The sequence below is a fragment of the Ostrea edulis genome, chromosome 3 (assembly GCF_947568905.1).
Source record: "Ostrea edulis chromosome 3, xbOstEdul1.1, whole genome shotgun sequence".
NCBI classification, from domain to species: Eukaryota; Metazoa; Mollusca; class Bivalvia; order Ostreida; family Ostreidae; genus Ostrea; species Ostrea edulis.
In genome coordinates this window covers 17,781,997-17,926,175 of record NC_079166.1, presented here as the reverse complement: position 1 = coordinate 17,926,175, position 144,179 = coordinate 17,781,997, and the positions used below count along the sequence as shown (strand labels likewise).

Genomic DNA, 144,179 nt, shown 5'->3' with positions numbered 1-144,179 from the left:
TTGAACATCCGGATTTCTCACCAACAAAAAAAAGTACATGCAAAAGATAATAGAGAGAGAGAGAGAGAGAGAGCGAGAGAGAGATACCGACAAAGAGAGAGAGAGCGACAAAGAGAGAGAGAGACAAAGAGAGAGAGAGAGAGAGAGAGAGAGAGAGAGAGAGAGAGAGAGAGAGAGAGAGAGAGAGAGAGAATTTTGCAAATTAACGAGGAAATAGACAGAAATAGTTGAAATTTATTATTTCAAGACTATATGAATATGTCAGTTCAAACCTTTCCCCCCCAAAAATATTCTCCAATACTTTTAACGTATAAAATAACTGTTAACACAGTTTGAAAAAGAAGGAAGTTTTCTAGAATTAAACATTACATCTTGTTACGTGTCAGTGCTATGCAACAACAAGACATTTGTAAGACGTGACAATGTTATGTTGATACCGGGTTCCACGTCTTCCCTAAAAACACAATTCTTCCTTGATTTTCAAAACGACATGGAATTATATTCAAAATTCCCACGACATGATTAAATTGGATAAAGAATGCGTAATTTAATGTTTGCAATTTGAGTCTTTTCAAACATAAATAAAGAAAAAATAGACGTGATACCTTTTCAAGAGTATTCATACATGCAAGACTTGCGAAATGAATCGGTACCGATTGTTGTATCTCGAATTCATAGTCAACGATGAACAAAGGCGATCTTTGGCAAACCCATGCAATGGAGGGCACATGTGACCCCTGTATTATCATCTGACATCGCAGACGGAAGATATGAAATTACAAAATATATATAAAAAGATGTCTGATCTAAACTTCCTTTCAAATAAAATCAAATCAATATATTGGACCTATCTAGTTTCATGGTAATTCAAGTGTTGCATATCAATTCTCATATAGTGTTTATCTGAGTCAATATATATACACGTCTACAGATGATGCACTCCAATTTAAAATCTCATTTACGTAACTCATAAGCGGGCTTCGTATGTTATTCCCATTATAATACAGGTAACCAAAGACGCTGCCATATTGTCATCAGAATTTGTTCTACAATAACTCCGTCCTTGTGCTAAAAATTAGTGAGGAATTTGATCCTCCTCGCAATATAATTTTGTTCTAAACTAATATCACCGAAAAAACAAATATAGACATAAAATTATCTGATGGAATTGTCATGTGAAAATAAACGCCGCGCGGCCCCCGTTCCTGATGTTACATTACGACGTGTTACGAGTGTAAAGTGTCAGCTTAATTGTCTGTTAAGGTCTTTTGACTGGTTCCCACCACTATCGTTTCGGTGGTTCCCAGACCTCGGAGTCTGCAGAGTACTACTGATTAAGCCTCTGATAACGCGCCAGACACCCTCTGTCGGCTACAGGGTAACACAATGCGACATTCAATAGCCATACTATGCTTCACTTACGTATACGGGGGTCTACTTGTTTACGACATAAGCATTTTTTCATAGACTGACCGCTTGTGAAAATGCACCCAATGGACTCAAATATCCCTCATGTTATTTTTTCACAGTATATATATGCATTTTCGCTACTTATTTATTTTTCGTTCTGAAATGGTATTTTCCATGTACAGTATCTAAATTCTGGTCCAACAGCAACATGATAACACAGTGCCTTAGACAGACCAATGCGGAATCCCCGTCCTTGGTTTTTATATTTACCATGTTTATGACCACCATCTTACCACGTGCTGCTAAATCTATTTTAAATGACTTTGATGTAGAAGTAAAATTGTGCTTCATTAGTCCACCCTTTGACTCGCTAACGGTAACTATAGTTACGAGCTCGTGTTCTGATAAACTTGACTGGGTCCCGTCAACAGTTTACAAACCTGAGTAGCATACATGCACCCCTCCCCCCATTCGGCCAACTTCGGCAGATTTCGGTACTCTTCATCTAGATGGAATCGACCGAGGTGATCTGAGTGACACCCCCTCCTCATAAAAATACATGGCGACGTCATAGTACAGGTATATCGGAGTTGTCCTATGACATATTCATTTAGCCTTCTTCTAATTTCCCTTTATAGATAAAAATTGGGAGGATTTGTAATACAAACAATTAGATGGACAGCTTTCACTTGTCGACTTAAGAAACATTTCTAAAATCCAACTGGAGTTGGCTACTTATTGTAGGTTTATTAGCCATTGAGTCTGACGTTTTTACTGTTTACAAGATAAAACGCAGCCTATCTACTGGTGATAGTTTGGATGGGTTAAACTCGCGTGCAAATACGCGCAAGTTTGTTCCAACATTTCCAGCTTTCATTTTTGCTAGGAACGGAGTTCTAAAGCACGTCACAGTTTGTGAAATTCCTGTTAACTGACCACTACTCCAATTTACTGCATGGGAATTCTGATTTTCGTAATTTTATTACCCATATTTAATGTGTTCACTTTTGTCTCCACTATACAGCGAGCTAAGCCTAAACAGACAAAGACATATGCCTTCAACATCTTCATCAGCATCTGACCTCGGCAAAGCACAAAAACACATGATGAATGCCAAGACCGATGTCATAAAGGGTATAGAAATCGTCTTAGATTCTGCGAAGAATAATCAATATTTTATCTATTTCATTCCAAAAAAGTAAATATAGTCTCTTGACTTAAAGTAGATGATTTGTGGAAAAATCGATGCAATGTCTAATGGAATCCGAGGCATCTTTGTCATAAAGACGTTTGGATTGTTGAATGGCGTGTCGTCTGCTAAGATAGGCCATCCGGTGCCCGCCGATAGTTCGTCCGAGCTTCCTGTGGTTATCAAGCCCCGCTGTAGAAACTCTAATGGGTAGATAATGAGGGAAATTATCTTTGACAAATACTTCTTGAAACAATAGATTTACTCAGCCCAACATTGATTTAATATGGAAATTCGGAAAGTTTTGTAAAATATTATTAGAAAAAGTTCAGACAAAAATGAAGATACAATCAATATATAATTCGTTATTGTTATTCTCAAACTATTTTGAGCTGAATTCTGAATTACAAGGAACTGGTTTGTCACGTGTGTTTCACCGATAAAACATTAGATACGATCAAGGTCGCCACATCCTTATTTGAAATAATATTTCAAGTCATTATGTTTCCCCAACAGAGAAAATTTACCTCCAACTGCTCAAAAAGTTTGAGTGATTAAGTCGTCTTTCAAAGGCTCCAGCACTCTTAGCGAAGTCAAGATGATCATTGATCGAGGTGAATTTTAAGTGGTGAAAATTAATTTTAGATGAAGACGCTCGACTCTTTACAATGTGTAGCTCTTCTTTAGTATACGCTCTGGCACGCGCATCGACGTGCATAATACATAAAATGTGTTCCTGTTTACATCTTTTACAAAGCGGGAAACGGGGAAGATTGGGTTACAACAGTTCTTATAAAAATGGACAAGAATCTATGGAACGCTTCTGTGTGTGCCATCGTCTGCTTTCTTTTACATCATCATGCGATCTCTTCAGAACAGTAACTAACAAACCCAAGAGCAGGTTTCAAAAGTTGATGAAAAATAATGAAAGATAACATGGTGCAAAAGGTAACCAACCCGATTCCATTGATAAACATCTTGAATGGACGATGAAATTAAGGGGGAAAATGGAAGTGGAAATCTTCTCGTGATATCTTGGAGAATAATTTGATTTATGAGAAAAATCAATTTGCACGGTACAAAAAAGTAAAGAAAAAGAAAATCCTAGAGGAAAATAATAATCAATTCACTGAAAATGAAGAATGAAACCCTGGAAGAAAATCAAAATAATGCACAGAGCTCAAAAGAAGTATTGATACAATTGATGATAAGCGAGTGTTGTCACGATTCGATAAGTTTACAGCAGATGATGGAAGCTGCCATTTTTTGCATCAATTGTTCAAACAGTTTTGCACATAATTCCACAATTTTACCTATTTCAGTATTATTTACATGATCTCTCCTTTCACAATTACAAACCTGACTGCAGTATATTGAACAATGAGGGTAATTGTTTTACTGATTGACAGTCAGTTATTTCTTGCTTGGGCAACAGCGCGATTTAAAGTTTTAAAATGTTTCATTTTAAACTCATTAAACATGTTAAAATACTAAGCAGATTATAGTGTGCGTTTGTAATCAGATGAGATAAGATCTTAAACTTTTCGTTTTCATTCAAGACTTGTCAAGGTACTTCATCCGCTATTGAACATTGCACCTTCAATTGAAAACGCATTGTTCTCGTTTAAAAACAAATCCACTTGAACATACCACGGAAGAAGTAAGCATTAAATCTAATGAAAAACTATCATTAAAAGTTTCTAATTACTTCAGAGTAAAGAGATAAAACTCCCGCCAAATGTATCGATAATCAGACGACACACACCATCCTTACCTTCATCTCTGAGTTGGGTTCGTCTGCTGTGAGGACAGCGTCGTCCCTATCGTCCGAAGTCTCCTCGTTTGAAGAAAGTCGTTCATCTTTTGAATCTTCCATGATTGGACCCGATTAAGTATGATCCTGAAGCAGTATGGCGTCCGTTTGCTTTGCTTAACGTGATGGTAGTTAAACCAAATCGAGCCGGCGCTATTGACTCGATGTAAGCGGAGAGGAGGGATACCTGATACTCCATATTGATACACTAAGTCTATAGCGTTCGGAAGGCACACATAACTTACTTCAGGCGCGCATTACAAGAGCCGTGTTTTGCCTTCTGAGGCAAACACTTGGCGGATCAAATGTCCCGGCTGTCTAAATAACAAGTTTTTGATGGCACCGTAAGGTCAAAATAATGTCCTGTACCGTTAGACATTGCTTCCTTGTTTTGTTCCTCTATGGTATGTACTGATTCTTTACACCCCTTTAAAAGTCTTTGATCCACGCCTATGTTTTGTTTTTTTTAATTCGGGAGCGGAAAGAACTGTCTTCTTTACAATGTATATACCTGTGGAACAGCACTAGAATTTATTCTGAATACTGTTAGAAGTTTTAACTTATTGGGTAAAATTAACAATATTTTTCTCTCTGTTTTCTGTTTGTTGATTTAGTTCCCAGTGGGAGGATGACAAGTGCATCTTTCTATCGACAATACACAACATGCAGTGTGATACATGAATCATTTCCCTACCTATCAACAACATTAGCCCTCAGAAAGGGTGGAATTCCCGCAAATAAAATACATGCATATCTGAATTTATAGTGAGAACGGAGAAAACAATGAAGATATTAAGGTATTAATTTGTCGAAAGTTTCGAAAGACGAAATATTTCAATTCATGTCATTCCTTATGGTGGTATATTTCTGCCACCTACATGCAAGTTATTTTTCTTCAGATCAAGTCACTTGTGCGTAATAATTATGTCAACATGCATGATAATTATGTCATGACAATTATGCTAACATGTGTTGATACCCAAATCTTGAGAAAAATTATTTAAAGTAAAGAAATTAACATTTCACAAACTATTCCTATACTTAACATATTCCGCCACGCGCCATTTTACACGCGGTGTGCAAATTTTACATATACTCAAATTTTGCACCCTAGAGCATTTTGGCGCATGTGAATAAGGTAGATACAGGTCTGTAGCTCTCTGGGAGATAGTGGGACATCCCAGAGAGCTCCAGATCTGTTACTAATGAACGTGGGTAAGAAAGATTGGTACATGGGTATTTTTATCCCTAGTGCAAAATTTACATCTAGTACTTGTCACACCTGGTCTAAGTTAACATTTCCGCGGGGTAAATCTCCTCCTGGTGTATTTTCAGCCATTTGAGCGCGTGACAAAATTTACTCACATGCGCTAATATTGAAATTGCCTACAAAATGTTGCCTACAATTCCTTAAAAGTTAACGTTATACCATGTCAAATATTAGAAACAGCGGTGACCTTCTGCTTTGTCAGTAACTTCAAATATCATTTTAAATAGCAGTTGTACAAGAAAATGGCTACATGATAAGGAAATATATGTCTCATTCGTCTACAAAATGCATTCACATTGCTTGAAAGTAGCTGATGTACACAATGTGCTAGAGTGGTTGTGAACGCAGCACCAAAATTACCTTTACACACTCAGGAGGTAAAATTTGCATATGTTATGTATATATTTGAAATTTACTCCTGTTCGAAATGAATGCATGCTGTATCTTCTTCCGGACAAACGAAAAAGTTTTACTAATGAGAATACAAATGAAGGGCCGGGCGAACACGGACCCCTGAGGTGGGATCAGGTGCCCAGGAGGAGTAAGCATCCCATGTTGACCGGTCACACCAGCCGTAAAACCGATAAGATAGGTTGTACGTATTTACCACTAAACAAATTTAATGAATAAGGGACTTGAATAGATTACTGTTTTGAAAGACAAATTTCATATTACTTGAAAGAATCCGGAATAATACAATACTGGTATGATTAGAAAACTCAAGGCCGAAACGAAGTCAGATAAGTTGTAGGTTACATTACTGTTTTACAATAATGGTACGACCCCAAGGTCGATAGTCAAGGTCGAAACGATGCAAAATCAGTTGTATAATTACATGACTTCTTATTTTTCTTTTATTCTCTTTAGAGAAGGCGAGCGGCATAGCCTTCATTGACTTCTCTTCGCAAGCATTCATGTTTTGATTCTGGAAAACGTGTAAATGCCGGAGTCGGTGACGGTTTGTGCTTCGACCGACGTATCGACTCAGATGTGCCTGGATTTACGCAATAGACAACTTGTTTTCAAACATTTAACAGTAATGCACAAAACCGTAACAAGGAAATCAAAACTTACTTGCTTTTAATCCATTTTCAACATTCCCCTGTCCCGGGTTTAAATCACAACTCTGATTACGTCAGCCTGCATTCTCTTAACTGGTCCCCTATTGCCAGTGACAGCTCCCAAGACCAGTTAACGTAAACCCGGGACAGGGGACATGTTGAAAATGGATTGAAAGCAAGTAAGTGTTGATTTCCTTGTGACAATTTTGTGCGTTACTGCTAAATGTTTGAAAACAACTTGTCTATAGCGTAAATCCAGGCACATCTGAGTCGAAACGTCGGTCGAAGCATAAACCGTCACCGACTCCGGCATTTACACGTTTTCCAGAATCAAAATATGAATGCTTGCGAAGAGAAGTCGATGAAGGCTATGCCTCTCGACTTCTCTAAAGAGAAAATGTTTCTTTCACCGTTAGTTACACTTGTATTGCTATGCGTCGTGTATTCACACAATTCAGATGCTGGCATATGGAATTATCAATTTTCCAATTTTTATATAAGCCGCCGAGAGAGGGATTGTTTGAGTGTCTTTGTGTACATGCTCTCAGTATAAGCTACCTCTGGACTACCAAGTAGTATGAACAATTTAAAGACATATGCTGATATTTTGCACCTGATATCAAAGAGATGAAAATCCCAATTCTTATTAAAACATACATGATTTCGTTTCTAAGCTATAAGAGACACGGTATCAAATTTCTTTAGCCGCTTTCACTGTATATTTGAAATACGACTCCTTACAGAAGACATCATGTTCCATTTCCAGTTCAAATTTCTAGAAAATCGTGTCTTGACGTCAAATCGTGATCGGGTTTTAATTCGATTTCAACGTTTTTGAAAGACTGCTCGCAACTTAGAAACAATGGTGTTAAGGTGGCTCAATACACCCTGAAATAGTTTCTCAAATCAGTACCAATTATAAAAGATATTATCATAATATAATAAGTATACATGCCAAAAAGGCAGAAAATATGCAAATTTGGATAAAAACATGATGTTCAAAAAGATATTTCAACACATATGAACAAAAGACTGGCGAATTTGAACTCGAAATCTGCGGTTCACCATCCCAATGCTCCCCCCCCCCCTCTTTTATTTGTATAAGCTTTAGTGTAGCGAGCTACCTTAAGCTCAGTATGTAACCGGAATTTGATTCCAGGTCACGATTTATTAGAGAACCAGTCATAGTTTATATCCCATACCTTGTTATCGTACCCTCGTGAATCTAGAACCATAACATTGTTTTTTCAATATTCTCCTTTTTTTACCTAAACCTCTTTCCGATGTGGTTCTGTCCTTTTTTAACTTGTAGATTGTATGGAGGTCTCATGTAAGTTTCTCACGTGTCTGTAAATTTCTAGTCCCTATTAAGAACTAATACCCGTATCATCACTAAGATCAAGACAATAATTGACAATGTAACGAGTGTCGGTGATCTGAGACACGGCCTCCTCTCCAAATAATCAAAGTACTATTTCTCTTTAGAAACAAATTAATTATAGAAAAAATCCATGAAAAGCGAAGATAACGAACAGCGTTCAATATCACCAATCTCACAAAGAATACAAGATTAAGAGTAAGGCAAACATGGACCCCTAGACATACCAGAGTGGGATCAGGTCCCTAGGAAGAGTAAGCATCCCGTGTCGACCGGTCACATCCACCGGTAGCCCTATATCTTGATCAGGTAAAATGGAGTAATCCGTAGTCAAGAACGGTTTAACAATACACAACTTCCGAGACATCAGCTCTTCTGTGATGGAGGTACGTTCAATATTCTGTTGAATGCTTGGGTGGGTACAAGATGTATACATAGACTATATTTTAGAATGGCCATGTAAATAAGGATAAAAGTTATGAAAGTGTGAATTTTGTTTAAAACAGCCGTTGGTATACATTAAATTGACCATATGATGAATAATATTTGTTTGAATTAGGCCACTGAATTAGATAAAAAAAAACTATTATTTACGCCCTATTTCCTCTTCTGCGTGAGTTATACTTTAATCAAAGAAAGATGGTGATTATCGATTTTTGTTTGAGCTACATGTATCTTATTATGAAATACTCATATACTTACTAAATCTGTGTGTCCCTGCAGTTCGGGTGGCTGAGTTCAACAAAGGCAAAGAACTATTGGGCAATTTGAAAAAATGCGTATTGGTATGAACCACGTCAGACAGCAATTGACCCAGCGACAGGTTGTATTTGTAAATACGATCATTATAACGACCAAAAAAAATGCGAAATAATGACTTTATCGAGACTCTTCAAACCCCTGTAACATCAATCTATTTTTCAGTAACGAAGATATGTTTTCAAAGACAAAGAGATACTTGCACCTTTTTAGCCGAATTGCGTAGCAAATCTCGGCTTTTAAATTGGCGAAGGATGGACGTTCAGTCGTGCGGGCGGCGTCCACAATTAACTTGTCCGGTCTCTAACTTTCATACTACTGGGGTCATCTTTGTGAAATTTACATAACATGATCACATCCAAAAGAGGAAGGTTCCTATTTATTTTGAGGTCAAAAGTTCAAGGTCATTTTGTCACTAAATGCCATAGATTTGAGCTTGTCAGGTCTCTAACTTTCATTCTACTTGGTGCGTCTTTGATAGACTTGCATATTTTGATTACATCCAACAGAGAAAGGTTGCTATCTATTTTGAGGTCAAAAGGTCGAAGTCTCTTTTTCACTATATACTGTAGATTTGAGCTTGACTCTAACTTTTATACATGTACTTGCTGGTGCATGTTTATCAGACTTCAAATCCTGATGACATTCAAGATTCATGTTGCTTTTGAAATCCAAACGTCAAGGTCATTATCACACTAAATACCTATTGCGGCCATTCAAAGCTTCATACTTATAAACTATATTAAATACGTGCATGTTTTTACTTCGTAAATGCAAGCGTGCATGATTTTCTAAACTGCAACTCGGCCATACGCATCTTTGATGCGTTTTAGCGATTTTTTGGTAAAAGATCTCTTTGAATTTTAAACAAGATCTATATTTTTGACCAGAAAAACCTCTCTTTGTTAAAAAGATGTCTCCTTTACCATTTCCTTCCATGAAGCAAATCAGATATCTCTCTTCCTCACCTCTCTCTGTTGTAATTGATATCCTGATATCTCTACACTAAACATGTCTCTCATGTTCATAGGAAAATACTTCCATTTCCAATGTTTTTGTCTGTGATATCTTTACAAATTGTAATGATAGCCATTTTCTATGACTGCGATACACTTAGAAATCTGAATAAAACATCCTTACATCTATTCTAGCAGCTGGGAATTTCGAGAAAAATGAAAATAGAATGTAAATATTTGAAATACATAAGGGTATGAATTGCAACGTTCCATAGCGACATGCTTTTCATGAAACGTTAACGCCCTTCACGAAGTCCGTCGGCGTGAAGCGTCTACACACATCTCTAAAGACAATTCGGCAGAGTCCGCCGGCGTGAAGCGTCTACACACATCTCTAAAGACAATTCGGCAGAGTCCGCCGGCGTGAAGCGTCTACACACATCTCTAAAGACAATTCGGCAGAGTCCGCCGGCGTGAAGCGTCTACACACATCTCTAAAGACAATTCGGCAGAGTCCGCCGGCGTGAAGCGTCTACACACATCTCTAAAGACAATTCGGCAGAGTCAGCCGGCGTGAAGCGTCTACACACATCTCTAAAGACAATTCGGCAGAGTCAGCCGGCGTGAAGCGTCTACACACATCTCTAAAGACAATTCGGCAGAGTCAGCCGGCGTGAAGCGTCTACACACATCTCTAAAGACAATTCGGCAGAGTCAGCAGAAAAATAACACATGTAGTAAATTAAAAACTTTACAACGAAACATCATTTCCAATAGATTTAACAACCATAGAAAAGGCAGAACAACGGTAAGCTACACGTATGCAGGTTGATTGAATATAGTTTTACGCTGTTTCGGCAACATTTCGGGCATTTTATGGCAGGAAAGAAAAGAACAATCACAGTTATAGGCTAACAGCATAACTTCACTACAGAAATCAACCACAGCAATGACGGCACCACAACATTAACAACAACACCGACGACAGCAGCAACGACAAAGGCAAAGATGACACTAACAGCACTGGCAACAACACCAATATCAAATCATTGTCAATACCTAAAGGAAATGCCGCAGAAACAGAACTGAAAACACACACAATCAACAACACACGTAAACACAGTACTGAAAATAGACACAATCAACAACACACGTAGACACAGCACTGAAAATAGACACAATCAACAACACACGTAGATACAACACTGAAAATAGACACAATCAACAACACACGTAAACACAGTACTGAAAATAGACACAATCAACAACACACGTAAACACAGCACTGAAAACAGACACAATCAACAACACACGTAGATACAACATTGAAAATAGACACAATCAACAACACACGTAGATACAACATTGAAAATAGACACAATCAACAACACACGTAAACACAGCACTGAAAACAGACACAATCAACAACAACACGTAGACACAGCACTGAAAATAGACACAATCAACAACAACACGTAAACACAACACTGAAAACAGACACAATCAACAACACACGTAAACACAGTACTGAATACAGACACAATCAACAACACACGTAAACACAACACTGAAAATAGACAGAATCAACAACACACGTAGATATAACACTGAAAATAGACACAATCAACAACACACGTAAACACAACACTGAAAATAGACACAATCAACAACACACGTAGATACAACATTGAAAATAGACACAATCAACAACACACGTAGATACAACATTGAAAATAGACACAATCAACAACACACGTAAACACAGCACTGAAAATAGACACAATCAACAACACACGTAGATATAACACTGAATACAGACACAATCAACAACACACGTAAACACAACACTGAAAATAGACACAATCAACAACACACGTAGATACAACATTGAAAATAGACACAATCAACAACACACGTAGATACAACATTGAAAATAGACACAATCAACAACACACGTAGACACAGTACTGAAAACAGACACAATCAACAACACACGTAGATACAAGACTGAAAATAGACACAATCAACAACACACGTAGACACAACACTGAAAACAGACACAATCAACAACACACGTAAACACAACACTGAAAACAGACACAATCAACAACACACGTAAACACAACACTGAAAACAGACACAATCAACAGCACACGTAGACACAACACTGAAAATAGACAGAATCAACAACACACGTAGACACAACACTGAAAATAGACAGAATCAACAACACACGTAAACACAACACTGAAAACAGACACAATCAACAACACACGTAAACACAACACTGAAAACAGACACAATCAACAACACACGTAGACACAACACTGAAAACAGACACAATCAACAACACACGTAAACACAACACTGAAAACAGACACAATCAACAACACACGTAGATACAAGACTGAAAATAGACACAATCAACAACACACGTAAACACAGTACTGAAAACAGACACAATCAACAACACACGTAGATACAAGACTGAAAATAGACACAATCAACAACACACGTAGACACAACACTGAAAACAGACACAATCAACAACACACGTAAACACAACACTGAAAACAGACACAATCAACAGCACACGTAGACACAACACTGAAAACAGACACAATCAACAACACACGTAAACACAGTACTGAAAACAGACACAATCAACAACACACGTAGACACAACACTGAAAATAGACAGAATCAACAACACACGTAAACACAACACTGAAAACAGACAGAATCAACAACACACGTAAACACAACACTGAATACAGACACAATCAACAACACACGTAAACACAGTACTGAAAACAGACACAATTAACAACACACGTAGACACAACACTGAAAATAGACACAATCAACAACACACATAGACACAGCACTGAAAACAGACACAATCAACAACACACATAAACACAACACTGAAAACAGACACAATCAACAACACACATAAACACAACACTGAAAATAGACACAATCAACAACACACATAAACACAGCACTGAAAATAGACACAATCAACGACATACGTAGACACAGCACTGAAAAAAGACACAATCAACAACACACGTAAACACAACACTGAAAACAGACACAATCAACAACACACGTAAACACAACACTGAAAACAGACACAATCAACAACAACACGTAAACACAGTACTGAAAACAGACACAATCAACAGCACACGTAGACACAACACTGAAAACAGACACAATCAACAACACACGTAGACACAACACTGAAAACAGACACAATCAACAACACACGTAAACACAACACTGAAAACAGACACAATCAACAACACACGTAAACACAACACTGAAAACAGACACAATCAACAGCACACGTAGACACAACACTGAAAACAGACACAATCAACAACACACGTAAACACAGTACTGAAAACAGACACAATCAACAACACACGTAGACACAACACTGAAAATAGACAGAATCAACAACACACGTAGATATAACACTGAAAATAGACACAATCAACAACACACGTAAACACAACACTGAAAACAGACAGAATCAACAACACACGTAAACACAACACTGAATACAGACACAATCAACAACACACATAAACACAACACTGAAAACAGACACAATCAACAACACACATAAACACAACACTGAAAATAGACACAATCAACAACACACATAAACACAGCACTGAAAATAGACACAATCAACGACATACGTAGACACAGCACTGAAAAAAGACACAATCAACAACACACGTAAACACAACACTGAAAACAGACACAATCAACAACACACGTAAACACAACACTGAAAACAGACACAATCAACAACAACACGTAAACACAGTACTGAAAACAGACACAATCAACAGCACACGTAGACACAACACTGAAAACAGACACAATCAACAACACACGTAGACACAACACTGAAAACAGACACAATCAACAACAACACGTAAACACAGTACTGAAAACACACAGAATCAACAACACACATAGACACAGCATTGAATACAGACACAATCAACAACACACATAGACACAACACTGAAAACAGACACAATCAACAACACACATAAACACAACACTGAAAACAGACACAATCAACAACACACGTAAACACAACACTGAAAATAGACACAATCAACAACACACGTAAACACAGTACTGAAAACAGACACAATCAACAACACACGTAAACACAACACTGAAAATAGACACAATCAACAGCACACGTAGACACAACACTGAAAACAGACACAATCAACAACACACGTAGATACAAGACTGAAAACAGACACAATCAACAACACACGTAGATACAACACAGAAAACAGACACAATCAACAACACACATAGACACAGCACTGAAAACAGACACAATCAACAACACACGTAAACACAACATTGAAAATAGACACAATCAACAACACACGTAGACATAGCACTGAAAACAGACACAATCAACAACACACGTAGATACAGCACTGAAAACAGACACAATCAACAACACACGTAGATACAGCACTGAAAACAGACAGAATCAACAACATACGTAGACACAGCACTGAAAATAGACACAATCAACAACACATGTAGACACAGCACTGAATACAGACACAATCAACAACACACGTAAACACAGTACTGAAAACAGACACAATCAACAACACATGTAGACACAACACTGAAAATACACAGAATGAACAACACACATAGGATCAACATGCATTAGAAGTTGATGCATGAAAATTACAAAGAAGAACACATAAAATTATGATGACAACAACAATAACAATGACGACAAACAAATAAGTGTTGTGACAAATGTATTTGGAATGCTTGTTAAATAGACGATTTGTCACGTGACACCACATGTTCATGATAATTTGAAATCAACACATATCGATTACGGTCGGAGAGGTGGGGAACTGAAATATAACTCTTCACTGCAAATAAAACATAATGATTTGACAAAATTCTATATTTTAATCATATACATATCGATTTCAAAACTTGAATGCCAAATAAGGTTTATTTTCGTAACTATACTACAACGTCTCAAATTTCGGTAAAAGAGGGTGTGAATTTCAGCGGCTTTTTGTCTAGATTACGTTGTAACACAGAGGATATGGTCATCATATTTAATATCAAGGGGGCAAAAATTATAGTCATAACTCTCGAAATACTAGTCTCATTTCACAAAATTCATTTTCGATGGACTGAAACTTTTATCGCATGTTCAGGTTACAAATGGAGACAAAAGCGAAATGCGAATCAAGCGTTTAAAATTGCAAACGCATTAGAACTATCATCAGATCATATGAATTTAATATTTACATTTCATTACGGTGGGAGATGAAATAAGATATCTATCTCATACACACTGCGCCCAAGATAATTGATATTCCAGCACATGCTATTTACCTGCTAGTTAAATTTCATATTGGTTATTTCTTTCTGGTAAGCTATTAAATATCAGCAATGTTTGAACTCCGATTATTTAGGAAAAACAGATCAGATTTCTCCATCAAATTATTCCCACACAAAGCACTACTTCGGTGAACAGAAAACTCATCGAAACACATTAATCTATAATGATATATATCAAAAATTTAGAGAGGTCCATGTATTTTCATCATAAAAAACATATGCTGTAATTCTAGATGAAATGACTGACTAACAAGGAACCCTTCAACTGGACATAAAAACTTATATTCATGATATAATTTTTTTTTTTTAAAAGTCATTATAAGGAATAAAATCAATGCGTGTCAGAGTGTGTTACGGGAGACATAAAAACAATTAAAGCACCATGCCTTAATTACCCATAATACAATTCGTTGTTTTATACCTCCATAATACAAACAAACCAATCTAATTAAAATTAAACGTTAGATCCGCTCACATATTCGCTACGTAGCGAGTATGTGAGCGGATCTAACATCTAATTTTGATTAGATTGACAAACTAGACATTTTTAAAAAAAAATCATATCTGACTCTCTTTCATGGTTATCCCTGGGGGTTTTTAAAGGACACAAAATTTACATTCTTAATTTTTGAAAATGACTCTACGCATTAATGAAGAATACAAATACTTTGCAACCTGGCGAGGAAAATTTGAAATGGAAGGTGTTGCACGTCTCATTTTAATTTCCTTAAAGGTGTTGCATGAAAGATCGATAAAATGAAGTTATTCAAATATATGATATAGTTTATTCACCAATCAAGGGCCCTCGGGGGACATGTACATGTTAACAGGCAATTAATTATAACAATGAAAATAAATAACAATCATTTAGAAGTACTACCGGTAATACTGACAGAGTTCACACTTCTGCACTGCACATATCTATATAATTATATATGAAATACTGATTACAGACAAGATTTAAATTAATAACATGATAAATAAAATAACCCAACTGCCTCATACATCAGTTTCTGGGATAGCAGATAATGATAGTGTCGTGTGAATACTTATATAAAAGAGAATAATAGCATTATATGAAAGAATAAAAAAAAAAAACCCAAAAAAACAACACAATATGTTGACCTGATTACAGGGAGCACCAAGGGACAGTGCCAGTTAACAGTCTGGTAATAAATTTATTGTACCAGACCGTTGATCTTGTACCCCCAGTAACCAAGACAGCTTACAATTGTAAGGTAAAGGAAATGTGTAGAATGCAAAGACATGTATTTGCAGTATCACATTACACTGTTCAAAATCATCTTACTGAATACAGCATGCTAGTATATTACATATTTACACGAGGATCCAGTTGTTCTGAATGTTTTATGATAAAACCAAGCAATAATCTGAATAGGCAATTTATATGATTTTTAGTGTTAAAATGGAGGGATGTCCCCGAATTTCAGAAAAAAAATTTCCTTGAAACTATATAAATAAATTTAGCATGAAAATGTTCTTAATAATTTTCCACTCAATACTGTCGCTTTGAAATTTTGTTTCAATAGGGCATTTTTTCTAAATAGAATAAAATATGATTTATTTCCAAATTAGGGCCCTCTCGGGCATACAGGATACATGATTGTTAACATTTCAATGTGCAATGACGATAAAAAGAAAAGAACAAAACAAGAGTAAAATATGCACTATTAGTATGAGCAATGTTCATACATGAGACATTTTGAACATGATAATACTTATTTGTATTATATGTAAGTACCACCGTGTATCCTAATGCAAAACAGTCAGAAATACACATAGGAATATATATATATATATATATATATATATATATATATATATATATATATATATGCAAAACAGTCAGAAATACACATAGGAATATGTCTATATATATACATGTACATAACAACTCTACATGTAATAATAGTAAAAGTAGTATAAGTACATATGATTAACTCCACTGTAATGCAAAAGATACCACGGGACGGTGCATTGATACTAAGTCAACATGTCATGTTTACAAGGAGTGCAAAAAATCGAAACGACTTCACAGATATTATTTTCAACTTCACCTGTACGTTGATTTTCCTTCATATATATAAATATGTGTTCTTTTCAAAAAGACCGGGTTTGAATCCCTCACGAACACAATTTTTTAGGTCACCTGAATAAACGCAGGTGACCTATTGCAATCGGTTGTCGTCCGTCGTCGTGCGTCGTCCGTCGTGCGTTAACAATTGAACATTTTTAACTTCTTGATAACTACCAGTCCAACTCTTTTCAAATTTGGTATGAAGTATATTGAGGACAAGGCAAACATAAATTGTAAATTTCAGGTCTCCAGCACCCCTGGGCCTTAGGGGTGGGGCAAAAACTGCCCAAAATTGACCAATTTTTAAAAATCTTCTCAAGAACCACACAATGTAAGAAAAACTTAATGCATAGTGATGTAGAGCAGGAAGGCCTCTACCACAGTTGTAAATTTCATGATCCCGGGGGTAGGGATTCTGACCCCAGGGCGGGGCCAAACTTGTTATATAGTGTTAAATGCTAAATAACAATGAAACTAAATGGATAGACCAGGTAATCTTTTACCAAAATTGTAAATTTGATTTTCCCTTGGCGAGTAAGGGTTTTGACCCCAGGGTGGGGCCAAACTTAGTATATAGTATTTATGTATAAGTTTGCTGATACTGTATAAAATCTAAATGCGTACTTTGGAATAGCAGAACAGGATGTACAAAAATGATGAATTTCACAACCCAGGGTTATGACTTTAGGATGAGTCCAAATTAGTCATATATTTTGATGTTTTAATGTTAATACACCTATTCATTTAAAGCCTTTCATCAGTGTATGCACTTTTGAAGGCAGTGAAGTTTTAAGAATACATCTTGTTTCATACTGTTGGTGAACATTAGAATTTAGCTTACCGTAGATATTCAGAACAGGAATTTTTTTCTAGATTTCATACCCCATGGAAATAGTGATACTTTTTCACTAGTATTCAGGTGACCGATAAGGTCTGTGGACCTCTTTGTTTTATATTACGTTTTCCATCTAGATTTTTTTTTCTTAATTGAAACACACTTCTTGTATTTAAAAATGTTTCAGGTCAAATCTCTTTTTATTACATTGTGCCAAGTTTGAAATAAGCTTCCAACCTGGACACTGTTTAGTTTGTGAATATGTGAGACTCGCTGTAAACACGCCGAATACAGCATGCAATACCCGTGTTTTAATAGTCAAGGTTGCTAACGAGAACTTGTATGTTTTTCTGAGTGAAAGATGTTGACAAAGGGATAATATGGTGTCTGTCACGAAAAACTATTGTGAACTTTGCAAAGCTTTGAAAGGAAACTTTAGGGCTAAACAAGGTAAATAACCGTTAAACATGTAGCGGTCAGCTGGATTCGATCGCCGGTGGCCAGATAGCTCAGTTGGTAGAGTACCTGACTAGAGGTTCGAATCCCGGTCTGGTCCGTTGAATTTTCTCCCTTCCTTTTACATTTGGTGCCGTGACCATCCCTGCAGGTTGTCCTACCAGAAAAGAACCTGGGTTGTGTGTATCTTCGAGGGCGAAGAAAAATTAAGGAGGGAGGAATGTAGGAGTTAGGGCTATACGGACCGTAGATATCGGCCTGGGTAGCTTAGCGGTTAGAGCACCTGACTAGTAATGGGTTCGAATCCCGGTCTGGTCCGTTGCATTTTCTCCCATCCTGTTACATTTGCACCAAATGTAGTATATAGGAGAGACCGGGAATCGAACCCATTACTAGTCAGGTGCTCTAACCGCTAAGCTACCCAGGCCGATATCTACGGTCCGTATAGCCCTAACTCCTACATTCCTCCCTCCTTAATTTTTCTTCGCCCTCGAAGATACACACAACCCAGGTTCTTTTCTGGTAGGACAACCCGGGGACCCACCTGAATCTCTAGTCAGGTGCTCCACCAACTGAGCTATCTAGCCACCGGCGATCGACCCTGGCTTACCTGTACAATAAGATGGTAATATGTATTCCAGAAGCATATTGTTATGGTGAATTAATGCTTTCAGGTGCATATACATATAATTTTGTCGAATTTTGTTAATGCTTATTAAACTTCTCATATTTTGTTTTGTGGTCAGAGTCATGTATAGTTGCTAATTGTTGGTTGTAGAAAATAATACATATGAGTATAAGAGCTTTTAGACTGTAGTAGTATAGAATATTGAATATTTGATACACTCGTAACATGTAACCGTATACATTGTTTCTGGTGCTCAGAGGAAAAAACCCCACACAATTTAATTTTAACGATTTCAAAAATTATGTTAATACTACATGTATAATGTATTGACACATAAAATGTATTAGGCTTGCTCTTAGTACTCGGGAATCCTACTGGCAAATACGCAATAAGAGTATACATATGGATAAAGGTCAGTTCTACGTCACGAGTGCTGGCACGGAGATCCGATTAGGGAAAGTTCCTGCTTCGGTGCAACACCCTCTTAGCATGCACAATACATCCATATTTGACAATACTAACATTTGATTAAATCCAGTGTTTTCGATATTCGGAGTACAAAGAACAGTGTAATAAAAATTGAATTTCGTCCTCTACACTATTCTCGGAACAGAAGGTACAAAGTCGTTCTTCAACGGGTTCTACATATCTACCAGTCTCCATTCGTGATGGTAAAATTGCACATCTAAATTGGGCCAAAACTGAACGTAAATATTTAGGCATATCCAGTACTATATAATTTTCCTTACCAAAAGTTGTTTTAAAAGATACATGAGTACGCAATTTGGGAAAATTAGAAAATTTCATTGCCCCAAAGGTTTGTTTAATAAAAATGTATTTTTGATTGAACCACATTCATATCTGCCATTAGCTTTGACTCAAAATAATAGTCCAACTCTAAATTATGAATATTTCTTTCAAATCACTGCACCAATTGTTTCTACATCTATTATAATCAAATTCAAATATATTTCTTGTAATTCGCTCGTTGTCAAATGACAATTAAAACTCTATTCCAATTGATATCGGATAACATTTATCCAACGTTTATATTGACTGGGTATACATCCAGTGTCTCCGTAAACAGCAAATGTAGGTGCAAAACGATGTACCCCAATAAAATACCGAATAGCCCTGTTTTGAATACTATCTATATTCATTGGAATTTTGTTGCAACATCAGATACTACATGTGTATGCGTAGTCCAAGACAGGTATGACACAGGAGTTTTCGTAAGTGCTAAATCTGAAGTCTTTATAACATTGAATTATGGATATAATTTTCCCAAGAGTACGCCCCCCCCCCCCCCCCCCCGCTTTAGCAAGATTCTCTGCATTTTTCATGAAATTACCAGTATAAGTAAACATTACTCCCAGATATTTGTAATTGTCAACTGTTTTTAACTTATTCAACCATATAGTGAATTCAAAATCAGTTGCTCTGGACCAATTTTTGCTAAAATGTATTATTTGTTCGTATTTATAAGTACTCTCCAACGTCTACACTAGTTACGTAGTTTGTTTAACATGCTTTGTAAATCTTCTGGAGACTTATCTAATAAAGCAATGTCATCTGCATATAATAAGATAAACAGCTTACGGTTAACAAATTCTAGTTCTAAGGTAACATCGTTATAATATCCTGTACCAGAGCGTTAATAAAAATTGAAAATAAGGTAGGGGATAAATCACCTCCCTGTTTAACACCAGTTTTACAACTAAACCAATTTGTAAGTTTTCCATTAACTCTTATATGTAAAACTTATACGGTACCAATTTTGATGCACCAGATGCGCATTTCGACAAATAATGTCTCTTCAGTGATGCTCAACCGAAATGTTTGAAATCCGAAATAACTATGAAGCTTTAGAGCTTAATATAGCCAAAAAACAGCGTGCCAAAAAAAGTGGAGCCAAATTCGTCCAAGGATAAGAGCTATGCATGAGGGAGATAATCCTTAATTTTGAAATGAATTTCTAAATTTTATAACAGCAATTAAATATTCATCCGTATTTTCAAGCTAGTAACGAAGTACTTAGCTACTGGGCTGTAGAGACCCTCGGGGACTAACAGTCCACCAGCAGAGGCCTCGACCCAGGGGTCATAATGTAAAACTTATACGGTACCAATTTTGATGCACCAGATGCGCATTTCGACAAATAATGTCTCTTCAGTGATGCTCAACCGAAATGTTTGAAATCCGAAATAACTATGAAGCTTTAGAGCTTAATATAGTCAAAAAACAGCGTGCCAAAAAAGTGGAGCCAAATTCGTCCAAGGATAAGAGCTATGCATTCTGAGCTTTGATAAATATTTTTTTTACCGAGTTATGCGGTTTACCATATATATTATGGAACAAAAGTTTATATAGCATCATATTTTTGTCGACAAAATCGAAACACTATTGATTGATTGATTGTATCTTGCTTAACGTCTCACTCGAGAATTTTTCACTCATATGGAGACCGGTGAAGGGCTTCAAATTTAGGCTATGCTCGGCGCTTACGGCCATTGAGCAGTGAGGGTTCTTTAGTGTGCCACACCTACTGTGACACGGGTTATCCGTTTTTTAAGGTCATCTCCGAGGACCCGTGACGCCGAGCGTTTTGGCGATGGAACTGTCACTACCTGTTTTAACGACTTGGGTGTGTCCCGGCCTTGATTCGAACCCCGGGTCTTCCGCATGCGGGACGAACTCTCTAACCTCTCGGCCACCTCGAACACTATTGAAGATCAACAAATGCAACATAATTTTTTTTTATTATTGTTTTGCACTAAACTACTCAAAGTGAATGAATGGTCTTCACATAATCTTTTCTTTCTAAAACCGCTTTGTTCATCTGCTAAACTATCGTTATTCTCTAAATAACTCACAGTTCGTTTGTTCATAAGGGAACTGTAAAGTTTGCTGATACATGACAACAGACTCATACCACGATATTCATTGGAAGACTTTTGTCTGATGAAGGATCATTAAGCATAGAACAAACTATTGCTTTACGCCAAACCGAGGGAATAGTGTTTGTGTAAAAAAATGTGTTGGAAAAGATGACGTAACGTGTTTATGACTATTGGATATTTCAAAACGCTATGTCGGTTATTTCCTGTATAGATACATGTATATCCTGATTTATTTTTTCCTTTCACCGATAAAATTGTTCATCCACATAACTTTCTTTAATGTATATATTTTAAAAATTATAGCGGTCGTTATCAAATTCGCTACTTTCACTTCCATTGTATAAATTTTCAAAATCAACTCCCCACCTTTCCAGGACATTCCGTTCGTTAGATATAACATTTCCTTTCTCATCCAAAACATCCATTGCTATACTGTGTTTGGAGGTGGAATTTTGTTCTAGAAATAGTTTGGATTTGTAGAGCTCATATCTTCAATATCATTAGCAATTGTAGGCGCGTTCAGTTCGTCTAAGGGCTTTATCCAATGTATCTCGTGCTTTGATTGGATTTAATCTCTTATGAAAATGAAATGAGAGTTTGAATATATATATATATATATATATATATATATATATATATAAATATGTAGGTATTCTTCGATTTGGATCATGTATACTTATACACCGAAGTTACAATCTGTAGTCCAAACTGAATCAGATGCAAAATAACGGTTCATGTTTTCCTTCCTCGAATTACATATGTACCGAGCAAGCTTTCATCTGAGAGGTATTAAATGTCGTAATTCTACATCTTCCCTTCCCTTCTAAAAACAAAACCCTCCTTGTGTTTTTTAAGCCTACTGTATTTTTTTCTCGCATGAAATGGAAGCGTTATCTGATTGACAAGGGTGTCGTCGGATTTCTACAAGGTTTTGAAACTCGATCCCGACGTATGTGTGTAATTCATTTTTTGAACAATAATTAACGAACAGCCACATAGTTTTTCATTTGTTTTTATTAGAATTATTTCCTGTTGTCAGAGTATTAAATATCCCGACAGATGTCTCTGCCCTAAATATCGTTCCCTTTGTGTATGCGTACTGGGTGTATAGACTACAGGGTTGTGTTACCGGACTTGGGTCATCGATATGTAATTTGCTACTTATGTAAAATTGGCATGTATCATCTGGCTGGGTTTAATCCATGTCTGATGTCATCTATATAGATATATATGTATATACATAGTATTGATCAATGTATTGATGAAAAATTACAAAATGTTAATGTGATGTCGCTATGATAATTTTCCGTACTGTAAAATGTAAGACGCAAGAACCATGTGGCGCCGATCTTAAATGCACAGGGGTGGATGTAGAAAATTTATAGAAAGCTGGCCAACCTGATATGATATGGTTTTCTATACCAAAGTGGGGGTGTGGGGGTGTGGTTACTTGATTACAGATATCAAAATGACAGAACTTTTATTACTTTATTTCAAATGCTCCAACAAAGAGGGGGGGGGGGGGGGTATAGTAGTTAACCCTGTGAGGTTTACATCCGTCGACGACCTCCATCACAACACGACAGTATCTACAAAACAAAAATTCTTAAGTATCAGAGTTTTACTGTTACAAATCAGAATATAAGTATAAATATGTTCTACCGTTTTTAATTAAGGTATGTCATCAAAGTTTTCTATAATGAATCAAAGTATTGAAATTTTTACGAGAGTTGATTTTGCTATGAAAGTTTTCACTCTAGTGAATAAAGTTTTTACTGCGATAAATTTAAGTGTTCGAGTTTCTCTTCGGGCTGAAATTGTTTATCTAACAGTGCTAGGTGAAAGGAATATACATGTACATACGTTTATATATATTTGACGTCTTGAGAAATTCATGTATATATTTCATAGCTGTTTCCTGCATAAAAAACATTTACCAAGCTTCATTTTCAAAAAAATAAAACAAAATAAAAAATGAAAAATAAAATATACATATAGTGTTTGATTTGATAATCAAATATGTTTATTAATTAGCAATGATATCGCACGCAATGAAGCGTGCCAAGTATGGAGTTGTTGGACTGGAGTGCATTATGTCCATCATATGTATTAAACCAGATCAGCTTTAGATCCGATAAATGTGTTTGATCTGTGTACGTAACGGAGAGGAATCGAGCAAATGTCTATAACCAATAAATGCGCTGTTACTAATATGACAAAATTAATATAAAATCAACAGATGTGGTCAAAATGTGAAATACACAAATAAAAAATAAAATATATTGAAATAATCATCAATGATAAACTTTTTTCTGACACCCGGGGCTGCACCTTCGCCACAAATGTCGACAGTTGTTCTTTGGAAATCTATATATTATTCCCTATTGTTAGGTAACGATTTATAATTCATGAGTCTGAAAATACCTCTCTCTCTCTCTCTCTCTCTCTCGCCGACCAAACCTACTACATGTGTAAGTGAGGACGTCCTCACAATGTGTAGAAGAGAGATAGAGAATATACACATGTATATATTATTCTAAAGGCAACAAGCACTACAGAGATACCTTTACAAGTTTAATACGCTCTTTCCAATGGTGAAAAAACGTTTTTGAGAGAGAATATTAGTAAGGACATGTCCTCACACCACTTGTCCTCACTAAGCTAATATTTTGTATCTACATCTTTAACATTCTGTAAGTCACATTTATGAGGACGTAATTGTGAGAACATTTTTGTTTTGTCCTTATAATGCAATTCTGTCCTCACAATTTCTGTCCATTGGTTTGTCCTCACTTTACACATTTTACCCTCTCTCTCTCTCTCTCTCTCTCTCTCTCTCTCTCTCTCTCTCTCTCTCTCGTTGTCTGTCTATCAATGCTTCTTGTTCAGCCGAATACAACAAAACCTCAAAGCTTGTAAAAGACAGACATCAATAATACGTAACAAGGATATGATATATAAGTTTGTTGGAAAAGAACTGTGAAGCGTTTCTAATGTTGTCAAAATGTCTGATATATGAGAAATATAATTCACAACTTCTCGAATTGTCATGGAGCGAAATTGAATCTTACTGTTAGCAATGATTTCCTTAACAAACCTGTACACCCGTGTGACAGTGTTCAAAGCCCACAAAATTCCTGACAGAAACCTGATCCCGGCTTTACAGCTGGACGAAGGCGTTTTAGAGTTAAATGACAAAGAATGGTGATGATTAAGGTCGGAAAGTAGGGTCAGTGGTGACGGCTAATTGAGCAATAAAAGATGACACCCTCGTTTATCCCTGGGACCAGTCTCTTTAACATCGGTGTAAGTACTTGTATATAGGAAGATAACAACAGTAAACAGATCGCTTAGGCAATGAGAGAGTGAGAGAGAACGATACCGTACAAAGCGTTCCTTCAAAAAACACCCCGTCATCGTGACTAATCGATGCGGCCAATCAAAACAACTCAACAATGCATTCAAATTGGAATTTCTGTATACAATGTATTTGAAAATTAGTGTAAGAAATGTTGATGCATAGACTTAGATTGGCTGATGTTTAGACAGGTATCAAATCAACACTGTAAGTCTTAATTTTACAGAATTCGAATTTAAGCAGGTTTTCCTCTCCAGGCCGGTGTCGCAGGCTCGAGTGTAAGTCCTAATTGTACAGAATTTGAAGCAGATTTTCCTCTGCAGGCCGGTGTCGCAGGCTCGAGTGTAAGTCCTAATTGTACAGAATTTGAAGCAGGTTTTCCTCTGCAGGCCGGTGTCGCAGGCTCGAGTGTAAGTCCTAATTGTACAGAATTTGAAGCAGGTTTTCCTCTGCAGGCCGGTGTCGCAGGCTCGAGTGTAAGTCCTAATTGTACAGAATTTAAGCAGGGTTTCCTCTGCAGGCCGGTGTCGCAGGCTCCAGTCCGCGGGACCCGCTCGATCTTTCAAAACCAAAGTGTTTAATAATGTACTGAAACAAAATTCAGATGACAAGCTGTTCAACGATCTTCTATTTCTGCTTTCAAAGTCTAACCCACCCTCGACCCAACCTTATACCAAATGACCTGGGTTTCTCGAAAAGAAATCAAGTCTAAACTTGGACTACAAGTCAGAGATTTTACTCAAATTCTGACTGTTCAAATAGAAGAAAACTCAAAATTGAAGTTTGAGATTTTTTCGAGAAATCCAAGCCTAATTTCACAACTTACAATCTTGCTAGTAAAACTTGACCTTTTCCTACATTCTCTAAACGTGTATTCTCGCCACCCCACCTCTGGTTTACATGCACGTGCAATAGTAATCCAAGTCGTACATATCCTCCGGGCTCAGGTCACTTAGAGAATTCAATGTTTCAACAATTATGAATGATAAATTTTGTTTATTGTTAAATTATGATAAAAGTGATATATACATTTGTATCAAATTCACATGATTGATAAATGAAATGAATTAGAAGTCGATCTTTTCACACTTGAAACGTTCTTTAATAAATAAAAAATCTAATTTTCAAAAAGTATATATATGCGGTAAATGATTAATTTATATGTCATTTATATAATACTAATATAATAATATAATGCTTTCGTACGTCGATGTACCATGATTACAAAAATCACCCTATATCCCCCCCCCTCTCTCAGGGTTTTTGATTATATACGGGTATATTATAGTTACAGATAAGAATTTTTTTCTCAAACATACATTTACAAAATTTTGATTTTTTTTTTAGTTTTCCCCCTATAGAATCCACGATTCTTCGCTAGTCATGTGTCCGATTCATTAACTCAGATTAAAGAAAAAGGGAATCAGACACTTGGCTAGCAAAGATTTACAAAAAGAATCAAATTGAAAAAAAAAAGAAAGAAGAAATCTGATAGGCTTTGGGATTTGAACCTTCATTTTTGTATTTTACGCTTTACTACCGAGTTCGAAAATGAATTATCGTACGAGAGTTATCGAACATTACTACAATGGAAAAATATCACATTCACAATATACATCTATTCATCAATATCGTCATTCTTCTTTTCTTTTTATCAAATGTTATAATAAGGCAGGGAGTTGGGGACTGGAATTCGATAGTTCAGTAACGAGATTTATGTCTTTTATTTTAGCCATCAAATAACTTCTCAAATAACACTCTTTGAGCCTCTTGGCATATCTTTCAATTTCCGTGTAGTTTCCTGTAGTAATTCTGGACATAAAACAGATTGTGTTAATAGTCAGTACATTGGGATCGAGTAGTCAATTATTTGGCGTCATAAACAGCTGCCCTCGAATGCAATACGAGTCGTATTTTTGTTGTTTTACGCAATATTTTTCTTTTTTCTCGTCTTATAATTGCACATTCTACAATTCACATCCAGATTAGTTTAATATATTGAATACCAAGATTGTACGGTTGTTAGAATCCATAATTTGTTGAACCCGGATTACTGGTCCGTACGAAGCTATTTTTACAAAATACGTGGTTAGATCGTTCTCGCATGTTCATAAATGATATACGAGATATCTCTTTTTACTTTGATAGAGAGATATCTCTTTACACTAGAGATATCTCTCTAGCTTTAAGAGATATCTCTCAAAGAGAAAATATTTCCCTAGTGTACAGGAGGTATTTCTATTGTTTAAAGAGATATCTCTTTTGGTTAAAGATATTTCCCTAGTGTACAGATATCTCTCTAACTTAGAGATATCTCTACAAGCAATATATATCTCTTATATATATAGAGATATCTCTTATATAAAGAGATATCTTATTTTACGAATAAATAGTAAAAGAGCTTGCCATATTCTTAACATATTGAGTGGATACTATTTTTTTTTAAAGTTCAGAGTATTTTGACCCCTGACCTTAATCTGTAGGGGTGGTGTACTATTTAGGGACTACCAGTATAACAAGTATCATGCAATATCTTCTTATGCCTGGTGAATTTTACAAGATATTGAACAGACAAAATTTTCTTATGCCTGGAGAATTTTACAAGATATTGAACAGACAATTTTCTTATGCCTGGCGGATTTTACAAGATATTGAACAGACAATTTTCTTATGCCTGGCGAATTTTACAAGATATTGAACAGACAAAATTTTCTTATGCCTGGCGAATTTAACAAGATATTGAACAGACAAAATTTTCTTATGCCTGGCGAATTTAACAAGATATTGAACAGACAAAATTTTCTTATGCCTGGCGAATTTTACAAGATATTGAACAAACAATTTTCTTATGCCTGGCGGATTTTACAAGATATTGAACAGACAATATTTTCTTTCACTTGGAGAATTTCACAAGATATTGAACAAACAGTACTTTCTTATGCCTGGAGAATAGTTTTTACCTCCAACTTTGAAAAACCTCAATTTTACTAGACGTCTCTTAAAGCTGACATGAATTCATAAATATAGTAGAATTATCGGTGTCCACCACATTCATCTTTTCCTTAAAGGTTACAAAGTATACCAAGTGTGATGTTTATCATGGAAAGGGTGTATCAGATATTAAATAGGCAATATCATCCCATGTCCGGAAACTAGCAGTTTTCCCCTTGACCTTGTGGCCTCAAAACGAAAAGGGATCATAGACTCTATTGGGGCTGCCAGTAAACCAAGCTTGCTATTTTTTCAGTGAGCGAAGGGTTCTAAAGATATTGAGTAGACAACACTTCGTTAATTGTATTAATTTTACTTACAAAAAACATAAATTTAGTTTTCCTTTTCATCATCTTTGAAAAAGGATTGTTTGAAGCAAATGTCGTTAATAAGTACAAACTATTTGTTGTTCAATACGGCAACTGAGTTCACATAATGGCATTCAGGACAGACATCATTTCAATCATCAATACGGTATATCGTCACTGAATTGTGTACAAAAATAAGAATCCCTGTACAGGAATAACACTAATGCTGACAGTATTATTACATTTTAATTTGACAGTTCATCAAATAGATGAACTTTAACATTTCTAAGGTTTCAACACGACATTCTTTCTATCTCTCTCTCACATATAAAACAAATTATATATTTCAAAGCTCATTGAAATATAAAAGCCTGTCAAACATGACTCTAAAGCACAAACTGTGACTACACTATTTGGAAATGAATTTACAAGTATGTGAATAAAGTCGGCTACAGTCTCAAATAATTTACTAATTAACCGAGATTCTATAAAATCTTGTACACTGAAATAAAATAAAAAACAGAGCTTTAAAACTTAAAATACAAGACAGTCTAACAATCCACATTCTGCATTGAACCTAAAACTTTTTCTCACATAAGCATTTATTTTGTTAAATGTGTAAGTATTCCATATCTAGTCCACGAGATTCAGCAAGATGTCCTGTGTTGTGTTGCCTTTAGTGAAGTTATAAAAGTGATGAATAGCTGGACAAAATGGATAGACAGACAAATGGATAGACAGACAAATGGATTGACAGACAATGAATAGATGGACAAATGGATAGACAGACAAAATGGATAGAGAGACAAATGGAGACAGAAAAAATGGATATAGAAAATATATATGCAAAGTGATACATACATTTGTAAGTGTCAACCTCCTTTCCTGACAACACAAAGTACGAAATATACAATAGTTTCTTAGCACCTATAAACAGAAATAATCTTCATACACAAGATCTTTTCAGTTCATTTGAATAATTCACAATCTCAACCTCTGGCTTTCACTTTCAATTCAGAAAATGTCTCATACCTGTATGACATTTTTAAAGCACACCCTGAATGAATTTGTGGAAAACTTATCAGCATTAGATTTTTTGTAAATTTTTGGTAAACAGGGTTTTCATCCATACCATGTTCTGTTGTATATCAGATCAGCACATGGTTTCTGTGCACCAATTCAATGCACATACTAAATGTAAATAAAACTGTGGATAGAAAAATAAACAAGAAATATGATATTTTGGCAGTTCATATTTCTGTTTGAAAGTCAAAATGATATTTTAGCAAAAACCCAAACTATAAACAGAAACTATACAGCCTGGATCTTAATGCAGGTATCGAAAATTTTACCACATATACATGAAGTACTCACTAGAATTTCACTCAGTTCCACATATACATGATGTACTCACTAGAATTTCACTCAGTCCCACTTATACATGAAGTACTCACTAGAATTTCACTCAGTCCCACATATACATGAAGTACTCACTAGAATTTCACTCAGTCCCACATATACATGAAGTACTCACTAGAATTTCACTCAGTCCCACTTATACATGAAGTACTCACTAGAATTTCACTCAGTCCCACTTATACATGGTGCTGTAGTACTGTGGAATGAGTGAATTTGGGGGTGGGGTGGGGTGGGGGTGGGCTCCATTTTTATGGATTCCGTGCATGCCAATTAATATTTAAACTCAATGAAATGTTAAAATACTCTGCCATTGTATGGAAATCATATCCACGAAATTAACAACCCCCCCCCCCAAAAAAAACGGTAAAAAATCTTGGAAATCCATAAAACTTGCCCCCCCTCCTCCACCATATTAATTTACATGATTCCAGTCAATGTAGTGCGTGATATTTTGAATTAGTTGTCAAAGGTATAAGACTAGTGTCTGAGAGTAATAATTTCTGAATAATTCTTATGTTTATGTACATCAGTACTGACTTTGAAAATTTCTCTTAAAGCTTTAAAGCCAAGCATTCAAAAAAAAAAAATAAATCTGGATACATATAAGCTCTTATAAGTAATTATGCATAAAAACACAGAAGTACTGGTTGTACTTATAATAAATATATCTATAGCAAGTCTTCTATGAAAGTTTCTGAATGGCCTACATTTTTGCAGTTACTCCCCTTACACCGGAAGTTGGGGGCGCGCTTATGATTGCAGTCCAAAACTTCACATATATGGTATTAACAAATAGTGTATTGTAAAGTTTAGATTACCAAAGTCTTTAGTATATCAATCTCTGCACGTAAAAATAACCAAGTTTGTATGTAATAATAAGAGGAGGCAGACCCATTGTTGCTAGGAGCCTGATGATTGTTTTTGTGCTCATTTGAGTAATTGAAGTGCAAGAAGAGGTGTAAGTTGATGTACACAAAATTTAACTTTCAAAAGATTGAATCACACACGAAAAAATATTTTAACAAAAATATTACACTAGACATACGAATTCGAGATGATTAACATGCTTTATTTATTGGCACCTAGTGTACATTTAGCAACAAATAGTTTTGTTCAGTGTGAAATGATAAATTGGTAACGTACATGTACTGGTATGTGTTGGTTTTACGTGTGTTTTAAAGCATATTGTATTGCATGTTTTTTTGTGTTTTGGTTGTCGAAAATATTGATAAAAATCAATAATGAAGAATTGCTGATATACTAAGGACATCATGATTCTGATCTAAAGAAATCGAGGACTAGGTAATATTTACATACTTTAGTGACTGTTACATCATAACCATGCATTGCTTGTGAGAAAACCACACAAGGGACACATATTAATGTAATTAGTGGCTAAAATATTTTGTTTAATTATACTATTTTTAAGTCATTACACTTAATTCTTAGAAAAATTGCTAAACTGGCAATTGATAGCAATCAAAAATAGTAAATTTTAAATATGGCACCGTCAACTGAGGACCGCAATTTGCTGCACGCCCTCTGTAATCAGGAGGAAATAACTCACATAGCGTTATGAAAAATGTAGGCCATTTCAGATAAATCAACGAATGTTTGAATGTAAGCTGTATGGGCAGAATATGGATGTAGTCATTCCCGGTCCTTCTGAATGTGTTATCATAAGTACATACACAGTATCAGAACCTTAATGTATGAAATCTAAAAATGACTTAATTAAAAAATATCACATTTAATTCATTAAATATTGCCTAAAGTCTACAAATTTCATTCTAGAAAGTCCACAACTTCAGCTAGTTCTCGCTGTCTGGCCTGTTTGTGAGCCCATCGCGCTTCCGCTAATTCCGCTGAAACCTTGAATTTGTCGTGGAAAATCTGTTGACCACAATTTGGACAGAATTTTCCAGCTAAAAAGAAAGAAAACTTCATATTTATCAATGTTTTTACACTTTTCCCACATAAACAAAACCAATATTTGATATTAAAAAAAAAGACGCAAACACAATATTAAAAATGCCAACTTTTCACAAACTGCATCAAAATGTGCCTGCTACTATTTCTTTTTTATTCTTTTCAAGTAGTATATTTATAAATAAAAATTCACATATGTGTCAGGAAAATTTCCACAAGACTTTAGATTGACTCATTTTCTAAAATTCCTATTTTTTAAAATATATCAAAACGTTTATCTCAGCATTATGAAATTTTATCTGGCATTTCTTTCTTGTAGGAGTTGAATCAAATTAAAGGGGATCTATGTAACATCTGAAAAACTCTGATGTTACATGTACTATCATGCACTTATTGACAAACACAAACTTGGTTTCCTACCTCCATGTACCTGCACATAGGTCAAAAGGTCACCAAGGGGAAACTAACAAAAAGTCTGACCTAGAATTTAAACCTTTATTCTATTTACTTTGATGAACATAATTCCTCTCAGAAACAGTCACTTACCTGCAAAAGGAGGTGTTTTCATGAATTTATATAAACAGAAATAATGAAACAGATGGCCGCAGTAAACTCGTTCTATTCTTTTCTTCTTATCTAACTTGGTTAATTCCTGAAAAAGACAAAAAAAAAAAAAACTGGCTACACTACACTCCATACTTCGTCGTACAGTGTCAGTAGTCACATGGGGTTATTTTCCCCTACAAATAATACAACTTCTAAAGGCTAGCCAACTTCTGCAGAAAAACAAATAATAAAGCTTCTAAAGGCTAGCCAATTTTTGCTGAAAAAATGCAAGCTAGACCTCTGTATGTGTCTATTTACATGTACTTGTCAAAGGTTAACACAACTTCACATTTTTCTGTCTAATTCAAGGGAGACAACTCTTGGAGTCATAGTGTAAAAACAGTATTATTTCAATCTTTCACATAATGGGTAGACAATTTCTGGAGTAGTGTAAAAAGAGTCATGGCAGTGTTTGACATTTACTTTTTTATGTACTGGACTAGTGGGGTACTTCAAATGATTTTTACTATACCTGATCTTACATCCACTAACCCTGACCAACTTTCCAGAAAAAAATTATAGTTTCTCCATAATGGCTGTTCCAGAAATGATCAAATGGGGGAGTCAGGTGGCAAACGATATTTTTTTGTGTGGGTGGTCGTATTTTTTCATATTTTATTTGGTCCGTGGTTGGACTGTTAAAATTTTTTTTATTATGGGTAGTGGGTAGTTTCTATTGTTTTTTAATTTTGTGCCACGTGGGTGTTGAGTTTTCAGAATATTTTTATTGTCACTCTTGTCGTGTTGGTTACAAAACGTCGGAGGGAAAATTGAAAACGTGCTTTCGAAATCGGAAATCAGAAGTAACATAGAACTATTTGAGTCGTCGCTCTTTGTAGCGCATAACTTTCTATTTCCATTACGGCACTCTTCAAATTAGAGGCGCATTTAGTAGGGTCCCTTGGGACGTGATGGCGGCGATCTCTGTAGATTATTACAGTTTACAGTGCATCGATCTTGGGAATATTTTGAAATCAATAGGTATTTCGTTTTCTAATAAAAATAGGCAAACCTTGGTTGATTTATGTGAGGGTACCGATGTGTTATATTTATCAGTCAGTGTGATGGTGATATAGAGGCCTCCATTAGAAGATGAACGATTCGTGGAAAAACATATCCATACCCATTTCATGATAATAGCTTCGCTTGGACTTCCAATCTTTCCAACATTCCCGCCATAGATGCCTTTGATTGTTGATGTGACATCGTTTCTTCAGAACTACTGTGATACAATGTCGCACAGGCATTACCGCGTCATTGACTACTAGAATGTTTGTCCTGAAAACCTCGCGAGATTTGTACTGTTTTCATTTTTAAAAATATTTTTGTGGTGGGTCTGGTTAGGTTTTTTTTTAATTAGATGGGTCATTGTAAAATGGGTTTTATCAATTTGATGGGTCATGGGGCAATTTTTAATTTTTTTAATGGGTGCTTGGTATATACAAAAGGTGCCTCCCGACCCCCCCATGTATTTATTTCTGGAATAGCCCTAATTAAATACTTAACTCAAATGACAAACGTTAAATTTGAATCAAAATGTATTTAATTGTCTCATAAAAAAATCTTCAGTCTCATCATTGATGCTTTTAATTTAAAACAAAACATTTTCTGTTTCTTTAAATTCTACAAGGCACGGAAATTTTTCAGTTCTTTTATTTTAAAACGACTTAGACTGTTTTTTTTTTTTTTTTTTTTTTTAAATTTCTATTTCATAAGCCTGCTTTGTTTCTTCCCTACCTTTTCTTTTTTTCTCTTGGGACATCTTTCTGTGAGGATGAGAAGTCGTATTTGAATAGAGACATTCCTGCACATATGTCAACACCGAAAAAATGGCTGTTTACGATGTAATTTATTAACGTGATAAAAACTTTCTTTCACTGAATTCAAATAAACTGTTGGTTGTTTTTTAAATTGAAATAAATTCAATTTATATACTATCTATCCCAAACAAAACTTTACACATTCATAATTTTAATTAACAAGTACATGTAGATGTTGTAAAACATCACTCCTGACCACCACTTATTCATAACAAATAAAAATAGAGAATATTTCATCACACGGTTTAAAATTGTCCGCAAAGTTTTTACAGTTATTTTTTAGTTAAGAATAAAATATCTTATGGTTTAAAATAAGGTTTCTTGTTTATTTTTCCAACATGACCAGTCGGACTAGTACACTGACATTTACTCGACAGGACCTATCATTTAGTAGACTCAGTTGGTCGGATGTGCCTAATTGTAAGACCCTGTAATAAAATCTAATCTACAGGACCACACTAGTCTATCTCCTGTCAATGACCCACTATCTCCAGGGATAGAAATTAGTCAGAAATATTTGCAAATGAAGTTAATTTGAAAAATTGTGAGTGAAAGTATTCAACACTTGAAAATCTTAGTGAGTGATGCTATACAAACCATGATCGTCTTGTATCTGTATTTTTAAATTACTGAATGAGAGTTAAACAGGACTAACTGGCATTACCGTGATCTGACTAAATAAAAAAAATGCTCCCCTCCCTATAATTGTGATATGATTTTAATGTAGTCTAAAGTCTTCACTATGACTGGTGCAGCTTGTTAGATATGTTTGTTATGTAAGGTAGAAATGAAACATATGCTGTTGAGAGCTTTGTTACTCAGCAATTTACACTTCTGCTGTTGAGAGCTTTGCTACTCTGTGATTCAAGGAAGGACTATGTACTGATGATCCCTGGAAACGACGACTTACTGATGATTCCTGGGAAGGACTACTTCTGATGATCCCTGGGAAGGACTACTTACTGATGATCCCTGGGAAGGACTACATACTGATGATCCCTGGGAAGGATGACTTACTGATGATCCCTGGGAAGGACTACGTACTAATGATTCCTGGGAAGGACTACGTACTGATGATTCCTGGGAAGGACTACGTACTGATGATCCCTGGGAAGGATGACGTACTGATGATCCCTGGGAAGGATGACGTACTGATGATCCCTGGGAAGGACTACGTACTAATGATTCCTGGGAAGGACTACGTACTGATGATCCCTGGGAAGGACTACTTACTGATGGATCCCTGGGAAGGACTACGTACTAATGATTCCTGGGAAGGATTACGTACTGATGATTCCTGGGAAGGACTACGTACTGATGATCCCTGGGAAGGACTACTTACTGATGATTCCTGGGAAGGACTACGTACTGATGATTCCTGAGAAGGACTACGTACTGATGATCCCTGGGAAGGATGACTTACTGATGATCCCTGGGAAGGACTACGTACTGATGATTCCTGAGAAGGACTACGTACTGATGATCCCTGGGAAGGACTACTTACTGATGGATCCCTGGGAAGGACTCTGTCGTCACACAGTGGACAGTTCTCTCTCGCGTATCTCTTGACGCACTGCTGAATTAGGTGTTCACAAACTGGGTATAATGATGGCTTGGGTTCAAATGGAGGCTCCCTACATCAAAGACAACAAACCACATTTTAATAGCCATCTGCTAAGTCAGTAAGATAATTTTTTTCTTCTAACTTGTCTAATCAGGACAGACTCATTAAATGGGACTAATAATTCCTACTTGACGAGGTTTGTTATGTACAATTCTCACTTGGGTTTCTTTTTGAGTGGAGGTTGCACACACTGTCTGGCTATTTCTACTGCTTGACCCACGAAGTTTGACTTCAGTAAATCAGGAAAGTTGTTTTCTGACATTTCTATTCTGTAATAAACAGCAATGGAAATCATCGGTAAATCTGCTAAATGCTTTTGCTGAAAAATAAATTTTCTTTTGTAAATTTGCAAGTCAATTCAACTCACAAAACCATTTTTCATGAAAACAGTCAGTAAATTTACGTCTACAGCTTCAAGTTCAATCTGACTAAAATCAGATCGTAGATCCGCTTCGTTATAGTTATGTCGCTACAAAAAACGTAGAGCGTAGCGACATAGCAATAACAGAGCGGATCAAAGATCTGATTTTAATCAGATTGGCTTCGAGTTATATTTAATTTGTGTTGTTTTTTTATAAATGGAAAAACATTTTATGAAATATTTCTTAATTTCAGTTATAAATCATAATATTAGAAATTCCATTCAGAGACACTTTTTAAATTATATGGGTTGATGACCTTGACGATTTAGAAAATTGAGGTCATCCTTTTGTAATACTTCTCATTACCAGCTCGTTGGAGTTATCGCGCTTTGATGACTCTTGTGTGTCATTGATAAGAAAATGCACAAATCTTGCGAGCAAGTGCGAGATTACTGGGACATAAACGGAACGAAACGTACATAGCACCCCCACTCCCTTTTTTTAAGAGTTAAAATACATGGTGTATTTTTAAATAAAATTACCATTAGTCAAACTGCATTTTTCAAATATTCTAACACTATCTTATTAAAGATGTTACATGTTTTTTAAACTCCACCACACCTATTTTAAAAATTCCAAACAACGATGTTCTCTGGACATCCAAGTCCATCAATATTTTGTAATTTTCAAATTAGTTTAGATGCAGTTTGGAAACGCATTAGGTGTGTTAATTAGTGTTATAAACGTCTTTAAAAAATGCAGTGTGTCATATACATGTATATAACTTGTTCTAAAATATGGAGATTGACGGGGTGTGTGTGAGTGTGTGTACGTGTACGATTACAAAGTCCATGCCATATGAACCTGTCCTAATTGTATGATAAAATAGAATATCTTCATAGTCTGACAGAATAACTTTAAAAACATATTAATCACATTAATTACAAGAAAATTTCTTGTGTTGGATGTGCAAATAGGTTTTTTCCCTCACAGTTCTTGCGATTGATGCTTTATATCGGCATGGTCAGATTTGACAAATTTAGTAGCTTCTCTCCCTCACATATTTTAATATGATCGTCTATTTTCTTTTAAGAATAATCAATTCCTAAATTTGACTTTAGAATTTTAATCAGTGTTGTGGTTTGCAGTCGGTTATAATATGTATTCGATACCATAATTCATATTACGTATGCCTAAGTAATGTATTTACATTATGTTGTCCCGGTAGCACGACTTTACGTGCCTTTAATTTGAAGAGTTCCACTAATGGAATTAATAAGTATTGAGACACTTCATGGGAAAATGTCATTACTGAAACTGTTAGTACTTGGTATATCACCTACACACAATTTCTTACAATGTGTGAATAAATTGACCTTCACCTTTTGTCCTAACATTGATGATAAGATAATGCTTTAGTCACTAACTCTCCTCATGTGCAGTTTCATCCCTAAAGCTCAGCACGAGGGAACACTCCAGGACATGTCTTATAATTATTTCATTCAACCCTATTCATTTTATGAAACTATGCATCATTTGCTGAATAAAATATTTCTTTAATCAAAATTGGAACTTAATCAGTATTTGTGATATCCTATGTAAACCAAAACCTTACAGACTGACAGACAGACCTGTAATCCACATTTTTCCTGAAGTCGGAGAGATTCAAGTAAATATTTTGAAAAAATATCTATCTGGTCAATCACCAGCAAAATTCTACAACCCCCCCCCCCCCCAAAAAAAAAACCCAACCCCAAACAAACACATTAATGTATACATAAGATTCTGGTATCAATAAAAGTATCAAATGAGGATGATGATTTTTTTTTTTACATCCTATAAACCTATTGACTATGGTATGCAGAGAAGATTAATCTTTTTTGCTATAAGACAGTCTTGTGAGATGTAAAAAAAAAAAAAACCCAAGCAAACAAAAAACAACTAATCATTTAATGTATATATCTACATTATATCTACAGAATATCGAGATATTTACAAGCAATGCATGAGAGAGTTCCTCAGGAATTTAGATTTTTCAAATTACATGCTTGTGAGTAAACAGGATGTACAGATGCTCAATAGCTAAGGCTGTTTTATTGAATGCAATTAGTTAGATTTGAATTGTGTTGTTAATGTGAAAGGCTAAAAAGTTTAAAGAGAGAATAAAACCTTCATTATTTTATAATAAGAAATTGTGTTAGCTTTCTTCAAGAAGCCTGTCTCCGAATTACACTGCGGGGATCCAGGAGTGAAGTGATTTTTTTTAGGCCAAAATGCCACCTATATTCGGTGGTTTCCCCTCACATAAATTAGCTAATTTTCCCCAATTATATATATATGTTTTTCCCAATTTCAAATCTAAGTAAATTAGGCCATTTAAAAAAAAAGGTTACTGTATATTGCTGACAAAGAGTAAATACGTTTTTTTCTTCAGTTTTATTCTCCAAACCACTGCACATGCAAAGGGTTTTGTAAAGAATATGTAAAACAATGGAGGCATCCATATAAGCAGATACGCAGCGAAGTATATAGTTTCCAGATACACATTAAGCCATATTGTTGACAGTTTCAGTTTGACCACCATTATATGTAGGGTCAGGCTAATAACAAGAAGTGGCCAACAGTATAGGGTTTTACTAAAACCCGAATGATACAAACTGGAGAGACATTCTGGAAACTTGATTATTAATATAATATTTACAAGATTATGGGTACAAATGCTGGTGAATTAATAATATATTATTTTCTTGATGAAATTAGATAACAAGTATTTCTTAGAAAAAGTAAATGATATTTATACAAGGTGTGACTTCCAATACATATTTAATGTTAAATAATGATTTATTTTATGATTTTAAATCAGATCTGAAATAAACCTCAAATAAAAAAAAATTGTTATTTGATTATTTTACGCATCTTTACCATTTTAATTTACAATGAATGATTTTTCCCAATTTAAGGAAAATGTCGCCAATTTTTCCCAATTCAAAAGGAGGGGTTGTAGTTTGAAAAAAAAAAATCCACGAAGAGGAGATACATGTTTCTCTCATATCTACGTATGTAAGATACAGATATTCTATGAAAGAAAGGTATGTAAGATATTTCTATCTTTCATATCACGTGACGTTTATCTTACATATCCCGTGACGTCATAATCAATACACAACTAGCTTGCAACTTACCTCGCCTCGATTGGGAATACCCCTCGATTGACGAACACTAGCGTCTGCAAAGCTCTTGTACAAAAAATGACAGATTGTAATGTCCCTGATAATATCGAGGTGTATGTGACCGGACACATTCCTTGAACAATTACTGCACACTCAACAACAGTCACAAATTCCTCATACACCTAGATGTCATCCGGTGCATTATGCCAGTTCACAGAAACCCAACCCACACGGTCTATTAGTTCTAGGCCTACCTCCAAATTCACTCTGTCAACGTCTACTGTCCGTGTCTCAGGTGAAATAAGTGCCTTCAATGTCCATGAGACTCGAGTCCTTGCACGCGTGGAAAACGAAAGTCTAGCCATGCCCATATTCACCAAGAAAAACCACTTGGAATCTCTCTTCACACACTCGTCATTAAATAACTGCTCAATTAATATCAATATCAATGCTCCTCTAAGAAAAAAACGTGCAGTTGTGGATTCATATTCTGATTAGGTCTGTCAAAATGTTTCGCGCTGATGGACTGTCGAGTTACGTCACGCATCACCTTGATTATTGATTTATTCAAAGAGGAATAACTCTAATACAATTCACTTATACACTCGTCGGCCGATTTTTTGTCGGCAACGTAGTTGCCAAAATGAAGGTCATAGAATTCGATTCTGGTGTTATTTTTAATGTACAGCGAAATATTAATTAATTGGAAAATTCTCAAAATGGCGTCGCTAGGCACAAGGAAAACGGAAAACTCTAGAAATATGAGAGAAAAATACTCTCTTATGAGTTGCCATGAAATATTAATGTGATTCCACCCTCGGGGTTGCAAAAAAGCGGTAAAACCCTCGGCAAAGCCTCGGGTTTCACAGCTTTTTTGCAACCCTCGGGTGGAATCACCTTATATTTCATGGCTACTCATAAGAGAGTCTTATAATCCATCACCCTTTGGAGGACCTACTCATTCCTGGATCAAGAAGACCCATCCCTAAGGGACCTGAGGGTCGAACCCCCCCCCCCCCCCCCCCCCCCCCACCGACAACTTGCCACAACAAACCAAGCATAGCAGTTCAATCGTCATCAGGGGGAATAACTGAAATGTATCAGTACCCCTGCGCAGCAGTCTGCACTATAAGTCCACTTATCATCTGGGGAATAACTGAGATGAGAGTTACTTACTGCACTTGTTTGTTTGGATAGTCTGGGGGAACTGAGATTTTAAAGCTCATGTGGTATTCCTCCTCCTTGACCTTCAGCAAAATCTGTGAGGTCGACTGCATCAGTTTACACCTGTCCTCGTCCGACAGGAGCTCCTTCTTCACCTTGCCCACTTCATCATTCACGATACACAGGGGATGGTCGATCAGGAATTGCTTTAGAAAGTTGATGATCAGTATAACCTGTTAAATATACATAAAGAGTTAAAACCAACAAATGCCCATTCTTTTCACAACCAGTTTCACAAATACTCATTATCAGGTCAAAATGAAATATATGTGTGTTTCTGGTTTCCTGACCCTACCAGGCCTACTTACTTTTTTGATGCTAACCCTAAAGATTTTATTGACCATATATATATAAAAATCTACAATTTTCAAACTGAAATTTTTTTCTGTTCGTGTTCGAGTTTCTCTGATTTAAATTTTGACTACCCGGTACTATTGATCTTCAAAATGTTTGAAAAATAACTGACACATAACTGAAAATGATGCCAACTGTAACACAGTTTTGTACTGGTTTCTGGATGATTACAGGCTGTAACATAGTTTTCTACAGGTTTCTGGATGATTACAGACTGTAACATAGTTTTCTACAGGTTTCTGGATGATTACAGACTGTAACATAGTTTTCTACAGGTTTCTGGATGATTACAGACTGAAAACTCTGTAGGAGATGGCTACAATATCTGTCCCAACTTCCGACTTTTAGCTACATAGATGCCACACTGTCAAGATAGCACACCCACCTCTCCTATCCACCGTTAATTATCAAATACAAAACTGCATCATAAAATATTTCGATGTTGTTCTGTTTACATCTCATCTTGTAGGCTAAATTTAAAAAATCATAAAATCTTAAAAGTTTGACATCTAAAGAGTTTGAAATCTCATTGACAAGAATGTGAAATGCAAAAATGTGAAATCTCAATACTGTGGAATCTCAAAAATGTGAAATTTGGCATGTTGTGAAATCTCAAAATTGTGAAAGATTTAAAAATGTGAAATTTCAAGGTGAAATCTCAAAAAAGTGTGAAATCTCAAAATTGTGAAAAATGTATAATATCTTTTTCTCAAATTTGTTAAACATACAGGTATCTCCCTCACAAACCTGTTTCTGCCCTGTGTATTTGCGTGCCTCTATGTCGCAGACCTTGACGACCCCATCCAGTAGTTTTTCTGTTAACGTTTTACTCTTCAGTTCAACCACCAGGGCATCAGTGGGATAGTTCTCCAGAAACTGCATCACAGCTGTCATCTGTCTCATGTCATCTACACTGTTAACAAAGCATCAATAAATCACTTCTTTTCAAACAAATATTCCGCTTGAGAACATGAACTGCTGTGAATAATGCTTTCATCTATTATCATGATTCAAACAATAATCATCTGCAAATATTTTCTCAGCTATGCAGTGTGCAAAATTTATACATAAATTCAATGTAAACATGTTTTAAAGCTTAATCATAACATTGTTCTCAAATATTAATGAGATTGAACACATCTCATTTCACAATTAGTTTACTTGAAAAATCTTGAAATATTTCATTAGGGATAACATTTATGCAAAAAGATTGGGGATTAATTTACACAAAGAAATCTAGATATTGCACATGTATGTAATAGATACCTAATTCTAATCAAACTGCTTTGTAACTGAAACATTATAACAAAACTTCTGAAAGCCTACCCCTCCCCCCAGTACATGAATTTTGCACTTGAATATCCACCTTTACTTTTGAAATGTAAAAATATACACTTCTTGCTTTTAGTATCCTTTCTCTTTAGGACGACAGTATGTATAGTTATGACACCTTTGTCACTATGAAATTTTCCAAGCTTAAATACTAGTACATGTAATAGCATTATTTTCTCCCCCTCAAACAGTATTACCGAATTTTCTTGCTTTGCATTAAGATACATGGTGATGCTACTTTAGTTTTTGCCATTATTCCAACCCTCCATATTGTTAAACCAAGCCAAACCAGTGTTATGGTAAAATGCTTTACTGTAAATTGTATTTTAAACACAATTTGTACGAACTTGATGTTGATTGGTTGTTTACTGTTTAACGTCCCTCTCCAGAATCAATCACTCATATTGCCGGTGAAGGGCTGCAAAATTTTGGCCATTGCTCGGTGCTTACGGCCTTTGAGCAGGGAGGGATCTTTACCGTGCCACACCTGTAATGACCCGGGGCTTCGGTTTTTGCGGTCTCATCTCATCTAAAGTCCGCCCCATACGACAGGAAAGGGAAACTGTAACTGGGGATCAATTCTAACCTGGATCCCCACGCGATGTGTGAACTTCTGTGTAAGTGAACTAATCGTGTATGTTGTAATGCCTGAAACGGCCCTATTGGGGCTAATTTGGAATGAAGAATTTATTGATCTATAGGTATCCTGAGTAATGAGACCCTAAATAAAAAAAACCTCAAGTTTTCTTTCATAATTTTTCATCCTGCTTTTCAGCACTAGGAATGGGGCTGAATTTTGTCCCTTTACAGGCACTTAAGATAATCTGTCCCAGTGTACAGGTCACCTCGGCAACCTGCTTGTTGGTGTTTTGGGATGGGAACTAAGTAAGATTTTACTCCGACATCATGGGTGACTGTGAAGCATTATAACAGAACAGGAAATTAGCTTTGAAACATGCCATCCCTGTTTATGAATGCTGTCTGCAATTGTTTCAAAACCTCAGCAGGACAGTATACAGAAACCAGTTTGGCTTAATCTAAAATCTGTTTAGCAGTTATATTTTATCTTCTAACCAGAACTGTGCAACCAATTTGAAATACTTACTAAATATGAACTCTGACAATCTCTGGTAGACATGCTTCTAAGGTGACCCCTTCAATGTGTGGAGCTTTCTGCTTCACCTGGTCAAGTTCTGACAGCAGTATGTCCTTGTTGTTAGCCATAACCAAGTGTCAGTAAACTTATAACCTGGGACAGTTGTCACTGTTTCCACCTACAACTAAGTTTAACGGTAATCAAATCGAGTGGTCTGAATTAAATCCAATCGTTTGTAGATCCTGAGTGCTGTATAATATTCACATATATCTAACAGTCAACTAACTGAGTGGAGATGAAATACGGACATCTATATCGCTAGGCCTAATTATCACAAGTCGGGTAAGGGAGCTTGACTTCTACTCACACACGATAGGCCACTAATACAATATTATTAGAGTTTGAGATTAAGTTGTCACGTGTTTCGTATAAATGAGAAAGAAAATGTCACATTAAACAATAATCCTCAATAGAAATATCTCATAAACAAACAAATATTAAATATGACAACAAATGAACAATATTCTTTTTTCCTTTTCTCCCTCCAGATGGCGCTAGGAGAAACGAGGAACTTTGTTCCCGATGCAATTTATCTATTTATTTTTGTTGCATGACATTTATTTCAATACATTCGAAAATTAGTATCATGTATTTTTAAAAAAAATTATCTAAGAAGATATTTACTTTTTAGATACCACTTAAAGATTTTGAAAAAGAAATCAATTCGGGTTTGAAAACAACCAGCCTAGAGGGCGCTGCGTGAAGAAAGATGGCAGCCCCCAGGAAAGAATCAACGTGATAAGCTAATTTTTTTACTGTGTGACTTATCTTTCATAAAAAGACACAAAATGGGAAAATCTAAAGCGGAGAATACATTCAAGGTATTGCATGGTTTTCTTTTCAGGGCTAGAAATATGTTAGAAGTTCAATTTTGACTAGAAAGAGGAATAAGTCTATTGCCAGATTAGATTCACAGATGCTTGGGTTTTAACATATCATATGAATACACATACAACGGTACAACCCCATACATAATATGTCTTACGACGTGACTGTTTTTTGAGGGCGAAGCAAAAAGTATTGGCATGTATAGAATCTATATCAATAACCAAGTCCAAAGACTATTTCTACCTACGTAGGTACTTATAGCTACGTAGGTATTTAAACCTACTCCAGGTAGCTATTTTTACCTACTTTTCCCTTCACTTGCATTTCGTGGCCAAACGCAGGAACGGTGCAATATGGTGTTTACCAAATTTCTTGATTAACTTACACTGACGATGCATGCCACAAAAATATTGGACAATTCGACAAAAATGATTACTTTCTAACCTTTCAAATTTGCATAAATAACAGCATCCAGTTCCATTTCCTAAGAACTTAGGATCAAAGCTACGTGTTAAAAAGTGTGAAATGTCTTACAAATCTGTATTGATTTTGAAGTTTACCTTCATGCATTTTTACATTAAAGGTTTTTGGGGCGAATTTTCATGCATTTCCTCTGCATTCTCCACCCTCGTAAAGTATTCAAATTTACACTCTAAATTTTGTTGTGCACATGCACAACATGATGCATAGAACGACTGACCTGTTTAAAAGATGCACCTTAATTATTATTTATTTATATTTTCTAAAACAGGTAAAAGTAGGTAGAAGTAGCTACTTTAAGTAGGTTTAAATACCTACGTAGCTATTAATAGCTACATAGGTAGAAATAGTCTTTGGACTGGACCTGATAACAGGAACAAGAAATACCCCAAAGTTAGCACTAAACGTGTGAGGATAGCATCTTCCTAATTTTAATAGACATTTGATCCGCCTATTCATTGAACACGGGAAACAACGCAATATTGATGTAAACAGTGCATTGTGACGTCATATTCAGCGTCGATGTTTTGCAAATTCACAAACATCTATGATCTAAGGAGACATGGTACAATCGCATTAATCGAGGAGTGAAATCACTGTATCTTGTATATGATCAAGAAAGAAAAAAGATTTACATACTTTTACGGATTTTAAGTAACATCTCAGAACGACGTGAACTGGGGTACACGAGATACAATATGAACTGAAGAAATACATGTCCACGTGCTCGTATTCGAATTTACGTCATTTAGACCAAAATTTTCAAGTTCCATAGGTACGGTTTAATTTTTCATTAGTTTTCTATATTTTTTAAAAATTTATATACATGTTACCTATAGGGAGAGCTCCGCTCTCACGGCCCTTTGGACCGTGAGAGGGCTTTACCCTCTATAATATATATACAGTGTGACCTTATGTTAACAATCATCTAAGCATAATTATATCTGTGAGTAGCATAGTATCGTACATTTCTTTCTTCACCACATGCAGCAAAAAATTTTCATTCTGACATTTAAATAAGATCATATACAGTGCTCCCTTGATATGTTGCCCCCCCCCCCCCCCAACTTATTGGCTAAAAATCTCAAAGAATAGATTTCCTCCCATGATAATACCCCCATTATGATGCCAACCCCGCACCCTGTTATGATGCCAACCCCGCATAATATCATAAGCCACTGATTTTCACAAACGAATGGTCAAATTTTATAGGGTTTACCCTAAATAATAATGCCAGTTACCTAACACACATCAGTAATCGCACCTGTACTTCGATAGTGGTGCGTTGAAGTGTGACAATTTGGATAAAGTATGCAAGTGTCCAGGTTAATTACTTGCAATAATTGCAGTATTGAACTCAAGAGAATTTAAATGTTTATACAGAGTGGAGTCTAAATAACTTTAATATGATATTGAATTTCTTTTGATTGTTCAGTGAATTGTCCATAATGGTTACCACCCCCGCTTTATTGCCCAAATTCGTCTTGTCAACAAAAATTGGTAATATATCGAGGGAGCACTGTATATTTATATTACAAATCACATTTTCCTCTATGAACCAACCAATTTTAGTGTGCGACACAATCCGTTCATATTGACCAGAAATTCATAGTGACAGGAAGTTATTGTCTCGATATTGAATTCTCCCCAATCCTATAAAGATTGTCAAATAGTTTGAAATAAATCGTAGTTCATTTGATTTTCTATGTAATATGACCTCAAGGACATTATTTTTCGGGTTGGTATAATGCAGTAAAACTCATCAGTTGGTTGGTTGGTAGCATATTGTTTAATGTCGTGCTTGAGAATTTTTCACACATATATCTTTACATCAAAATGTGCTTGTCATTGAGAATCTGTTTTGTAATAAAGTAGAAACAAATGGAAACATGTAAACATATAGTTCAGATGTAACACAATAACAGATTGTCCAGAAGATATCCATAGGTGCCTGGGTCAAGGCTATTGCACTGTTACCATGGTAACATTTTGTATTCTTATGAGGCAGAATTTATTTCAAAGTTTCTATATGAAAAAAAGAAATCTCTTGCAGCTGTGGCCTTCAAGTCATCATTTATATATATTGACAATGTTTTATCAATTAACATTAATTTAACAATCATTTTCATCCATATGTCAATTCGATATATCCCAGTGAACTCAAAATAAAAGACACCACAGAGCCTTCCACATCTGCTTCGTACTTAAATATTTTATAATTGAACATAGGTGCTAATGACAAACTAACAACTAAATTTTATGACAAACAGGATGACGTCAACTTCTCCGTCGTCAACTTCCCATATTTATGTAACTATATTCCATCATCACCTTTACATAGTGTTTATGTCTCGCAACTGATTCAATACAAAAGAGCATGATCTGGGAATGATCAGTTTTTAAATTGAGGCAGGCTACTGAAAGATAAATTGATGTTACAGGGGTTTCAATAGCCTTAGGGCTATTCCAGAAATAAATACATGGGGGGGGGGGGGGGGTGGTCGGGAGGCACCTTTTGTATATACCAAGCACCCATAAAAAAAAATAAAAAATTACCCCATGACCCATCAAATTAATAAACTCATTTTACAATGACCCATCTAATAAAAAAAAAAACTAACCAGACCGACCACAAAAATATTTTTAAAAATGAAAACGGTACAAATCTCGCGAGGTTTTCGGGACAAACATTCTAGTCAATGACGCGGTAATGCCTGTGCGACATTGTATCACAGTAGTTCTGAAGAAATGATGTCACATCAACAATCAAAGGCATCTATGGCGGGAATGTTGGAAAGATTGGGAGTCCATTTCATGAAATGGGTATGGATATGTTTTTCCACGAATCGTTCGTCTTCTAATGGAGCCCGCGCCCGGAGGCCTCTATATCACCATCACACCGACTGATAAATATAACGCATCGGTACCCTCGTAAAAATCAACAAAGGTTTGCCTATTTTTATTAGAAAACGGAATACCTATTGGTTTCAAAATATTCCCCAAATCGATGCACTGTAAACTGTAATAATCTACAGAACAGAGTTCACCGCCATCACGTCCAAAGGGACCCTATTAAACGCGCCTCTAATTTGAAGAGTGCCGTAATGGAAAGTTATGCACTGCAAAGAGCGACAACTCGAATAGTTCTATGTTACTTTCGATTTCGAAAACAGCATTTCGAAAGCACTTTTTCAATTTTCCCTCCGACGTTTTGTAACCAACACGACAAGAGCGACAATAAAAATATTCTGAAAACTCAACACCCACGTAGCACAAAATAAAACAATAGAAACTACCCACTACCCATAATAAATATTTTATTAACAATCCCACCACGGACCAATTAAAATATGAAAAAAATACGACCACCCACACAAAAAAATATCATTTGCCGCCCGACCCCCCCATTTGATCATTTCTGGAACAGCCCTTATTTAAAGTAAACATTTTGCAAAATATTTTGTCAATAGAATTAAATAATTTCAAATACAACCTGTCATTTTGTCAAATGCTGTCTGACATGTTTCATACCATTGTTAGGATATTCTTTACATACTAATTTTGACTACGGCCAGGGTCGGATTACTCTGTTTTCCTGATCAAGATGCAGGGCTCATGGTGGGTGTGACCGGTCAAGTGGGGATGCTTGCTAATCCTAGGTACCTGATCCATTTCTGGTATATCCAGGGGTCCGTGTTTGCCATACTCTTAATTCTGTATTCTTTATAGGAGTTATGAGAGTGATCACTGTTTATTATTTTCATCTTTTTTTGTGAATGATGGAGGAAATTTTGAAAGTTTAAAAAAATCTCATCCCACTAATACATGCATGACTATGAATTATTGGATATAATATTTTTTTAAAAAGTGGCTAGATTAGGATTCAATGATAATGACACTTGTACTTAAGCTTCCTTGAAAAAAGAGACAACATAAATTGGAGATATAAATATTCATTCATGGTTCAAATTTCCTCCATTGTATACAAATGTCCTTGACCCAGGTATCCATGAGGATGTCAGATACCAGCTGTTACAATTTGAAGTCGGTGGAAAATGAGACGAATGTTTACCATTAAGTAGAATCAGGTTCAAGTGTTTGTTAACCGGGCAGCCTACTTTTCTGTTTTCTGAATATTTAGTTCAGAAGAGTTTAAAATTACAGGTTTAGGTTACAATATTGATGAAAATAATAGAAAGCTGAATAGTTTTGGGCAATGACAGCTTACAGCCAGGGTTAGATTAAGATACGGAATCACTGTTGTTGTGCTGAGTGAAGTAAGTAGTGTCATCTAAAAGTAAAACGATGACGCATTTCTTGTGCAAAAAAAAAATATATATATAGGACTCTGTTGATAGTAAGACGCACTGGTAAAAGTGGAATACATTGATCTGTAAATGGATCACTGCTTCAATGTAAATGAAAAGTGGACAGTAACTTTATATTTTGTTTTTGAATAAAACACATTGACATCATTTACTTGCTTCAAATTACTTTACTGTCTGAATACTTGAAAAATGCTAGCCTATGTGACTTTTTTTATTTTATTGCATAACTTAACATTGATTGTAATATTAATGAATTATAAAAAGATTGCCTTCCCCCATTTTTGATGCCCCTGTAATTGGAGATTCGGGGAGATATAGTTTTTGGTCTGTCTTGTTCACCTGCAAAATCTTTAACCTTGGCCATGACTTGAGAATGGTTAGTGCAAGGGATTTCATATTTCTCATTTGTATTCCTTATGACAAGACCTTTCTTTTTATACCAAAATGTTTGAGCTTGTGACCTTTTATTACCTTGGGGTTTGACCTTCTTTAGGAAAACTTTTACCTAGGCCATACATTTTGAGTTGTTAGTGCTAGGGCTGTTATATTTCTCATGTGTATTCTTTGTGACAAGACCTTTCTTTGGGTATCAAAGCTTTTGATTTCTTGATCTTGGGGTTTGACTTACTTTTGAAAAACTTTAACCTTGGCCATTATCGACTTTGCTGCCATACATTTAATATTTAATTTAGAATTTCCTCATGTGTTTATAGTTTTGAAAAAGTTCCTCAGAATCACTATATTCAATATAATCACCCCCTTTTAGATGGCAGTTTGGCAGCTATGTGGTACATTTTAATATATTTATTAGATACTTCCAAACTCCCTTTAATTTGATTGGATAAGACTGCCTGATGCTGAATGTTGATAAACCTCTAAGTACATTCTAAATTATGACCTCTGGTCTCAGTGAATATCCCATTCCCTTGATGTCAACAGTCAATAATCGTATGATATTGTGTCCTTGATATTTATAGTCTGACGTCTGATATGATTTAACAAGGGGGCCTTATTTTCAGTTAAATATTATAAAGCCCATAAGAAATTATATATAAATGTTTAATTCTTTTTATAGTTTCAGTCGTTTACAGAGAGGATAGCCGGTGTGAACATTGATGTCATTCACAAGATCAGACATCATGACGACACGCCAGATGTAAGGCTCTTTCTTTCTTTCTTTTCTTTCTTTCTTTCTTTCTTTCTTTCTTTGTATACATCAGTAGATGTCATCGATACTCATTTAATTTTCTCTTTTTTTATACAAATGTACAATTACTGTAAGTAATTGTTATGTAATATTTATCGCTGTGACTGTGAGGTGTAAATTCACAATCTGGGTATAAAGTGACAAGGACAGTCTTTGAAAAAATATAGATGCTAGTATATATTACCATCGGCTTATTTATAATTATCTGAAGACTGATTTTTAACTTTTTCTTTAGGAAACCTCCACTTATTTTTGTGAAGCACTACAGAAATGGTCAGAGCTGAACTGCACTGAATACTTTGGTAAGAGTTTGTACTGGAAAGTACTGGTAATATTTCTTTTTTAGTTAGACCATTGACACTAGTAATCAGAATGATGCTCTCGTTAAGGGAACAGATCTAAAGGTGCGGGACTAAGTAAATTCAAACAGATAAAACATTAAATACTGTGCTCATTCTTATGTTTTTTATTATTATACCCCCTGCAACAAGTTGTGGGGGGGTATACTGGAATCAGGTTGTCCGTCTGTCCGTCCGTCCGTCTGTAGACGCAATTGTTTCCGGGCTCTAAAACATTATCCTTTCCACCTACCGTCACCATATCATATTATTATATGGACTACCCATGGAATGAAGATGTTCCCTATCGAATTTGGGGTCAAAAGGTCAAAGGTCATGCGCACTGGACATCGAAGTAGCAATATGGTTTCCGGGCTCTAAAGCGTTATCCTTTCCACCTACAGTCACCATATCATACATATGGACTACCCATGGGATGAAGATGTTCCCTATCGGTTTTGGGGTCAAAAGGTCAAAGGTCAAGTGCACTGGACAGCGAAGTAGCAATATGGTTTCCGGGCTCTAAAGCATTATCCTTTCCACCTACCGTCACCATATCATACATATGGACTACCCATGGGATGAAGATGTTCCCTATCGGTTTTGGGGTCAAAAGGTCAAAGGTCAAGTGCACTGGACAGCGAAGTAGCAATATGGTTTCCGGGCTCTAAAGCATTATCCTTTCCACCTACCGTCACCATATCATACATATGGACTACCCATGGGATGAAGATGTTCCCTATCGGTTTTGGGGTCAAAAGGTCAAAGGTCAAGTGCACTGGACATCGAAGTAGCAATATGGTTTCCGGGCTCTAAAGCGTTATCCTTTCCACCTACAGTCACCATATCATACATGTACATATGGACTACCCATGGAATGAAGATGTTCCCTATCGATTTTGGGGTCAAAAGGTCAAAGGTCACACGCACTGGACATCGAAGTAGCAATATGGTTCGGTTTGTCATGCCATTTGTTTTTTACACTCAGAAAAGAGGTAGTTTATACCTATTACCAACACCCTTTGGGAGATTGGGGTAAGCGGGGGGTATTCTTAGTGAGCATTGCTCACAGTACCTCTTGTTTTTATAAACCTTAGATTTGTACCCTGCTGAACTTAACATGAAATGTTGCATTTCTTTGTAATTTTAACCCTGTGTTTTTGAATCTCCATCAGAAAGTATTAAGACTAACAGGAAGGGTAAAAATTACCATTTTTTGTTGAAATGTTATTTCACAATTAAAACAATTTCAGTCTCTGTTGGAAAGAAAAGCAACCTGATGCAGATACATATACATGTTGGAAATATATATCTTTTTATTCTTAGATTTTCTGATATGATTTTGTTAGTGGGGCTCTTTATTTTTTATGAGAGATGTGATAATTCCAAAGGGCCTTGAATGTTGTTTTTCATCAGAATGAATTCATTTTAATGTTTTATTTTGTAGCCAATTTTAGACGAGAAATCAGTGATCAGGTGCAGACTTTTGCTCAGCTGGTTCATCACAAGGTAATGTTTATAAAGGGCTGGTTCATCACAAGGTAATGTTTATAAAGGGCTGGTTCATCACAAGGTAATATTTATAAAGGGCTGGTTCATCACACGGTAATATTTGTAAAGGGAGATCACTGCAACACACAGAACCATGTGTTAAAAACTAAAGAAAAGAATGGGAATAACTATCTCATCATTTTGTTACCTGCGAGTTATGTAACAGTCGCAAATGTTTATTTCGCTACACTTTTGTAGCATCGCTAATGCATCCCCTTAAAACCCAGTTTGTGACTGTTGAATCGGCATTACGGTCACAATTAACAAGTGAGAAGATAGATACTCCATGACTGATTGCGTGGGGTTGTATAGGTAGGTGTTATGCCCCCCCCCCCCCCCCCCCCCCCCCCCCCCCCCCGGGTCTAGCAAAGACAAACATATAGATCCTTACTGAGGGTCTATGTTTCTGAAATGAGAACTTGTTGATGATAATATTTTCTTCTGAAGATCAGAGAGGTAAATGTGTGCAAAATGGTATATAACTTCTTACTATTCTAAACCATTTTAGGATGAAATCATCACTGCATTGAAGACACACTTGGTTATACCACAGAGCTTAGCACTGGGACCACTTCTCAAGTAAGTTATGATTATACAAATACATCAGCTGTATTGCGAACAAATCTTGTTTTATAGCATGTGAAAGAATTAATCAATTGAACTGACTTGTTCTTTGATGATTAAGATGAGAAGTGTACATATTGATATTAGATGTTAAATTTTCTGGGGAAAGCTACAGGTATATAACATCTAATTTTTTTTTTTTGATTTGAAAATAATCGTTTAATCATGCACTTGATAATTGTAAAATTTATTTTTTGATGGCTTGATTATGAATTTATTCTTAGACATTTTATGGATATTTTTCCTCAGCCTCTTGGTACAGTTAGCCCGGGACTTGCAGACAGATTTCTATGGCTATTTCCATGACTTCTTTGACATCCTGGTGGGACTGCTGCCAAAAAATGCTCAGAATCCTGATATTCTGGAAGACATCTTCTCAGCTCTGTCCTACATCTTCAAGTTTCTGTGGCGTTACTTAGTGAGGGACGTTAAAGAGGTGTATCAGTAAGTCTGAACGAAAGTGATCTGATTGGATGATAATACGAAGTATATTGTGATTTAATTGGATTAAAATATGAAGAATATCATGATTTGATTGGATAATGATATGAAATACATATATATTGTGATCTGAATGGATGATGATACAAAGTATCATTTAATTAGATTAAATATGAAGTATATCATGATTTGATTGGACGATGATATGAATTACATGTATAAAAAAGAATTCGTTCTGCCAATAAATCATGTAGTTGATGTCGGATGACACTTACGAGAGTTTTAACTCCTCCTCCCTACTTTTTTATTTAATTTATTTTAGAATACCTTTTAATTAAATACAAGCTGACACGAATGCTGGTACATGATCTGTACCATGAGAAATTTACCAAATCATGATAAAATTAGCACACTACTAAATTGAGCGCTCTACCACGGATCTACACATATCTGGTCGTCTAAGTCCCCAACTCCCGCCAATTTTTGATCTTGTCCGTAATTGGATAATAATATGAAGTACATTGTGATTTGATAATGAGGTACATTTTGATTTGATTGGATGACAACATGAAGTACATTGTAATCTGAATGGATAATGTTTTGCAGTGATAGAAGGAAAATGCCTAATTAAGAATTTATAATGAAATTTTTTTTGAATGAGCTGAGACTGTTGTGATTGATTTTGAAATTTTCTCCTCTGATTTTGAAATTTTCTCCTCTGATTTTGAAGGTATTTTTCAACACTGCTGAGAAAAAGCAATAGAGAGTATATAGTGAACTTTGCTGCAGAGAGTTTTGCTTTCCTTATGAGAAAGGTAACAACACAGTTCATTTTCAATGATAATGAACATGCTTTAGTTTCTATAACTGTTGTTAGGTAACAGTAGAATATTTTTACTGGAATCTAGTTTTAAAAAGTATATGTACGTACTGTAAGGCAACGTTAATTTGTACTGACAAAGATGAACTGGTTCATGACGATTTGCGATGATGAAGTTCTCGTGAACCTTGTGAAATTTTCCCGCATACAAATAAAAGTTGGTTTTATGTTTGTGTTCATATTGAAGAAGTGAAAATCTGATTTGATATTGGTTACTTTTATTTGATGTTTGTTTTATTGGAAATTAGGTTAAAAACCATGGCGAGCTGTTTGATTTCCTGTTTCTAACACTGGATGATTCGCCTGAGGTGAATTTAATTTCATGTTACATCAATGAAAATCTGAAAATCTCATGTTCATCATTTAAAAAAGAATACCTAGACATTGGGAAAGTTGTGTATGATACTGACAATGTAAACAATTTTAAATGAGTTTTTTGTAATTAGACTGCAGATGGAGTTGGTCGTCTGTTATATGAGATGGTGAAAGGTGTCCAAAAACAGTTTCACAGCTGTACACAAAAGGTTTGTCTTTTCGGTTTTTCTTATTAAAAGACATTGGATGATCACACGTGATAGGAATTTGTGAAATAGTCTGTACAGGTTTATTACTGCTAGGATGCTTATCTAGGGCAATTTTTTACCGTTGGCTTGAATTTTACCCTTGACCTGAATTTTACCCTTGTCTTGAGTTTCACCCTTGACTCCATCCTTATTCTTGCATTTAACCATTAAGCTGAATCTTCACATTTCTTTTCAAAGTCAATGAATAAAGGCAGGATGTTTGAACAAAGTCAGCATTTGCAAAAAGTACATTTTGCTGATAATTCCGACTAGGCAAAGTCGCAGAAATAAAGTTCAATAATCTATTATACATGATTTATTGTTTTAAATTATTAAACTTATACATGTATTTCTAATTATTTTTATATGTGTATTTTTAAAAAAAATTTTTCAGACATTCCCAATTGTGCTGAAGAAACTTGGTGAATGTCAAGAAGGAGAATATGAACAGTTGAACTGGGACCATGCGGAAACTGCAGTCACGGAAATGTTTGTATCAATGGCAAAACACACTGACAAGAAAAACTCTTCTGAGATATGGAAGATACTAATCGTAAGTTGATATTGCTTATAAAGTAATGAGTATTAAATAATATTTGTATTCATTATGATTTGTATATGATAAGCCTTTGCTACAGGCTTGCTTTGTATGGAAAGTTATTATGAAATTAAAAATCTTTTCGTTTTTCTTTTGTCAATAGTGATCATGTGTTCAATATTTATATATCTCATGCTTATTCCATGGAGATGCATCCTCTGTAAAGAAGAAAGTTATTCGGATCATAAAATCCATATCTCGTGTTTTATTTTACAAAATAATATGTATACGGTGTGACCGTTGGACCGAGCGAATCATGTAATGGTCATTGGAGTGTCCCAAGTGGTAATCATAATTCCGTTAAGTACGGTAGATTATGATTCATTTTAAAATATATATTTTTAATGAAATTTTCCTTGCGCTAAAAACCCAGTAACATCTCAGTATGAAAGGAGTTTATATGGGGACAACAGTTTTACATGATCCGCCTTATTCATTGAACGCGGGAAATAAAACGCAAGGCGACGTAAACTGTGCATTGTGACGTCACATTTAGCCTCAACTTTTTTCTCTTTTTCAAAGCAAACAATTATAAACAACAATAATACATTCCGTATGCAATGAAAAAGGCCGTTATATAACTAAACAAAATTAACCAATAAATTCAAAATGGTAAAAAAGTAACCATAATTTTATCGTATATACTTATTCAAAGAAACTCATGAACTTGTTCATCTATTAAGTCGAATTACGGTTTTATATGTAATTATTTGCTAAAACCTGTTACAATGATAATTATACTATTCACTTTGAACAAACTGAGTGTTTAAATTACGAATTGCATGTCAGAGTCTTCTATTATTGGCATTCAAAATAAAACACGAATAACTGTTGAAGCAGGTAATGAAAAAATAAATGGCGGCGCCCATATGTATCACGAAAATTTCAGTGAACGTATATAGAGATTATCTCTTTTTCTTTTGCTGATTTTGACTTTTTTTCTTTTACATACGTGTTACCTTTAGAGCCTTGCTTCGCGGACGGACCTTTGGTATAATTATTCGGAATAAATGTCTTTGTTGTTTGTGTTACGGTGAATTATGAAAAGCTTGGAGTGACTATATAATTGTTTTTTGTTAGTCCGCAGTTGATGATGTTTATCAGAACTGGCAAAATGCCGCCGCAGAAAACAAGACAAAATTGTCCGATCATCTGCTGAGACTCTTGAGACTCCTGAATGTGTGGATTAATTTCAGGGGAGGGAAGATCGCAGCCGAGCCCGATAACACTGCTCAGGTTAGATCTAATTTATCCGAAAAAATCAGAAATGTTCTTCATTGTTTAGTTCTTATAAAATGGGGCTACTCAATTTCAACTTCAAATTTTAGATTGCTTACTAAAACTTATGTAGATTTTTGAGATTTCCATGCTCTGTTGCCATAGCTACAATATTTCTGTATTTCTAAAACAGTGTGGAAAATTGAAGCTGTTTGAATGGTGTTATCCCAAGAGTTTCAACTTTCTTATACATGTAGATTCAATAAAAATGAAAAGGGATAAGGATTCAGTTTGTCCAAAATTTGATCCTGTATCTATATGCCTTATTTAATTCATCCACGTTCTTCCTGTAGTGCCTGGTGACCTTGTTAAAGGGAGATCACTCAACAGACGTCGGGCGACAGTTGTTAGATGATGTTGCTCATCTTCTCATTCATTGTACGGCCGTTCTTCCCGTGGAAACCACAATGAAACTAGTCACTAATGTAAGTAAGGGAGAGGACGTTCTATTAAAGTACGAAATACTGTAAACTAGTCGCTGATGTAAGTCGAGGAGAGGGCGTTCTGTTAAAGTACGAAATACTGTAACTAGTCACTAATGTAAGTCAGGGAGAGGACGTTCTATTAAAGTACGAAATACTGTAAACTAGTCGCTGATGTAAGTCGAGGAGAGGACGTTCTGTTAAAGTACGAAATACTGTAACTAGTCACTAATGTAAGTCGAGGAGAGGACGTTCTGTCAAAGTATGAAATATTGTCAATTTATTATATTTAGCATGTACCATATTTGGTGGGAATCGATTTTTCAGCAAGTTAGCATAGATTTGATTTAGGGCTTACTAAATGTGCTATATAAAATTATAAATATGCAACACATTTAGCGATTTACTTGATTTAGTTGTAACTGTTTTTCGATAGAATACACAACTAAATGTAATATGTTTACAGTGCAAGAAAAAAGATAGGACAGGTTACTTAGTGTTTTAATGAGAATAAGGACTAGACATTGTCACTGTAATTAGAGCGAGAATTATCATGTATAATGACATGTTTCTGAAACGTTTTCTCAACAGGTGTTCAAGACAAAATACCCGGAGAATTTTGTGTATTCCTTCTCCCAAGCTGTGCTCAGTCTTCCAATATTTGAGAAGGTACAAGTTTTAAGTCATATTTAGAATCGCTCACAAATATCCAAATAATTTGTGTGAAGTAAAAGCATCTACAAAGTATCAGATTTTGAATCAAGCTCTTAATATACCAGGATGTCATGTGTCAGATATACTGTATACCAGGATGTTTTGTATCAGATTTTGAACAAGCTTTTGATATACCAGGATGTTTTTTGTCAGATTTTGAACAAGCTTTTGATATACCAGGATGTTTTGTGTCAGATTTTGAACAAGCTTTTGATATACCAGGATGTTTTGTGTCAGATTTTGAACAAGCTTTTAATATACCAGGATGTTGTGTCAGATTTTGAACAAGCTTTTGATATACATGTACCAGGATGTTTGTGTCAGATTTTGAACAAGCTTTTGATATGCCAGGATGTTTTGCCCAACCTGTTGCCTTACTGTCATAAAGTGATGTGTGGAGACGAAGAATCCTCACGGCGACAAACAATCTACCTTCTGACAGATGTCATTCTAAAGAAAGCCCCGCCCCCTTCCGATGGCAGTCAGCTGGACCAACAACAGGCCTACTTACTGGACTTTGGAATCACTAAGAAGTAATTGTTTTCCCTATCATACAGTATAAATTTAATTTCATAAATTGTAAATTTCGTAATTTTGCAGTAAACAATAATTTGCCCTGTGTGGAATGTATTGGAGATGGAAATTTTTTAGACATTGTCACTTATTACTGAATGTTTATTTTGCATTGATAAGGACAGGGATTCCCTCTCACATCATGTCTGTCCTGAAGGCGGCGTCTACATCGAGTGTAAAACAGGATGATTTATCTGAAGTCTGGTCTGCCTTAGTACTTCTGCCTCATGTCAGGTAAAGCAGTCAATAACAGTACTTAGTACTTCTGCCTCATGTCAGGTAAAGCAGTCAATAACAGTACTTAGTACTTCTGTCCCATGTCAGGTAAAGTAGTCAACAACAGTCCTTAGTACTTCTGTCCCATGTCAGGTAAAGCAGTCAATAACAGTACTTAGTACTTCTGTCCCATGTCAGGTAAAGTAGTCAACAACAGTCCTTAGTACTTCTGTCCCATGTCAGGTAAAGCAGTCAATAACAGTACTTAGTACTTCTGTCCCATGTCAGGTAAAGCAGTCAATAACAGTACTTAGTACTTCTGTCCCATGTCAGGTAAAGTAGTCAACAACAGTCCTTAGTACTTCTGTCCCATGTCAGGTAAAGCAGTCAATAACAGTACTTAGTACTTCTGTCCCATGTCAGGTAAAGCAGTCAATAACAGTACTTAGTACTTCTGTCCCATGTCAGGTAAAGCAGTCAATAACAGTACTTAGTACTTCTGTCCCATGTCAGGTAAAGTAGTCAACAACAGTCCTTAGTACTTCTGTCCCATGTCAGGTAAAGCAGTCAATAACAGTACTTAGTACTTCTGTCCCATGTCAGGTAAAGCAGTCAATAACAGTACTTAGTACTTCTGTCCCATGTCAGGTAAAGCAGTCAATAACAGTACTTAGTACTTCTGTCCCATGTCAGGTAAAGTAGTCAACAACAGTCCTTAGTACTTCTGTCCCATGTCAGGTAAAGCTGTCAGCAACAGTCCTGTAAGCATGTTACTTATCACACAGCTGTCATGTATATTTCCCACGGTTGTTGTGAATTTTTCCTACAGCTCTGATGTATATTTCCTATGACTTAGTATTTGTGAGTTGAATGTTTTTGGGAATTACAGACTCTGAAGCATACTTCTACACCTTCAAAAGTGTTCGGTTTCATTCTTTGCAAATCGTTCCTCATTCCATGGAAATCTTCATCATTCCATGGAAATTGTTTATCATACCATGGAAATCTTCATCATTCTATGGGAATTGTTTATCATTCCATGCAAGTGGTGTAGTAGTACTCTTCAGGGTCTTGAAAATCACGATCTATTTTTGGAAAGTGAACAAATAAGATACTACTAATCATTGAATTTTATAATTATTATCGGAATTGCATTTGGATGTAATAACCAGCACTGCCTTTTGTTCCTCAGACCAATACTAGACAAAAGAGGGGTAATTTCGGCTGTATCGGAGTTGTTCAGGAATGTTGGGAAGACTCTCCCGTCGGAGGCTAGCCTGATTTCTAAAGGTAATGATGTAGCTTTCAATCTTATTTGTTATTATTTTGTAAAACAACAAACAGGAGCTGGCAAACTTTGCCTGAAGGCTATCCACAGAGATCAGACTTAAAGGACACATTCCTGTGTAGTATATGGGCAATCTTTAGGGATTTAATAAATTATTGAAATAGTTAATCATACTCTGTATTGCAGATTTACTTTGTTTAAATACAGGGAAATTTAAAAATTATAGGAATTTGAGATTTTTTACTTTGATTAATTGTTGGTTTGTGGTTACCAAGCTGGCAGTAATTACTGACAAAGGAACAGTGGGAGGTGTCAGTAATTACTGACAAAGGAACAGTGGGAGGTGTCAGTAATTACTGACAAAAGGACAGGGAGGTGCCAGTAATTAGTGATAAAGGGAGGTGTCAGTAATTACTGAGGGAGGAACAGAGGGAGGTGTCAGTAATTACAGATAAAGGGACAGTGGGAGGTATCACTAATTACTGAGAGAGGAACAGAGGGAGGTGTCAGTAATTACTGATAAAGGAACAGAGGGAGGTGTCATTAATTACTGATAAAGGTGTTTTCTTGTTTTGGATACAGGTGAAATCCTACAGGTGATGTATCACTGTGTTTTGTTCTATGTTATACAGTACAGATGTTTTCTTGTTTTAGATACAGGTGAAATCCTACAGGTGATGTACCACTGTGTTCTAGCCTTGCTGTATATTCAAGATGAGGGAGAAATTTTTGGCAGTATACCACAGACAGACATCATCTCCCTGTTGAGGTAAGATTTACAGACAGACATCTCTCTGTTGAGGTAAGATTTACAGACAGACATCTCTCTGTTGAGGTAAGATTCACAGACATCATCTCTCTGTTGAGTTAAGATTTTTAAGTGCATCCATGTGATGAAACATTTTATAGGCAAATGAAGATACAACATTGATAAACTACTTTCACTTTAAAGTGAAAGTGCTGTTAAAACTTGACCCTGACATACTGTAGATGTACATCTTTCGACGCAGGACATATTTACGAAACTCCGCTGTTAGAAGAAATCTACAGATTAAAAGTTCATTAATACAGGCAATAGAATGATTACTTCATAGCAAAATAATACAACAATTTTTATTTAATATATATATGCAGTTGCAGTTATTCAACTATATACAGTGTATCTATATTTGATTGACTTGAATATTTATTGTATTAATGCAACATAAATATAACCCTCGTGTGGATCTTGGTTAGAATAGATCCTCAGTACTCCATTCTTGTTGTAAAAAACAGTTACTACATACGTTAAAAATTGTGGATTTGATATGGTGCAGGATTTAGAATAATTTAGGTTAACGAAATGCAGGTGAAAAAAGTCTTCCAATGCAACTGTTTTGTGATCTGCACTTTTATTGGCTAATGCACGGATGTTTGAGGCAGGAAAATGAATATTAATTTAACGACATGCAAAGCTTTCCATTATGACAGAATAGAATGATGCAAAAACATAACATCAAGCGTAAACATTTTGTGTTGTATATCATATAACAAAAAGCAAAACTGAACGAATTCAGATGTAAACATCAAGCAAATTGAAAAAATTGCATGAGAAGTGCAATTATGATCTTTTCATTTATTATGTGCAACCATAAATGCTGATTCAATTAATGGTCGCAAACATCTGTGTTTCCTGCTCCTCTAATGGGTCGCTGATAAACTCAGTTTGTGACTGTTTAATCAGTATTAATGGTCACAAATGAAAAGATAGTTATTCCATAATTGTATTGACTAATTTACAATCCAGATATAATAAAATTTTATACTTCCAGTCATTATCCTGATCACACTGCAGTCCTGGAGTTGTCTGATCTTTACTTCACACAAGCATCACTAGATGGCAGCACGAACATCACATCAGAGGATACATTGTTACAAGTTTACTCCATACTGGAGGAAAATCTTTCCTCTCCACATTCAAAGGTTTGAAGATACTTGTATTTTGGAACTCTTTTGACAGATAATCGAAGTTCGTGAACTCTGATAGATAATCGAAGTTCATGAATTCTGACAGAGAATCAGTTTTTTGTTATGTAGACATCTTTGTTAAGAAACTTCTATCACTTGCAGTAAAATTGGTCACCAAAATTAGAATATTATAAAATCATGTTCTTTTTTATTTAGCATGTTAAACTAGTGAAAAAAATGTGATGAGCAGTACATCATTTTTTATCATGTACATGTAATGAAATAGTAATAATTAAATCAGATTTAGTATGGCCCAATTAAAATTTCAAACTGTTTCCAAGTGATTTCCGTTTTATGCACCATCATTGTTAAAAACGTTCAGAGGATTTTGGTAACACATATAATAAATTCAAAACCTTTATAAAAAGAAGATAAGATTCCTGAATTTATTGGAGAAAAATTAAAGATTATTTTTCACCATTTTCCTGTATCTTTATTTTAAACATTGTCTGAGGATGTGTGAAGTGATAAATTTGATTTTCTTCGTTGAATGATGATGCATAATGATACATGATGTACACAGTATGATACGAGAGACGTGGTACTTTTTAATGATACACGACTCTGTGTGATATGATTATTTATCATGATATGGTATGATACGAGAGACATGGCACTTTTTAATGATACACGACACGGTGTGATATGATTATTTATAATGATACGGTATGATATGAGAGACTTGTAATTGACAGGTGAGAATGCTGACTCTGAGGATACTGTCACAGTTCTCGTTTAGACTTCCGTCTCACGATGATGGGGTACGTATAAACAGAGAGGATCATGGGTAATTGTGTTGAGATGTCAGTAACACTTAGATCAGCTGTTTGTTTTTCTACAGATGTCTATCAGTCACTCATCTGGGTAATTGTAAAAATCTTTGTGAGAAGAGATCTTTTAGAAAGTTATAATATTAATGAGTCTATGTTGTGACCTGTGGAGAAGGATCATGATTGTTTTTCTGCGGTTTTTGGTAAATTTTTCTGTGAGGCGTTTGTTTCAGTGAGTTTATTCAACATGTATTTATTATTATAAAACATGGGCAAACAAATGAAAAGAATTTCTGAGATTTAATGATCACATGATGATGAAATGCCATCTCAAATTAGACATGAATTTAGGTCTTGAAACTAGCTATTCATGTCACCAGTCCAGCCGGACTGATTGGTTATATTTCAACCATTCCGCAGAAAAATTTACCAGTCCACCAGAGTTTTTCCAGAAATGTAATTCAAATATATATCAGGATTTTAACTTGATATGCCTCGGGGAATATTATAACATGAAATTATAGGCATTTAAGAGTAGATAAGTAGGTCTTCCAAAATGAAGTTTTAGAAAATTGATCAGTCCCATCGTACTGGCTTAAATGTCAGTCAGTCTGCCAGTCTTTTGACCAGTCACAGACTGACGAGTATGTGTTAATTTCAAGTATAGGAGTTAGAATCATTATATGATGATGAGATCTTGTTTGTGATGAGACGTGGAATTTGATTTTACAGATAAAATCTTGTATATGATGAGACAGGAAATTTGTTTTTACAGAACCAGGACCGGTTAGATGTGTTTAGAATTTGTCTGGAGGCAGAGTTAGTTCCCCTGAATGTACAGGATTACAGGAGAAAGCTGATGTTTCTACAGAGGCTGCAGTTTGACATCGTCCAGAATTCTGTTCCTGTGGGTCCGTTTACACTGGTGAGATATTATCACTCAGACAATGTACAAAAATCCGTTTCTGTAGGGCTGTTTAGAATTCTGTTCCTATGGGGCCATTTACACTGGTGAGATATTATCACTCAGACAATGTACAAAAATCCGTTTCTGTAGGGCTGTTTAGAATTCTGTTCCTATGGGGCCATTTACACTGGTGAGATATTATCATGCAGAATTCTGTTCCTGTGACTTTTATTAAAAAGTGGCTCAGAATGTGTCATTTCAGATTCGCATTAAGTGTGTCAGATTCACGTTACATGTGTGAGATTCACGTTCTGTGTGTCAGATTCGCATTACGTGTGTCAGATTCGCGTTACGTGTGTCAGATTCGCGTTACGTGTGTCAGATTCACGTTCTGTGTGTCAGATTCGCATTACGTGTGTCAGATTCGCGTTACGTGTGTCAGATTCGCATTACATGTGTCAGATTCACGTTACATGTGTTTGTTTTGCAGGTACCACTGAAGTATTTGATTGGTGCATTACATATCAAGTTTAAGTTGCTATGGGAACCCATTACCAAATTAATTGCCAGTCATGCTGTTGGTCTAGACAAGACGGTGTTTTGGGATTTATACAGACAAATTCTACAAGACACTGCTAAAAAGTGTGGTAAGAATTAAAATGAACATCGATACCGAATGATTTTTCTCCTACGAATTGTGGAAACTAATAACTGCATATTTACACTTTTTAGGCATGTATGACTTGAAAATAGTGAGATCTAGATGTAAATAAGATATTTTGTTATACATGTATATTACTTTCATAAAAATTTTCTCTTGGTGTTTTTTAAGTTACATATCGTTTTCTATTTCCAGAGGACTTTTTATGCCAGGCAGATGAAATCCCAGACACAGAACAAGAACCAATGGATGAAGATGACAGAATGCGACAACTTTTTGTGCAGAGCTGTAAATCGTGTGAAATAAGCGACAAACCAGACCATGGTAACTTCCGGTTCTATCTGTGGAAGTCCATGCATCTGTTTTCAAACCTGTGTGAGAGGAAGAATAGAGATCTCGTTCCTTTGTTGTTAGACTTCATAAGGTAAATTATCGTAACATTAAATAATTACATGTAAACGTATCTAATCGACTCACTGACAATCACATGACACTTGACTTCATGACGTAAGGAACTTGCAAAAAGTTTTTGACAGGGTCATCTGTATCATGTTTTTACTTTGTTTTGATAATAAAGAAAAAAATTTTTTTAACAACATTTTTGAATACAATCATTTATTTCATATTGTCTTTTTAGTTATTTTGACATAAGGAACAAGAATTTTTACACCCCCCCCCCCCCCATAATCGGAGATTAGGGAACATATAATTTTCAGTCCCTCTGTTTGTCCTCAAAAACTTGAACCTTTAACCTTGGCCAGAACTTTTAAACAGATGGTGATAGAAATTTCATAGTTCGCATGTGTATTTCTTGTAACCAGGCCTTTCTTTTGGTGCCAAAACTTTTGACTTTGTAACCTTTTCTTAGGGGTTTAACCTTTTTTGAAGAACTGTAACTGAGACCATAATACAGACAGGGGCGTATTAGTGTTTCACAAACACGTGCTGTTTTGATACATTTTGAGTCTGCACAATTTGTCTTCAGTAAGAAATGATATTGCAGTGTCTGTACGATTTGTTGTCCTATTGCCGTGTCTGTTGTATGTTTCACTGTACATTTTTCTTTTACAGTAAAGAATACTACAATGTTGACTTGTCAGCTGCTCCCACCCAGAATATACAGAAGTCAGACACCCAGGCGTCATCGGAGGCTGACGGAGAGGTAGAGGACGATGACGAGGAGGAGGAGGAGGAGGAGGACCATGTGGTAACTAGGTCAGGGAGTAGGAAAAAAAAGGTCAAGAATGAGGGACCGGGCAGAAAACCGGAGCCCAAGTCAGAAGGGTGAGCATCTACATGTACAGACACTGTAGTAGGATTCAGGCTTAGATTTCAGGAATGAATGTGTGAGGTTAATTTATTATGTAGGTACATGTATATGACCAATGGAAGCACAACATGAGTTTGTATAATCGACAAAAGAATGATCGTGTGCTTCCAATTGTTTATTTATCCCCCGTAACAAACAACCAAAATATTTGTTATATTCATGTTTTGTAAAATAAAAAAAAAAATATTTTCATGAAAACATGATGTAAACTTGTGTAATTGGCAAAATAAAACTACCCCATCCTTCCGATGCTTATATTCCCATATTATAACACAACCCTGATTCCCTATGCTGATATTTTGTAAAATAATGAAGATGTATATTCATGTTCTGAATAACTTTCCATACAATGTACTTGCTTTTCGGCAGTACACACATCTAAATTAGATTGATGCAGAGAAGAAGGATGATACATGTATATAAATTTGTGAAGTGTTCCAGATTTTAAAGAAAACAACTTTTCCTACAAAGCAGGCTTCTTTGTGACATAAGCACTCGTTCCTATTTGAAAATGTATGTGTATATGAATGTTGAACTATCAGGGACACTGAGAAAACAGTGATGAATGTAAATATCGAATGATATTTTTGAAGGATGTCAGAAATACCGTAAAATCAGAATTTTGAGCGAGGATTAGATTTTGACTTTATTAGCGAGAGTTATGAGATCACCAAAATTGAATATTGCCAACAATTTATTTCATATCGGAGGCATTGGTTATCTCTCCTGGAAGTATAAAGTCGCTAAAGTTAGGTCTCGCTCAATAATTATACATGTACTCATTTTTATGGAAAAATCGCTAGATTTGTGTCTCACTAAAAATTCCACTTATACGGTAAAATTCATCATGACCGTAACATTGGGAGGGACTGTCCACTACAGTTGTTAGTAAAAACAGAGTATGTAGACTACCAACAGCGGAGTATGTGTGTCTTAGATTCCGTTGTCATGGTTTCTCTGGTAGTGTATCTATGTCATGTGAATTTGTCCAGGATATCCTGTCTCGGAGATTGGCCTCAGAAATGCTGGTGATTGACAGGTCATTTTTTCTGGAGAGTTTTTATGGACATGTTTTCTGTGTTGTTTCATCACAGGGAAGAAGATGCACAGGATGTGAAGAAGGGCGGTTCCCAGAGGAAGGGGACGAGTAAAGGGACCGTCTCAGGAGGTGCTAGACTCAAAAGAAGGGCAGCGACCAGGTAAAGTGTATTCCAGTGTTCTCTGTCTAGTGTTTGTTTTGTCATTAAGAGTGCCAGAGTGAAGTCTGGAGATACCTATGTTAATATCACAGGACATGTTACATATTCTACCTAAGTGTTTTAAAGCACTACCAAACAATTTACTGGAAAACAATATTTAACCCAATTTGCGTTAGCAGTTTGCTATTTTGGTCATTTTTATACCAATTGCAAATGAAGTTTAGGGGAGGGGGGTGTTATGTTGTAATTTCTAGAGTATATCTTGAAAATAATTTATTATTCAATTAGCAGAAATTCACTATTTTCCCCCATGCAATGTGTCCTGTGAGGTCTTTAGTCCCATGAGGACACTTTTTGTTTTTCCCTTAATAAGTTTTTTCAACTTTTGATTTCTTATTTTTATAACATAAAACTATCAACAGTCCAGAGATTAACACCCTATCAGAGAAATTCAAGGTTTTCCTCCCCTATGAAAAAAAAATCTTATTTAAATAACAAGGCTGTGAAAGTTTGTACTTGTAATATTATTCCATTTCAGCGCCCTCCTTGTGCATTTGGAGCTGTTTACCAAATTTTCCAGCCCCAAGTCCTTGCATAGAGAAGCTGAACTCAGAAATCTGTATGACCAGGTATTGAAAAGTGATCAGCATTGTTCGGAAATGTCTTTTGTAAATACATGTGTGATGATGGTTAAAGGGCGGTTGTCTTTTATTTTTACAGCTTCTGTTTCACAAAAACGGACGAGTACAAAAGACGGCGTTCAGTTGCATCATGACGTACAAACACAGATACCTGGTGCCCTACAAGTGAGCGCGTGTATTGTCTGTAGATTTGTTTTTTATCACGAATTAATTGTGAAAGTCATGGTAGTCCATAGCGGAGAAGCAGTAAGGATTTTGATTGGTGTGCTTACAGCTTTAACAGCGTATTTATCAGTGATGTGATGTAAACCTATCATAGTTTAGGATGAACTCTTCTCATATTTATTGAATGCAGTCAAATGTGATATTCTTGTGACATACAGAAAACTGGATGTCACAGTTCTTTTTTCCCCCCGAATTTCAAGATTAGGTCAAAGAATTGGTAACAATCTTTATACCAGACATTAATTCACGCATCAACACTTTGCTGTAAGTTATGTCCCTTTGCAGGGTCAACCAAAGGTCAATCAGTGAAAAGTTGAGTTTTTCTTCTTTACCCTACCAAATGTTATCAAATGTAAGAGATTACAACTGTGAATTACAGTGAATTATTAAGCTTTCATACAGGTTTATGGGTTACCTAACACTGGGCCATTATTGTAGCTGGTTGCATTTGATGAAAAAATAACAGATAAAAAATTACAAAGGTCAGTGTAGGGAAATAAGATTTGTTCTCTGCAAAATGGTGGACAAGGGACATAACTTGAGCGAAGTGTGAATACACATACATGTTAGAAATACAAATATATTCAATACAGTCGTGGACTTACATGTACTGTTTACTCCACATTTGCTCTTAATCGTTATAAATGTATATGTAATTTGAGTGAACTTTTTGAATATGCTTGCAGAGAAAATTTTGAGAACCTCCTTGACGACGCCAAGTTTAAAACTGAGATTGTTCTGTTCAGCATCGATAGCGAGAACAGCCTCGTGAATCCGGAGCACAGAGATCAGGTGCTGTCTTTCCTAATGAGGTGTGTAGAGTTGTCTGTCCTTATGAGGTGTGTAGAGTTTTCTGTCCTTATGAGGTGTGTAGATTCTGTCCTAATGAGGTATGTAGAGTTGTCTGTCCTTATGAGGTATGTAGAGTTGTCAGTCCTTATGAGGTGTGTAGAGTTGTCTGTCCTTATGGGGTGTGTAGAGTTGTCAGTCCTTATGAGGTGTGTAGAGTTGTCTGTCCTTATGGGGTGTGTAGAGTTGTCAGTCCTTATGAGGTGTGTAGAGTTGTCTGTCCTTATGAGGTGTGTAGAGTTGTCTGTCCTTATGAGGTGTGTAGAGTTGTCTGTCCTTATGAGGTGTGTAGAGTTGTCTGTCCTTATGAGGTGTGTAGAGTTGTCTGTCCTTATGAGGTGTGTAGAGTTGTCAGTCCTTATGAGGTGTGTAGAGTTGTCTGTCCTTATGAGGTGTGTAGAGTTGTCTGTCCTTATGAGGTGTGTAGAGTTGTCTGTCCTTATGGGGTGTGTAGAGTTGTCAGTCCTTATGAGGTGTGTAGAGTTGTCTGTCCTTATGAGGTGTGTAGAGTTGTCTGTCCTTATGAGGTGTGTAGAGTTGTCAGTCCTTATGAGGTGTGTAGAGTTGTCTGTCCTTATGAGGTGTGTAGAGTGGGAGGGTGTACTATAATGATAGAAAAAAGAACTGCATGCGGTATATTGCTAACATCTGCCTCTGAAGACAATATAAAAGTAAAAAAGGAACAGTAATAAAAATGCATCAATGTCTGTTGAAAATATATAGGTACTGTATTAATTCAATAAATGTTTTGCTGAGAAGCAACATTCCAACCTTATTTCCCCAAGAGATGAAAAACTGACAAGAAATATGGTGGTTTTTTCCCTTAAAATTTTAAGATTTTAATTGTTTCGAAAATAATGTGTGATATTCGCAGATTTCAGTTCTTACTGTTGGATATTTCTAGCTTACGTAGATACTGTCACACTATACAGTTGATTGTGGTTCTTTCTGCGGGGTGTTAATAGTGAACTCAAGGGAGTTCATAAAGAAAAACATTTACATGTAAACGAAACTCCTCAGTTTTTCTCTCTCAACATGCTGTGTTGTGAAGTTGTACATGTTTAATGTTGTGAAGTTGTATACATGTTTGTGTGAAGTTGTATGCGTGTTTGATTTTGGACAGGATATTTTACGTGTTTGATTTTGGACAGGATATTATATGTGTTTGATTTTGGACAGGATATTATACGTGTTTGATTTTGGACAGGATATTTTATGTGTTTGATTTTGGACAGGATATTATATGTGTTTGATTTTGGACAGGATATTATATGTGTTTGATTTTGGTCAGGATATTTTAAGTGTTTGATTTTGGACAGGATATTATACGTGTTTGATTTTGGACAGGATATTTTAAGTGTTTGATTTTGGACAGGATATTATATGTGTTTGATTTTGGACAGGATATTATACGTGTTTGATTTTGGACAGGATATTCTAAGTGTTTGATTTTGGACAGGATATTATACGTGTTTGATTTTGGACAGGATATTATACGTGTTTGATTTTGGACAGGATATTTTAAGTGTTTGATTTTGGACAGGATATTATATGTGTTTGATTTTGGTCAGGATATTATACGTGTTTGATTTTGGACAGGATATTATACGTGTTTGATTTTGGACAGGATATTATACGTGTTTGATTTTGGACAGGATATTTTATGTGTTTGATTTTGGACAGGATATTATATGTGTTTGATTTTGGACAGGATATTATATGTGTTTGATTTTGGTCAGGATATTTTAAGTGTTTGATTTTGGACAGGATATTATACGTGTTTGATTTTGGACAGGATATTTTAAGTGTTTGATTTTGGACAGGATATTATACGTGTTTGATTTTGGACAGGATATTATACGTGTTTGATTTTGGACAGGATATTTTAAGTGTTTGATTTTGGACAGGATATTATACGTGTTTGATTTTGGACAGGATATTATACGTGTTTGATTTTGGACAGGAATATTTTATGTGTTTGATTTTGGACAGGAAATTATATGTGTTTGATTTTGGACAGGATATTATACGGGAAGATGCACAGTAAGACGGGGAAGGACTCGTCCGGGAAATCACGCAGTCAGTTCCGACGGTCCATTGTGTTCCGCTTCCTCAATGGCTGTAGCGGAGATGAAATCATCAAATTTATGGATATGGTGTTTGAAAGTTTCAAACATTTCATCTCAGGTAAAATAAACCTCCAATTTGATAGTGAAGAAAAATAACCTATAAAATCAGCCATGTTTCAAATGAAAATGGAAATTACATACAGAAAGATGAATTAATATATTAAAAGGAAATATTGAAGTATTCACACCAAACTTTACTCTTGTGCAAAAAAAAAAAAAAAAAAAAAGAACGAAAGAAAGAAACCCTTTTAATTATTTGTTGTTGTGAACTATTCATTTTGGTTCATTCACATCTATTGCTCATCATAAATGCCTTTCCGATTGCCAATTTGCAAATCAAATTACATGTAGCGATAAAGTTGGTTGACGTCCATATTGTAGATGATGCCCTGGCTATGGTGTGTAAGACGGAAGAGGAACTAGATATCTCCAGGGTGATCCCAATGAGAAAGATGACCGGGTAAAAGATATAACGAACACCACTGCATGATTTAAAATTCCGATATAACTTGTAACGATTGCATTATGGTTTGCCAGGTTGAATAGATGAAGTGAACTGGCTGTAACAGAAAATTGTTTATTGTTATTTGTACAAAGTGTTTAACGAGTTCATCAATGATTACTGTAAAACAACTGATTATTTGCATCAATTTCATTCATAAATGGCTGATGGAAAACTAGTCCACAATGATTAATTCTTGTGATGGAGTAGTGATATTGGTTTTTCAGTATACATGTATCTAGATAAGTTAGCTTTATTTTGAATTAGATATACATTACAAATGATTGGTTTTGTACTGTATGTCTCTTTATCTTTTACTACTCTCTTGCTGCAGACATTGATGGAGGAACCTGTACTGTAATGATTCTGTTTAATTATGTGGATGTAAGTCTCTCTGATATTCCCAGGGCCCTGAACACAGTGGACATGATAGTGAAGAAGCTGGGGCACCTGATTGAGGGTTATCTCCCCTCCCTACACTGTGTACTGCTGGGACTGACAGCTACGTGTGTGGCCTGTCTGGAGAAGAGGGAGCAGGTGTCCCCCGGGGCCCTCAAATCCCTCAAGAACGTCAGGCAGATCTGTGTTACACAGATACTTCAGGTATATATTTATAAGTTATAGACTTTGTATGGGAAAATATGACGACCAAGTTTTTTGGCGCGTAGACGGACCGAGCTTGCGAGGTCCGTTTGCGACAAAAAACGAGGTCGTCATATTTCCCATGCAAAGTCTATAACCTTTTTATTATATACTTTCAATTTCATTTAGAAACTAACAATAATTTTATTTTTAACAATAACTTTATCGGTTTAACTGAGTAAAAGATGAAAAACACGAAAAATTTGAAAATTAACGGCGTAGAAATTTGATTGTGACGTAATGTTTGCGGGCCGGAATGTTTCCGGGCATATATCGTGTGATATATGCCCGCAAACTTTTAAAGAAAAAAGAAGAGATGAAATTGAAAGTATATAATAATATAGAATACTCAGTCTATGAATAAGTCACTCTGGCTATGTGTTTGAGTCAATCATGTTGTGTGTCTGAGTCAATTGGGCTGTGTCTGGCACTAGGACTGTGTGACGGGGTCACTCGGGCTATGTGACAGGGTCACTCGGGCTATGTGACGGGGTCACTTGGGCCACGTGACGGGGTCACTCCGGCCATGTGACCTTGTCTTAGTTTAGCTAATGACCATTGTACACTTTCTGATTTTAACATAAGTACAGTCGTATTTGTTAATATACAGATATTTCAGTTTTCTAGGATAAATACATGAACTGTTTTTGTTGGAATATGATTTTTTCTTCCCAACATTATTGATGTTGTTCTATTATGTACAAAAGTAGTAATTCTTGGTACAGTGAGGTGTATAGCCAGTATTCTACATAACACAATCTCACTTCATAGAGTAAACACAAATCTAACATGTATTTCAGTGCCTCAGTTGTAATTCTACAATGTACATATATTTCGATGTTTTTGTTGTGATTTTACAATGCACGTAAATATCAATGTCTCTATTGTAGTTTTACGATGTATTTGATTCCTACAAATTCTCACCAAAAGAGATTGATGCCATGTTTCATGTTGCGGTTTGGCCGCAAGTAAGTTTACCAAAGATAATATCATATGTGCATTTCAATTTAATTGTGTCGACATGTTTAAAACTCTAAACAGGTGCTCAGAAGTGTGATAATCTGTTTTTGATTTTCTAGTTATCGAAGCTTCAGTTTGAAGGAGTCTATCACCCAACCCCCCTCCTGAAGCTGTTACATATGTGTACAGCCAATAGAAGGTAGGGGTGTAAAAGTTTACAAAATACACATTTTAAAAAAAGGGGGGGAGTGTTGTCCAATGATATTGGTATTATGAGAACGTGAGATCACGATTTTGTGTGATTGAAGAAAAATTTGATGTTATGTTAGTGTTTTGACATTTGAATTTGCAATATGTCGTCTTCCAGGTATCTGACATTGCTGGCAAAATGTCAGGATACAGACACAAATTTGACCCCCATTGGAGCAGTTCTAAAACTTCTGAACGCAAAGGAAGTAAACAAGAGTGTTACAGACTTCATCATTGAGATGCTTGGTAACCTGTTATCGAGGGAGGAGGACGAGGAAATAGACAACATTACCGTAGCAACACCGGTCAAGGTCAACAAAATGGTGCAGATTAATGGTAATCTTCACGTTCTTCTGTAATGAAGCTTTTTCTTGTGTATATCTTAAAACTACAACCTGTATTGCATACCATATATTAAGTGGAATTTTTAGCGAGATACAAATCTAGTGATTTTTCAATAAAAAAGAGTATACATACCTGTATTTAACGAGATCTAATTTTAGCAACTTTATAATTCCAGGAAAGGTACACTGTAACTAATTCCTCCGATATGGAATAAATTATTAGCAATATTCAATGTTATCGATTTCATCACCCTCACGAATAATGCCAAAATTAAATCCTCACTAAAAGTTCTTATACGGTACTTTGCAGAAAATATTGCCTGCTTAACCTGAAATTGTATTCTCTCAATTGTATCTTTATTATTTCAAAAACTGTTGCACACTTGTAAGAAATATTTCAAAATGTTTATGTAGTGAATTTCATTTGTACCTTTTATATATTTCTATATATAAACTATAGAGAGTTATACAAAAGATAGAATGACCAATGATTTTTAAGATGACGGGAATTTTTGTTGTTGTAGTATCAGAAGTGTCTCAGTTTGGAGCAGAGCTTCTAAAACCTCACGTGCCAGACATTTTGACATACATACAGAAAGCTATAAAGAGCCTACGAGGTCATGGCAGAAAGTCACAAGCAGCTGGAAGAGAGTTGTCTATCTTGTCAAGGTACGTATATGAATTCATATGAAAATTTGATGAAAATTAAATTGATTAAGGTTCATGTGTACTTTAGCAAATTTCAGATAATACGGTATGGCTCTGCATTGTTAATTTACATGTGTAATCAGAGTTCATGACCTCATTCCAGAATCAGTGACTTTGTGACTGACCAATCAGAGTGCCTATCACTGGTGGAGTTACTCCTCCCATTTATGGGGGAGGGACTACGTAGAGCACCTGACACAGAGATCAACATTTTGAATAGTGTCAAGAATCTGCTGGACAAAATACAGGACAAGAGGAAATTCTACAGGTAGAGTCGATCACCTCCTTTAACATCACTGGTTCATTATGCATGTCTTGCATATGTAGACATTACATTGAATGGCTTAAATTGATCATGGAACAGATTCTGTTTTCTGTATTTTTGTAATACGAATTTAAAATTTTTACCATCATGTGTTCCAGATCATTCTGTCAGCTTTTTGCATACCTACAAAATCGTCAATCCAGAATTCTTCTTTGCCAGTTGATTAAGGTAATGTCTGAGGACTCACAGGAACACAAAAGTTTCCATATACTATATACAGGGTCATTTTCACCCCATGATGTTTTAACTCGGACACATTGAGCAATAATTTCATCCTATTGTTTAAAGTTGTACTAAATCATATCTGAGTTAATACAATTTCATCTGGTTTTAAATTCACTCACAGAGAATGAGGATGAAATGGGAAAATATAGAAAGGGGACACAAAATTCCCAGCATGTGGTACACAGTTGATGATTTTTCACTACATTCTGGCCTGGAGGTCATAAAACTTTTACTGTATTCATATTCAAACTCAGCCATGTTTGTTTTGAGTACAACGCTGAGCAAGCTTTGAAACATACTCGGGAAATCTTGAGAATGTACTCCATTTGAGTATGAGAATGATTTTATAAAAGTTTTTTAACTTTCACTTTTGAGTACGAGTACGATTTAGAGTAGAGTTCGAGTTTGATTGTGAAAACGTGCTCAAAAAAGTTTTATAATCTCCAGGCCAGATTGAAAGTTTGGTTTTGTATACAGTTGACGTGGTGAAACAATTGTATAATCTGACTCGATAGTTTGGTTTTTGAAGGTCATTGCAGACAGTAATCAGGAACTGAAAGAAATCTCTCAGCTTTTAGCAGAGGTAGGTAATCGCTTAATTTCCTCAGATCAATGGCAGTTCTACATCGAAATCCCTGCCTAATTTAATTAGAATTTCATTAAGTCAGATTTGAAAATGTTTCTTTATTTACAGTATATATGAACATATGTATTTTTCAGTTAAATGCCTGGGACCCGAAGCACACAGAAGAACCAGATTACATGAGAAGACTGAACGCTCACAAGAAAGTGAACGAAGCCATTAAACGGATGGAGGCGACGCTGGACGTGGATTTCCTGCTTCCTGTTCTACATTCTTGTTGCTACTGTATCAAACTTGTAAGGCTGTCTTTAATTTCATACTTCAAAGACTTTCTAAACAACTCTGTAGAAACATGGTACAGTCAAAAATATATTTATTGTAACTTTGATAAGAAAACATTAGAAAATCTTTTTGTTAAGTCTTGTTTTTACACAAACAAATAATGTAAGCTCTGTTGAGTTTGACATATGTGTTATAATTGTTTTCCTTTATGGTTTTTGGGCCTTTGCCCTACATAAAAAGTAGTATTATTTTCAGACTGCTTGACAATTATATATGTATAAGTAATCTTCCTTGTTACTAGGTAGATTATAATGTAAGAGTTATCTTTCTTGTTAGTAGGTAGATTATGATGTAAGTTATCTTTCTTGTTACTAGGTAGATTATGATATGAGACTTATCTTTATTGTTACTAGGTAGATTATGTGTATGTAAGATTTATCTTTCTTGTTACTAGGTAGATTATGTGTATGTTAGATTTATCTTTCTTGTTACTAGGTAGATTATGTGTATGTTAGATTTATCTTTCTTGTTACTAGGTAGATGACATGTCACTCCGGGATATCTCCACGCATACATTGGTTACCATGGTGAAACAATTTAGTCATGTGACTTACAACCAGGATGAATTTAGAGATCTGATATCAAATGGACTTATTCATGAAGTTAAAGCAGGATTTAAAAACAAAAATGAGGTATTTTAAAGAAATAAAGGCTGTTCAAAGTTAAAAGTGCATTTTGTGGGGGTAGGGGTGACAGAGTTCCACTATGACAAATATTTGAGAAACATCAAAGAGTAGTAACCACAATGAACTCTCTATTATTAGACAATTGATTAAATGCATGTTCCCTCTCTTCATTTTATATCTATCTGATTTCTGTCCTTTTTATAAAAAAAGGGGAGGGGGGATACACACATTCCTTGCAAAGTTTCAGTGGTAAATCACAAATATTTGAGATATCATCCAGAAACTGTTTGTTACCTTATTCAAGTTGATGACCTTGAAATTTTCATCACAAAAGCAATAGAGGTAATCCCTTTCGTGAACAAGAAGTTTCGTTTAGAATTTCATTGCTTAATCTCAAATGGAATTGTTATTTGAACAAATCATTTCTTATCATATATGATTTGGTGATCCCGACCTTTTGATCCAGAAACAATAACGGTCATTCTTAAGTCATTGAGTCTCTTCATCGAAAGTTTATATGTAACTGACAAATAATTTTTGAGATATGTAGAGACCATTTCTTTGTACCATTTTATTTATTCATTTTCTCAAGAAATCAATTCAACAATATACACTTCAGATAGATAAAATCATTAATTTAGGTAACTACTTGTACTTTATGCATAATATTAGAATGCATAAATAATATGATATAGCCAGTCAATGTTAATCATAATAATCATCAGAGTATGGGGTTATTGAAAAAAAATATACCAATCTTCTTAGGACACATCTATAAGTCAAATGTAGAATTTTGTACCAAATTTTAACTCCCAAAACTTGGACTTGTAGGCGAGTATATATGGTATATATCTTCTGCTTCTACTGAAGCAAGGATGAACAAACTTAATTACATATGTATTCAAAGTTTAATCAGATATAATGTGTAGTTAAATATGTCTGTTAATTTAATTACTGTGGCATTCTCTCTCTCTTCGTAGAATGTGCGGCACGAGTTTATTGCTGTTTTGTCTGTGCTTGTGAATACCTTCCCATCACATGACATGTTCTCTGACCTTATGGCACTCAAGGACAAAGATGTCGAAGCAGATTTCTTTGAAAATATTAGGCATATTCAGGTATGAAAAAGGGCAAGACACAAAAAAAGTAATTTCAGTTTATTCTGTAATGAAGGATTATCACATAGAATATCACTCACAGAAGGTCAAGGTCAGAATTGCTGCATATATTGAATGTTATGTAAATATCTGGGTCACATGACAAGCGGACTTGCGATTGGCCTTTAGGGTTAAAATTTTTATCGTATACCGGGGTTTGACATTTACTTTTTTGAGCACTAGACCAGTCGGGCTACTTCAAATGAATTTTACTAGACCTGACCTTACATCCACTAGCCCTGACCAACTGTACAGAAAAAAGTGATAGTTTCTCCATATTTAATTACTTACTTCTAATGACAAACATTAAGTTTGAACTAATCCTTATTTGATTGTCTCAAAAACATCAGTCTCATCAATCAATTTGATATGCTTTAATTTTCAAACACATTTTCTGTTTCGTTAGATTCTACTCGGCACGGGAATTCTTTAGTCCATTTAGAATAAAATGATCTCAACCGTTTTTTTTCTTCAAATTTCTATTTCATAAGCCCTGCTTTGTTTCTTCCCAACCTTTTCCTTTTCTTTCTTGGGACATCTTTCCTTGAGGACGAGACGTCGTATTTGAATATAGAGACATTCCCGCACATATGTCAACACCAGAAAATGGTTCTTTACGACGTAATTTATTAATTTGATAAACACTTTCTTATATTTAATTCAAATAAACGTTTTTTTTTAAAATGAATTCAATTTATATCTATTTATCCGAAACATAACTTTACACCCATCATCGAGCAGATGTCGTAAAACATCACTTCCGATCGCGACTTATGTATTAGAAATAGAAATAAAGATTATGTCATCACGCGGTTCAAAATTGCTCACAAACTCCTTACAATCTTATTGTTTTAAAGTTTCTTGTTTATTTTTTCAACACGACCAGTCGGACTAGTAAATCGACATTTTACCCGACCGGACCCATCATTTAGTAGACTCGGTCGGTCGGACGTGCCTTAGTGTCAAACCCTGTATACATGTAGAGTGTTAGCAAATAGCTCTTCATAGCTAATGTCAACTTATTCTAACTTTTTTAGTTCTCTATACTAATGAAATTTATTCATTAAGGGTCCTTGATTTATTTTCAGAAAAAGATCTCTTGAAAATATTAATATTCTTGATGTACAAAAGCAAAATTCCATGAATAGAACACAGAATGTGAGCTTGATTGTGAATTATACTGGCAATATACAGTATTTCAAAGATTTAACAAATGAAATACACACGTGCTTATTTAAGATTTAACTGATGAAATGTATGCTTATTTAAGATTTAACAGATGAAATATATGCTTATTTAAGATTTAACTGATGAAATATATACTTATTTAAGATTTAACTGATGAAATATATACTTATTTAAGATTTAACTGATGAAATATATGGTTATTTAAGATTTAACTGATGAAATATACTTGTACTTAAGATTTAACAGATGAAATATACATGTACTTAAGATTTAACAGATGAAATATACATGTACTTAAGATTTAACAGATGGAATTTATGCGTACTTTAGAATTAATAGATGAAATATACTTATTTAAAATTTATAGATGAAACATACGCGTACTTCAGATTTAACAGATGAAATATATGTATATCAATGATTTCACAGTTGAAATATGCGCATACTTGAGAGATGTGCTTTCCTTGTTACAGACTCACAGACGATCAAGGGCATTGAAGAAGATGAACAGGACCTTACTCGCCAGATCAATCCGCAAAGAGATAGTAGTGTCCTACTTCCTTCCTCTGACCACTTCTTTCCTGCTGGATGAGACTTACACGAAAGCCCAGGGTCTGCAGGAAAGTGCTATCGACTCTATAGGGATTCTGTGTAAACATCTACCATGGCATGTGTACATTAATCAGCTGAAATACTTCCTGTCCTTGTTGTCAAAGAAGTTTGAGAGAAAAAAGCTCTTGGTCAGGTAGGAAATTTTTTCATGTACTTCAAAAAGAAAAGAAAAGAAATATCTCTCCCAAGAAACTATTTATTAATAAGCATTGTATATGGTGTTTCATACTCTGTATGTCAGAAATGTGTTTTATTTTTAGGGTTATTGTTGGTATTTTGGATGCATTCCATTTCGACCTGCGAAATTCTCAACACTCCGTTGTCAACCTGCCAGATGCCATTGCGAAAAAGAAAGCCAAAGGAGAGATAACTGGCAAGGATTCTTATGATTTCATTACATTTCGCATAAAATAAAACCCCTACATTCATAAGTTGTAAGGCACCGAATGACTGGTATCATTTATGTTTCTACCTTGTAGAGGAGCCAAATCCATTAGACAATGGTGATATCGAAAATCCAGATGCTTCTGCAGAGACATTACCCATAATTCCAGACGAAAGTGAGGAAACCATGGATACAACCTCTGACCCTTCATTAAAGCAGTCTAATGGCATGGTGATCTGTTCTGTGGGTCAGGCCACTAGAATCCATTGTACGATTATGAAATCTATCATCCCCAACCTACAGCGATGTCTGACCAGGAAGGTTTGTGTTAGAATCCATTGTAATATTATGACCAGGGAGGTTTGTGTTAGAATCCATTGTAATATTATGACCAGGGAGGTTTGTGTAGAATCCATTGTAATATTATGACCAGGAAGGTTTGTGTAGAATCCATTGTAATATTATGACCAGGAAAGTATGTGTCAGAATCCATTGTAATACCTTAGTTTACAATGTATTTAACATTCTTACGATTTAAAGAATTATTTAAAAATTTTAAGATTTAACTTTTTCTGTCACAACTTTAACCTTGGGTATGTATCTGTAACTTTTGAAATCTAGGAAAAGGAAAGTCAAAGGACAAAGCGCAAATATATCCCGTGTCAAAGGTCAAAACCTTCATTATGAAACTTGGCTGTGTCCAGGATCAGGGTTTATTTATATCCATTGTAGGATAAACGATTCCATGAATTTCTCATTGTAATTACCAGTAGGAGAAGTTTGTAATTGTTATTACAGATATTATGAATTAGTAGTCTTAATTACTGTTAGGTGTTTTAGTATAAGTTTGATTACTAATATTCTGATATAGTAATTTTAATTACAAGTTCAGTAAAACATGCTGATAGTAAAGTACTGGGGACAAACAAATTTAATTAATTATTTAATTCGTTATGTCCAATGAGTTTATGATATGTTTTAAATCTACTGGGAATGAAAATCACAAAGTGTGAATCCTTTAAATTATATAAGAGTGTTTGCTGTAACTGTGTTTTAATGTACTATAGCGATTTGGTAATTTTTATTACTGGTTTGATGTTTTAGTGTAATTTTGATTTCCGGTATAATTTTTTGGGTAATTTTAATTACTGGTATGTTGTTTTAGCATAATTCTGATTACCAGTATGATGTTTTAGTGTAATTTTAATTACCAGTATGATGTTTTAGTGTAATTTTAATTACCAGTATGATGTTTTATTGAAATTTTAATTACCGGTATGATGTTTTATTGTAATTCTAATTACCAGTATGATGTTTTAGTGTAATTTTAATTACCATTTTTAGGAGAAGAGTGAAGACGAGCACAAGCTATCCAGGACAAATTATGCAGAAGACAGCGAAGTCCTGAGGGTACCTATAGCACTAGCCATGATTAAACTGCTGCAGAATTTACCTCATAAATCTCTAGAGCATAATCTACCAGGGTAATTATTATTGTTACAAAATTTACCCCATAAATCACTGTAACATAATCTACCAGGGTAATTATTATTGTTACAAAATTTACCTCATAAATCACTAGAACTTGATCTACAAGGGTAATTTTATTTGTGGATTAAGTTTAATGTTTGTTGTATATTTGCCTTTATTTTCTCTCTCATATCGAGACTTCATTCGTGTTATGTGAAGTGCCTCATACTTCTGTCTGTCATCGAATGATATTTTCCAGTTATTTTGACTTTTATACTGCACACAGATAGATATTATTATTAGTTGTAGGTTCAGCTGATGTAAGTGCCAGGACTATAAGATTTGATGGCATTCACTGTTTTTTGGATGGTTTTGTTTGTTCCTTTTTCACACTACATACAGATTCGAGTCAGATATGATACAGATATTATTATTTAGCTGTAATCGGATAGTTTCAGTGGATTTAAGTGCTAGTAATGAATTTTTTTTATAGAATTCACCATTTTTGGACGACTTTGCCTGTGCCTGCCATTAGAATTGTGATATCTAGTAGACTGTGAATTACTGTAACAGACTGTAATTGATTTCCTATATACATGTATCTCTCCAAACATGACAAACTGTTACCAGACTTTAAACTAAAATCTTGTGTGTAACTGTATATAAACAAATGCATGTGTGATTTTTTTGACCTCATGCGAGTAGCAGCTATTTGTTTGGACTGAAATACACATTATTTTTAAATACTGAGCATACTCCAGCATCTGTAATATTATCTTCATATCAGAGCCATCAATTTACAGCTCCTAAAACATTAAACTATGGAATGGTTAGCATGTGCAGATTGATAGGGAACGAACGACGAGCGATTGTGAACAAAAGGTGAAAGCACGTGAAATCTGAATGGAAAAAAATTACTGTAAATTACAGGACAATTCATGAACCAAGACTAACTGAGATGAGTCATTAAATGATTGCCACCTATTGTTACACGGGGATAACGCATTATAGAGAAATTTCTTTTTGAATAACAAATACAGTCATGTACATGTAGGTAAGGAACATATATATATACCGAAGTACGACACTTTTACAGGAAACGAATTTTTCATTTATCTTTTTTAGAATTTTGCTGAAGGTGTGTAACTTTATGAAGTCGAGAGCTGTGGACATCCGAAACACTGCTAGGGACACGCTGGTGAAAATCACCACCTCTCTCGGACCGAGATTTTTCCCATTCATTTTATCAGAGCTTCGAGGATCACTGAGAAAGGGGTATCAGGTAATTTGATCTGCATGTTGTCAGAATGAGTGTTTTTGTCAGGGTTTTGTGACTGTATTTCAGTACAAAGTAAATTAGTATTTATATTCCTGAGACAGCACTCTCTCTTACTGATCATTGTAGCTGCAACACTAACTCTCTGGGAAAAAGATGTCCATCATACCAAACAGCTGCAAATTTACCCATTATAAAAAGACATTAAAGCACGATTTTGTCAGTGTGTGACAGAGGACTTGTATCACTGTATTCTTGCATCTTTGTCTCAAAGTTTTAATATGGAAAAATTCCTAACATATTATTCCAGTACAGTTGTGGCCAAAATATACTTTAGATTGAAACATTCATTAAAGCCCCACAGGAGCTGCATTTAGTGTTCCAGGAAGGACTTTGAGCGTTACGCATGTGAACATGATGGCCCGTGAGCCTCTTGTTATTACTGTAGAATGTGGTATTTAAAATAAAGCATGGACCCGTGAGTATCTATGGTAAAAATCATTACATTCTCGGTATGATATTTGAATAATAGCCTAAAACAAAGATATTAGGCAACATATATATTCAAAATAATGATTTACATATATGAAGCATTTGTAAACTTTGCACAGTTCCTCCCTCTGGGGAGGAGGGATTGCTTGATCCCCCTTTCAAAGCAAAAATTAAAAAAAAATCAACATGTGTCACATTTTATCAGAATGACATCTCTTTACATATACTTGAGGATTGCGATTTTATTTTACTGTGTCGGATTTAATATTGTTGACAATGTTACATGCAAGGGTAATTTTTGATGTAATATAAAGAACTGTCTGAAAATCATTGCATTTTCTGATATTTGAAGACTTGTTTTGTGTGATGTCAAAGACTAAACAATTTCTGACTTGTATTTTGTCAATGGTAATCTCCATCGGAGTGACTTGAAAAATCGATCTTAAAAAGGCAGCAAAATATGCATTACATCACAAGGGCTTGTCACGAATTGACCCTCTCTATTCTATTTTAATATAGAACAGACGATGTCAAATTTAATAAGACATATATTTCGTGACGAGCCCCTGTGTAAATATAGAACAGACGATGTCAAATTTTAATAAGACAAATATTTCGTGACGAGCCCCTGTCTCAATATAGAACAGACGATGTCAAATTTAATAAGACATATATTTCATGACGAGCCCCTGTGTAAATATAGAACAAACGATGTCAAATTTTAATAAGACAAATATTTCGTGACGAGCCCCTGTCTAAATATAGAACAGACGATGTCAAATTTAATAAGACATATATTTCGTGACGAGCCCCTGTGTAAATATAGAACAGACGATGTCAAATTTTAATAAGACAAATATTTCGTGACGAGCCCCTGTCTAAATATAGAACAGACGATGTCAAATTTAATAAGACATATATTTCGTGACGAGCCCCTGTGTAAATATAGAACAAACGATGTCAAATTTTAATAAGACAAATATTTCGTGACGAGCCCCTGTGATTACATGCGTAGTCTACACACATTTTCTGTTTTGAAGTACGTAGCAAACTTCACCTTAAAAGCATTTAAAAAAACAACAACAGTTTACTGTGTTTTCAAATTTAATCAATATGACCTATAATTACATGCGGCATTGCTCAGAATCACAGTTCGATACTTCATCGATGAGTGAATCCTTGTGCTGCACAGTGATTTGTATTTTTTTTCTTCAGTTTTTTTTTGTATATTTTGATAAGCGAAGACCTGTATTTTTGTCTTTCTGCATTAACTTATAAGGAATGAATTTAAGTTTGGGGCATATTATATGATATAACCTTCATTTCAACAGTAACTGTAATGGATCATTGTGCAAGTCACTCTCCACTGGTTAGATGCAGTTCGGGGAGCAGCCATTAGTTTTACTGATATTCTTGTTGAATGAAGTGAATCATATATATCTGATATGTATTGTTAATTATACCCCCCGCAACAAGTTGTGGGGGGTATACTGGAATCGGGTTGTCCGTCTGTCTGTCCGTCCGTCCGTCTGTAGACGCAATGGTTTCCGGGCTCTAAAGCATTATCCTTTCCACCTACCGTCACCATATCATACATATGGACTACTCATGGGATGAAGATGTTCCCTATCGATTTTGGGGTCAAAAGGTCAAGGGTCAAGCGCACTGGACATTGAAGTAGCAATATGGTTTCCGGGCTCTAAAGCATTATCCTTTCCACCTACGGTCACCATATCATACATATGGACTACCCATGGGATGAAGATGTTCCCTATTGATTTTGGGGTCAAAAGGTCAAAGGTCATGTGCACTGGACATCGAAGTAGCAATATGGTTCGGTTTGTCATGCCATTTGTTTTTTACACTCAGAAAAGAGGTAGTTTATACCTATTACCAACACCCTTTGGGAGATTGGGGTAAGCGGGGGGTATTCTTAGTGAGCATTGCTCACAGTACCTCTTGTTTCCAACAGGTGCATGTTTTGTGCTACACTGTACATATGCTGCTGAAAAATTTACTACCTGTCCTTAAACCCGGGGAGTTGGATGTCTGCAGGAAGAGTCTTCAAGAGGTAAGTAAAACCTAAGTATAAATATACAGAGAGCACAGAGACATTCGGTCGATATGGATTCCTATTTCTAACCCCATACAGGGTCTAACTCACAACCCAGGGAACTAAATTCTCTTTCTTGTTTTTGTTGAAGGTTTTCCATGAAGATTTATTTGGACAAGTGGCAGAAGAAAAAGAGGTGGCTGGTGTTACGAGTAAATTGTTTGAGGCCAGGTCAATGAAGAGCTACGACTCGTATAAAATACTGGCACAAGTAATCAGTACGGAATCGCTCTTGGCATTCATCACTCCAATCAAAGAGGTGAGGCGTCGTCTGATTTATAAATCATTTAATAACTTTTAAAGTGATGACTTAACAACGATGCTGATTGGATGAAAAATTCGTTTGATTTCTTAGGAAGAAAAAATTTCATCCGGAGTTCATCTGCACTAAGGGCTATTCCAGAAATAAATACATGGGGGGGGGGGGGGGGGGGGGGGGTCGGGAGGCACCTTTTGTATATACCAAACACCCATAAAAAATTACCCCATGAGCCATCAAATTAATAAACTCATTTTACAATGACCCATCTAATAAAAAAAAAAAAACTTACCAGACCCACCACAAAAATATTTTTAAAAATGAAAACGGTACAAATCTTGCGAGGTTTTCGGGACAAACATTCTAGTCAATGACGCGGTAATGCCTGTGCGACATTGTATCACAGTAGTTCTGAAGAAACGATGTCACATCAACAATCAAAGGCATCTATGGTGGGAATGTTGGAAAGATTGGGAGTCCAAACGATGCTATTATCATGAAATGGATATGGATATGTTTTTCCACGAATCGTTCGTCTTCTAATGGAGCCCGCGCCCGGAGGCCTCTATATCACCATCACACCGACTGATAGATATAACGCATAGGTACCCTCGTATAAATCAACTAAGGTTTGCCTATTTTTATTAGAAAACGGAATACCTATTGGTTTCAAAATATTCCCAAAATCGATGCACTGTAAACTGTAATAATCTACAGAACAGAGTTCGCCGCCATCACGTCCAAAGGGACTCTACTAAACGCGCCTCTAATTTAAAGAGTGCCGTGCGCTGCAAAGAGCGACAATTCGAATAGTTCTATGTTCGATTTCGAAAGCAGCATTTCTAAAGCAGCATTTCGAAAGCACGTTTTCAATTTGCCCTCTGACGTTTTGTAACCAACATGACAAGAGCGACAATAAAAATATTCTGAAAACTCAACACCCATGTGGCACAAAATAAAACAATAGAAACTACCCACTACCCATAATAAATATTTTTTTAACAGTCCAACCACGGACCAATTAAAATATGAAAAAATACGACCACCCACACAAAAAAATATCATTTGCCGCCCGACCCTCCCATTTGATCATTTCTGGAACAGCCCTAAGCACGTGGGACTACTTTTCTCTTGAATGCATCTTCCCGGTTCTAATTTTAACGCTATTTATAGAACGGTAATTTCCACACAAGCATTGTAAACAAAATGTATTCGTTTGATGCTACCAAAAATAAACACAACCAAAGATATGAATAAAATACGCATTAATTTAAAGAAACAGCACACATAGGGCTAGTGATGATGTGGCAGAATAGTCAAATAAATGGCGTAGGACACTGACTGGTAGAAGTAGACAGATTGTAAACACGAGTTTCCAGTATGTATCGTCTACTTTACGAGTTCATTAATATGACGGAGCAATCAGCGACTTTTGATCTGCGAGATGAGATATTAATGAAATTGAACTGCATTATATGGGGCAATTTAGGGCAATTTAGATAAAGAGGTGTTGAGCTTTTTACTTAAAGGACACATTTCATGTTTTCAAAGTATACAACATTACATGCATTTCGTCTTCTTTATGCATATAGTAATTAATTCTAATAGTTCGTTCGCCGAAATTTTGCGATAATTAACCACAATACAGACTTAAATTTAAGCCCCGATTGCTCAAAGTCTAGTTAATTAGGTAGGTAGTCACGTGGTACAGTGACGTCATATGCGCCCTTCGGATTGTGAAAGTACTGCGAGATATTATTAAAAACTCAACTTTTAGGGAACTAATTTATTTACCATTGGTAACATTTAAATCGATGTTGACAAATACTTCTCATTACCAGCTCGTTGGAGTTATCGCGCTTTGGTGACTCTTGTGCGTCATTGGTAAGAAAATGCACAAATCTCGCGAGCAAGTGCGAGATTACTGGGACATAAACGAAACGGTCATAGCACCCCCCCCCTCCCCCCCTTTTAAAAGTTAAAATACATGGGTATTTTTAAATAAAATTACCATTAGTCAAACTGCATTTTTCAAATATTCTAACACTATCTTATTAAAGATGTTACATGTTTTTAAAACTCCACCACACCTATTTTAAAAATTCCAAACAACGATGTTCTCTGGACACCCAAGTCCATCAATATTTTGTAATTTTCAAAATAGCTTAGATGCAGTTTGGAAACGCATTGGGTGTGTTAATTAGTGTTATAAACGTCTTTTAAAATGCAGTTTGGCATATACATGTATATAACTTGTTCTAAAATATGGAAATTGATGGGGGGGGGGGGGGGGGGGGGGGTACGTGTACGATTACAAAGTCCATGCCATATGAACCTGTCCTAATTGTATGATAAAATAGAATGTCTTCATAGTCTGACAGAATAACTTTAAAAACATATTCATCACATAAATTACAAGAAAAGGTCTTGTGTTGGATGTGCATATAGGTTTTTCCCTTCACAGTTCTTCTTGCGATTGACGCTTTATATCGGTCAGACTTGGCAAATTTAGTAGCTTCTCTTCCTCACATAGTTTAATAAGTTCGTCTGTTTTCTTGTAAGAATAATCAATTCCTAAATTTGACTTTAGAATTTTAATCAGTGTTGTGGTTTGCAGTCGGTTATAATATGTATTCGATACCATAATTCATATTATGTATGCCTAAGTAATGTGTTTACATTATGTTGTCCTGGTAGCAGGACTTTACGCGCCTTTAATTTGAAGAGTTCCACTAATGGAAATGATAAGTATTGTCCGAGTTTTATATGTGTTTGCCACCAGTGCACACATATAACGATGTAAATACCCTAATATAGTGAGTAAAGCGTGTATGAAATCGGCAGTATTGTGAGTAAATAATGTTTATATGGGTCACTGTCTATAAACTGTTTGGTGATGTTATTCCTTTATACGTCTGTAATTGGTGCTGTTTTTCTAAAATAAACAGTGCAATCATTATTATGTTCCCCAAACAAAGTTTGGGAACATATTGTTTTTACTCTGTTTCTTATTATTATGTTCCCCAAACGAAGTTTGGGAACATATTGGTTTTACTCTGTTTCTTATTATTATTTATTATTATTATTATTCTTTCTTTCTTCTTGGGACTTTTTTGTCCACGAGTGTTCTCAGAAACTACTCAAGGGATCAATCTGAAACCTTTTTAGGATGATAGTATAGCATATGTAGATGTGCGGAACGAATGTCATTTTGTCTGAAAATGCATGCATGTGCATGCACGTGCATTGGATTTTTTGTTTACCAACTTTGGAATCAGTCTAACTTTTTTATTTTTCAATGAAATCGTTTGCTATTTATATCGTAGGTATAACAAGGGACCCTTAACTGTTTGGCATCGTCAAAATTTCAATTCTGCACGCGCATGCACGTGTGCTTCAATTTGATTGGATAATACAAAACTGTTTATATCATTCATGCCAATCAAGGAAATTTAATGATATTTACAGGATAGGTAGACATGTCAAATATCTACAGATCGACATAATAAAAATTGCAAACGCGCATGCGCACGCACGTGCATTGTCTTTTGAAGGTTCAATTCTTTCAATGACCCTAACTTTTTTGTTTTTTGTCAAAATTTTTTTAAACTTGTATTGTATATGTATCTTGATATTCTTCACAAAAGCGTACCGTCATAATTACCATCCGGCACGTGCATGCACGTGTGCTAAATTCTGATTGGACGAATTTCAAATCGCCATAACTTTCTTATAAATGATGGAAACAATATGAAATTTATACTGTAAGTATATCTATCAAATGTCTATTGAATGACATCAACATTGATGCTGAGTCATACTCACGTGCCCGTGTATGCACGTTCATAGCTTTTCTTTCATTTTTTGGGTACTAAAATGGTCATAACTATTGAATTAAAAACTGAAATGAATTCAAATTTACCCTGAGGATCTATGATATGAATGTCTGTGAAATGGTGTCAACAAATTTTCCATTATCAAAATGGCGTGCGCGTGAATGCGCGTGCATTGTAATTTTTGACGTCTAAATTTGAGTATTGGTCTATAACATTTTGAGATTGCAATGAATAGGTTTGAAAATTAGGTTGCAGGTATGTTTTGGGCCTGTCAATTTATTAATAGTCTCAAAATCACTTCCCTGCACGCGCATGCACGTGCGCTTAATTCTGATTGGACGATTTTGAAATCCCAATAACTTTCTTAAGAGTGAAGCGATCGATACCAAATTCATGTAGTAAGTATATTGTTCAAATGTCTATTGAATAGCATCAACAAAATTGTTGTGTGGTATTCACGCGCACGTGTATGCACGTGCATTGATCTCGGTCTTTGTAGTTTTGAGTTGTTGTTAATTTCTCGATTTTCATTGAACTGTTGTGAAACTTCTCTTGTACTCATATAGTAAGACTTGTAATGTATCGAGATGGTCAAATTACTTATCAGCACGTGCATGCACGTACGTGCACGTGCACAAAATTCTCAGATCTTTATAACTGATATGTACTAGCATGAAATGGACTGAACGTTATGAAATAGTTATATATTCACATGTTAGACAGTTTGCCATGGTCAAAACCACTTGTACTGAAATAAATGGCACCGCTTGCTAAATGGGGGAATGTTTGGGGAACATGTGTAACGGTCCCCGTTACAATAAGTACTAGTTATTAAGGTCTTCCGTCTCCTGCGGAAGACCTTACTATTATTGTTCGCGTTCTTCTTCTTCATTAAGGTCTTCCGTCTCCTGCGGAAGACCTTACTATTATTGTTCGCGTTCTTCTTCTTCATTATTATTATTATTATTATTATTATTATTTTCCTTGGTAGTACACGCGTTTTTCTCAGCCATTTCTCGATCGATTTTCACGAAATTTTCAGGAAAGATGTCTTTTGGTGACGAGACTTTGCTTGCAAAATTTCGTGCTTGACGTCACTTCCGATCAGGAGTTATCTCTCTTTTAGTGACTTTTTGAAGGGCCTTGTTGTCCACACATCTCCTCCGTAAGTTTTGAAGCTAGAGTCTTGAAATTTCTACACAAGATAGAGTAAACATTTTAGAAGATTTGTGGGGGATTCGATTTTACCGGAGGCGATTTGCCTAAACGCTCGCCTGGACCTGAAAAAATGGATGCCAAAATTTTTCGCCGATTTCGGCTATTTTTGACCTTTGATCTCCAATATCTTTTTTCTTGCAAATATTTTGTTAAGACATGTAGAACAAAAGTTGTGCACAATTACAAGATCTTTTCGAAAATATCAAGATTTAGGGGCTAGCCCCTTCAATTAGGGATCTAGAAGGGCTCAAAGTCTAGATCAAATATCTCAAAAATCGTTAATATTTTGGTATAAGTCAAAGAACAAAAAATGTTCATCTCAACAATCCAAATCTATTCATATAAAAATTTAGGTCATATGTTACGTAATAAGGGATTTTAAGGGCCAAAACCATAAATTTTTTACCCCTTGTATCTCGAAAACGACAAATATTTTGAAAAGCAATAAAGAACAAAAGTTGTTCAGAATGATGATCTGAACAATATGCATATTTCGTTTTTACCCTATGTGGCCCCGTTAGGGAGCTACAGTTTGGCCCCTAAAAATTACTTCTAGAAATAACTCGAGAACGGTAAAGAATTTCTAAATACTTGTTGAACAAAAAATGTTTGAAATGTCATGACCTTTCTTACGATATCAAGCAAAAGGGGCTGACCCTTTAAATTAGCGGCCCAGAAGGGTCCAAAGGTTTATGAGAATATCTCAGAAACTATTAATATTTTGTAATAAGTCATTGAAGCGGAAATGTTCATCTAAACGAGCTTGTTCTTATCAAATCAAAAAGTAGGTCATATGTTACGTAATAAGGGATTTTAAGGGCCAAAATCATAAATAATTGACGCCTCATATCTTGAAAACGACAAATATTTTGAAAAGCATTATTGAACAAAAGTTGTTCAGAATGATAATCTAAACAATATGTACATTTCGTTTTTTCCCTATGTGACCCCGTTAGGGAGCTACAGTTTGACCCCTAAATATTTCTTGTAGAGATAACTCGAGAACGGTAAAGAATTTCTAAATACTTGTTGAGCAAAAAATGTTTCAAATGACAAGGCCTTTCTTACGATATCAAGCAAAACGGGCTGGCCCTTTAAATTAGGGGTTCAGAAGGGTCCAAATGTTTTTGAGAATATCTCAGAAACTATTAATATTTTATAATAAGTTGTAGACGCGGAAATGTTCATCTCAACGAGCTTGATCTTATCAAATCAAAAAGTAGGTCATATGTTACGTAATTAGAGATTTTAAGGGCCAAAATCGTCAATATTTGACGCCTCATATCTTTAAAACGACATATTTTTTGAAAAGCATTATTGAACAAAAGTTGTTCAATGTGTCATAACCTATCGATCAATATCAAAAAATGGGTCTCTGGGCTTCATGGCTCGCCTGTAGAGTCGATTTTTGTCGATATCAGTCGATTTCAAAAACTTGTAACTGGTAAATATTTTGTAAGGACATATTGAACAAAAGTTGTTCAGTTTATCGAGATCTATTGATTGATATCAAGAAATAGCCCTATGGTCCTAATGGCTCGCCTGTAGAGTCGATTTTTTGTCGATATCGGTCGATCTCAATAACTTTTTACAGGTAAATATTTTGTAAAGACATATAGAACTAAAGTTGTTGAGTCTATAGAGGGCTAACAAATGACATCAAGAAATAGGCCCGCGGGCCTTATGGCTCGCCTGGAGAGTCGAATTTCAAACGAATTTCACCGCAACTTCGCTTCAGAAGCTTATGATATGAAAAATTGATTATATCTAAAGTGTCTTAAAGTCGGAAACTAAATTGGGACTCATTTGTCTTTTTTTTTTTTTTTTTTTTAACTCCGAGTGCATCAACAAATCGGACGGAAGACCTACTTGTTGCTCGCAACGAGATCGTGTCTAGTTATTATTATTATTATTATTTTCCTTGGTAGTACACGCGTTTTTCTCAGCCATTTCTCGATCGATTTTCATGAAATTTTCAGGAAAGATGTCTTTTGGTGACGAGACTTTGCTTGCAAAATTTCGTGCTTGACGTCACTTCCGGTCAGGAGTTATCTCTCTTTTAGTGACTTTTTGAAGGGCCTTGTTGTCCACGCATCTCCTCCGTTAGTTTTGAAGCTAGAGTCTTGAAATTTCTACACAAGATAGAGTAAACATTTTAGAAGATTTGTGGGGGATTCGATTTTACCGGAGGCGATTTGCCTAAACGCTCGCCTGGACCTGAAAAAATGGATGCCAAAATTTTTCGCGCATTTCGGCTATTTTTGACCTTTGATCTCCAATATCTTTTTTCTTGCAAATATTTTGTTAAGACATGTAGAACAAAAGTTGTGCACATTTACGAGATCTTTTCGAAAATATCAAGATTTAGGGATTAGCCCCTTAAATTAGGGATCTAGAAGGGCTCAAAGTCTAGATCAAATATCTCAAAAATCGTTAATATTTTGGTATAAGTCAAAGAACAAAAAATGTTCATCTCAACAATCCAAATCTATTCAGATAAAAATTTAGGTCATATGTTACGTAATAAGGGATTTTAAGGGCCAAAACCATAATTTTTTTACCCCTTGTATCTCGAAAACGACAAATATTTTGAAAAGCAATAAAGAACAAAAGTTGTTCAGAATGATGATCTAAACAATATGCATATTTCGTTTTTACCATATGTGGCCCCGTTAGGGAGCTACAGTTTGGCCCCTAAAAATTACTTCTAGAAATAACTCGAGAACGGTAAAGAATTTCTAAATACTTGTTGAACAAAAAATGTTTGAAATGTCATGACCTTTCTTACGATATCAAGCAAAAGGGGCTGACCCTTTAAATTAGGGGCCCAGAAGGGTCCAAAGGTTTATGAGAATATCTCAGAAACTATTAATATTTTGTAATAAGTCATTGAAGCGGAAATGTTCATCTAAACGAGCTTGTTCTTATCAAATCAAAAAGTAGGTCATATGTTACGTAATAAGGGATTTTAAGGGCCAAAATTATAAATAATTGACGCCTCATATCTTGAAAACGACAAATATTTTGAAAAGCATTATTGAACAAAAGTTGTTCAGAATGATAATCTAAACAATATTTACATTTCGTTTCTTCCCTATGTGGCCCCGTTAGGGAGCTACAGTTTGACCCCTAAATATTTCTTGTAGAGATAACTCGAGAACGGTAAAGAATTTCTAAATACTTGTTGAGCAAAAAATGTTTCAAATGACAAGGCCTTTCTTACGATATCAAGCAAAACGGGCTGGCCCTTTCGCCTGCGGGCCTCATGGCTCACCAGTAGAGTCGATGTTTTGTCGATATCTTTCGATAGCAATAACTCTTTATTGGTAAATATTTTGTTAAGACATGTAGAACAAAAGTTGTTTAATTTGTCAAGACCTATCGATCAATATCAAGAAATAGGCCCGCGGACATTTTAGCTCACCTATAGAGTAGAATTTCTGTCGATATTTGTCAATCTCCGTCACTTTTTACTGGTAAATATTTTGTTAAGACATATTGAACAAAAGTTGTTAAGTTTATCAAGACTAATCCCTTCATATCAAGAAATAGGCCCTCGGGCCTAATGGCGCGCCTGGAGAGTCGATATCAGTCGATATCAATAACTTTTGACTGGTAAATATTTTGTAAAGACATATAGAACAAAAGTTGTTCACTTTATCAAGGCCTATCGACTGATATCCGAAAATAGGACTGCGGGTCTGATGGCTTACCTGTAGAGTCGATTTTTTTTCGATATCTTTCGAAAGGTATAACTCTATATTGGTAAATATTTTGTTAAGACATGTAGAACAAAAGTTGTTCAATGTGTCATAACCTATCGATCAATATCAAAAAATGGGTCTGTGGGCCTCATGGCTCGCCTGTAGAGTCGATTTTTGTCGATATCAGTCGATTTCAAAACTTTTTACAGGTAAATATTTTGTAAAGACATATAGAACTAAAGTTGTTGAGTCTATAGAGGGCTAACAAATGACATCAAGAAATAGGCCCGCGGGCCTTATGGCTCGCCTGGAGAGTCGAATTTCAAACGAATTTCACCGCAACTTTGCTTCAGAAGCTTATGATATGAAAAATTGATTATATCTAAAGTGTCTTAAAGTCGGAAACTAAATTGGGACTCATTTGTCTTTTTTTTTTTTTTTTTTTTTTTTAACTCCGAGTGCATCAACAAATCGGACGGAAGACCTACTCGTTGCTCGCAACAAGATCGTGTCTAGTTATTATTATTATTCTTTTTCTCCGGTACTTTTTTGTCCGGTAGTGTTCTCAGAAACTACAAAAGGGATCGATATGAAACTTTCCAGGATGATAGTATAGCGTTTGTAGATGTGCATAGTGATAGTCATTTTGTTTGAATGTGCATGCACGCGCGCGCACGTGCATTGCAATTTTGGTACAAAAAATGGAAAATCAGAATATTGAAGTTAGCGATATAAAACCTAAATAGGATGATAGTATATCATTTGTACATATGAAAAATAATAGTTATTTTGCCAGCACGCGCACGCATGCGCGTGCACGCGCATTACAAAATTTGTACGCTAACTTTGGAATCAGTCTAACTTTTTTGTTGTTCATTGAAATGGCTTGAAATTCATATCATAGGTAGATATTGAGACCCTTAACTGATTTACATGGTCAAAATTACCAATTTGCACGCGCATGCACGTGCGCTTCATTTTGATTGGATAATGCTAAAACGTTTGTAACTATCTTATTTATGAAGCGAATGAGATGATATTCACAGCATACGTAGACAATATGTGTATCTATATGTTGGTGTAACAAAAAATGCCAACGCACACGCGCATGCGCGTGCAACGTTTTTTAAATATTCAATTTTTAAAGGACGATAACGTTTTTGTTTTTCATCAAATTCTATTCATATTAGGGGATTAGATGTATCTTGGTACTCCTTACAAATTGCTGTGGTTAGAATTACTGCTCAGCACGTGCATGCACGTGTGCTGATTTCTGATTGGACGATTTTAAAATCGCTATAACTTCCTTATATTTGGTGGAAACGTTATGAAATTCATACTGTGGGTATATGATACAAATGCCTGTTGAACGACATCAACAAAAATTCGGAATCATACACGCGTGCGCGTGTATGCACGTGCAACGCTTTCTTTCATTTCTTGGTACTGAAATGACCATATTGAACGTACTACATGTAATTAAAGGCTAAAATAAAATGATTTTTTCCTATAGATTCACAAGGACATCACTTTTTAATTGGGGGAGGTTTGGGGAACATCTGTAACGGTCCCCGTTACAATTAGAACTAGTTTATTTTTGGATTAGACAAATTATGATATGTAAAATTGTTGACAACTAGGCCCTATGCCAAGCTATTGTCACGAGTGCATTTCGGAAAGAAAGAAAAAGACAACACACACACAAATCAATAAAAATAATCAAATTTAAAGTGGTAATCACTTTATTTTATTTTGATAAAGCAATCTTATTACTATTTTTGAATTGTGATCAGCACGTCTTTAGGAATTACTAAGTGGGAACACGGCGTTATACTGACGCACTCAAGATGCTACGAATTCAATAAGGAAATAATTTTATAATTCAATTTAAAGTTAGGAAATACAATATTCTATTATTTGTATAGTTAAAAGTTCAATTATTTTGTATCTTTAATTTAAATTCAGTTGGTAGAAGTTACATTGTATCGTCAATATATGTTGTTACAAGGTGAAGGTCAGTTGATCCGAGTGTGTATTGAATTTGAAGAGCAAAAAGAATTGTAACAGGCTGGCCTCTAGTAATCGTCATCACGTACAATCACAACTTCTTTATAGATCAAATGTTTATTTTCTTCACATCAACAATGCATAAAGATACACAAAACTGCGTTGGTCCATCATTAAACAATGTCACCTGGAAATCACAACCCGTATAAAATTATAACCTTTCACAGGGTCTTATGAGTGGTGGGAGATAGCTCAAGGTTTCAGAAGAATGAGAATAGCATTGTACAGTAGAGGGGAATATAAGGGGAATAACTCTGGCAAAGAGAATCTACATATAGGATACTTGCTGTCAGGAATTATTACTATAATAATAATGTTCAATAACTTTGGATTGTCAGGAATTAAATTGTAAGAAAATAAGATGTCGGGATTTTACTTGTCAGGAATTTATTTGTCAGGATTTCAATTGTCAGGATTTTACATGTCAGGAATTTATATGTCAGGATTTCAATTGTCAAGTAATTATAATTTATCCAAACATTAAAAAGGAAAGAAGTATTGAAAGGTTTCTCTATAATGATTATGATCTCTTGTCAACAAATTCATTTTTGTACCTAAGTTTCTCTCAGATTTTGTCCTGACACTGATGTGCTTGAGACAGCTATCTAACTAAAATGAGTTTCTTCCTCCCTTATATAGTTTCAGTAGCTAGGAATTAGCCAATCAAATTACTCAATTTTCCTGACAATTCCTGACAGAAAAACTTATCTTAAATCATGCAATAAACACTGTCTTCTTTATACAAAAATGATATGCAAGTAAAATTAATTGATTCAATAAAAATAATTGAATAACTTGCCTAGTTAATTGATTCAAATAGATGCTGAATTCACTGCACTATATTTTGTGACTTCACTACTAACAAGGAAGAAAATGTATCCTTGGGCATGCACAAAATAGTTCCAAATTATGTAACAATAAAATGGGACTGTAATGATAACAACAATTAAAGACTGAATCATATTGACTAAATCTTATCATCTATGTGAATTCTAAATGAAACAACAACACATAGTAGCCATAAGGTAAGTTTGTATCACTTTGAATTAATGCGCCAACTTCACTGTTGATGATGTCATACAATGGCAGCCTCTATGTACTTAACTCTGTGTGCACCTAATATAAACATGTGTAGGATATATGAATTAAACATAGGATATAGACCAAACAATCTATGGGATATTTCACACAGGTAAGTGTACTAATTAATAGTCATTGATTGTGAACTGTAGGATGCATTTCATTCATAGAAAATATGTGGAAAGTACAGCTGGACCTCATGTTTATATACAACAATAAAAAAAAACAAACCCCAATCTCTGAACCAACGCAGTCAAAGAACAATAATAAACCATGACAATTCAACAATGGCATTATAGCTTTCCACTATATACAGTAAATGTACAGTTTTCCCTTTAAATTGGAATTTCACATTCTGTTGTGCAACTATAGATCTAATGCACAAAATATGTATCTAAAGGCCACCCCCCTTCCCAAACACAGAAGAAAATTTGTTAAGAAAGACCTGTGTATTACAGAATGTATGCTATAGGCCTACCAGTGCTTATAGCTTCGATATATCCATTTTCTCGCAGTTTATCAGAGTCTCTGTCCAAGCGGTTTTTGAAAAGGTGACTGGGTGTGTTTTTTAAGGTGAAGTTCTTACTCCAACAAAAAAATTATCCACGTCTTTTTTCTCGTACCATCCTTCGAAAAATTGAAAAATACTCAGTCTGAATCCTTTCCACCGACAACTAGTACACCCGAGCACGGCACAAAACATCTTGATGCATTATTATTTACAAGCCGTTAACGTGATAATTGGTTTTTTGTCGATTAAATCTAATCTGTTTATGAAATGGCTAATAATGTTTTCAAACCCGAGGGTGCATATGACGTCACACATAATGGCGCGTAAACTAGCGAAAGAAAATATGCATATCGTAAGATTTGAATTTCATCGCTTTCAAACTCGAAAACTAATCAAAATATTTCATTTAAAACACATTTAAAGTAGTTTTAGGCATAAAAAGAATTAATTTTGCTGAAAAAATGAAAAAGTTTAGAAACATGCGTTGTGTCCTTTAATGTTGAAATGGAGCCGAGTCGCATTCCACCATTCCTACGACACAACTGGTGTTCAACGTCTCCTCGAACACAATGCAGCATACTTCCAGTCAACACTTGTTTTATTCCTTAAAATCTAATTCAGCTTTTAACCATTGCACCTTTAATTTCGCGTATAATCCATTTAATTCTACACAGTAACTCTATCTACTTCACCTGAACGCACAGCCAGTTTTTTTGTTGTTAGCTCACCTGAGCTAAAAGCTCAAGTGAGCTTTTCTGATCACCCGTATTCCGGTGTCCGTCCGTCTGTCCGTCTGTAAACTTTTAACATTTTTAACTTCTTCTCAAAAACCACTGGGCCAATTTCAACCAAAGTTGGCACAAAGCATCCTAAGGTAAAGGGAATTCTAAATTGTTAAAATAAAGGGCCAGGCCACCTTCCAAGGGGAGATAATCAAGAAAAGGTAAAAATAGGGTAGGGTCATTAAAAAATCTTCTTCTCAAGAACCACTGGGCTAGAAAAGATGAAATTTATAGATAAGCTTTATTAGGTAGTGCAGATTCTAAATTGTTAAAATCATGGCCCCCGGGGGTCAGATGGGGCCACAATAGGGGATCAAAGTTTTACATACAAATATATCGGAAAAATCTTTAAAAATCTTCTTCTCAAGAACCACTGAGCCAGAAAAGCTGAGATTTACATGAAAGCTTCCTGATATAGTGCAGATTCTAATTTGCTAAAATCATGGTTCCCGGGGGTCAGATGGAGCCACAATAGGGGATCAAAGTTTTACATACAAATATATAGGAAAAATCTTTAAAAATCTTCTTCTCAAGAACCACTGAGCCAGAAAAGCTGAGATTTATATGAGAGCTTCCTGATATAGTGCAGATTCTAAATTGTTAAAATCCTGGCCCCCCGGGGGTCGGATGGGGCCACAATAGGGGATCAAAGTTTTACATACAAATATATAGGAAAAATCTTCTTCTCAAGAACCACTGAGCCAGAAAAGCTGAGATTTATATGAGAGCTTCCTGATATAGTGCAGATTCTAAATTGTTAAAATCATGGTTCCCGGGGGTCAGATGGGGCCACAATAGGGGATCAAAGTTTTACATACAAATATATAGGAAAAATCTTTAAAAATCTTCTTCTCAAGAACCACTGAGCCAGAAAAGCTGAGATTTATATGAGAGCTTCCTGATATAGTGCAGATCCTAAATTGTTAAAATCCTGGCCCCCGGGGGTCGGATGGGACCACAATAGGGGATCAAAGTTTTATATACAAATATATAGGAAAAATCTTTAAAAATCTTCTTCTCAAGAACCACTGTGCCAGAAAAGCTGATATTTACATGAAAGCTTTCTGACATAGTGCAGATTCAAGTTTGTTCAAATCATGGCCCCTGGGGGTTGGATGGGGCTACAAGGGGGGATCAAAGTTTTACATACAAATATATAGGGACATTCTTTAAGAATTTTCTTCTCAAGAACCACTGATCCAGAAAAGCTGATATTCACATGAACAGCTTCCTAACATAGAGCAGAGTTAAGTTTGTTCAAATCATGGCCCCCTGTTGTAGGATGGGGCCACAATAGGGGATCAAAGTTTTACATACAAATATATAGGAAATTTTTAAAAAAAAAAATCTTCTTCTCAAGAACCACTGAGCCAGAAAAGCTGATATTTACATGAAAGCTTTCTGATATAGTGCAGATTCAAGTTTGTTCAAATCATGGGCCCCTGGGGGTAGGATGGGGCCACAAGGGGGGATCAAAGTTTTACATTCAAATATATAGGAAAAATCTTCAAATATCTTCTTTTCGTGAACCATTGGGCCAAAGAAGTTCACATTTACATGAAAGCTTTCTGACATAGTGTAGATTCAAGTTTGCAAAAACCATGGCCTCCAGGGGTAGGTTGGGGCCATAATAAGGACTGCGGTTTTACATGCAAATATATATAGATAGTCTTCTGATATGGACCAAGGTGACTCAGGTGAGCGATGTGGCCCATGGGCCTCTTGTTTTCATTGTTACGTATAGGTATTCCTACGCACTATTTCAAAAACATTAATTCAAGCTTTTTGATGAGAGAAATAATTTGTTTTTCTATTTTAAAAACATAATTAAATGATAAGAAATAAAACTTATAATTCTTTATTGGATGCATTTATCAAACGAAAAATTGGATGGAAAACTTTTTCATCAATGCGCTACCCATAGACTTGACAAGAAACTTCCCTTTGTGTAATTTGTGTTTTTTGAAGGGATGGCAGTTAACAAAGATTTTCAAAAATTCTTGATTACTCAGATTAAAAAATAAGGTACATGTAATTCCCCATACCACATCTTGATATTGAAAACCCGACAGATTACTATCAAAATTTGCATGTACTTTGTTGAGGATGTATATTGACCAAATTCATTAAAAAAAATCTGCTTAGCAACCGTTTCCAGAGTACAGCTGCTTCTAAAAATAGAACACATTACTTTAACACAAGCAGTGTTAATATACATTGGTTTTGAGGCATTGTCTTTTAATATCTAAACAATGGAAGAATGTTTCTTTTATATGAATTTAAGAAAATGTATTTGACTGTGTTCAATAATTTTTCATCTACGGAACCATGCTGTGGGTTTCAAAGTGATGAAAATGCACGTATAGTAGTCCAACTTTTGATTCCATAGCCTATCATATCTGGACAATTGTGACTTCTAAAACCTACAGATTTTTGAAAGATTTCATATGTTATACTTTTACACGCCAGCAATCATTTGACATAAAAGTGGATGGGGTTGCGGACAATTTGAGACCCCAATGACCCTCTCTATTTCAAAAAACCTTGAAAAAATGCATATTGGAAAACGACGTCTAAAATACCTATCCCATGCAAACAAGTTTCATTCATCATTTACATCACTAAATTACCATTTCAAAAAATATTACAGGGTGGTTTTTGAAACACAGTTTAAAACATTAAAGTTTTAAATTACTAATAACCACTTTCATTGATTGTCGTAAGCTTTAAGGACCGGGCTTGAAGTTTGGAAAATCATCATTGTACTTTGGAGCTTACTAAAAGGCGCAAGATTCAAGGTATCACACCGGTAATTGTCCAATCAAAATGAACATAGTTTGTAGTTCCATATATTTAAAGAAGTATTTGTTTCCTTGCGCAATTTTTCTCATTTCCCCTTCTTCTTTTCACTTAATTTTTGTACCCCTGATTAGGACATTTTGTGTTATTTGTAGAAATAACCAAGTGTATACAAAGGAACTATTTGCTGTTGGTAGCTGAGGCTACTTTCTGAGGTGCACTCCGGCTATTTACACACATGTGAAAAACACGTGGATTTGAGGGTACTCTTGTTTGCGGGCAATTTTTTTTCTTTCGAAAATGCCGCGTAGGGTTTTGTTTTTCTGATGTCGGCAGACGAGATAGGTAACATAGAACGTTTCCGACTGCGTTATTCGGCATCAATTCTGTAAACTGATTTTTAATGATTTTTCACCATCTATAGTAATATATAGTGAAAATAATTACCGGTGTGATACCACAATGTCATGCCTGTGGCTATGAGAAAGAAAGTATGACCGATGGACAGTTTGAGGCCCAATAACCCCCTCTATGTTAAAAACTTTGAAAAATTGCATAATGGAGAACAGTGTTTAAAATTCCTATCCCTGCAAACATGTTTCATTCATCATTTACATGTACATCACTAAATTATCACTTCACAAAAGTATTACAGGGTGGTTTTTAGCTCACCTGAACTGAAGGTTCAAGTGAGCTTTTCTGATCGCTTTTTGTCTGTCGTCTGTCTGTCTGTCTGTCCGTCTGTCTGTTAAACTTTTCACATTTTCGACTTCTTCTCCAGAACCACTGGGCCAATTTCAACCAAACATGGCCAAAAGCATCCTTGGGTGAAGGGCTTTCAAGTTTGTTCAAATGAAGGGCCATGTCCCTTTCAAAGGGGAGATAATCACAAAAATGCAAAAATAGGGTGGGGTCATTTAAAAATCTTCTTCTCAAGAACCACTGGGCCAGAAGAGCTGAAATTTACCTGAAAGCTTCCTGACATATTGCAGATTCAAATTTGTTCAAATCATGGCCCCCGGTGGTAGGATGGGTTCACAAGGGGGGATCAAAGTTTTACATACAAATATATAGGGAAAAACTTTAAAAATCTTCTTCTCAAGAACCACTAAGCCAGAAAAGCTGAGATTTACATGAAAGCTTCCTGACATAATGCAGATTCAAGTTTGTTCAAATCATGGGCTTAGGGGGTTGGATGCCCGGGGCCACAAGGGGGATCAAAGTTTTACATACAAATATATAGTTAAAATCTTTTTCTCAAGAACCACTGAGCCAGAAAAGCTGATTTTTACATGAAAACTTTCTGACATAGTGCAGATTCAAGTTTGTTCAAATCATACAAATATATAGGGAAAAACTTTAAAAATCTTCTCAAGAATCACTAAGCCAGAAAAGCTGAGATTTACATGAAAGCTTCCTGACATAATGCAGATTCAAGTTTGTTCAAATCATGGGCTCCGGGGGTTGGATGGGGCCACAATAGGGGATCAAAGTTTTACATACAAATATATAGGAAAAATCTTCTTCTCAAGAACTACTGAGCCAGAAAAACTGATTTTTACATGAAAGCTTTCTGACATTGTGCAGATTCAAGTTTGTTCAAATCATGGCCCCTGGGGGTAGGATGGGGCCACAAGGGGGGATCAAAGTTTTACATACAAATATATAGTTAAAATCTTTTTCTCAATAACCACTGAGTCAGAAAAGCTGATATTTACAAGAAAACTTTCTGACATAGTGCAGATTCAAGTTTTTTCAAACCATGGCCCCCGGGGGGTAGGATGGGGCCACAAGTGGGGGGGGGGTCAAAGTTTTACATACAAATCTAGGAAAAAGCTTTAAAAATCTTCTTCTCAAGAACCATTGGGCCAAAGAAGTTGACATTTACATGAAAGCTTTCTGACATAGTGTAGATTCAAGTTTGCAAAGGGTAGTTTGGGCCATAATAGGGACTAAGGTTTTACATGCAAATATATATGGAAAGTCTTCAGATATGGGCCAAGGTGACTCAGGTGAGCGATGTGGCCCATGGGCCTCTTGTTGAAACACAGTTTAAAACATTAAAGTTTTAAATTACTAATAACCACTTTCATTGATTCCCATAAGCTTTTGAGGATTGTACTTGAAGTTTGGAAATCATGACGGTACTTTGGAGCTTACTAAAAGACACAAGACAATGCCATGCCTGTGGCTATGAGAAAGTATGACCGATGATGAATTCCTGATATATCTATAGTACAATCACATAGTGATCCAATTTCTGTAGACTCGAAATATCAGACTAATACATAGACTACGTCACATGAATACTGACATAACGTCACAAAAGATGAAAAAATAAATTTATATCGTCAGATCGTTGGAACAAACATAAAGTTATATAGATTGGAATGATTTTTACATTTGTTAACGCCCAGTCAAAGAATTTTAACCTTGGCTCGTGTTACAGATTTTGGGAAATTTCGATATTTTAAAAACACACGAATTCTGCATTCCTCATCCCCTTGGTAATTTTTAATTCCTGGTAGTTTTTAGGTCACCTGAATTATCCAGGTGACCTATTGCTATCTGTTTTTGTCCGTCGTCGTCCATCGTGCGTCGTCCGTCGTGCATTAACATTTTAACATTTTCAGCTTCTTCTCTGAAACCCCTGAACCAATTTCAACCAATTTTGGCATATAGCATCTGTGGGTGGAGGGGAACAAAAATTGTGAAATTCGTGGTCCCTGCCCCCCTGGGGCCTGAGGGGTGGGGCAAAAACCATCAAAATGAGTGTAATTTTAAGAAATCTTCTTCTTTACTCCTGGACATCAAGAAGCCAAACTGTGGGCATAATTATAATGAGCGTTGAGCCCTCTACCAAAATTGTGAAATTCATGGCCACTGGGGCAGGGGTTCTTGTGTTAGGGTGGGGCTCTATTGGTCATATAGTGAAAATGTAGAAATTCTTTGAAAATCTTCTTCTCTGTCTCTGGGTATTAAGTAGACAAACTAATAGCATGGTAATGATGAGCAAGGATTCCTCTTTATACCCCCTGCAACAAGTCTGGAATCGGGTTGTCCGTCTGTCCGTCCGTCCGTCTGTAGACGCAATGGTTTCCGGGCTCTAAAGCATTATCCTTTCCACCTACCGTCACCATATCATACATATGGACTACCCATGGGATGAAGATGTTCCCTATCGATTTTGGGGTCAAAAGGTCAAAGGTCAAGCACACTGGACATCGAAGTAGCAATATGGTTTCCGGGCTCTAAATTGTTATCCTTTCCACCTACCGTCACCATATCATACATATGGACTACCCATGGGATGAAGATGTTCCCTATTGATTTTGGGGTCAAAAGGTCAAAGGTCAAGTGCACTGGACATTGAAGTAGCAATATGGTTTCCGGGCTCTAAAGCGTTATCCTTTCCACCTACCGTCACCATATCATACATATGGACTACCCATGGGATGAAGATGTTCCCTATTGATTTTGGGGTCAAAAGGTCAAAGGTCAAGCACACTGGACATCGAAGTAGCAATATGGTTTCCGGGCTCTAAAGCGTTATCCTTTCCACCTACAGTCACCATATCATACATATGGACTACCCATGGGATGAAGATGTTCCCTATCGATTTTGGGGTCAAAAGGTTAAAGGTCATGCGCACTGGACATCGAAGTAGCAACACTCAGAAAAGAGGTAGTTTATACCTATTACCAACACCCTTTGGGAGATTGGGGTAAGCGGGGGGTATTCTTAGTGAGCATTGCTCACAGTACCTCTTGTTAAAAATTGTGAAATTCATGGCCCCTGGATCAGGGGTTCTGGTGCTAGGGTGGGGCTCTATAAGTCATATAGTGAAAATGCATTATTTCTTTGAAAATCTTCTTCTCTGTCCTTGGGTATTAAGTAGACAAACCAATAGCATGGTTATGATGAGCAAGGATGCCTCTTTCAAAATTGTGAAATTCATGGCCCCTGGGTCAGGGGTTCTGGTATTAAGGTGGGGCCCTATTGATCATATAGTGAAAATGCATTTTATTTCTTTGAAAATCTTCTCCTCTGCTGCTGGATATTAAGTAGACAAACTAATAGTATGATAATGATGATCAAGGATGCTTCTTTCAAAACTGAAATTTATTGCCCCTGGGTCAGGGGTTCTGGTGCAAAGGCAGGGCTGACCACATAGCTATTCAATGTTTCTTCCATCCAAAAGTAAAATTCTTATATTTAAACACAAACCTAATTCAAACATTGGAAGGTTGTTACATGATACTCAGGTGACCTATAAGGCCCCTGGGCCTCTTGTTTAATACAATACAACCATGCAATGTGAGTGTTAATGACATGTAATACAGCGTATATGCCAAGACATTTTAATCAAATACATGTAGACTCAGTGAAGGTCATGTCCGACCGGAAAAGTTTTTTAGATAAAAGAAAATTACATGTAACACCCATGGATACCTACAAGAACACAAATGACACCTAGTCTAGATAAATGTTACAAATCTGCCAGCGTATGATCTAGTTGAATGCCCTGAAATCATTAGACACATCAGAGAAATGAACATATTCATATTTATTATGGATTCAAAGGGCATTGGAAGTGATTTTTGTCGTGTAAATAAATGTCAAAAATACTATTTCGTACTAAGGGGGAAGGGGGTACAATGTCATATAGCTTTAGATTGTGCATATATCTTAAGGTCATGACGACATCATATTCTTTCAAATTTGTATAATTTATCAGGAAAACATATTAAGATACAATGACTGTTGGTACAAGTATCACACAAAAATATGCATTTTTGTTGTAGGAGATTGAAAATTATCTGCAATTACGCAAATGAAATGGCCTAAAATAGTTACATTTAATTAAGGTTGGCAACACAAATTGACATCATAATCTGTAATATTTACAGAAATCTCACGGGAATTATTAATAAAACGACTAAATCAGATCGGAATGTATATGAAGAATTTAGACTTTGCGATATATAACTATAAGCATTTTCTCTTCTGAGCATTCTTTTGTATATAACCACCTTTTTTAGCTCTTCTGAGCCAAAGGCTCAAAGAGCTAATGCTATGGCCATTTGTGCGGTGTGCGTAAACTTTTTAGAAAAAGGGCTATAACTCAAGAACTCCTTGGCCAATTTTTTTCAAATTTGTTACAGGGTATCATTGACCCAAGGGCTTTCATGCATACTAAATAGAGGGATGTGACCCTTTAACAAGGGGAGATAATCAGGAAAATACAAACAAAAGTAGTGGTTGCTAAAAAATCTTCTTCTCAAGAACCACAGGGCAGATTATCACCAAACTTACACATAAGGATGAGGATATGTTGTAGATTAAAAATTGTTCAAGGGATTACCCTGGGGCAAAAGGCGTGGTCTCAAGGTCACTTCAAAGTTGACCTAAATTTATAAATTTTTTAAATTCCTTAAATCTTAGATATTTTAGTCATTATAAGGACTAGGATCATCAAATTTTGACAGTTGATGCATCTTAGGACCTTGTGTCAAGTTGTCTCAAAAGTAGGTCACGGTGACCTACTTTTTGAATTTTGCAGGTATTTATTTTAAAATTAATTTTGATGCATATCTTGGACACTTTGAAGCCTATGGTCATCAAAACTTGTCAGTTGGTGGATCATGGGACCTTGAAATGCGTCAACTGAAAAATAGGTCACTGTGACCTACTTTCTGAATTTTATGGCTTATCATTTATAGATATATTTTAAGTTGTTATTTCAAATACCGAGAGGTTTAGAATCATCAAATCTTGTAAGTTGATGCATCTTGAGGCCTTGAAACATATTTATAAAAAAGTAGGTCACAGTGACCTACTTTTTGAATTTTGCAGATATTCAAATTTCACATTTTCAATTTTAGATGCATATTTTGGGCTCTGTAAAACCTAGGATCATCAAACTTTGTCAGTTGATTCGTCTTCAGTCTTCGGTTTGTGTCGACCAAAAAGTAGGTCACCGTGACCTACTTTTGGTATTTGACAGCTAAATTACTATATTTCAGACACTATTTGACCTACAATCATCAAACTTTGTCAGTTGATGCATCTTGAGTCTTCGGAGTGTATCGACCAAAAAGTAGGTCACCTTGACCTACTTTTGGAATTTGACGGCTATATTTATATATTTCAGATACTATTTGACTTACAGTCATCAAGCTTTGTCAGTTGATGGGTCTTGCATGTTCGAAGGGTTTCGACCAAAAAGTAGGTCAACTTGACCTACTTTTGGAATTGGACACCTATATTTATATATTTCAGATACTATTTGACCTACAGTCATCAAACTTTGTCAGTTGATGGGTCTTGCATGTTCGGAGTTCGCTGACCAAAAAGTAGGTCACCATGACCTACGATTGGAATTTGACAGCTATATTTCAATATTCAGATACTAATTGGCTTAAAATCATCAAACTTTGTCAGTTGATATTTCTTGGGTTCTCAAAATGTGTAAACCAAAAAGTAGGTCACATTGACCTACTTTTTTGAATTCTTAGGATTTAACTAAAGATTTAGAATACTAAGAGGCTAAGAATAGAAATGGTGGGGTTGTACAATTTATCAGAAGAGCGATTCTAGGCCCTTGGGCCTCTTGTTGTAATATTGCAATTCGTATGTTGTTGTGTAAATTAAAATTTTTGTTGTTTCCTTTCAAACAATCAGTCTTAATGGACAGGACTACGGTCTACAGCATTCACCAAAATGTCCTCGGGTTCGTTGATGTCAACTGCATAGTCATTGTAACATTGACTAAAGTTTAAGCTCAAGGAATTAATTTGCTAAACTTTTTGTTGGATGGTATCTTCTTACAACCACTGTGGTGCTTATTTGAGGGTTTTCTGTTGTGATATAAAGTACTATATGACTACGTAATGATTTTCCTCCAATTCTTGTACATCATGGATTGTTTAGCACAATCATCAGTTAACAATGACTCTTTATATCCATGTTGGATAATAATTTAAATGGCAGTGGTCATGACTTAGTCAAATTTAGTCACTTTGCATAGGCATGATGCATAAAAGTATAAATCCTGCTAAAAGAAGCGTGCATATGCGAACTCACACACACGATGTTCGTCATCCTTGATTACTACTATCTTACTCCTTTAAGATTACCCATTCCTGTTGACAATGAAGTGTGAGTAGACTCGCACGCCCTTCAGAACTTTGATTATAGTATAGGAATTCGTATGTTGTTGTTTTGTAAATTTAAATTTTTGTTGTTTGCTTTCAAACAATCAGTCCTAATGAACAGGACTATGGCCTACAGCATTCACCAAATGTCCTCGGGTTCGTTGAACGTGATATAACGTTTCTGACTCGTGAATAACGTTTGCATTGAAATTTTTAACGGGCTGAATAAAACGAAATCCACAGGGAATGCAGATATTATTCACATGGCATGTTCTGATCGGTGTGCAGCCTCTGTTCATGGGCACATTCATCTTTAATGCATGTGAATTGACAAAAGAGCATCTGTGGCAGAAATTTGAAAGCACGTATTTGATTGGTTTAATGGAAGGCATGCGGATGTGACCCTCTATTGGGCTACTTCAGATCTATGTGATCCAATGATCCGATTTTAATTAGATTGGTGTGATTGGTTCGTGGAATTCAATGTTTAACTGATTCAGTGCATTGTTTGTGCTAAGGATTTGTTTAGATCGGATCTAAAAAGTTTTCAAATCAGGTCTTTCATCACGCTAGATGGACACTTGACTGGAGTTCAACAACTTTCAATTTATTAGGTATTAACTTTTCAGTAGACTTACAACAAATTACAGATTTAAACTACAACATACAGATTCCTAAAATAAAGAGCATGCTACAGCATTGGAAAAGGCTAGTTCTAACACCAATTGGTCGGGTTACAGTGGTTAAAACATTAAGACAACTTCCATATAAGAACACATGAAAACTTCCCATATAATTCATAATTTAAAATCATTGTTTCTCCTTACTTTTTCTGTATTATGATGTTTAATATGATAAAATATCCTATTTGGAATGATTTTTTTATCACGGCATATCTAGGATTAGATTATTTTTGTATTTTTTAAAAAGTTGCTAATGTCACTTTTTTCTTGACAGACATTTGACGGAAATGGTGACATTAGCAACAGTAAAAAATGATTTCTGGCTTTATTCCTGACATGAAACCATGAAGAATTGATTTAGAGAACTAATATTGACCTTCAAAATTTCAAAAGTTACCAAAGTGGTTTTTTTTTATGTAAATTATTGTTATTATTTCAGAAAACATGGTGTCTAATGTCACCAATTGACGGAACATATTGTGTCTAATGTCACCTAATGACGGAACACATCGTGTCCAATGTCACGGACTGACGGAACATATTGTGTCTAGTGTCACCCATTGACAGAACATATTGTGTCTAATGTCACCCACTGACGGAAAAATTTGTTCTAAGATCATCCATATTGTGTCTTAGACTGAAATAATCCAAAATTAGAAAGCAACATGAATAATAATTTCAAAAAAATTATCCCGTCTTTGACCCTACTCCCAATATGGATTATTTAGAACATATATTTAAATTAATCAGAATCACTCACAAACTGAATAAAGTTTGTGAGTGAAAGGCTGAGTTTACATATCAATAAATTCCACAAGAATAGCATTTATTACTTAAAAGAGGAACTATTTTGGTGGTGTCTGAATTTGGTAACGTGACGTCATCAAGATGGATTTATCGATGTGTAAACTTTTCAGTTTTCAGGGATTAACTAATCAAAATGCAGCATTTTTACATGATTGGAATTATTTCTGTGTTAATCTTCAGACAAATTAATGAAAAACAAAATTAAACTATAGATGTTATTTAATTCAATTAAAATGAAGGCAGCTAATTGTCATTAATCCTGTTCGTCTTTCATAGCTTTAGGACCATCTTTGAAATCTGTAAAAAAAAACAAAAAAACAAATCTCCAATTCCATCATTTGATAAATGGTTTAATACATTTAAGTACAGAAACTAATGGAAGAAAAACATATGATAAATCACCTCTTTTGATGTGTTGGAGAGTGTGTGTGTGTTTAGATAAAATTATAGAAGAGGCTGACTGTGATGACTTAAATATCTGATTTCTATTTTTTAAATAAGTAGATAATCAAATTTTCTTCCATTACATTAATCTTTTAAATAGTTTTTAGTTTTCTACTTAGTTATTCAGAACTTTCAGTCTTTTCACAAGGAATAGAGTTCCACCCTTGCTGAAGGCCTTGTGGACACCTAATTTAAAATATATTTTGTTTTTGATAAAGTGTTGTCTCCTTTTAAACATTTAAACCAAATCATTTCTTTTTTTTATAAAGTAAAATAATAAACAAAAAATCAATATCAAAGAAGTACAAAGTTACTTGATCTTTAAGGCAAACATCAACAAATTTTTCCTATCATATCAAAAAATAAAACTTTAGTAAAACCAACCGACAAAAGAGAAACATAATGTTCGACCATCCATTGAGATGTCTGGGGCAGACAACCTTCCTTGCATTTCTTCTTGTTTGATGATATAGTCTGTCTCATGCAATATCCAAAATTGCCCAGACTTATGTTTGAAATACTGAATCCATGGCCACTTGGTAACCTTCAAAAGATAATAACATAATTTGACACATCAACAAAAAGAAACCTTTATATATCTTCCTTCATTTTCATTTTTTGCATTAAAATTAGGTAATTAGAGAGGATCTGAATATCTGAGTAAGTATAATGTATTCATTCTGAAACATACTCTCATACAATTTTACAAATTTTCTTATACATTCCTTTTCACATTATCTGGGTTTTTTTTGTTGCCATGTTATATATATATATAAAGTTTTGGAAGCTAGTCTTACAGTTGGCAAATAAAGAATATTTTAGAAGTTGTATTAATTGGCATTTAACTTTGTGATCCTAAGAATAATAACAGTAACAAGGTCAACAGAAACAGTAATATATGTCCAATTGTTCTAATTAAAGCACACTAAATAACAAACTAAACTGTGAATAATAACTATGAGCATGTTAGACTCACTAATGCAGGGTAAACAAAACCCCCAAACTTAACAGCGACATACTCTCCAGGTACTGGAACTTCTCTAAACAGATGGGGTGTCATGGTTAAACTTTAAGACAACTATTTTTACCCAGAATTGTCAGTAACACCTTTAAACAGCTATTTTTTCTGTAATGCATATAACTTTCACAAATCTAGGAGACCTTAACTTGTTAACAATACTTGAAGTCAATTCTTTTTCTTATAAATCATCAGGTAACTTAATTGAATTCAATATGCAAACAATTAACAAATTTACCACAATTGTGATTGAAGTTATTAGTTGCCTTTCATACAAACAAGATACCAAACTATAAAGCTACCTAGATTCTATTTATAATTGACTTGGTGCAGTAATGCCAGTATCCTGGTTAATACATGGTTCATCAACAGACACTGTGACTTCTTGTGCACATTCACTGAGTTCCTGGACTTCATTCAAATCAACGTTAGTGTTTTGCTGGATTTCTGGAGCAGGAATGATGCATGTTTCATCTTCAAAGGCATTTACAAAGTTCATGTCAGCACCGTACAGTACTGTTGAATCCTCAATGCCAGTATTGTTCAGAGTATTACTAAGCTCCTCGAAGTCATAGTCTTGCAATAAATCAGACCTAGAAATTTTTTTTAGAAAGACACATTAAGCATTTAGCTTTTTTGTATAAGAAATAGACCAAGTTTTTTTTCGCACATTATCTAATTTTTCATATAAGAACGTCGTTTTCTAAATTCTCAAATGCAAGAATATCCATTTACAAAAACATCAAAGGAGAAAAAGTAATTTATGTTACAATAAGGGACTTTGAATAACATGATAGTTTCAGGGGAAAATTTTCGAAGGTTGATTGAATACAGGTAATATTTATTACGACGCTTGTGTTATTGATCCATCAGAAATACCCATATCAGTTCTGTTCAAAACTCACAGGAAGGAACAATCATATAAACTTTTGTTCGAGTCTTCAACATAGAATAGCCCTAATCATAATGTACAGTAAATTTAGTCAAAATTACCATATAGCAGAAAGCCAATGAACCATCTAAGGGCAGAGCCTTGCCATGAGGGAGATAGCTCTTTAATTCAAAATATCAACATCACTGGTTCCTGGTATATTCTAGTGAATGACATCGTTAGTGTTGGCCGATACCAGTTTATTACGACTATCCGCTTAATCGCAATACACTGGTATTGATGTACATTAACGATGGCAATCCCTAAAACATACCAGGAACCACTTTTGTTGATCACGTGTTGATACACAGTGATTAAGTGACAATTTTATATTTGGTGAATTAAAAGTTGTAATTCTTTCGTATCAGCACAAAAGTATTGACTGGGTAAATGTGCTATGGTCTCGTGTGCATTTACTCCACATCTATATGGATTCATTTGATTAAAATACTTACTTCAAAATAGAGTCAATGGGAGATTCATCATTTGTTATATCATCGTCCACCATCTCAAAACTTGGGCCAGTGACTGGTATAAGTGGCACAAAGTGATTTGGTACCCAATTGTCTTCAGTCAAATGTCTGTTGGATGTCCAAAGAATTCCACAGGAAATTGTTGACTGGTTTGTCATCCCTACTGGATCTATATATCGATTAAGTGTTTTTTGACACAACATAGCTCCAAGTTTGGGGTAAATCGAATATATTCTTGTTTTAAGCACAGTACTTAAGGCACAAATTTGCCATATTCCCATATATGTGTTCCTTTGGCATATTTGCAAAATTTCTTTTTGGTAGATTCTTTCAATTGAGAGTGGTGTTAATTTTTCTCCGGGTGTAAACAAATCTGAAAACATAGCATATGTTACGCATATATTCTGTTTCTCTCTATCTTCGGCTTCTACACCTTTGCCCAGGTAGTTTGGATTCAAATAATGTCTTATATTTTTCACTAGTTCTACTATTATGTGGACCCTTATTTCTTCATGATTGGTTTCATTTCCAAATGCGAGGACACTTGCGCTGCGGGGAAGGCAATTTCCATCACCGAAGATTAAAACTGACAAAGCAGAAGTCAACTCATGAGGAATAGTTTTGGGCAGATAATTGGCCACAGCATCCGCCACAAACTTGTGGGTCATCACATTTATGTTAGGGTCAATGCAAATGTTTTTCCAGTATTGATAATAGGTTTGTGAATCAAGACATTCTGCAGCAAAAATTTCTACTTCCTCATAAGATGTAATGTTCTGCAACTGGTCCAGTTTTCTTTGGAAATACAATTTTCTTATTTCCTGAGGGTCCTCTAACTGCAGTTCATGGTCATCATCTAATTCATCTACTTGTTTCTGACTTTTTATTGTAACATGTATTTTATTCACCTCACTCTTGGGTTCATTTTCTATCTTTGTTCTTGGATTCCTCTTTGTATTTATTCTTTCTGGTGTCTCACTCTTAGGTTCCTTTTCTATCCTTGTTCTTGGATTCCTCTTTGTATTTATTCTTTCAAGTGTAACTGGCTTATAGTTTTCAACATACATCTTGTTAATACATGATGCAAAGTTTTGAGCTCTACAAGGACTACAAAAACAGCTCAGACTCCTTACTTCTAATTTCAATCTTTCTTTTTCTGATTTGTTGATTTGGTGGATTTTTCTTGTCTTATCAATGGGTTTCACCTCAGTTTCAGGACGATCTCTTTTAATGTCTCCTTCTTTCACGTGAAAGAATCTTCTTTTGCTCAATGCTTCTGTGGATTGCATGTTAGCTGATAAATAATCATAGAGATCTTGACTGTTGTTAATTATGACCTGTTTGCTAATTATGGCCCTGTCAATGGCTCTGTTTATAACACCTATCTCGGCATCACACTCTCCTTTGCCATGTTCTGAGCCAAAATAATTTCTATTGACATTTTCTTGTCTCAATGCTAAGTCTGCAAAGGGGCCTTTTGATTTATATTGTGAGGAGCAGCCATCGGAATATTCGACTTTCATTTCAATATTTTCAGCAACCTGGTCTTCCAAATGTTTATCAACAATGTTCTTGTAGTGGTTTACAGCATGGTAATCATGATTGTTGTCTTCTGAAATAATGATGGAAGCTTCACGAACTGTGTTTCCTTCTGCATTTCTGTAAAATGTGACAAAAGGATGCATCGTTACCAGGGGCTGTGTATAAAAGGCACTTTTAATCTCATCCTGGTATATTAAGGCCCTGTTTTTGGCAAAATCCATAATTTGTATCATGTAACCTTTTGGTAAGTTACTTTTTAAAATGTCATATTGTTTGAACTGCCATTTGGCATTATGTAAGTGTTGAAAGAATGTAGTGCCTTGTATTGGTTTCAACAAATCTACACTTACTAACTCAGCCGAAAGCTCTTTTTTGGTTCCCTTTTTAGTAACAACTACACGTCTTTTGGTTTCATCTTTTTCCCATCTGTTCCAAGATAGTCTAGTATCATCTGGTATGTCCTGATAAAAAGTTTCAAATTTCTCGTGCAATTTCTCTGAACAATTCTTGCAAGTACCATTGATACATTCTGGATTGTAAAATTGCTGTGAGTCTCCTTTTGGACAAAGTCTGATATCAAATACATCCTGTTCATTTAATTTCCTTTTGGTCGGGTCATTTGTAATGGCTCTTGACAAAGCCAGTAATTTGTATCTTACATTTATGCAATACACACAGACACAATACTCTCTGTGATTTTTTGAAAGTTTTCGCACATTTCTAGGTCGCAGCTGAGCAAACTTTGACAACCCTATGATTCTTCCATACTCAGATATAAATTTCGAATAAGCTGCTGTAACAGAAACTTGCATTAAATAACCTGGGCCTTAAAATTCTTTTGTTGCAAATCGCTTCTGTGGTACAACTCTTGATATATCTCCTCGTTTGTAGAAATCTTTGATTTTACTTTCATCAAATTTGCGCTTTCTTCTTCCATTCAGAAAGCGGCACGTTCTTTGCTTATATAAAGGTTCAGGTTTGTTGAGGTATTTTTTACTGGCTTCTATTAAATATTTGGCAGTGTTCAGCTCTGGCTTTTTTTGTAATTGTTCTTTGTTTTTGTGCTCAAGGAAAAGCCTACGACGTTTAACATCAAGAGTTTCTGATAGAGCTTTCCTTTTTCTAGGTGTTACTTTCTTCATGATATTATGTATAACTTTTGCAAATTTGTTGGGACTCTTTGGTAGACTTTTTTTGACATTAGAAGTGATGTTCCACTCACTTTTCTTGGATGGAAATGGGTTTGAGCTATTTGAAGTAGAAGCAGATTCTTGTTGTATACTTTGTGTCATTCTTTTCTCAGCTCTTTTTTTAGCTTTCCGTTCTCTGTCTTTTTTTCTTACCCAGGCAATTTTCTGTGGCGTCATATTTCATCTTTGTTTTTCCTTCATTAATCTGTTATACTCTTTCTTGTTTCTAGAAGTGGTCTTTGGTGTGAATACTACTTGTAGTTTTGATAGTGTTCTATTTCTATTCTGTCTCTCCCTCTGCAGTGCTAACATTTGTTCTTTTTTATTTATAGCATTTTGATTTGGATGTCGTTTTCCTAGTTGTTTATTTAGCTTTTCTCTATATTCTTTGGATTTTGCTTTTTGTTTGTCAAGGTACTCTTGGTACTTTTGGGGGTTTTCATCTTTCAGTCTCTGTCTATAGATTGTAGATCGTGATGCCATTCTCTACCCTTAAAGAAAAAAAAAATAGAAAGACTGGAAACTTGAATTTGCCAAAGAACAATGCACAAATAAAGACAAATGCAGCCATCGCAAATCACAGCTTGTAATCCCCTAAACTGTAAATTCCTTTTTATCCTTCACTAAAAAAAATTAAGACAAGATGACAAATTTCTTAATTGAATGTTGATTACTACCCAAAAATTTACAAAATATCATCGACATTCCTGTATGACTTGTAGTTACTTTGATATAGACCTTAACCGAAAACTTTAAGTCATTCAGTGGAAATATAGGTCAAGTTGACCTGATTTAAATAACCAAAGCTCTATCTGCTGACAACTATCACATCCTATGGCCTGTCGTCGCTATGATATGGAAGTTAATACCAATAAATTTAATGTGTCATTCATGCGTAGAATACAGGTCAAGGTGACCTAATTCTGGTATAAATGTTGGTTACTACCCAAGCTATTTCTACTGACCAACTATTATGACCTATAGTTGTGAGATATTGACTATACCCAAAAACTTAATAAGTCATTCATGCAGAAAAAAGACCACGGTAACCTAATTACGGTACGAATGTGATTATTATGCACTGACAAACTTTCAGTCCAAAGCTAAATAAAAAAAAGTTTTTTTTTAAAATTTTATGTCTGATTTCACATAATATTTAAAATAGGGCAGAGGGACCCAGCGCAACGAGTAAAAGGGGGAACGAAAAAGTTTTAATTTAGCACAAACTGACCGAATTCCAATATCCAGAGGCAGGTTTAGTTACAATCTAAAACAGGACCTGGAGTAATTGCATAAAGAGTTGACATTCATGACTCTAGTGTGTTCAGTTATCAAGGCAAGCATAAGGTCTGTGATCTCTCTTTTGGAGTGCAACTCACACTTTTTCAAGATAAAATTGTCTAATTTTTGGCTAAAATTACTAAATCTCTAAAATCTTCTAAAATTCCTTCATAACCTACATCAATTTTTAAAATTACACACTTTTTCTTGCTTGATCTCACACTTAGCACCATTTTTTTTTTCCATGGACGTCCGACAGAGCGATTGTACAAGAAAAGTGTACATTTTATGGTATTATATCAAATCAAGTAAATGTAAGTGTGTTGCTGGCCAGATTCATTTATACATGCCATGAATCATACAACACCCAGCTTGCAGACTATCCCTAAACACACAAACATTTTGTAAATTTGTAGTTCTTTATTTAATACCCCAAAGAAACAATCATTCAAGTTACTTGTTTCATAGTTAATTATTCTATGTGACGTTCGCAACACAAAGTCTGTCGTTGGGTGACGTTCGCCACACAAAAGACGAGAAAACATGGGAAACATGATTTGCAACGGTCCAATATGGGATCGATTGACATAAAATTAACTCCCCTATCATCCCATTCAAGTTTGATAGTAAAATAATGGATTAAACGTTAAAAAAATCAATGCGTGTTTCAATCGTTCAGTGAAGCGAACGTAAAAAATGTTGACGGACAATACTTACATCAATCTTTCATCCAACCAACAATTTCAGCATCTATGCTGCCATGTTGAAATCTTCAAACGCACGATCGATTCAGAATATGTGTCGTTGAAAAGCTTTAAATCGCACGGAATAATGAAACCAAAGACGGTCGGATGTGTACATCGTCACCGGAACAATTTGACGGAAATGACGTTCTCAACACAATAGAGACAATTATTTATAGTTTTCTTTGACCAGAATTTCTGTTTTCAGTGCGAAATAAATAGTTTTGTTACAGTTTGTTTTGAAGATATGTTTTTAAATTGATCTTATGGTATGATGTGGCTCCAACACATACTGGTGCAAACGTCACCATATTTGACAGACAACATTTGTCACTTGCACTGCAACCCATTCTTTCATTTTTTTTCACTTGTTCCTACTGTCCACAAAGTTATGTTGTTATACGATTTTAGACTTTGATCTACTCAAACAGATTATACATTGATAGGGATCTAGCAGATAAAAATAAGTGTTTTTATCACTGATGAATAAAGGATGTATTAGAAGATGGGAGTTGTGTCCGTCAAAAATTCTGTCAATTTCGACAAACATTTTTGTTTTTTCTTGGATAATTCATTTTTATTCTCACAAAAAACATATTATGTGATTGTTATACGCCCGTCTTAAGACGGGCCGTAATATGTTATGGCCTTCATGTCCGTCCGTCTGTCTGTCTGTCCGTCCGTCCGTCCGTCTGTTAGCTTTTTCGTGTCCGGCTCATAACTTAAATACTATAAGGCCTAGAATAATCAAACTTTGTCAGTTGATACATCTTGGGTAGAAGGTGTGTCGCACATTAAAACCAGGTCGCTGTGACTTTTAATTAAGAAGATATGGCCAAATATGGTAAAACCCTGTCCGGCTCATAACTTGAAAACTATTTGATCTAGAATCATGAAACTTGGTCAACTTATGCATCTTAGGTAGAAGGTGTGTCGCACTGTACTTTAAGGTCACTGTGACATTTAGTTGAAGTGATTTTTTGAAAAAAGTATGTTATAATTGGTACAATCCCTACTCATATAAGAGTTTTGTAGAAAACCTCATTCAAAAATGTTACATCAAGAAAACACATATTTTTTTTATGATATACTGTACAGCTTTTTTTAGCCTATGTAATGTTTCCTTTGTTTCTAACAATAACATGAGAAATTCCACTTGTCCCATGGGAGTAGCATGCAAAGGGCATTTTGACAAGACTAATTAATGAGTTTTGTGTAGAGCATCTCTGATCAACATGATCAAGCAGGTGTTATCTTTATCTCTAGGGAATTGGGCAGAGAGATATTAACCTCTTAATTGCAGATATACCAGAAATTATTTGTGAAAGTGAATTTGTTTGTTGTGGTTAGTCTTTATTTTCAAAATTAATTTGACATTGCACTATATAATTTTTAATTTTTTTTCTCAGCAACCTATATGCAGAGTATCATTTCTCACTAAGACAACAAATGGTTGCAATATGTATAAAGGCCTATTTTAATGATTAGTATTTTGATGTTTTGTTATGGCTGTGGCATTGTTCAGAAAAAAGATATACAATGAACAAAACTGCAGATTGGGCATTTGTGTAAATCTGAACAGATGAAATAGTATTGCAATAACCATATTAAAAAATGTTAATTCAAGAAACTACTCATTCTTCATTATATACACTGTACTATACAGCAGTATATAACAAACAAATTATTTCTTTTGTGTCAGTAACAAGAGAAATTTCCCTTGTCCCATGGGTGTAATTATCAAGCAATTCAGGAGGCATTTTGCTAACAGAAAAATTGCATTCTGTCAAATTACAGATTAATTAATGAGTTTAGAAGATTTCTGTTACAGCAATCTGATCAAGGAGGTGCTATCTATATCTCTTGCAATTGGGAATTGGGCAGAGGAATCTGGCCTTCTAATTGAGCTGTCAAATTTTAGAACAGTTCTAATTGGTAGCCATTACTTTGAAAGTTAATTTGGTATAAAGTTTAAGAATTAATATGATATTGTAAAATATATTTTTATTTTATATCTCAACAACAAGGTGCAGATTGTCATGTCTCACTAAGATGACAGTTTTACAGTCTAAGAATAAATATAATGACTAATGTTTGATGTTTTATTACGCTGTGCATTGTTCTTCATTCCTTAAAATACAATGAGCAAAGCTGCAGATGTGCATTTCTCAAGTCTAACACAACCAGTTGAGAAATATATGATGTATTATTTTTTTCTAATTAATAACTACACCATAGGAGATGCACCAGTGTTTGAAATAACCGTTTTTAATCTATATTTATTTATATTGACATCACCATGCATATTTTACTTTTATACTTGAAGATTTGACAAAGGCAGATGCTGATATATGTATTTTTTGATATGTTGAATAAATCAACCTTTTTGAGTACTCCCATTTATTGTAAGTTGTTTGCTTGGATAAAGGGCTATCTTGCACTTTAATCATTTCATTGAAAACATTTGGGAAAATGTTTTTATATCCTTTTAAAAATCATTAAGCTTACATTATCAATATTTGAAGCAATGTCACATGAGGCCATAAAGTGGGTAAGATTCTTAAAGGAAGGTTGACATTTGGTTCCATGCATACCTATCTCTTCATGGTGATATGTTCATGTTAACAATATGTGACGGGCATATCATGTGCCGTGGCGGTGCACTTTATTGTAATATAGATTTACGACATTTTTTAGATCCATGAGGTGAACTCATTTATAATCAGAATTCCAAGGGTCAGAATAATTTGACGGAAAAGGTGACATTAGCAACATAAATCAATGGAAGCTGTCTTAATTATTCCGAAAATAAACCATTTATTTCTATCACTACCAACACCAAAAATGGAGATAATTAATTCATTGAGTAAAGATATTTTTGAATTTATTTGGAATGGAAAATGTGACAAAGTAAAACGTTCTATTGTAACTCAAGACCACCATCATGGAGGTCTAAAAATGGTGGACATCAACAATTTTATCATGTCTTTAAAATGTTCATGGTTGAAAAGGTTATTGATGGGAAATCAATCCTGGGTAGATATTTTTGAAGCAATTAATGGTCATGATTTTGTTCATAAATTACTTGATTTTGGAGATGCATTTATCTCTGAATGTGTCATTCCAGAAAACAATATTTTTTGGCAAGATGTTTTTAATTCTATGCTCCATGTAATAAAATCCTTTGACAAAAATTTCTACAAGGAAACCTATCCCAGCATTCCTGTGTGGTATAATTCAAATACTAGAGTGGGTATGAAAATGCTGTTTATCAAAAGCTGGTATAAAAAAGGTGTAAAACTCATAGACGATTTCCTAGATGACAAAGGGAATCTTTTATCACATAACCTTTTTCAACATAAATTTGATATCCAAGTTTGTATATTACAATATAACAGTGTATTGAGTGCAATATCAACTCATCTGAAATTGTTTGAAAACAAAGGTTTATTCAATAGATCTTTTACACCTTATATTCCATTATATTATAAACCTTTGATTTTGCAAACTAAATGTACTAAATCTGTTTACAAACAGTTAAATGTAAACCATGATATACCTACTTCTGTTTCAAAGTGGAATTTAGATCTGGTAGCTTATGGAATAGAGGCATGTGTTAAGGATGCTTTTACTGTATGTTTTAAGACTACCAAGGACTCTACTATCCAATGGTTACAATATAGATTACTTCATAGAATTCTGCCTGTCAATTATTATCTTAAAAAAATCAATGTTGTGTCTTTTGATTGTTGTACCTTTTGTAATGATGAAGTTGAGCACGTTTTCATTGGCTATGAAAAAGTATCTATATTATGGAGCAATCTGAACATGCACATTTATAAAACAACTTCCAAAAGAATAGGTTTTAATGTACTTAATATTTTATTAGGTGAACTCCCATTGTCGAAAGGCAACGGAATTGTAAAACTTTCTTATCCTATATACAAAACAATATATTTTTTCTTGTTTGAAAAAAACCAGATTGCCAAGATTCTTGGAATTATTGTTCTATCTATACAACAAATACAAGGTTGAAAAATGTATTGCGTATCAGAATTTAGAAATACAAAAATTTGAAAATATCTGGCATGTATGGAAAACACTTTTTGACAACATAAAAAAAATCACAATTTTGCTATTAAGCAATATTTTTTTCCCCTACTTTTGAAGCCACAAGTACTTTTATCTATTTACTCGAGCTCTGTATTGTTATCATTTTTCTCTTACAATTATATTAAAAATGCAAGCACTTACCAACAAAAGTATGAGTGTGAGTATGAAAGTGTGTGAAAGTGGTTTGAAAAAAATGACAAATTTTCTTCTGTCTTATGTCAATATTTGTGAAATAATTTTTTTATAAATAATAATAATAAAAAAGTATTTGTTTATAGGTGGTAGTGCTACAACGTGTATTCTAAATATTTGTTTACAAATTTTACGTGACACACCTCATCATTTATAATATTTCAGCAACTTTCACTTTAGATATTTAATTTTTTTTAATATGACATAAGTATGAATTTCAAGTTTAGTCTAAATACTTGAGACGTTTCACAATGCCAGTTTCATATTCAGTAACAAACAACATGTCACTACTGTCAGTACTGAGATCATATGGTTTGTGTAAGTTACAGGTGTCTATGTACCGGAGGAACTGTCCATTCTGATCAATGATGTGTATGACGTGGTTATCACGGTCAGCAATCAGGATGTGACACATGCTGTCTGTGGTCACACCGTTCGGAGTAAAAGATCTAAATTTGGATTGGAGATTTCCATTATAGCTGAACTTGAATTTGCCTTCCTTATCTACCACCACTGCTGTCTTTGTATCAAAGTTACTCACAACAATGTCAAGGTTCTTGTTCTCAGTAATAAAGGCTGGATTAGAATATAAAGGTTTGCCTGTGTCACTGTATTGTATTTCTTGTGTGACTGTAGAACCAGAGTAATGGACTACTTTACTTTGTCCATAATTAGACACCATGGTAACCAGTAAGTCGTCTGTGGAGGTACTACAGATGCCCAGTGGTATCCAACCTTGTAATCTGATCAGACATTCTATCTTGCCATTCTTCTGCATGTTGATACTTCTATCATACCAGTCAGTGTCAGCGTACACCAGATGTCCCTCCCTGGTGACTGTCAGATCTGTTGGATATTTCCTTGACTTGGTTTTGATCTCTTCCAGTAGTGTCTCCTCAGTGTTCATGTGTCTGATGATGTTACTGTCACCACAGACATAGAACTCATCTATGTTAGGAATACAGTATATTCTGTAAGTGTTAGTATAACCAGTATTAAGACCTGCTAATACTTCAAGCTTCTCTAATAATTTTCTGTTTGGTTTGTTGACACTGGAGACTGGAGAAATGACTTGCAAGACCTGTCCTGGAATGTCGGTTTTTATTGAGGTAGGAATGACTCCAATCAGTTGCTTCAGTGTCTCTTCTGTTAGTTCTTTTAGATCCAATGGTGGGACTGTCAATTCAAATCTAGAGGGAACAATCCGTAATTCCTCGTTCCTCGAAGCGTAACTGGTAAATTTGGATAAATCGTTGGAAGCGAGGATAGAATGGTTTTCATATGTAGTTGATTGTATTGACGATTGTATTTTCTCGAACTTGGATTTCAAAGTTTGAACTGAGTCACCATCTTGTTTTGCTATCTTCTTTGAATCACTCAGATATCTGTTGATAACAATGTCTACAAGTGTATGACATTTTTTGCCGAATTCAGTAATGACTTGTTGTCTTTCTCCATGTTTTTGGAGAGCATTTGACAACATTTCTTCTATTTCAGAGAGAATTAATTCAAACACAGGTGCAATCTTACTTTCAAGTTCCTCTGTGTCTTTTTCTATCAGCTTTTTTCTAGAGGCATGGATTTCTGAAATCTGTGACACATTGTGGTTTTCATGAGATCCAGATGCAAGACATTTCAGACAAATTGAAGAATCACATTTTTCACAGAACATTTCACATTTCTGTTCTTGATGTAGTTTACATGGGGGTGGAATGATTTCTAAGATCTTGAATTTAAAAGTGACAACATCGTGGCGTATGGTGGGATTTGAGGTCATGTGATGTCCTACACAGTCCTTACAGAGATTGACGTGGCAGGTGTTACACACGGTTTCTGCTGCAGACTTCCTGTGTTTGCCGGGACATAACTGACAGCGTTTAACATCTTGCGCTCTGGCCAGTGGATCTGATGTTGCCATTGTAAACTTCTATGTGTACAACAATGAAAGAATTACGATGGTTAATAAATGTCGTGATTTAGTATGTAAATAAGGACACATGCAGTATAGAATTAAAAAACATTTGCTTTACAACAATGAACAATATCATGAAAGATTTGGAGAGGAAATCTTTATTTAACCATTCAACCTCGTAAATTAAAGTCATGTTTCAGTGTTCTCTTACCTTGTCAGTTTCCTGTTTTAATGATGGCGGCAAGTTTGCACTTTAAAATAGCAGAAAATGACATTACTGTGCAGCGGTGTATATCAAACATTCAGAAAATAAAGCACTCTGTAATAAAGAATTTAAATACCCTACCTGTCAGGGTTAGCAGTGTGTTTTGTGTACATATTGATGTTCTTTACACAGGTGCATTGATCTGTCTTCCTACAGGACATGTGGATTTAAACAGTGTTTTAGGGTCCATGAAATGTTTAGTGTACCGTTTATACTCGCCTATAAGTCGGTCCGCCTATAAGTCGGTTGTATTTTTTAAGGTTATTTTGTAGGAATTTGTCATTGACCCGCTTATAAGTCGGTACAAATTTTTGTCACAATAGGTTGACAATTTCAAGTCAATGCTCTAGTGTTTTTACTTATGTTTCAAAAAATATTTTGAGAAATTAATAATTACGAGGTGCTCAATATCCAAGCCATATCCGTTTGGGGTTTAAATGCATCCCTTGATCTATTATGGACCATAATCCCTTGATTACCTAAGCAATTATGGTCTCCTAATGACCAGTACCTGACACCGTGTTTACTTAGTGGCACGCGCCTCGCGAAAACTGTATCAACAATAGAGTTTTTAAGAGTCAAGAATGATGATCTAAATTATCTGTTAACAATATTCAATCTTTTAAGAAATATATTTCAGCCGGTATACATATGAATATTTCAATATTAAATCGGCTTCGTAATTCAATTTTACCGATAAACGAATTGAAATTGAATTGAAAGTATTAGTTACGGGTATGTAAATAATTTTAAACTAGATAAAAATATGTAAATACTTGTACTTTATACATGATTTTAAAATACATAAACAATACGTCTAGATATTTGTGAACAATAATCATTTGTGTGGTAGTCCATGATAATCGTCGGAGTTGTTTAAAAAACACTACATTACGCCGCCCAGAAAAACACCACTCTTCTTAGGACGCGCCTATAAGTCGGACATAGAGTTTTGGACAAAAAATTGACTCCCAAAAAACCGACTTATAGGCGAGTATATACGGTACAATGCAAAACAATTTATGCTAAATTATTAGATTTTGAAAGATTTAGAAATTTCTTAAATTTATGAGTTTTTCTAGAAATTGCTACTCTTTTGAATGGAGTTGAAATATTCGTCATTGAGTTTCTACACCAATTTAACTTGTGTAGTGAAGAACAGCTGAATCTGATAAACATAAGCAAGTGCAATAAAACTCAGGTTACTTATTGCAATGGGTTGTTGTTATGTGTCATATGTGTTAACAATTGAAAATTTTTAACTTCAATCCAATTTTTTTTTTCAAATTTGGTATGAAGCATCTTTGGAACAAGAGGGATTTAAATGGCCTTAGGGTGGGGCAAAAACTGAAAATTTGACTCATTTTCAAAAATCTCAAGAATCGCACACATGTAAGAAAAACTAAATACATAGTGATATAGAGCAGGAAGGCCTCTACCAAAATTGTAAATTTCATGATCCCCAGGGTAGAGGTTCTGACCCCAAAGCAGGGCCTAACTTAGTATATAATGTTTAAGTGTAAAACACTTAATTAACATCTTCTTTAGTGCTATTGATACTTGATTGAAACTAAATAAATATTTAAAAAGAGCAGGTAGTCCTTTACTAAAGTTGTAAATTTGATGATCCCTGGATTGGGGATTCTGACCCCAAGGTGGGGCCAAACTTAGTATATTGTATTTATGTGTAAGAAGGCTGATACTGTATAAAATCTAAATGCATACTTAGGAATAGCAGGAAAGAATGTACAAAAAATGGTGAATTTCCCAACCCAGGGTTTTGACTCTAGGAAGGGTCCAAATTAGTCATACCTTTTGATCTTTTAATGTTAATTAATACTCCTATTATATTATGTAAAGCCTTAATATATCAGTGTATTAAAGTTTTAAGAACACATCTTGTTTTATATAGCCCTTGGGAGTAGTGATACTTTTTCACTAGTACTCAGGTGACCGATAAGGCCTATGGGCCTCTTGTTTAATTTTGTTTTGGGAAAAATTTATGCACCAGTAATTGAGGAAAGCTCAAGTTAGTTCTCTGATTGCCTATTGTTCGTTGTCTGTCCGTTTGTCTGTAAACTTTTCACATTTTTGACTCCTTCTCCAGAACCACTGAGTCAATTTCAACCCAATTTGGGCAAAAGCATCCTCGGGTAAAAGGTTTTCAAGTTTGTTCAAATGAAGGGCCATGTCCCCTTCAAAGGGGAGATAATCACAAAAATGCAAAAAATAGGGTGGGGTCATTTAAAAATCTCAAGAACTACTGGGCCAGAAGAACTGACATTTACATGAAAGCTAGCTTCCTGACATAGTGGAGATTGAAGTTTGAAAATATCATGACCCCTGATGGTAGGATGGGAGCACAATAGGGGATCAAAGTTTTACATTCAAATATATAGAGAAAATCTTTAAAAATCTCCAGAACCACTAGACCAGAAGAGCTGACATTTACATGAAAGCTTCCTGACATAATGCAGATTCAAGTGTGTTAAAAGCATGGCCCTCGGGGGTTTAAAAATATATAGGGAAAATCATTAAATGTTTTGTTTTTAAGAATCACTGGGTCTGAAAAGTTTACATTTGAATGAAATCTTCCAGGCGTAGTGTTGATTTATGTTTACTAAAATCATGCCCCCTGGAATAGGGTGGGGCCACAATAGGGGATCAAAGCTTTACATGCAAATATGTAAGGAAAGTCTTTAGATATGGGCCAAGGTGACTCAGGTGAGTGAAATGGCCCATGGGCATCTTGTTGGTCTTTCTGTATGTTTGTTTGCAAAAACTTTGACCTTGGCCATAACATTTGAATAGTTGGTAATAGGGCTTTCGTTTTTCGCATATGCGTTCCTGGTGACAAGACCTTTATTTGGGTACCAAGGTGTTTGCCCTTGTGACTTTGACCTTGTGTGCTCCCCATATCTGTCATTTGCTTATGTAATTGTATATGAATTTTTCATAAACCAAGTTCTGAAGGAAACTTGCTTTTCTTTCTAGGTTTTGGTCTCTACACACAGTCATACTATAGCAAGGAAATTACAAGAAGTTCTAAAGAAAGTCGTGACAGGATTATTGGACAATACCGGCCTGGAAACGGAGGCCTTGATGATATTTACTCACGGCCTGATTACTGAATCCTTTCCACAACTATCAGATAAACAGAGGTAAGTCTCCAATTTCAATAGCACAAAAGAAAGATAAGAATTCTGATATAGCTAATTTTTGTCAGCGATATAGGTCAAAGATCAAAGTATCCTCTGTAAAACATACAGTCATGTAATGTGGGTTGGGTACGATTGTTTTTCTTCAGCACATTTTGTTTTCAGAGAGAAGTCCAAAGCAGAAGCTAAAGAAAACCTGTCATTTCGCCCTCCAAGTTGTCTTCTGTTACCGGTGGAGCCGAAACGTGGAGGAGAGAAGCCCAGACTGAGTAAAAAGACCAATATTCATGTCCTGGTGGAGTTTGGTCTCCAACTTTTGTGTCTGTGTCTGAAGAGGGGCCGCCTGGTGGCCACGGAGGAGCTCCACTGTCGACTGGTGGATCCATTTATATCTCTCCTATCAGACTGTCTGTATTCTAAGCATATCAGGGTGAGTCTGTGTGAAAAACAATTCATAATCCGCGATAAAAATATAGGAATGAGAGAGGGAACTTCTACATAGGGGTTTCATATTTACACCTCCCTTTCTTACCTCCTCTTTCTCTTGTCTCCCTCTCTCTTTCTCTGTCTGTCTGTCTGCCTCCCCCCTCTCTCTCTCCTTTCCTCCTCCCTCAACAGGTGCTGCCATCTACATAACATCAAAAGAAGCTGATGAATTCTCGGATGTATCATTATTTTGATGTTTCGTACAAATTGAAATTTGTCAAATGTATGAAATTCCATATAGAAATGTAAAATACATATTTTTGTGTAGAAAATCATCTTTAACGTAAACTTGTATAGAATTGGTTCTAAGTTAAGTCCGCAAATAATTGTAATTAACACATTAAATTAAGTCTGTGTGTAATTGTAAATTAAGTCTGTGTGTGATTGTAGATTAACACACTGAGCTTGAGATGTCTGTGCTGGCTGCTCAAATTCAAATTACCCTCTGTGAATAAAAACATCAGGAAGTTGGCCAATGGGATGTTCATCATCTTAAAAAACTATGCATCAGCAGGTGCTTCAAAGGGAGACAACTTGGAACTCATCTCTATGACATTTAAGGTGACTTGGTAACTTTCTTGTTCAGTACATTAGTAAGTATTCTCCATGTTCTAGATTTAATATATTTTACAAATGATGATGATGATTTCGTTGTAGGCAGTGACAGTGTTGGTGAGAGACGTAAAGATTTACAAACTAGATCAGACACAACTACAGGTGCTGTTAACATTCTGTGAGGAAGATTTATATGATTATAACAGACAGAGCACGGCTTTCTCACTATTAAAGGTAAGCATTTGAAGTACAGGTTATATGGTTTAATAGCCAGGAAATTTACAGTCACACGAAGGGTTCCAAAGAGAGGGAATCGAAACAAGTTTTTGTAGCAAATAAATATGTTGCAGATGTCTTAAATCAGCAAACAAATCTGAGGAAAGATCCAAAATATCATACATTTTGATTCACAGGATATCTTTTATCATAGGCCTTCTATACATACTTAAAAATCTCAGAGCATTTCATCAAACTAAAATGAAAGGGGATTTTGTAATGAAACATACTATAATTTCAGGCCATATTGACCCGCAAGTTGAATGTGCCTGAAGTGTTTGAGTTGATAAAGAAGGTGGAGGATATGTCTATCACGGCGGACTCTCCCCACGTCAGGAGGGAGTGCAGACAGGTAAGACACCGGGGCAGTGAACCAGCTTTTTAAAGGACTAGAGAGGATTATTGTCCTGTTTGTCCCCTTTAAAAATTGTGGTCAATACAGCTTCATATAAAATATATGACTCAATTTTTCTAGACTTTAGTAACCATGGTAATTTAGTGGATGTTCCCAGTGCAGATTTGGATAAAGAAATTTTATCTGTCAATTTTGGGGGACTAGAGAGACAAATCTATGACTTCGAAGTTTGTCTAAGCTTGCACAACATGTTTATTTTTTTTCTAGAATGAATACTGTGAATGCTTCTGTCATGTCAGTACATGTCGGTACATCATCGTTCTTGTAGAAAGGACATTTCAATCAAAAGCATGACTGTCAATATTATTTGAATCAAACTAAAAATATAATTCTATCATGTTAAAAGGATGTATATATTATTGAAAGAAATGTATGTAAAGGAACAGAGTCAATGTTTACCACTTGTGAAGGTTTGCGAATACCACTTGTGTTTTTTCATTGGTCACAACCATAACCACTACGCCATCCATGGAAACTCGATCCTATGACAATCAAATACAGTATTTAATACTGCATTTAGAAACTCATCATTAAAGTCCTACACAAGTGCTATACTTGGATATTTTGTTTGTTTGATACAATATTTCTATACCAGTTGATGTTGTTAGTTCTATACACATTTTATACCACTGAATACTATCATTGAATGAAACAGATAACACTGCAGTACATCTTGGAATATCCCCTGGGGAAACTTCTCAACAAACACCTGGAGTTTTACGTCACACAATTGTCCTATGAAATGGAGAATGGGCGTGAGTCGGCCCTAGAGATGTTGGCCACGATATTTTCGTCGTTTCCACAGGTACAGCATCTTATAGAAATGATGGTTAACTTATTTTATTGAAGTAATTATATTATACATAGTATTTATTACACGCTTTATTTGTTAAATGACATTTAAGCTATTTATTACATTTTATTTGTTAAATATTTATGCTATTTATTTTATGTTTTATTTGTTATTAAAACAACATTTGCGCTATTTATTAAGTGTTTTATTTGTTAAACAACATTTACGCTATTTATTACATGTTTTATTTGTTAAACAACATTTATGCTATTTATTACATGTTTTATTTGTTGAATATTTACACTATTTATTTTATGTTTTATTTGTTATTAAAACAACATTTACGCTATTTAGTACATGTTTTATTTGTTAAACAACATTTACGCTATTTAGTACATGTTTTATTTCTTATTAAACAACATTTACGCTATTTATTACATGTTTTATTTGTTAAACAACATTTACGCTATTTATTACATGTTTTATTTGTTAAATATTTGTGCTATTTATTACATGTTTTATTTGTTAAACAACATTTACGCTATTTATTACATGTTTTATTTGTTAAATATTTACGCTATTTATTACATGTTTTATTTGTTAAACAACATTTACGCTATTTATTACATGTTTTATTTGTTAAACAACATTTACGCTATTTATTACATGTTTTATTTGTTATACGCTATTGATTCCATGGTTTATTTGTTAAATATGAAAATATCCACATCTGTCAATTGAATGTTAATTCTTTCAGAATATCTTGAATGAACATGCAGGAATGTTCTTCATTCCAATGTCAGCAGCTCTTGTCAATGATGAATCCACGAAATGTAGAAAACTGACAGCTTTAGCCATTAAATCTCTTTTACAAAAGGTAAATTTATAATATAAGAAGTTTAAATATACATACTTGATATTCTTAAACATTTTGATGTCTTTTAAGGTCTTCATACTCAGTCTAAATTGTTTGTACAGTATTTTACATACACAATGGCAATCAAAATTGTTTGCATATTTAGGAAATAAGGTGTATGGATTTGAAATAAATATTTGTTAATATCTGCATACTCACTGACTATCCAAATTATTTAGGTCGACCACAACACGAGAAAGGAACTATTCAGCATTACTCAGAAATGGTTCACAGATGACAAGGTATGACACACGAGAGTGAAGATACATTATTTGTCGAAATGCGCATCAGGTGCATCAAAATTGGTACCGTATAAGTTTTACATTATAAAGCTCCTCCAAGTTCATCATAATGACATTATAAAGATTCTCCGAGTTTATCATAGTGACATTGTATAGGTTCTCCGAGTTTATCATAATAACATTATAAAGTTTCTCCGAGTTTGTCATAATGACATACAGTTTCTCTGAGTTTATCCTAATGACATTATAAAGTTTCTCTGAGTTTATCATAATGACATTATAAAGTTTCTCTGAGTTTATCATAATGACATTATAAAGATTCTCCAAGTTCATCATAATGACATTATAAAGTTTCTCCGAGTTTATCCTAATGACATTATAAAGTTTCTCCGAGTTTATCATAATGACATTATAAAGTTTCTCTGAGTTTATCATAATGACATTATAAAGCTTCTCTGAGTTTATCATAATGACATTATAAAGTTTCTCTGAGTTTATCAGACATACAGGGATACCTTACGAGTATGACTGATATCCTTGTGTCTGTATTGTCCCGTAATTAAAACAAACTTTTATCAATATTCTTAGATAAACCATCGGATCCTGGCAGCCCAACTGACTGGTCTATTTATAGAAGTAGAATCCACAAAATTTGCACACCATCTGTCTGTGATATTACCCATAATTCATCAGCAAATAGACCCAGGAAGATATCAAGAGACTGTACGTTAGCATGTTTATATTTAATGGTGAATCGTGAGTTTGAAAATCTAACATGGGATGTTATAGATAAAAAGACAGATTATACTTGAATGCTAAATGTTATAAAACTTGGCCGATTTATGATCTATAGTGAAGATGTTTATAGCAAATCTGCTCAGCTTTGATGCTCTCTTGACACTGCAAATTTTTATGATAGATAATAAATATATTAATTTTGTTGATGTTTTTCATTACAGTTTACTTATTGTTTTCAAAATCTGATTAGTCCGATGTTATCAAATGCTGGAGAAAATACACTTTACTAGTAGAAATAAATCTTGATGTAGCTTCAGTGGTTTGCAAAAATATATCTAAAACATAGGAATGGCATAATTTTTCTTACATTATCACCAGTGTGAGATTGACTTTACCCATGTGAGACAGCCATGTGAGATTTTTCTGTCTCACACTGCTGCGACGTCATTTGATTGTGACGTCATATATTTTCTATGATTTATGATGCACGGTGAAGATTTACATTACACAATGAATCAAAAATATTTTGCAATATTATCTTTAAATTTTAATGTATATAGCTTTCTGTTGGACAACCTTGGGTTTTTTACTTGCAGTGTAAACCATTTTCGGGTATGCTCTTTCTGCCTATCTAATTAGTTTTTGCATCAAAGTTCAAATGAGGTTTTTGATAATTTAGAATTTTATCAAAGCTCCTAAATTTATGCACTAAACTGTAGGTAAAATGTGAGAAAAATAATCCTTCATTATTTACTCTTGTGAGATAGGGAAATTCCACCTCTGGAACAAGATTCGCTGTCTAGGACTCGGCAAAGCCTCGTCCTAGACTGCGAATCTTGTCCCCTCGGTGGAATTTCCCTATCTCACACTCGTAATAATGAAGGATTCTATTAGTATTGTTTCTTTAAATTTCATTTTGATATAGCTTTCTGGTTGACAACCCTGCGTTTTCAGGATTGCTCTTTCTGGCTGTCTAATTATTTTTTGATTGAAGTTTAAATGAGGATTTCGATAATTTTTAATTTTCTTGAAGCTCTTGAATTTATGCACTAAACTGTGAGGAAAACAATCCTTCATTATTTACTCATATGGGATTGGGAAATTCCACCTCTGGCACAATATTCACTGTCTAGGACTCGGCAAAGCCTCGTCCTAGACTGCGAATCTTGTCCCCACGGTGGAATTTCCCTATCCCACACTCATATTAATGAAGGATGCAGGGGTTTCAACAGTATCATTTAAAGTCAACATTTCGCAAATTCTATGGTGTTATAATTATCTAATTTGCCACTGCGACCTATCATTGGGTCAAATGCTGTCGGGCGTGTTTCTTATTGATTGTTAGGCCGTTCTTGGTACACTGATTTTGACTACAGATAACTCCGTTTACCTGATCAAGAGATATAGTTTCACGGCAGGTGTGACAGGTCGACAGGGGATGCTTACTCCTCCTCGGCACCTGATCCCACCTCTGGTATATCCAGGGGTCCTTGTTTGCCCAACTCTCTGATTTGCATTGCTTATAGAAGTTATGAGACTGATCATAGTTCGTTATTTTCACCTTTCATTAGTATCATAAAGAATTTGATTGACTTGTCAATAAAAAATTGTAAGAAAAAAAATTTAATTGTCCTTATGGGGGCCAATATTACAATTTTTGCCATAATTCAATTGCAATCTTATATTTATATAAATGATATGTATTCTTTCTTCCTGTAAAATAACAAAGTGAAATTCTATATTTGTAGCATCAAAGTTCCACTGGAGAAACAGAAAAAGACAGACTGCTTTATCACTGTATGAACACACTCCTTAAATTACTGAGAGAATGTGACATCATCAGAGATGTTAAATGGAGGGAAGAAATGAACATTATCTGGGGTTAGTGTTACCAATCACCTACTGTATATTATTCCTAGTGACATTATTGGACTATGTGTTACTAATATACAAATAATGGTTCTAGTAAATTAAATGTGGTTTCATTTGAACAAAATATGTAACAAACTGAAAGGCTATCATTAACAGTAAAACCTTAGGATCATTAACTGATACATACCGATTTAAATGTCGTTTCAGACAATGTTGTGAGTCATCTAGGATATGAACACATGTGGGTACAGTTGGCATCCTGTCAGCTGATTGGTCTGTTGTTTGCCGCTTGGACTCCAGAAGAAATTATTCAGCCTCATTCTGGTTCTACTCTACATGATTTCATCCAAATGGATTCCATTCGCAAGGTTTTAATTTATTATCTGTTGTATCGGAGAGTAAATCTCCTTACGATATTTTCTTGTGATTTGGGTGATAATAAAGTGAAAAATTACATTGTGAATATAATCTGACAGTGTTCATGAAATGTTAATACAATTCCTTTTTGTATAGAATTCACAATATTTTCCTTTTACTCAATCTTCGTGACATTTTCATCTTCGTTGAAGCATTTTGTGAAATTCATGCAAATATCATAAGGAAATTAATCGCTTTTCTCTTCTAGATGCAGATGAGTGTATTTAGTTAGTGAAGTTCATAAAAGAAGGGAAATCAATAATTTTGATCATTCTAATGTAGAATAACAATATGTTTGCAGTTGGAGAGTTTGGCGTTGGATCTGATAACACAGTTACAGTCGAGGTTTCTTACAGAAGATTTAGCCAATCAAATCATCAAAAACATGGTGTTTATTGCTAAAGTTGCCAAGCTTCTCTCTGACAAAGAGAGTTCTAAGGACTCTGCTGAGGCAGCTAACTCTGATTTAAAGAACCAGAAGTGTCTTTCATTGCGATGGTTGATCAAGAAAATGATCAGAGAAGCAAATCATGAGGCGGTGAATCAGCCAAAATCTACAATAAAGGTAACATTCTGCTAGATGTGTAATCTGTATGTGGCTTATCACATGTGTATTTATAAAAGAAAATGTTTCCTTAAGATTGTATTTAATGTGTGAGTTGTCTATGATATAAATACGTTAAATGTATCAGATGTTGATTTGTGATTCAGTTATAGAGTTGTGTGTTACCTTTATCAGATGTTGATTTGTGATTCAGTTATTGAATTATCTTTTACCTGTATCAGATGTTGATTTGTGATCCAGTTATTGAGTTGTGAGTTACCTGTATCAGATGTTGATTTGTGATTCAGTTATAGAGTTGTCTTTTACCTGTATCAGATGTTGATTTGTGATCCAGTTATTGAGTTGTGAGTTACCTGTATCAGATGTTGATTTGTGATTCAGTTATTGAGTTGTCTTTTACCTGTATCAGATGTTGATTTGTGATTCAGTTATTGAGTTGTCTTTTACCTGTATCAGATGTTGATTTGTGATTCAGTTATTGAGTTGTCTTTTACAGAGATGTAGTGTGTTTAAATGGGTGGCTGCTGTCAGTATGGACCTAGGCTCTACAGTGCTGCCGTCTGTGGTTCCTATCATGATGCCAGCTCTACAAAGGGAGACAAATGAGAATAATCCAAATACTGGTATGCTTAACTCACTTTTTAAAAAAAATCTTCATACCATTTCAGGCATCTTGTATCTTAAGAGTGTATTTTAAAACCAAATAAAGTTCCCTGCTCAATTTAAAGGGGAGATAATTGAGAAATAGTTAAATTGACCAATTTATTTTGAATTTCATCTTAAAAACTTTGTGAGGAAGGATAGCAAAAATTTGTATGAAAACTTGCTTATGCATTGAATATTAAAGTTTATTTACATCTTGACCACTTAAGTATATCTAAAACACTGTGTGAAAATAATGCTTGCTTTAATTAGCAGAATAAACCTAAGATGAACATTTTTATGTTTGATGTGGTTAGCTAGAAATATGCTGTTCTTGAAATTTTTAGAGTCAGCACTTAAGGGACTTGCCCAAGAAGTACTTGATATATTGAAGAAAATGCTAGGAATTGAAACATACACCCAGCTGTTCGCCAAAACACACAAGGAGCAGTTCAACAGAAAGGAAACAAGAAAAAGGAAAGAGGCTGTTGAGGTATGATCTCCAATTGTTATGTTCTGAATTAATGTAAACCAATTTGTATTCGTGTACAAGAAATTTTCATGAAGACTGCAACGACCTCGTTGTGAAGAATATTTTTCACCACGTACCAGTTTTTTTTATGTCTCTTTTATTTGTCTAAGCGTATCTTGGTTGCAAGAATTGGTAGCTGCAAAACTGTTTATCTCTGGTAAATGACGATTTGAAGTTCTCATAAATAAACTTTTGTTACAATAAAGTAAATGGATTTTCTACACTATCTTTAGAAAATTTACTCATTGAACTCTTTCATGTCATGTGATAAGATATAAAACATGGTATTTGGAGGAAGAGTTAATTCATTCATTGCATTTTGGACCAGAAGGTTTCTGTGCAATTATAATACAATATGTGGATTTAATATTGCACGATTTAAAAAAACCCTATTAAATTGTGGAGAAATAGGTAGTGCACATAAATAATTTTGAAATTTGTTTTGTAGGCTGTATCCAATCCTCAGAATGCTGCAAAAAAGAAAATGAAGAAGAATTTGGCAAAACGAGAGGCAAAAAAGAGAAAAGTAGAGGAATTCCGAGCGTCAAAGAAAATAAAGAGACGGAAAGTTAAAGACATGGCGATTACTTCCTGATAAAGACATTGTGATATCTGCGGGAAGACTTTTATGTTTGTTTACAATTTGATGAATTGTGATACATTATATCACATGATGCAAATTTTTGAAGTTTGATATTATGTATGATATGAAAATAAAATAATACAATTTTGTTTTGATTTCCTCTGTTACTCAAGAATGTTTTTACCTATTTTAAAATTGGAAATGAATTGTATTAAGAAAATTAAAATCATAAATAAAAATAATGTTCCCTCGTTATATTGCCAACTTTTGTTCAAGACCGATTTGGGAAATAAAGCTGAGGTGGAAATATAACAAATTCACCATTACAGACAAGTCACTGAGCAATGACAATTCTGTAAAATTGGTGCTCTATTCTGTATGAATAATTAGATGAGTTCAATTCAGTAATTATTTGTAATTAACCTGAATATCTTGTCCAGATTGTCCCACTTTACAACACTTCCCTCGAAGTACAGGTGTGAATACTGATGAGTGTTAGGTAACTGGCATTATTATCAAGGGAAAACCCTATAAAATTTGACCATTTGTTTGTGAAAATCGGTGGCATATGGCATTGTGCAGGATTGGCATTATAATGGGTGTGTGTGTGTGTTAACATGGGGAGAAATCTGTTCTTTAGGATTTTCCGACTAAGCGGGGATGGCATTATAACGGGGGGTATATCGAGGGAGCACTGTATATGAGGGTATGAACTGTGATGCCACTTGATGACGTGCGTTATATCTGTACTCTACTTTCATTTATGTCTGAATTCCAAGCCATTAAAGTACCCGTACTATCATCAAGTAGTTCTGTATTATTACTGCAGTGTGTATAACCTTAGTACATTTATAACGAAATTATTATCATTTAAACTGTTAAAGATATGAACACAAAAGCATCAGCAATGTTAATATTTCAGATGGATGCTCAAATTACAAAGTCTGCAAACATTTATATGTACTTTAGATGTACGTATTACGCACGGTACTTATTTCCGCTAAGTCCGGGTCATAAAAACTCCGTGCAATTTCAAACCAGCGGATTAATGTATGTAAACAAAGTTCTTATAAGCCACATGAAACTCAACTAAATTTTATACCCGCTGACAACGCAATAAATGATAATCCCCACAAAATACATGTATGACTCCATATAATTAAATGCGTCTACAGTATCTTATTTTCAAACATTTATGATCGAAGTGAAAAAGCATGTTCTTTTAAGTATATCTTTGAATATTGTTGTGCCATCAAAGCATAGTGACTTCAATATATTAATTTGTCAAAATATAGATAACGAGCAGCGATCAATCCCAGAAATCCTAAAAAGAATACAAAATTAAGATTGTTCATTGATTGTTTTGCTGTTCTCCGACACACTCAACAATTTTTCAGTTATCTGGTGGCGTCCAGTTTTTTATTGGTGGAAGAGATAATCCAGATACAATGCACCTCGGAAGAGACCACAGACCTTCCGCAAGTAAACTGGGAAACTGTCTCACTTACCGGCGCAAGCGGGATTAGAACCCGCGTATGCACTGTATATTGATCGGGGTGAGACCGTGATCAATCAAAGTAATCGATTGTCAAAATCAGTATGTAAAGTACGGTCCAACAGTTCGTATGAAAAACAGCAGACAACATTCCACTGAATGAGAGGTTGTATTTGTAAATTAGATTGTACTTTAAACGAGACTTTTGAGTCCCCTGTAACATGAACTTATTTGACAGTAGCCGGCCTCGATCACACAAGATAAAGTAGTGGAATAACTCAGGAAGTGCTGCCTTTGATCTGGTGGAATCATCAGAAGACATTCGCTTCTCTGTCAACACATGTCGGAAAATGTTGTGGCTTCTACATTAAAGACGGAGAAAGCCGAGGACAGTTACTTTCCCTTGGAATGGAAATAAGCAATGTTTCGATTTCTTTATTTGAAAGGAATCCATTTTCCTTTAGGAAAGATGACCTAGATGAAAAAAGCTCTTGGATCCGTAATTGTGGTCTATATATTTCATAACTCGTTGACAAGCTTGGCTGTGTTGCTACGAGTAACAAAATTAAAATTAGATACGATTGACCCCTCTCCCTCCATTCATTCAATTTGATGAAATGTACTTTCTGAACAGTGTTCTCCATAACAGCGAAGAAACTAAACCTTGTTATTTTTAGAGATGCAGTGTATGATACAACCTATTAAACCTCAGCATAATAAAGATTTTGGTACCACTAAGCTTTGTTAATACTATTTTATCTGAAGCTTAGGACCGCTTAAACAAGCCCTCGATTTCCTGTGAAAGGACAGTAACTGTAAAAATATAGGAAATTCGATTCGTTGACGTTTCGGTCGTAAAGTTTCTTGAGAGGGATTTTCGCTTAACGGATCAAGGATTCTTGCATATTTTTGAAGTAACGCATTTAGGTAGTGTTTCTAAATCCTCTTTTTTAAATGCCAGTGTTACTCGTTTTGGTTTATTTACAGAGGCACCTGAAGTAAGGATATGACTCACTGATTTTTTTTGTGGGGACAATTTCCCGAAATTTGTGGATTCACTGTCCATTTCACACCGGCACTTGTAAATAACTTACGACCTCTCTATACTAATAATAACACGTGTTATTATTGATATACAGAGGTCATAAGTTATTTACAGAAACAAGTGCCGGTGCTATTTCATCCTAAATTCTATTTATGTATTCGTTTCACATTTTTGTAATATTTAGAGATTGTTAGTTTATTATATCAGTAGATGATAAATCTCTGAAGCTTACAAAAAAGTGAAACTATTGTACATAAATCAATATCCGGGTGAGATAGACAGGGAATCCACACATTTAAGAGAAATCATCGTGCAAAAAAATAATATCGGGGGGGGGGGGGGGGTAAGTAGTGTCCATACTTCAGGTGTCTGTGTTTATTTAACCAACTGTATAACTTCTAGATTTCAACAGTGCATCACATGAAAAGCATGCGTATTTCGTGCGTTGAGTTACCGTCGTCTGATTCAGTATTCAAGACAATAATATCATGTTGAAAAATGATATTGTATTTGGAGTAATGCAGGTTATTGCTGTGTGGGGATTTTTTTCAGCTTCTTCCAGTGCCAGACATTTTTTTAAAATGGCAGCGGTGACTATTGTTTTAAATCCGAAGCCTTCACTACAAAATTTTGTCATCAATTTATTCTGAGTGAAGTTCTGCGCCAACATCAGCCTGCTTTTATTAAAGCAATAAATGACGTTTCTGGGGGGATTTACCAAATGAAACACATGATTTGTTACACAGACTTAGCCGTCCCCTACCACCAGGTCCTGAGCCTATTCGTTTGTATGCCAGAAAGTTTTATTGTTTCATGTACAATGCCATGAATTTGATCGATTTAGAGGGGGACGCAATTGTTTACAATTCAGTTGATGAAGGTGATATGTCTAAACTTGAAAAACTTTCTGTTCCAAAGAAATTATATCTGAAAATTGGTTACCCTGTTATGTTGCTGAAAAATCTTAGTGTTAAACTTGTTAATGGATTAAGGGGAACTGTTACGGGGCTGTCAACAACAATGTAACTGTAAATTTTTCGGGGGTGGGGGCCTAATTCTGAAAATGTGATAACAAATTTGAAGCCAGAAACATATTTGTTATACAGTTGTACTGATGGCAAGGTTGTTGCGTCAAGACAACAGCACCCCCTGTGTCTTGCATACAGTATCACCATACACAAATCTCAGAGTTTGACCTTGCAACGAGTGGAAGAAGATGCTAGCAATATTTTTGCAGCAGGCCAAGTTGATGTTGTAATTGGTAAAGCTACTGAAAAAAGGGTTGAGAGTTTTAAATTTTAATGACTCATCTGTAATCAAATATGATCCTAATTTATACCAGTTCTATGAAAACACTGGTATCCCCAAATTTGATACTCAAGGAAATCTTGGTTGTTGCAGGGGTATGTATTCATATTCAGATACCACAGGGGGGCACAATATTTCTGAGGATGAAATTGGTCACGATGAATTATCAGATTTCAGTGACAATGAGATGAGTGAAATTCACTTCGTATTGTCTCCTGATTCTGATGCTGTGGAACCAACACACCATGGACCAATCGAAGATAGCATAGACAATGCACAAATTTTTGCTCTCTTCTAATCTGAAAGTCAGTTGGCACCTTCAAATAAAAAATTGAGTAATATTTTTTAAAACATCTTACAAAAACAACCCAAAGAGTTGAAGTATTTTGTCAATAAACTTTTTTCTGAAATTAAAGATTTATTTGTGCAAAACTGTGATGATGTGTCACAGAAACCCACTGAAGCAAACATTTTGACAAAATATTATTCAGCTGTATATCATTTTTCTGTTTCAGAGACCTATGTTTCCCTTGCCAACGGTCTTTTCAATGTGAGCCTTCAAGTCAGCACTTTGAAATGTGTAGCAAAATCTTTGATAGAGTCACATCTGAAGTTCTAAAAATGCAAAGTTATCTTAGTATTACTTCTCCTAGGCACCTGATCCCACTTCTGGTGTGTCCAGGGGTCCGTGTTTGCCCAACTATCTATTTTGTATTGCTTATAGGAGTTATGAGATTGATCACTGTTCGTTATCTTCACCTTACAGAGTAATCCCTCTCCCTCCCCAATAAAGAGGCAAGCTTAGGTATATAGTTGGGAGGTGCCTCGCAAAACGTCGTTTTCATTACATGAAACCATCTATGAACAGTGTGTATAAATCAACACATTGAAATCAAAACTCAAAATTTATTTTTGAATGTTAAAATGTTTTACCCTCTTACTGAAACGTACGCATTTTCTTGAAAATTCTTGAAAGTATAAAGAAACACTATTTCAAACAGAGATAAAACAAAACTCGACAAATGGATTGACAAACATAAAAGATCAATCATTTGAGTTTATCATGAAAGCAGAAAATAAAAGGTCTTTAAAACATGAAGAGTCTTTTTCAGCACTGGGCGCAGATTTGCTGAATTATACTCGAATTATACTCGAATACCTAAGTAATTTTGACTTTTGGAGAGGTTGTTTTCTGATTATGAACTTAAAAGCCCCTATGTTTAAGTTTAACATTGAATATGCTAATGAGTGTCTGCTTGAATTGTTCAAAGACATTATTGAAAGATTCTGCAAAATTGCAGATAATGAGTTTAGGAAAAAAATGCTTCATGTCCTAACCCCCCCCCCCCCCCCAAAAAAAAAACCCTGAACGACTAAGGAGGAGAGTTGATTTAAAGCAGAGTGCATCATGTACGCTTTTAAAATGAACAGTTTACTTGCAGACAAATCTGAGTGCAAGTGCAGCTCTCATTTGAAACTTCAATCACTTATTTTTGATAGTGGCAAATCATGTTTGCAAAATTGTACAAAAAAAAAAGACTTATTAAAATTATGCTCTGCATATGGTATTTAAATTTCCTTCCCAGCAAAAATGATAAAAATGATAAAATCAAAGAAATGCTTTGTTCAATAGTGGCTTCTTCAGATGAGATTACACATCCACTGTACTTGAATGAATGTGATACTATAGAAAAGCTCCCCCATCAAACATCGACCTCTGCCTCGGAACCTGCCATATTTACATTTTCTCAGAGTGAGCCGGCCTCATCATCAACATATTCAGAATCATCCCCTTGTACTAGTACATGTATTTCTGGAAACCCAAAGAAAAACATAAAATCAAGAAAAGGAAAGCCTACAAAATTTAGGTTTACAAAGACGAAATGTAAACAAGCAGATAAATGTAAATTACAATGTCCTTTTTGTGAAAAGAAATGTGAAGATGGGGAGGACCGGGTAGCGTGTGATTTGTGTGACACTTGGTACAATCGCCAGTGTCTTAACATTTTGGATTATCAATGGATAGGAATTGAATAGGAAGACTTGAATTGCCCTCTTTGTTTGAAATAACAAAGTCAAATTTCTCCATGAACTGACTTCACTTAACAGTAATCAATTAACCAAAATTGCATACTTCTTAGTCACCTTCAGAGAATTTTATTGAGAATTTACATTGCATTGCATATACATGTTTCATATTAATGTAGTCATATTGAGTACATTGATGCTATGAAATGCTAGGAAAATGTCAATTATGTTTCTGTCTTTGGTCTCTTTGGAGGGAGTGAAAGAGCAAAGGTTTTGCAGAATGTTTACCAGAATTTGATTTTGTTGAGGTTGTTGTCTGACCAATAATGATACTATTTATTCCGGTCCTGTACCCATTGTAGTTGGGGTTAGTATTTGCACCATGATAAAGCACGCTGCTGACAGACAATGTTCTCAATTATGTCACTATTAATTCGACTCAGAGCAATTTTCAACTCAAGGAAACTCTTTTTTACAAGTAATATGAACCCATGGTATGTGAAATCAATGTCTTCTTGTAATTAGGGACTTGTGTCTTTTATTTTTTTATCATCTTGTAAGTGTTTACTTTCCCAAGCCTTAAAGTAGTTGTGAACCTCAGTAAATGATTTAAGTCTTGCATCATTGATGTCTTTTGTTTGGTCTTTAATCAGTAAGTAAAGACATCATGGAGCTTGCATACTTCAGAAATTGAAGAGCACTTGTCATATCTGCCTGTCCAGCAGCATTCAGTGTTTGACTGTAGCAAGTAATTAAATTCACCATATCTAAATGAAGTGTCTCAAAGGCTAACTTATTCCACATCTTCTGGGCATTGTTGGGGAAAATATGTCCATCACCCCGTTTATGGTGAATTCTAAAACCGTCTGTGCAGTCCCACTGATATGCATCTACCCACATTTTCCAAGTTATATAATGGCCATTTACTATGAGAAGTCTTTGATGACTGGACAAGAAATAAAAACACTGCTTAAAACACTGTTCCTTATTTTTTTAATCAAATGAGATGGGTCCATCAGGAAGAACATTGTTCTGGTAGGGTTCTTGTTACATTTTGCTATCATTTTATGCCCAGCTGGATTGCTGTCAGGGAAGTACATTTTGACAAATGCCCTGCTATTACATGTAGCAGAACCATCTAGGCTAGAGTAAATAGGCTGGAATCCCCATGTATGCAAAGCATCAACAAAGATCCAGAATGTAAGAAAAATGTCAGCAGGCGGTGCCTCATTGTTAGGAAAATTGGCAAAAGGCCATCTGAAACCTATGAGACCAGTAAAACGAACTGTAAAACATGATTGGCTAATTCACATCCAGCCTTTCCTGTATTTAACACTTGCATTTGTTTGACATGAGTCCCACTGTCTGAAAGACCTATAAACTTTGTTTCATTTTTGGGGTTGACAATTTATAGATCTTGTATTGCCATCTCATCTAATATCAAACCCCCATAGTATCCCTTTACTGTTAAGTTTTGAGATTTGGCTTTATTATTCATCCATGACATAATGTCAAAGGATATCCCATGTTTTTTATGAACTGCATTTTTTTGGTATCTTGTAACGATTCACATAGCAAGTGTAACCAATTATTCTGTGTTAAATTTCTGTATGGTACTGGATTTCTGTTGTACAGACTTAAAACTACTAGTATGCAAATGACATCCTTGTCCCATCTCATTCCTGTTTTACTTGTATGGGAAGCAATGATTTGAGAATGTGTCAATGTTATCTTATTTTGCTTTAAATTTGGATCCAATATTCTTAATTTTTCCGATGCTTCCTCTGTTTAAAATTGGCAGACATTTTCTTTATCAGATATGTTATACTTGCAGTAGTAGTTTTTGTTTCTATGGCTCTGACGTGTTTCAAACCGATTGTGAAGCCGTTCTTGGCACATTGATTTTGACTGCGGATAACCCCGTTTACCTGATCAGGATATAGGGCTCACGGCGGGTGTGACCGATCAACAGGGGATGCTTACTCCTCCTAGACACCTGATCCCACCTCGTGTGTGT

At 35.2% G+C, this 144,179-nt stretch overlaps 5 protein-coding genes across 10 annotated transcripts in view; 1 reads left to right on the top strand and 4 right to left on the bottom strand.

The window, feature by feature from the left end:
- Positions 1 to 4,984, bottom strand: part of LOC125675054 (sine oculis-binding protein homolog A-like) — a 16,638-nt gene extending 11,654 nt beyond the window's left edge. For 2 of the 6 annotated variants that reach the window (XM_048912530.2, XM_056160251.1), the window contains exon 1: positions 4,365 to 4,736. In XM_048912530.2, the coding sequence (XP_048768487.2) occupies positions 4,365 to 4,475 (111 nt within the window). In that variant the 5' untranslated portion in view covers positions 4,476 to 4,736. Of the gene's footprint in view, positions 1 to 605; positions 3,756 to 4,364 lie in introns of those variants that run through there. The other 4 variants (XM_048912531.2, XM_056160252.1, XM_048912529.2 and 1 more) reach the window with 4 other exon arrangements.
- Positions 4,985 to 28,835: 23,851 nt separating this feature from the next.
- LOC125674471 (uncharacterized) lies at positions 28,836 to 44,347 on the bottom strand. The gene is made up of 7 exons (XM_048911617.2): positions 43,792 to 44,347; positions 42,102 to 42,267; positions 40,953 to 41,173; positions 36,403 to 36,513; positions 36,125 to 36,254; positions 32,741 to 32,846; positions 28,836 to 32,190 (listed from the first exon to the last, which is right to left on the bottom strand). The coding sequence occupies exons 1-7, from the start codon at positions 43,908 to 43,910 to the stop codon at positions 32,051 to 32,053; spliced, it is 993 nt and encodes a 330-aa protein (XP_048767574.2). The 5' UTR covers positions 43,911 to 44,347; the 3' UTR covers positions 28,836 to 32,050.
- Positions 44,348 to 44,536: 189 nt separating this feature from the next.
- LOC125674461 (small subunit processome component 20 homolog) lies at positions 44,537 to 136,435 on the top strand. The gene is made up of 62 exons (XM_056160249.1): positions 44,537 to 44,663; positions 50,554 to 50,634; positions 50,921 to 50,987; positions 52,471 to 52,532; positions 53,083 to 53,153; positions 53,448 to 53,642; positions 54,370 to 54,454; positions 54,768 to 54,827; positions 54,966 to 55,043; positions 55,477 to 55,635; positions 56,761 to 56,916; positions 57,252 to 57,383; positions 57,972 to 58,049; positions 58,446 to 58,627; positions 58,788 to 58,901; positions 60,076 to 60,173; positions 60,826 to 60,940; positions 61,983 to 62,133; positions 62,874 to 62,939; positions 63,724 to 63,873; positions 64,346 to 64,502; positions 64,712 to 64,940; positions 65,588 to 65,800; positions 66,941 to 67,045; positions 67,584 to 67,674; positions 67,766 to 67,851; positions 68,598 to 68,723; positions 70,781 to 70,947; positions 71,271 to 71,349; positions 71,799 to 71,994; positions 72,924 to 73,001; positions 73,113 to 73,192; positions 73,361 to 73,578; positions 74,111 to 74,255; positions 74,398 to 74,562; positions 74,718 to 74,787; positions 75,374 to 75,427; positions 75,565 to 75,723; positions 76,246 to 76,401; positions 77,376 to 77,513; positions 79,214 to 79,485; positions 79,613 to 79,725; positions 79,832 to 80,058; positions 81,082 to 81,221; positions 82,333 to 82,489; positions 84,948 to 85,046; positions 85,180 to 85,347; positions 127,091 to 127,257; positions 127,420 to 127,684; positions 128,131 to 128,301; positions 128,398 to 128,529; positions 128,813 to 128,923; positions 129,642 to 129,791; positions 130,537 to 130,656; positions 130,875 to 130,937; positions 131,526 to 131,660; positions 133,424 to 133,556; positions 133,755 to 133,915; positions 134,266 to 134,529; positions 135,026 to 135,152; positions 135,519 to 135,664; positions 136,152 to 136,435. The coding sequence occupies exons 1-62, from the start codon at positions 44,631 to 44,633 to the stop codon at positions 136,296 to 136,298; spliced, it is 8,313 nt and encodes a 2,770-aa protein (XP_056016224.1). The 5' UTR covers positions 44,537 to 44,630; the 3' UTR covers positions 136,299 to 136,435.
- On the bottom strand, positions 110,076 to 113,121 carry LOC130053292 (uncharacterized). Its single transcript, XM_056160250.1, has 3 exons — positions 112,841 to 113,121; positions 110,821 to 110,980; positions 110,076 to 110,289 (listed from the first exon to the last, which is right to left on the bottom strand). Exons 1-3 carry the CDS (start codon positions 113,059 to 113,061, stop codon positions 110,263 to 110,265), a joined length of 408 nt encoding a protein of 135 aa, XP_056016225.1. The 5' UTR covers positions 113,062 to 113,121; the 3' UTR covers positions 110,076 to 110,262.
- On the bottom strand, positions 121,044 to 124,151 carry LOC125674466 (uncharacterized). The gene is made up of 2 exons (XM_048911612.2): positions 124,043 to 124,151; positions 121,044 to 123,846 (listed from the first exon to the last, which is right to left on the bottom strand). Exon 2 carries the CDS (start codon positions 123,835 to 123,837, stop codon positions 122,143 to 122,145), a length of 1,695 nt encoding a protein of 564 aa, XP_048767569.2. The 5' UTR covers positions 123,838 to 123,846; positions 124,043 to 124,151; the 3' UTR covers positions 121,044 to 122,142.
- Positions 136,436 to 144,179: the final 7,744 nt, after the last annotated feature.

Excerpts from the sequence above, each read along its gene's own strand:
- LOC125674471 (XM_048911617.2), bottom strand. The coding sequence starts at position 43,910 with ATGGCTAACAACAAGGACATACTGCTGTCAGAACTTGACCAGGTGAAG. Across the intron at positions 36,514-40,952 it reads TATCCAAACAAACAAGTGCA|AATAGAAATGTCAGAAAACA; the intron begins GTAAGTAACTCT and ends TGTTTATTACAG. Across the intron at positions 32,847-36,124 it reads TCCTTCCCAGGGATCCATCA|GAATTAACCAAGTTAGATAA; the intron begins GTAAGTAGTCCT and ends TGTCTTTTTCAG.
- LOC125674461 (XM_056160249.1), top strand. The coding sequence starts at position 44,631 with ATGGGAAAATCTAAAGCGGAGAATACATTCAAG. Across the intron at positions 58,628-58,787 it reads GACTTTGGAATCACTAAGAA|GACAGGGATTCCCTCTCACA; the intron begins GTAATTGTTTTC and ends TGCATTGATAAG. Across the intron at positions 130,657-130,874 it reads TTAAATCTCTTTTACAAAAG|GTCGACCACAACACGAGAAA; the intron begins GTAAATTTATAA and ends CAAATTATTTAG.
- LOC130053292 (XM_056160250.1), bottom strand. The coding sequence starts at position 113,061 with ATGTTGTGTCAAAAAACACTTAATCGATATATAGATCCAGTAGGGATG. Across the intron at positions 110,981-112,840 it reads CCCATTGACTCTATTTTGAA|GTTACCAAGTGGCCATGGAT; the intron begins GTAAGTATTTTA and ends TATCTTTTGAAG. Across the intron at positions 110,290-110,820 it reads ATTATGTTTCTCTTTTGTCG|ATTTCAAAGATGGTCCTAAA; the intron begins GTTGGTTTTACT and ends TTTTTTTTACAG.
- LOC125674466 (XM_048911612.2), bottom strand. The coding sequence starts at position 123,837 with ATGGCAACATCAGATCCACTGGCCAGAGCGCAAGATGTTAAACGCTGT.